The sequence below is a fragment of the Electrona antarctica genome (genome assembly GCF_951216825.1).
Source record: "Electrona antarctica genome assembly, chromosome: 16".
Lineage (NCBI taxonomy): Eukaryota > Metazoa > Chordata > Actinopteri > Myctophiformes > Myctophidae > Electrona > Electrona antarctica.
The window spans coordinates 27,360,574-27,504,752 of NC_136797.1; the positions used below are offsets into that span (position 1 = coordinate 27,360,574).

Sequence of the window (144,179 nt, forward strand, 5' to 3'; positions counted from 1 at the left end):
CATCATAGCCGGTTCCAACAAAGACATGATACTTCTAACCAACAACCCTACTTTAGCAAATAGGAGCATTTTTTTCCACAGAAGGATGATAGCCTATAAATATAGTTGACTATGGTGGAACACTTAGTTTGATTTGACCAACTAGCAACAGCAAAAGGACTGCAATACAGGCGAAACCTTATATCTCTGATAACATGGCCAAACATGTGTGCATTTGCTACACATACAGACCAATTGTTATGCTTCTGTCAGTGGGCCTATTTACTTGTATGGCTCACTGTTCAGAAACACCAGCAGCTATCGTTGGGAATGTGTATCCACGCGGATATCACTGGGCAGTTGGTAAGTAGCTATATTTGATAATTTAATAATCAAGTAGGCCTAATTCATTCAAATTAAGCATGGTATGCCACTTGCATGCTTAAGGTAGCTGAATCAATAAAGCAATATTTGATTTTATACACCTTAATCATCTGCATGCAATGTGGCTTTTGTTTTTCTGAAATTGCATCCTGATCATCATGTCCAGACAATTTGTTAACTATTCCTGCCTCAGTGTTTCAATGAACACTGTGTGTGTGTGTGTGTGTGTGTGTGTGTGTGTGTGTGTGTGTGTGTGTGTGTGTGTGTGTGTGTGTGTGTGTGTGTGTGTGTGTGTGTGTGTGTGTGCATTCTTAACGGTAGATCCTGTTTTTTTTTTTTGCTTGTTGATGGCTGATGAAAGTGTACTATGCATGCACAGGCAGTAAACGATACGAAATTACAAATGAATGTAATTCATATCATCTTGTAATCATCTTCTACACCTATTTTCCAGGGCATTTGATGGGGAAGAAGAGCATTGAAATCCCACTGGACAGACAGGCCAACAACCAGCAAGACTGTGATGACGACACGGTACTGGACGGATACGAAGGCCCTGCAAGCATTTCTGAGAGATTCAGTCCTTCAAGAGCTTGGAAGAGAGATGCCAAACACTGCAGAGGAGCTGGCCGTCCTCAGGGGTAGTTGGAGAGAAGAGGACAAAGCCTAATATCTCAGAGGTCATTTAATAATAGGCTACATGTAGTCTTAGTTCTTGGCAATTACCCACTTAAATCTAATGTGTTGACTGGATCGAGTCCCCAATGGGTCTATAGCCTACTAGCCAAAATAGTTCAAGCTCACAGTGCATCGCAACGGTATGCGTTTTGAGAATTACATCTGCTATTTTCACTGAATATTTGCTCCAGAATAGCCTGGGCTAGGTAGGATATAGGCCTACTGTATGGTTAATCACTGCAAAACTTATTTCAATTTTTTCCAGAATAAATCATACTAGCAATTTTAGAACTATATACCATGAGTTTTATTCATGAAAGCAATTAAACAGCTTATTTTACCCATTGCATTGCCTAAGTGGACGATAATCAGATGTGGTCATTAAATCTATATGTTTCCCTTTTTATTTTCTTGCACACAGGTGTCCGATGATCTCTTACCACTGGTCCAGTGACGGACTTTGTACCAACATCAGCCTGGGAACTTTTATGTACTGACTAATATACAGTATAATACTGGTGTGTCTATTTGATCACATCTAACAATGTTTAGAATCATATTATCACTTTACTTTGTTTTGAATATTCTTTAGTGGGTTTATAGCCTATTCAAATTATTGTCTCATATGTATTGCTTCAATTTACACATTACCTAACTGTTTATGTATTTATTTCCAGTTCAATCACATTACAATGATGTTATGAATGTCAAAAATAGCCAGAATAAATTTGACATTTGTAATCTGCATTGTGGATATCTAACTGTTCAACTTCTGAGCCATTGACTCACAATATAGCCTATTACTTATACCTACCCTGTTTTTCATCAAACTTAATGAACTGTTGACATGAACTGAAATGCCTTTCCATTCCATTCCATGATAAACTGAATGTTCAGATTTTAAAGTTGAACCCACATGTGAATCCAATTTGTACCACTAGAGGGCAGGCAAACACCAAAACTGTTAGCCGTTTCCTCACCCACAAAAGAAACAACCTTTTACCCATTTTGCAACGTCTTAAAAGCTGAATTATATATATTTCAGTCGATAACTCACGAATACATTTAAATCTTAGGCTAGACATGCAAGCGAACCACCATTTTGATTTAGGTAGGCCTACTCTCGTGTGTGTGTGTGTGTGTGTGTGTGTGTGTGTGTGTGTGTGTGTGTGTGTGTGTGTAACAATTAACATACCTGAAACCACAACGTCATCTGGCTGTCCCTCATGGCCTTGTATATCTGCATGCTATTGGCATATTCGTGGGCGTTATGTTAGGCTACGCAATGTACGCACACTAGTACTGTTGTATTCTGCACACTCGATAACACCATGCTGCTGGCCCATACAGAGGGGGGCGGGGCCTAATAATAATAATAATATAAAAGGTGGAATTTTACCTATGACGAAAATAAGTTAAACGTTGTCATGTACTTGTATGGTTGCGCCACTATAAGTGCTGTATCCACGTTCTTTTCTTTTCTTTTCTTTTCAGTTATTTTCCTTTCCTTTCCTTTCCTTTCTTTTCTTTTTACAGTGCAGGGTGAATCCGTGTATGCTACACGGTTTAGGGTGTGTGGCTGCCTGTGACATTACTAGCCTACTAGCTACTTCATTTGGTCTTTGTTTAGGTAGGCAGCGTAGGCTAAATTAAATACCATACAATATGGTATTTCATTATTAATCAGCCCCATATTTGGTATTTTATTGGTATTTTATGTAGAATCTAATCTATCTTCATAAAATATTTTCTTTTCACATCATTCACATTGCTTTAGCTGTAGGCTAATAGTAGATATCTTTGAAAGTAGCCTACATCTGTATATTGAATGAGCAAAAATGTATAATAACATAAAAAAATTAAAAACACAGCAAAATCCATAGTGCTAATTTAGATCGTAGCCTATTAGACTTTAGAAGACTTAATTTAACTCTGTATATTCCAGTATACATTTAATCTGGACTCTTTTTCGGTAAATCTTTACACTTTCAGGGTTACAGACAGTTTACAGACTTTTGAAAGATGTTGCTTTACTAACATGTCAGAAATGAAACAAAATGAACACACAGCAGATTTTAGAGTGGTCTTCCAAAACGGAATGGCCATTGAGTGTCCTCCCTGTCAGAGCAGTATCCTTCCAACATGCAACAGGTGCATTATTATGCTCACTGTCCACATCCACACAGACAAGTATACTGGGCATGCAGTACAGACAGAGCGGGTGGTGAAGAAAGCACAACAACGCCTCTTTACTTCCTGAGAGGACTCAAGAAAGCTGGCATGGGCCCCAAAGTCCTATAGAGAGCATCCTGACTGGCTGCTTCCCTGCCTGGTATGGCTGCTGCACCGACCTCAACCGCAAAGCAATGCAGAGGGTTGTGCGGACAGCCGAACACATCACCAGATGTGATCTCCCCCCCATCGAAGCCCATGATGATCGTTGTGTCAGTAAAGCACGTGGAATTATGAAGGACCCATAAAAAGCCATCCCAACCATCTTTCTTGCACTCTTTAGTCTATAACTTTGTTTGCTGTGCTTGCTGTGTTTTTGTTGTTTTGAATGTTATCTATGCTGCTGCATTGTCTGAAGGAAGCCACAACACAAATACGTTTTACTCTTACACAAGACATACTAACAATAAAGTAGGCTACAACCTTGAACCTTGAACTTGTAGGACCATTTTAACCATATCTACCAAGTCTTCCCAATATACTGGATGTGCTCTTTAGCCCTCATCCTCAGAGAGGCGATGCTGGAGTTGCGAGTGTCCGTCTCCTCTAGGGCCAACTTGTCCATGAAACCTGAGCCCTGGTATAATGGAGGAGGAGGAGGAAGAGGAGAGCCTAAATGGGACAGATGATGATGGCCTTGTCCCTGCAGGGCAGCAGGGTTGAGAAAGGATGCCGGCGGAAGGGCGGAGTGCATTGACGGAGGAGGAGGAGGAGGAGGTGTGTAGCTGCCTGCAGCAGGATGCAGACCTTGGGAGGAGACCGTGATGAGGCCAGGGAGCGACTGCAGCGAGGTGGAGGTGCAGGTGCTGCTGATGACGGGGCTGCATGTCACCCAGGGCTCCTGCAGGGGGCGCTGGAGGCTCAGCAGGGAGGGCGGTGTGATGTCCGGGAGTCTGATGGAGCTGACCACGTCCAGCTTCTCCTGCCTCCGCCACTTGGCACGTCGGTTCTGGAACCACACCTGCAGAGGAAAGATACATTTAAATTCATATACCTCTCTGCTGTGGGGAAGAAACCAAACCACTTAACTCCAAAATGTTCATTTTACAGGAAATGAAGAAAACCTTATATTTTGAAAACAAAGTAATACTGCCTCATCAAAGTTGTGACTTTATATATTGTCAATTACTTCCATGAGAGGAGGAGAGGAGGTGGAGACTATAGTCATGCTTTTTTAGCTGCAGCAGACGGAGGGTCCAATGGAGTTAAGAGGTTTTGTCCGAAGTGCTTTTTACTATACTTTTCATTGTTTCAGTATTTTCGAAACAACACACATGTAAAGGTTGTTCAATTGCACTGATTTATATATTTTTTTTTAAATCAAACAACAACAGCAAAGACATGCAGTTTGCAGTCTTATTGTAATTTGTATTATATTTTGGCGGCCCCTTTTAAAAATCTATAGGCTACTTAGGGTATGTTAACGTATATGAAACTATCAGCGACCACATGCAGCACCATGTGTAACAAGGAGGTAACACATCATGTATTTGTATGGATTAAAAAGGTTATAGCCTATATATATCCCTATAGGCTATAGTGGTTTTCAACCAGTGGTCCTTGAGGAGGGGGTTCCAGGTGGTCCCCATGCTAAATGATGGAGAGTTGGTATAACCAAATGGACCCTTATATTAGAGCTTTAACTCTTGAGAGTGTAAAATGAAAGGGGTCCATTTGGTTTAATTTTATGCTCTCAAGAGTTCAATTATTGCTAAACGTCTGCAATAGGCCTACTTAATTTACAATAAGTCCACACAATTACAGAATTGATAAAGAATTGATAAACGTTTGCCAATTAACAGCATAGAATTGTGTGGCAACGAACGATAACAAAATATTCTTTAGTTTTGGGTCTGAGATGCTAATCAAATGGTGGTGGTCCGTGGTTCAAATGCAGAATGAATAATGGCCCTTGATATGAAAAAGGTTGAAAACCACTATACCTTTTTCTACAGTTACAGACAGTAGCCTACCTGCACTCGAACCTCGGGCAAGTGCACTTTCAGTGCCAGCTCCTCTCTGCTGTACACGTCCGGATAGTGGGACTTCTCGAAAGCTCTCTCTAGTTGGTGAAGTTGGAAGGTGGTGAATGTCGTCCTGTTCCTCCGCTGTTTCTTCTTTAGGTTAATCTCATCGTCCGACAGTTTACCGTCGCCGTCATGATGCGAGTCAGGGTTGAAGGGACCTTCAGATGCGCAACACACACCTGCTAACACACACAACTATTACGTCAATATATATCTGCTAAGCAGACTCTGCTTAATTTAATAAGCAATATCCAATAATAGACTTATTATTATTATTATTATTAGGCTATTATTAGGCCTATTATTATTATTATTATTATTATTATTATTATTATTATTATTATTATTATTATTATTATTATTATTATTATTATTATTGAAATAATGTATAGGCCTAGTCGTTATTATTTTCCAGAACGAAAAATATGTCGCAATGTTGTGCCATTTAAAGTAGACACAATTTAAAAGTATCAGTCAATGAGAATAGCCTATAGGTCTACATCATTTTTTTGCTATAGGCTGTCATTAAGTCATATAACAATAATTGGATAATTTCGACGAGCCTACCGTCAAAACTTGAGTGATGGTCTTTCTTCGCCGCAGGGGTTATATTCGCATTCCGTTCGGCATCCAATTTTGTCAAAGCTGCCTCTGCCATGGTGGTGTAGGAAGCTGCTTTGTGAAACATGCCGCCCTCTTTAAATCCCAATATTGCTTCAATGCTGTGGAGTCTGTTGGGGTTGACCACCACCGGACTTTGGACGAAACGGCCCGAGGATGACAGGCGCTCAGCCATGATCATTTCAGTCGGTGATGAGGAATACTGAATTGAATAATTGTGCAAAGTGAATTTAGGCTACAGACTGTAGGCCTATACACAATTTAAATTCACGAATGTTCAAAATGTTTCTCAAGAACACAAGTTAAGAAGAATAGAAGAAAAAAAAACGTTTTGAAAACTTTTCAGAACCCAATGAGGAAAGATCGAGCCTCACTGAAAAAAAATACGCAAAAGTAAATCCAAAATAGGCTAATAAAATGACTCAGGCTTAATCGAGATGACACCTTTTGCTTGGAGATGACACATCCTCTGAATGGCTTCATAAAGTAAGCTAGTTCAGACCCCCTCATGAGACAGCCCCCAGGCCTGCTGCTGGCTTAAAGGGGGACGGCGGGTCGTGGTCGACGGTATAAGTAACGTTCTTCCCTGTCGCCGTCGTACGACGAAATATAAACCATGCTTAACTCTCCCCAATATGTCATGACAACTTTGACAAGTGCACTGCACAGACAGCAGCGCTCTCTCTCTCTCTCTCTCTCTCTCTCTCTCTCTCTCTCTCTCTCTCTCTCTCCAGTAAAAACATGCAGACATTAAAATGCAGAAAATGATAGTTTCAGTTGTATATAATATTGCTGTGAGCTTCATGATATTGGTATATATATAGCTCAGTCAATAGGCTAATAATCTATATAGTAATATATGTTTCGCCACTCGCCTGTTCTTGTAAGTCGATTATTAAACATTTTTAAATAAATGTCTGAAGTTTATACTGGTAAATGTTGCCTTTGGCCTAATACATGCAAGCTTTAAAATCAAGCAACTTAAAAACTGTCCGGGGTTCTCTCAAAAGAGTACAACATCAGTTAGCCCATATGCTGCTTCTGTGATTGAATATTTTTCTGCACGAAAAAGTTTTAACCATTTTAAATGTATATTGGGGCTAAATGGCAGGTTATGGCACGTCAAAAAATCACTTTCACCTATAGAAACTCCATTCACACTTTTTATAATTCAGCTTACTGTGGAGACACATGCTGGAACTTTTTACTTTGAAATGTTTTGCAGTTTAGAGTTTAGAGTATTTAACTTAAACGCCCAATGCATTCTCAATGGCAATAGCACAAACTTTGGCGTGCTACTAGTCCTACTAGAAAGGTCAGGGGACCTTAGTATAATTGCCTTATTTGAATCTGAATCCAACATATAAAAAACATATTTGTGATTTTTGTTCGTTTAATTTGCTAGTTTTTCCTTTTTTTGTTCAGAATTGAAAAATGGGAAAACGCTAAACGAAAAATCACAAAAACTGGTCAAGGGACCTTAGTATAAGTATGTTTGTTCAATTTAATCCAGCAAAAAGAAAATTGCTATTGTTTTCCTTTTTTTGTTTAGAATTGAAAAATGGGAAAACACTAAACGAAAAATCACAAAAATGGTGGTGCCTTAGTATAATTCTGTTTGAGTCCAGCAAACAGAAATTTGCAATTTCTTTCCTTTTTTTTGTTCAGATTTGAAAAATGTGAAAACTCGAAGCCAAAACCCAGCTTTTAAAAGCTGCCTCAAAGTTGAGTTTTCAGGAGAAAAAAAGCACGCAAAAAAAAGCTGTTCATTCCAAGCTTCAAAACGAAAAAGCTGGTATACATAGAGATAACATGGGAGCACGAAGCAAGAAGCTGCTTCTAGCTTCCTTGGTGTTAACGCGGCTTAAGTCTGATTATGCCTTTGGTCTTTTTTCTCTACTGATTGTTACCCGTTTCCTTTCTTGTCAGTTAAAATCATCATTCATCATCACTTCCATCTTGTCCATCACCTAACCCTAACCCTAACAATAACCCAGTTGTCTGGTACCAGATTGGTTACCATATGGTACCAGAACAAAACAAACAATAAATAAGTCTTTACTTTCAAGACCGATTTCAGAAGAAGAAAAGCAACACAAAAGGAGTGTGAATTATCTTGAACCAGTGGAGCAGTGTGTTAGAACGCTCCCACATGATCGGGAGATGGTGAGTTCAAATCCCACTCAAGTCTTTACTTTCAAGACCACTTACAGAAGAAGAAAACCAACAAAAAAGCAGTTGAATTGTCTGGAACCAGTGGCGCAGTGTGTTAGGACACTGCCACATGATCGCGAGATGGTGAGTTCAAACCCCACTCAAGTCTTTACTTTCAAGACCGATTTCAGAAGAAGAAAAACCAACGACCTATCAACCAACACATTCAAAGGCATATCAATCCCATTAATCCTTTTTCTTATCAAATTGAAGGCATCCCGGATTTTGTTGAGGGTGGGTTGGGTGTTTCACGGTTTCTCATCAACTCCATGTTAAATCACCCAATTACCCCCCAACGGACACTAGCCATAACCCTAACCCTAACCCTAACCCTAACCCTAACCCTAACCCTAGTTGTCTGGTACCAGATTGGTTACCATATAGTACCAGAACAAAACAAACAAAAAAGCAGTTGAATTGTCTGGAACCAGTGGCGCAGTGTATTATGACACTGCCACATGATCGGTAGATGGTGAGTTCAAACCCCACTCAAGTCTTTACTTTCAAGACCGATTTCAGAAGAAGAAAACCAACAAAAAAGCAGTTGAATTGTCTGGAACCAGTGGCGCAGTGTGTTAGGACGCTGCCAAATGATCGGGAGATGGTGAGTTCAAACCCCACTCAAGTCTTTACTTTCAAGACCGATTTCAGAAGAAGAAAAACAACAAAAAAGCTGTTGAATTGTCTGGAACCAGTGGCGCAGTGTGTTAGGACGCTGCCACATGATCGGGAGATGGTGAGTTCAAACCCCACTCAACTCTTTACTTTCAAGACCGATTTCAGAAGAAGAAAAGCAACACAAAAGTAGTGTGTATTATCTTGAACCAGTGGAGCAGTGTGTTAGAACGCTCCCACATGATCGGGAGATGGTGAGTTCAAATCCCACTCAAGTCTTTACTTTCAAGACCACTTACAGAAGAAGAAAACCAACAAAAAAGCAGTTGAATTGTCTGGAACCAGTGGCGCAGTGTGTTAGGACACTGCCACATGATCGGGAGATGGTGAGTTCAAACCCCACTCAAGTCTTTACTTTCAAGACCGATTTCAGAAGAAGAAAACCAACGACCTATCAACCAACACATTCAAAGGCATATCAATCCCATTAATCCTTTTTCTTATCAAATTGAAGGCATCCCGGATTTTGTTGAGTGTGGGTTGGGTGTTTCACGGTTTCTCATCAACTCCATGTTAAATCACCCAATTACCCCCCAACGGACACTAGCCATAACCCTAACCCTAACCCTAACCCTAACCCTAACCCTAACCCTAACCCTAACCCTAGTTGTCTGGTACCAGATTGGTTACCATATAGTACCAGAACAAAACAAACAAAAAAGCAGTTGAATTGTCTGGAACCAGTGGCGCAGTGTATTATGACACTGCCACATGATCGGGACATGGTGAGTTCAAACCCCACTCAAGTCTTTACTTTCAAGACCGATTTCAGAAGAAGAAAACCAACAAAAAAGCTGTTGAATTGTCTGGAACCAGTGGCGCAGTGTGTTAGGACGCTGCCACATGATCGGGAGATGGTGAGTTCAAACCCCACTCAAGTCTTTACTTTCAAGACCGATTTCAGAAGAAGAAAACCAACGACCTATCAACCAACACATTCAAAGGCATATCAATCCCATTAATCCTTTTTCTTATCAAATTGAAGGCATCCCGGATTTTGTTGAGGGTGGGTTGGGTGTTTCACGGTTTCTCATCAACTCCATGTTAAATCACCCAATTACCCCCCAACGGACACTAGCCATAACCCTAACCCTAACCCTAACCCTAACCCTAACCCTAGTTGTCTGGTACCAGATTGGTTACCATATAGTACCAGAACAAAACAAAAAGCAGTTGAATTGTTTGGAACCAGTGGCGCAGTGTATTATGACACTGCCACATGATCGGGAGATGGTGAGTTCAAACCCCACTCAAGTCTTTACTTTCAAGACCGATTTCAGAAGAAGAAAACCAACAAAAAAGCAGTTGAATTGTCTGGAACCAGTGGCGCAGTGTATTATGACACTGCCACATGATCGGTAGATGGTGAGTTCAAACCCCACTCAAGTCTTTACTTTCAAGACCGATTTCAGAAGAAGAAAACGAACAAAAAAGCTGTTGAATTGTCTGGAACCAGTGGCGCAGTGTGTTAGGACGCTGCCACATGATCGGGAGATGGTGAGTTCAAACCCCACTGAAGTCATTACTTTCAAGACTGATTTCAGAAGAAGAAAACCAACAAAAAAGCAGTGTGAATTGTCTGGACCCAGTGGCTCAGTGTGTTAGGACGCTGCCACATGATCAGGAGATGGTGGGTTCAAACCCCACTCAAGTTCAAACAAAAAAATAAAGGTCCAGGGTGCAATCCCCCCCCAGTCTTTACTGTGACACTTTGCTTTCCACACTGACATCAAGTAGCACAGAAAAACTTAGTTGTAGTAACCATCAGTTAGCTCAGTGTGATGAGAGGCATTCCTTGGGAGCCACAGGTCCAGGGTTCAAATCCCACATTAGGCATAACTGTGACACTTTGCTTTGCACACTGATTTCCTGAAGGACAACTTTAAAGCAGCCCAGAAATTCACCATGATTGTGTGCCGGTAAGTGGCCCAGCGGATAAGTCAGATGATATCCGTAGTATACCTAGTAGAAGTGTGCCGGTTCAAACCCGACATACTCCTAGTAGGCGGTGATGGTTCAAATCACTGACACCTAGAGTAGGAGTGGCCCTGTGGATAAATCAGATGATATCCGTAGAATACCTAGTAGAAGTATGCCAGCCGACATACTCCTACTAGGATGGTGCTAGTTCAAATCACCAACACCTACAGTAAGTAGGAGTGTGTGCAGTTAAGTGGCCTGGTGGATAAATCAGATAATATCCATAGAATACCTAGTAGAAGTCTGCCGGTTCAAACCCGACATAGGATGGTGCTGGTTCAAATCACCATCACCTAGAGTAGGTAGGACCGTGGGCCGTTAATTGGCCCGGTGGTTAAATCAGATAATATCCGTAGAATACCTAGTGGGATGGTGCTGGTTCAAATCACCATCACCTAGAGTAGGTAGGACCGTGTGCCGTTAATTGGCCCGGTGGTTAAATCAGATAATATCCGTAGAATACCTAGTGGGATGGTGCTGGTTCAAATCATCATCACCTAGAGTAGGTAGGACCGTGTGCAGTTAATTGGCCCGGTGGTTAAATCAGATAATATCCGTAGAATACCTAGTGGGATGGTGCTGGTTCAAATCACCATCACCTAGAGTAGGTAGGACCATGTGCCGTTAATTGGCCCGGTGGATAAATCACATAATATCCGTAGAATACCTAGTAGGATGGTGCTGGTTCAAATCACCATCACCTAGAGTAGGTAGGGGGTCAGGTAAGAGTATGTAGGGGCAGAGTAGGTTGAGGTGTAGATAGGGGGAGGGTAGGCGAGCGTTGGTCAGTTAGGTGGAGGAGGAGGGGGTGGCCAGGCAGGGGAAGAGTGGGGGTGGCCAGGCAGGGGAAGAGTAGGTGAGGGGCGCCAGGCAGGGGAAGAGTAGGCGAGGAGGGAGGCCAGGCAGGGGGAGAGTAGGAGAGGAGGGAGGCCAGGCAGGGGGAGAGTAGGAGAGGGGAGAGGCCAGGCAGGGGGAGAGTAGGTGAGGGGGGAGGCCAGGCAGGGGGAGAGTAGGAGAGGGGGAGGCCAGGCAGGGGGAGAGTAGGAGAGGGGGAGGCCAGGCAGGGGGAGAGTAGGAGAGGAGGGAGGCCAGGCAGGGGTAGAGTAGGCAGGGGGGCTCTTCCTATTTTTTTTTTTTAAATAATTTTAGAAAAAATAAAAAAAATATAATAAAATATTTATAATATTTTTATAAAAAGTTTTTTTTTTTAACTTATTTACTAATTATAAAAGAAAAAGTCAGGAAGACCCCTGCCTGGCCTCCCTCCTCACCTACTCTTCCTCTGCCTGGCCTCCCTCCTACTCTCCCCCTGCCTGGCCCACCTCACCTACTCTTCCTCTGCCTGGCCTCCCTCCTCTCCTACTCTCCCCCTGCCTGGCCTCCCTCCTCTCCTACTCTTCCTCTGCCTGGCCTCCCTCCTCTCCTACTCTTCCCCTGCCTGGCCTCCCTCCTCTCCTACTCTCCCCCTGCCTGGCCTCCCTCCTCTCCTACTCTCCCCCTGCCTGGACCCCCTCACCTGCTCTTCCTCTGCCTGGCCTGCCTCCTCTCCTACTCTTCCTCTGCCTGGCCTCCCTCCTCTCCTACTCTCCCCCTGCCTGGCCTCCCTCCTCTCCTACTCTCCCCCTGCCTGGCCTCCCTCCTCTCCTACTCTCCCCCTGCCTGGCCCCCCTTACCTGCTCTTCCTCTGCCTCGCCTCCCTCCACTCCTACTCTCCCCCTGCCTGGCCTCCCTCCTCTCCTACTCTCCCCCTGCCTGGCCCCCCTCGCCTACTCTCCCCTTGCCTGGCCTCCCTCCTCGCCTACTATCCCCCTGCCTGCCACCCCCTCAACTATTCTTCCCCTGCCTGCCCCCACCCCCCTCGCCTACTCCTCCCCTTAACTGACCAACCCTCGCCTACTCTCCCCCTATCTACACCTCAACCTACTCTGCCCCTACATACTCTTACCTGACCACCTACCTACTCTAGGTGATGGTGATTTGAACCAGCACCATCCTACTAGGTATTCTACAGCTATTATCTGATTTATCCACCGGGCCAATTAACGGCACACGGTCCTACCTACTATAGGTGATGGTGATTTGAACGAGCACCATCCCACTAGGTATTCTACGGATATTATCTGATTTAACCACCGGGCCAATTAACGGCACACGGTCCTACCTACTCTAGGTGATGGTGATTTGAACCAGCACCATCCCACTAGGTATTCTACGGATATTATCTGATTTATCCACCGGGCCAATTAACGGCACACGGTCCTACCTACTAGGTGATGGTGATTTGAACCAGCACCATCCTATGTCGGGTTTGAACCGGCAGACTTCTACTAGGTATTCTATGGATATTATCTGATTTATCCACCAGGCCACTTAACTGCACACACTCCTACTTACTGTAGGTGTTGGTAATTTGAACTAGCACATTCCTACTAGGAGTATGTCGGCCGGCATACTTCTACTAGGTATTCTGCGGATATCATCTGATTTATCCACTGGGCCACTCCTACTCTAGGTGTCAGTGATTTGAACCATCACTGCCTACTAGGAGTATGTCGGGTTTGAACCGGCACACTTCTACTAGGTATACTACGGATATCATCTGACTTATCCGCTGGGCCACTTAACGGCACACAATCATGGTGAATTTCTGGGCTGCTTTAAAATTGTCTTTCTGGAAATCAGTGTGCAAAGCAAAGTGTCACAATTATGACTAATGTGGGATTTGAACCCGGGACCTGTGGCTCCCAAGGACAGCCTCTCATGACACTGAGCTAACTGATGGTTAATACAACACAGCTTTTCTGTGCTACTTGATGTCAGTGTGGAAAGCAAAGTGTCACAGTAAATATTGGGGTGGGATTGCACCCTGGAACTTTATTTTTTTGTTTGAACTTGAGTGGGGTTTGTGGCAGCGTCCTAACACACTGAGCCACTGGGTCCAGACAATTCACAATGCTTTTTTGTTGGTTTTCTTCTTCTGAAATCGGTCTTGAAAGTAAAGACTTGAGTGGGGTTTGAACTCACCATCTCCCGATAATGTGGGAGCGTTCTAACACACTGCGCCACTGGTTCCAGACAATTCACACTGCTTTCTTGTTTGTTTTGTTCTGGTACCATATGGTAACCAATCTGGTAACAGACAAATAGGGTTAGGGTTAGGGCTAGTGTCCGTTGGCGGGTAATTGGGTGATTTAACATGGAGTTGATGAGAAACCGTGAAAAACCCAAACCACCCTCAACAAAATCCGGGATGCCTTCAACTTGATAAGAAAACGGATTAATGGGATTGATATGCCTTTGAATGTGTTGGTTGATAGGTTGTTGGTTTTCTTCTTCTGAAATCGGTCTTGAAAGTAATGACTTGAGTGGGGTTTGAACTCACCATCTCCCGATCATGTGGCAGCATCCTAACACACTGCGCCACTGGTTCCAGACAACTCAACTGCTTTTTTGTTGGTTTTCTTCTTCTGAAATCGGTCTTGAAAGTAAAAACTTGAGTGGGGTTTGAACTCACCATCTCCCGATCATGTGGCAGTGTCCTAAGACACTGCGCCACTGGTTCCAGACAATTCAGCTGCTTTTTTGTTGGTTTTGTTCTGGTACCATATGGTAACCAATCTGGTACCAGACAACTAGGGTTAGGGTTAGGGTTAGGGTTAGGGCTAGTGTCCGTTGGGGGGTAATTGTGTGATTTAACATGGAGTTGATGAGAAACCGTGAAACACCCAACCCACCCTCAACAAAATCCGGGATGCCTTCAACTTGATAAGAAAATGGATTAATGGGATTGATATGCCTTTGAATGTGTTGGTTGATAGGTCGTTGGTTTTCTTCTTCTGAAATCGGTCTTGAAAGTAAAGACTTGAGTGGGGTTTGAACTCACCATCTCCCGATCATGTGGCAGCGTCCTAACACACTGCGCCACTGGTTCCAGACAACTCAACTGCTTTTTTGTTGGTTTTCTTCTTCTGAAATCGGTCTTGAAAGTAAAAACTTGAGTGGGGTTTGAACTCACCATCTCCCGATCATGTGGCAGTGTCCTAAGACACTGCGCCACTGGTTCCAGACAATTCAGCTGCTTTTTTGTTGGTTTTGTTCTGGTACCATATGGTAACCAATCTGGTACCAGACAACTAGGGTTAGGGTTAGGGTTAGGGTTAGGGCTAGTGTCCGTTGGGGGGTAATTGTGTGATTTAACATGGAGTTGATGAGAAACCGTGAAACACCCAACCCACCCTCAACAAAATCCGGGATGCCTTCAACTTGATAAGAAAATGGATTAATGGGATTGATATGCCTTTGAATGTGTTGGTTGATAGGTCGTTGGTTTTCTTCTTCTGAAATCGGTCTTGAAAGTAAAGACTTGAGTGGGGTTTGAACTCACCATCTCCCGATCATGTGGCAGCGTCCTAACACACTGCGCCACTGGTTCCAGACAACTCAACTGCTTTTTTGTTGGTTTTCTTCTTCTGAAATCGGTCTTGAAAGTAAAAACTTGAGTGGGGTTTGAACTCACCATCTCCCGATCATGTGGCAGTGTCCTAAGACACTGCGCCACTGGTTCCAGATAATTCAACTGCTTTTTTGTTCGTTTTGTTCTGGTACCATATGGTAACCAATCTGGTACCAGACAACTAGGGTTAGGGTTAGGGTTAGGGTTAGGGCTAGTGTCCGTTGGGGGGTAATTGTGTGATTTAACATGGAGTTGATGAGAAACCGTGAAACACCCAAGCAACCCTCAACAAAATCCGGGATGCCTTCAACTTGATAAGAAAATGGATTAATGGGATTGATATGCCTTTGAATGTGTTGGTTGATGGGTCGTTGGTTTTCTTCTTCTGAAATCGGTCTTGAAAGTAATGACTTGAGTGGGGTTTGAACTCACCATCTCCCGATCATGTGGCAGCATCCTAACACACTGCGCCACTGGTTCCAGACAACTCAACTGCTTTTTTGTTGGTTTTTCTTCTTCTGAAATCGGTCTTGAAAGTAAAAACTTGAGTGGGGTTTGAACTCACCATCTCCCGATCATGTGGCAGTGTCCTAAGACACTGCGCCACTGGTTCCAGACAATTCAGCTGCTTTTTTGTTGGTTTTGTTCTGGTACCATATGGTAACCAATCTGGTACCAGACAACTAGGGTTAGGGTTAGGGTTAGGGTTAGGGTTAGGGTTAGGGCTAGTGTCCGTTGGGGGGTAATAGTGTGATTTAACATGGAGTTGATGAGAAACCGTGAAACACCCAACCCACCCTCAACAAAATCCGGGATGCCTTCAACTTGATAAGAAAATGGATTAATGGGATTGATATGCCTTTGAATGTGTTGGTTGATTTTCTTCTTCTGAAATCGGTCTTGAAAGTAAAGACTTGAGTGGGGTTTGAACTCACCATCTCCGGATAATGTGGGAGCGTTCTAACACACTGCGCCACTGGTTCCAGACAATTCACACTGCTTTCTTGTTTGTTTTGTTCTGGTACCATATGGTAACCAATCTGGTAACAGACAACTAGGGTTAGGGTTAGGGCTAGTGTCCGTTGGCGGGTAATTGGGTGATTTAACATGGAGTTGATGAGAAACCGTGAAACACCCAACCCACCCTCAACAAAATCCGGGATGCCTTCAACTTGATAGGAAAACGGATTAATAGGATTGATATGACTTTGAATGTGTTGGTTGATAGGTCGTTGGTTTTCTTCTTCTGAAATCAGTCTTGAAAGTAAAGACTTGAGTGGGGTTTGAACTCACCATCTCCCGATCATGTGGCAGCGTCCTAACACACTGCGCCACTGGTTCCAGACAACTCAACTGCTTTTTTGTTGGTTTTCTTCTTCTGAAATCGGTCTTGAAAGTAAAAACTTGAGTGGGGTTTGAACTCACCATCTCCCGATCATGTGGCAGTGTCCTAAGACACTGCGCCACTGGTTCCAGATAATTCAACTGCTTTTTTGTTGGTTTTGTTCTGGTACCATATGGTAACCAATCTGGTACCAGACAACTAGGGTTAGGGTTAGGGTTAGGGTTAGGGTTAGGGCTAGTGTCCGTTGGGGGGTAATTGTGTGATTTAACATGGAGTTGATGAGAAACCGTGAAACACCCAACCCACCCTCAACAAAATCCGGGATGCCTTCAACTTGATAAGAAAATGGCTTAATGGGATTGATATGCCTTTGAATGTGTTGGTTGATATTCTTCTTCTGAAATCGGTCTTGAAAGTAAAGACTTGAGTGGGGTTTGAACTCACCATCTCCCGATAATGTGGGAGCGTTCTAACACACTGCGCCACTGGTTCCAGACAATTCACACTGCTTTCTTGTTTGTTTTGTTCTGGTACCATATGGTAACCAACCTGGTAAAAGACAACTAGGGTTAGGGCTAGGGCTAGTGTCCGTTGGCGGGTAATTGGGTGATTTAACATGGAGTTGATGAGAAACCGTGAAACACCCAACCCACCCTCAACAAAATCCGGGATGCCTTCAACTTGATAGGAAAACGGATTAATGGGATTGATATGCCTTTGAATGTGTTGGTTTTCTTCTTCTGAAATCGGTCTTGAAAGTAAAGACTTGAGTGGGGTTTGAACTCACCATCTCCCGATCATGTGGCAGCTTCCTAACACACTGCGCCACTGGTTCCAGACAAATCAACTGCTTTTTTGTTGGTTTTCTTCTTCTGAAATCGGTCTTGAAAGTAAAGACTTGAGTGGGGTTTGAACTCACCATCTCCCGATCATTTGGCAGCGTCCTAACACACTGCGCCACTGGTTCCAGACAATTCAACTGCTTTTTTGTTGGTTTTCTTATTCTGAAATCGGTCTTGAAAGTAAAGACTTGAGTGGTGTTTGAACTCACCATCTCCCGATAATGTGGGAGCGTTCTAACACACTGCGCCACTGGTTCCAGACAATTCACACTGCTTTCTTGTTTGTTTTGTTCTGGTACCATATGGTAACCAATCTGGTAACAGACAACTAGGGTTAGGGTTAGGGCTAGTGTCCGTTGGCGGGTAATTGGGTGATTTAACATGGAGTTGATGAGAAACCGTGAAACACCCAACCCACCCTCAACAAAATCCGGGATGCCTTCAACTTGATAAGAAAACGGATTAATGGGATTGACATGACTTTGAATGTGTTGGTTGATAGGTCGTTGGTTTTCTTCTTCTGAAATCAGTCTTGAAAGTAAAGACTTGAGTGGGGTTTGAACTCACCATCTCCCGATCATGTGGCAGCGTCCTAACACACTGCGCCACTGGTTCCAGACAATTCAACTGCTTTTTTGTTGGTTTTCTTCTTCTGAAATCGGTCTTGAAAGTAATGACTTAAATGGGGTTTGAACTCACCATCTCCCGATCATGTGGCAGCATCCTAACACACTGCGCCACTGGTTCCAGACAACTCAACTGCTTTTTTGTTGGTTTTCTTCTTCTGAAATCGGTCTTGAAAGTAAAAACTTGAGTGGGGTTTGAACTCACCATCTCCCGATAATGTGGGAGCGTTCTAACACACTGCGCCACTGGTTCCAGACAATTCACACTGCTTTCTTGTTTGTTTTGTTCTGGTACCATATGGTAACCAATCTGGTAACACAACTAGGGTTAGGGCTAGTGTCCGTTGGCGGGTAATTGGGTGATTTAACATGGAGTTGAAACACCCAACCCACCCTCAACAAAATCCGGGATGCCTTCAACTTGATAAGAAAACGGATTAATGGGATTGATATGCCTTTGAATGTGTTGGTTGATAGGTCGTTGGTTTTCTTCTTCTGAAATCGGTCTTGAAAGTAAAGACTTGAGTGGGGTTTGAACTCACCATCTCCCGATCATGTGGCAGTGTCCTAAGACATAATAGAGATGGCACTGGGATTCCCCTCCCATCCAGTGCCGTCACTATGATTTATATAGTGACTATGATTTATATAGTCAGTAACAACTGCCTCTGTTGAAGCGATCTTTTGTATGTTAGCCTTCAGTTAGTAAAGTTGAAAGAATTGAGTCCTGAACACAGAATCACATTCATCAAATGCTTTGAGCGCTGTTTTGTACATTAGTGTAACACCCGGGAATCGAACCCAGGTGCCCCGCACAGAAGGCCAACATCTTAACCACTAAACCAAAGCAGTTGCCTATGGCGCAGGGGAGATATGAGACTTTTGAGGTCATCAGGCTGGGGCTGTGAGCCCCTGCTACAATAGGCTTCAGTTATTACAGCTCTACATGTTCAAATCCCTGTTCGCCTATAGTTTAATGCTGGAGTGTTTCAACTTTACTAACTGAAGGCCAACAAACACAATTACCAGGAGACTTTGGCTGAGCGTGTCTGACTGATGGTGCAATGGTCTAATGATCAGTCTCTCTGTACGGACATTCCATGTTCAAGTCCCATAGCTGCTATATAGCACAATGCTCTAGTACTTTGAACTTTTCAAGGCTCGAATACAAAATAAAAACTCAAAAGCACCAGGAGACATCTGCTGAATGGCCTAAGGTGCCTTGGCTCAATGGCATGGTGTGCTTGATATTGGTTGATTCGGTTCCCTCTGCTACAGACAGTTGGCAGGTTCAAGTCCCATGTCATCAAGGTGCTGGAACGGACCATCGGGAGACGGCGGTGCTCTCTCCCCCTGTTTCCTGATAAGTAACCGTTGGGGCTTATGTCTGAAAGAACCCTGTCCACCTAACATTTTACAGATAAGAATTAGGTCAAACGTTTAAAAATAAAATAGCAATGCATTTTGGCCCATCATCTGACAGAATAGTCTGTGTATTTGCATACTGGGCCCTGATTGGTGGCCCAAAACTTGGTGGGAAAGTCCCTCTTTTATGTCTGGCTTCCAGGCCAGTTGGAAAAGGGCACACTGAGAGCTGGTAAGAGTATGTTAAATTGGACATTTTCATGGTAAAAGTTTAGCTGGACAGGGTTCTTTCAGACATAAGCCCCAACCGTTACATCTCAGGAAACAGGTGGAGAGAGCACCGTCTCCCGATGGTCCTCCAGCACCTTGATGACATGGGACTTGAACCTGCCAACTGTCTGTAGCAGAGGCAACCGATCAAGCGCACCACACCATTGAGCCAAGGCACCTTTGGGCATTCAGCAGACGTCTCCTGGTGCTTTTGAGTTTTTCTTTTTTTATTCGAGCCTTGAAAAGTTCAAGAAAGACTCATCATTAGACCACTGCCCCATCAGTCAGACGCTCTCAGCCAAAGTCTCCTGGTACTTTTGAAGTGATCTTTTGTGTGTTAGGCTTCAGTTAGTAAAGTGAAGATAACACAGAATCATATTAATCAGATGTTTCTTAGCGCTGTTGACGTCTTCTTTTGCATGTTAGTGTAACAGCAGGGAATTGAACCCTGGTCTCCCACGTGGAAAGCCAACATCCTGACCACTGAGACAAGTCAAAGGCAATTGCCTGTGACTCAGGGGACATATTAGAGTGTTGAGGCTACTTCATGGAGCCCACCAGAAGTGTGACCGTGGACCCGGCCTCACAGTGCACGACCTGGACCAGCAGTGCTTGTAATATACACTGTATAGGCTCCAGTAAGGCCTGCCACTAACCCAACATCCGGGGAATCCCTCCCCGGAGTCTCTTTTCGTCCTCCACTTCGCAGTTCCGTGGACCTCTAATATTAACCCCCAACTGACTGCCGAGTGTGACCGTGGACCAGGCTACTTCATGGAGCCCACCAGAAGTGTGACCGTGGACCCGGCCTCACAGTGCATCTCTCTTCTATTCTTTCTTCCTATTCCCCTCTGGCTTTTCTGTATCATTATGTATTTGTCATTTTGCATACAGCCAGCACAGTTCCTCACTGGGTAAAGAGCCTGCCTGGGAATCACAGGTTCACAGGTTCAAGTCCCAGCTCCAACACTGTGTTCCTTGTGATTATGACAAGTCAAATGGCTTCAACAGAGAATTGCTGAGAAAATGTCAACCTAATTTGATTTACAAAGATAATCGTTAGTAATATATAGTATGTAGTTTTAATTCCATCGAAAACCATGAAAAACGACATGTGTCGTCGAAAACCATGGACTATAGTATGTCGGTTTTTCATGATTTTCATCATTTTTTTAATCCTCGAAAATCATGAAAAACAACATACTACTTACTCTAAGAACTCAGCTGGTCATCTATATTTTTACTATATGCCCCCCCACTTTATTGTTTGGAAACCACAGGGAGGACACAATATCCCCACACCCAGTGCTCACGCATCGGTGGGTTCTTTTTCAGTAACTGACACGTATGACTAGCCCACTGTGCCATTGGTATCAGCCAATTTTCACATTGCCTTTTTTTGTTTTGAAGTTCTTCTGGGAATTGGTCTTGAAAGCAAAGACTTGAGTGGGGTTTGAACCCACAACCTCCAGATAACATATCAAGTGTGCTAACTCACTGAGCTACTTGATACTTGCCATGAGACAGTCTTCCTTTACCTTTGAGTAACAATATTGATTACAAAAGAGTAAAAAAAAAAAAGTTGTTTATCTAGACATTTGAATGTTAATGAACCTTCCTGCGAATCAGGAGGCCACAGATTCAAGTTCCAGGTCTGACAGTGTGTCCCTTGTCAAAGTCAAATAGCTTCAACTTAGAATTGCTGAGAAAATGAATCCTAGTACAGTCAACTTAATTTGATCTACAAAGATAATAGTTAGTAATATTTAGTGCGTCAGACTGCAGGGCTGTCTGTCGGACGTGAGCAGCACAGTGCATGCTTTCACGCTCTACCTACATTACAGCTCTGACTAACGCTTCAACTCAGAAATGTGACCTTCAGAAGTTCTCAGATGACACACACAGCCATTATCATGTACATAATGACAACATGGATGAACACAATGCCTGGTGGAGAGACAACTGTTCCAGATAGAAACAAGACGGAATTAAAGGTTTGTGGAAAAGCCTCCATTTATTAATAACATGACATTCCTTTAGACCTTAGTCTAGCCGTTGTATGCATGAGTGTCATTCTACCTTCAGAACATAAAATGATATATACTGTAGTATTTAATGCAATACATTTGTATTGCACATACTTCATTCAGTTATATGCATTCAGTCAGTGTTTATGTACAGTAAGTTTTATGTGATGAAAACAACATATTTCCAAATTATGACCCAGGTCAACTTTTTTTCTTCTTCTTCATGATTATTAGGACATAGGTGGTCAAACATGGTTGGTTGTCTGTAAGACGTAAAACATTAAAGTTAATGAACTCAAAAGACATGGTAACTTCAGCAGCCTTGTTAGTATGTGCCACAAACAAGGACAATAAAACATCTACACATCATCATCAACATGTACATACAAAACTCTAATGTCAATTAATCAAAAAGGATCACGTTGAATGTCATAACGAATACAGGGTAGTTGGGGTGTTATGAAGACTTGCTTCACAGAGACTGCATAGCTCAATTTGTTTTAAATATTCCATGTAATAAAAACACAACTCTTAATGTTGAGAATTATGTGTGACCTATGAGAAAGTAAGTATGAGAGAGTTGTATAATAAAGTGAACACAAAACAACATCAGACCTGAAATTCTCTGGATATCCCTAAAAGAGATGCAAATGTTAGGGGAGAAATGTATGATAGAATAAGGGAAAAAAAAACATAGTCCCTTTGCAGAAGTAGAGGAAACACATTAGCCAATAGCCATAAAAACAAATTGTCTTAGTACTGCACGTGGTAATACAAGAAAGAATTACAGTACATGCTTATTTCATGTTGTTAAATGTAAATATGTAGGCATGTGCTATATAACTTTGAATGAACTCCAACCTGTTTAAAACACTATGGCTCGCAGATTCATGCGGACAGAGTTGAATCTTTTGCTTCATTGTGTTTTCTTGTTTGTCGATTAAAAACAACATTCACATGACAGTGCACTTCTCCTCCGCCTTGGTCTTTAGCTCGGTGACGGTGGCGGATGCCTTCTCCTTCAGCTGGTCCGCGTCCATGTTCTGCAGGTTCTGCAGCTGGCCCAGGAACGAGTCCTTGGTCTCCTCCTCCGTGGCGTCCTCGTCCACCATCTTGAGGAGCTCCTCTGGCACGTCCACGTCATCTCCAGCCATCTCGAGCATGTTGTCGTCCTGCTCACTCTGTGCATAACAAACACACCAACAACATGTATTAGAGCAGTGGTTTTCAACCTGTTTCATATCAAGGCCCATTATTTATTCGGCATTTGAGCCACACAGACCACCATTTGATGACATTTAGCTTCTATGACACAAAACAAAAGAATATTTTGTTGTCCTTGGATAGGATTTTGTCCACAATTCCACGTTGTATTGATGTGGTTTCATTAGGAGAGACAACTGGCATTGAAATTAAATTAACAATAATTTAACTCTTGAGGCCGTAAAATGAAACCAAACGGACCCATAAGGGTCCGTTTGATTTCATTTTACACTCTAAAGAGTTAAAGATCTAATAAGGGTCCATTTGGTTACCCCATCATTTAGCTGGGGACCACCTGGAACCCCTTCAAGGACCACTGGTGTTCCCTGGACCACTGGTTGAAAACCACTGATTTAGAGGCAGTAGTACAGTAGTACATTATGATTTTGTGTCTTAATATGAAGATGTATTTAAGATACTATAGTGGCTTAGTTATATATGTTTGTGAATACTGTACTATATCTAAGTGGTGGTACTGAGCTATAATGCTCATCAGTGAAGAACCTGTGGAACAACAATGTACAGTAAGTTGTTCAGGATGTGGAACAATTCAAAGGTGCAATGGTTCTCTATTCACTAAACACACATGTTAGGGTAAATGTATTGTTGTCTCTGCCGGACCGAAGGCGTAGCTGAGTCTGTCTGTCCGTCCGTGTGTGTGCATGCTGTCCATCTGTCCATACAGCTAATCTCTGGCACCATTGGCCAGATCAACGCAAAACTGTGCACACACACACTCCTTTGAAACCAGAGAAGAACCTCTGCCCGACAATTTCACATGGGCATTTTATAGTGCTACCAGGAGGCCAATTCTTGCAAAACCCATTTTGTTATATTACTCCTATACTATAACCTCGCGTCACCAGGCTTTTCCACCTCAGAGGAAAACCTGGTCTGTGTTACTAAATCACAGTGTGATCCGGTGTAGACCGGATGGTAAAATCTAATAAAAGAAAGAAAATAAACTCTCATTCCCGTTTGTGGTTTCCGGCTTTTTCGGCGTCGCTTAATTGTTTTGGTCCCACCCTGTTTGTTTTTAGTCTCACCAGTCAGTACGAGTGGGAATAAAATGTGGATATACCAAACGATTTTTTTCCCAAGACGTACAGTATTGGAGAAACGTGACAGATTCATACGGCACATCATCATGGCTTTTATTGGGTAGGCCCTAAAATGACGATGCCCTTGATCACGGGGAATTTTGGGTACTTCTGATTCCACTTTGTGGTTTCCTGCCTGATGACTAAAAGGTTTAAAAGGTTTAAAAGGTTTTTTTAAATAGTAAAAAATGCCAAATAAGTTTAGGGATAAGGGTTAAGGGGTGGTGCTTGTTCAAGATGGATCTGTCCAATTTTTCATATTCCATCCTGATTCGCCAAGAACCTCCACCCAAAATGTGCCTGACTATAACACTATAATGAATGAATGAATGAATGAAAGGTGCCGTAGCCCATAGCCTACATGTTTTTTATATGTATTTAATACTGTGATAGTAACCACAGATTGTGTGTTGAGTAGCAGAGGTTTCCTTGTCTCTCAAAACCTTTAGTAAACATAGACATTTCCTTTTTAGGTCGGGATACCAACTGACGTATCCAATCAGGAGAGACAACTAATGCAGCAACAGGATAGCCTACAGGGTAAACAAGTGTTGTAGACAACATTGGAACTGGAACTCTGATAAATGGTAATCCTGATTGTATTTTGAAATTGATTTTCTATTTATAAAAGAGCTGGAGATATGGGGAGACCCCTGAACGAACTCTCTAGCAGTGAACAGAATATAGAACTTTTTAACAACAACAACAACAACAACAATAACAAGTAAAACATATTGTTTTAACCACAAAATATTCCTTACATTACATTTAATTCATTAATTAATTGATTGGTTTCATAAGGCTTTTTAAGAATCCCAGGAGTATAGATTTACGCAAGGATTTAACTAAATGCAGATACTATAACTGCAATCTTGATGATATTCTACTCTATTTTTCCCTTTTGTTAAGCATAAATTAGTTTGTATACATTTTCTTAAAATTATACTGTCAATTTAATAACAATTTCTTAGTGTTCAATAAACTTCAATGACTACTAGACACAAATGTAATTCTCGTGCAAAACAAAGTGTACTGTGACTACTTGTAACTTCAATCTGTGGGATTAAATCTGCCATCGCCTGTCTGCTCTGAATCCTAACCGAGGTCTAAAGATATCTGCTATACTGTGACACGAGACTTAACCACTTAAGCCCTACACTCACACTACCTCATACGACAAAATGCGACATCCAATCTACAAACTCTTAACGTGCAGCGGCATAATAGGTTGTGAGCTTATACATCTGCTATTTTCGTTATTCGGTATACGGCAAAGATTATTATTATGGCTTAAGGGTTCTGTTGTTTGATATTGTTTTTTGTTAATAATGTCATGCCCAAAATAGGGATGCCAGGTTGAATGTGGTTAATTCCATTAGACGGCCACGACAGAGAGTCTTCCCTTCTCCGAGCAGGTGCTAGTTCTAATTCATTAACAGTCAAATGTCCTTGACTGTTGCCTCAACTAAAACAAAGCAATCAAAAGCATATAGGATTTCTTTAGCTCACCATGGCTCTTTTATTGTCATGGTGAATGCATACATACAGTGCCAATAAGGACAACTCATATATAGTGCTGTAGCTTTTGTTATGAGCCTTTTCAGACCTGCAGGTAATTGAAAACACCATTTGAGAAAAGTAATTAGACGTATTCATATATTTTCCAGCCATCTTCCTCAAGGTATGGCTGTGACTTAATAGACAATAAAGGAAGAAAATGCATGTATTGTCTAAAACTGAAAAGGGAATAATTGAAAGTACACGAGTCATTGTATTCAACAAAATAAAAGTATAGACCTGTTCAACAATAGCAGATCTACAAGATAAGGTGTGCTATTTTCGCCATGCGACATCATCGCACGACAAAATGAAGTAGGACTCATGCTGTTTAAATTAATTTAAACATTCAAACATACCTTTTTTGGTTGTTCCATTGTAGCCATTTTGACACTTCCCTTACCACTACAAAATCTTGAAATTGTTCAGTGTTTATCCAGTAACGACGTGGTCACCTCACACTGCCTTGCATTCAGTAAATACCCTGGGACAGCTGCTCGCTGCTAGTGAGCTGTTTAAGACACAAGCTGCGATATGGGACATGAAAAGTCTCCAGGTCCTCTTTTGAACCTGTTGCTCACTAATCCATGGTTTCAGCCTCCTGTTCAAGCTTCAACGGCTACTGCTGAAGAGATAAACACGGCTTCAAGGAAGCAACCACTAGTTGATTCTACATACTAGGGTTACCCACTTTAACCCTGGCATCCCTATTGCTTTTGATATTCCAAAATGTTTCAAAGATATTCCACAATTTCCACACACACAAACATTCTAAAATGGAGAGAATAGCAGATCTACAAGCGCTTGGTGACGCATTGTGAGCCTGTATATCAGTGATTTTCATATTCTTCATACAGCAAATATATGGCCTTAGGTGGTAAAAAAGCAACTATAGCAACAGTAATTATCTCCATATTGAAAATCAAAGTGAAACTGAATGTCATTTTCTGATGAAATGACAATAGACTAAGAATTCAAACTTGTGATCAAATGTCACACATTTTTGCTCTACACTTCTGCTACCCATATCTTGGAGTGCTCAGTGGAGATCACAATATCAGAGTGATCACACATGCGCACACATGCACACTCGCACACACACGATAAAGGCCTGAAGACCAAATCAACAGCAACAAAGCATTACAGTAAATAACCAGTACAGAGGTGACTTGAGCGTAGGGAATCTATTATGGTGGTTATATTTAACCACTTAACCCCTATTTTAGACTGTATTACTGTAAAATACTGAAATAGCTCACAACATCACATCACAATATTGACTATTTCCTTTTGAAGATATTTGAACATTTAGGAAAACTATACTAAAAATGAAATGAAATGCCCAAAAGGTTATTATGCCAGGGTAAAAGCGGTTAAACTGTGCCCAGCCAGTATTTTATATTTTGGTACAGGTCTGGAATCATGTATTATTTGGTGCAAGATGACATAAATGTAAACGTCCCAAGTTTGATTCTGATTGGAGACGTGTGTTGCATGCCCTTCCTCTTATCTCTACCTTCAGTGTAGTGAGGTACAACTTTTTAAATGTGTCTCACCTTTGGCAGCCTGTACTTATCCCTGAGGCAAACCCTGAGCGTTGCCCTCTCCGCCTTCTTGTGCAAGAAATCTGCATCTCTCTCCATTCTGAAGAAAAGCAAAAATAAAACAGAAATAACATTTATGACATTCTCACAGGGCATTTCTCCGACCTTCACTTGTCTCTACCTGACTTGTAGGTAATCAGATGATCAAACAACAAATGACGTGCATCTAAAAAGAGATATCGACGAGTGGGAGTTAGGGGTGACCAAATAGATTAGAACAGGGACGTGCCCAGACTTTTTTTTTACTTGAGAGCTACAGTACTTTCAAAATGACCAGCCTCAACAAGATCTACCTTTTTGATCTACTGGGGTACCCTTTTGGGCACCCCTTGGCTTAGAAGAAGGTTACTGGTTCGTCTCCCTCCCTGTATACAGTATGTCAAAGTGTCCATGAGCAAGACACTTTAACCCCTAACTGCTCTCAACGAGTGTTCATCATGACCGTCTGAGCAGCTGGGCGAAGCTGGAACTCTATTTCCCCAACCAGATTAATAAAGGTCTACCTTATCTTCAGATAAAATTAATCAAATCGTTTACGTAAAGCCATTATAAATGTTATCGGTCGAATGATTGGATCAAACTGTGAATCACACAACCTACAGCTGCACATGTGCTCCATACTAGGTTATGATTTGAAGTGTGCATTAGGTCTTCATAAATAAGTATACTTGTTAAAGCGTGTTGCAGGGGTCAGAGTAATTGGCCCTGTTAAACAATGCAATTGGAATTTCTATTTTTGCATATTGTTTTTAGATACTATACTACAGGCATTTTAATCCATGTACAATTTCAGAACATTTGTAATACAATAAATCATTGTCTTTGTGTAAGAAATCAACTGGGGAAGTTTCATGGCGATAACTATTAATTACATTTTTACCTATTCACCTATCATGTATGAAAATAACAAAATGTGTGATAAATATGAAAAAGCTACTCATGTGGAATTGTTATCATATATTAATTTACTTGATCCTATAAACAGGCTTACGGCCAAAAAGAACTGAAATGTTTCAATGGCGGTGGAAAAGGGGCCTCTATACACCTGGAACCTCTCAGGGTTCAGTGCCTTGCTCAAGGCTACTATACTATACAGCACCAGATGAATAGCTGGAATACACTGTCTCCATGGGTACCGAAAACAAACTCGTCACATTGGTCAACCTCCCTTCTCTATAGGTGATGGGATCACAGTGGTTCTCCAAGAAATTCATGCTCATATTCATATGAGCAGTCATAAATATCTTTCAGATAGAAAAACAGCACTATATGGTATCGTAGGTTCGATATTGGTGTATTGTTGAATGGTTGTAGTATTTTGGATTATCTTATGATTTTGGTTTTGTTTTTATCATGCTAGTTTTTTATACAACTTCTTTAAACTTTGTATGGCTATTGTTTTCTCATCTCTGTCAATATATAGTATATAAACTGGTCATGTGAATAAGCAACACAGTCACCTCTATGGATATGTGAAAGGCTGCAGGCCACAAATGTAGCACAAATGATGGTCATCATGGAATTTAGTATCAAGTGTGTAAAAGTAGGAAGAAAAGAAGGTATGTTTTATTTATTTTTATAAAGCACCAACGAGCTGGCCAGATGTATGGAGAACTGGGATGACTCGTCTGAGGATGACCCAGAGAGAGAGAGGGCAAGCTGTTGTTTTATTTTCTCTCCTGCACTTACTCTACCTCTATCCATTCCTCTCTCTTCTGACCAAAACCACAAAATGATGTGGCGTGCTTGAAAAATATATAATTAATGTAGTTCTTCACTGTAAACCTGTGATGAAATTAAAAGTTTATTCTGATTAGTTTGCTTTCAATTTGATAAAGGCATGTAAACAAATGACTTAATATAAATCACGGTTATATCAAATTACGAACCACGAAAGTTTAAAGGGTTTAACATTGGTTTCATCTTTGAATGACCTCAACTGCAAATAATATATATACCACAAGAAATCATAAGATCAAAAGGACAGGAGCACATTCTTATATGTATCCTCCATATAGTATAATCTATTCAGTAATCTGATTTCAGTCTGCAGTCTTTACACTAGCAGTTGTAAGATTCTACCTCATCAGACTTGTATTTCCTCATACGTAGATGATCTATTGAGTGTCAGATATAGAATAACAATGAAACTTGTACAATACAGAGAATAACTATTTAATCACTTCTATTGAAATTGACAGAATTCTTGGTTCCTGTCCATATTGTGTTATTGATCCAATAGAGTTCTGTTCTGCTAACATTGATGTTACTCTTAGCTTTTTATTTATGCAAACAATTTTAGACCCGGTAGTATTTTTCTTTTTTTATATAAATTACTATTTGAAGATCTGGATCCAGAGCCACGGATCCAGCCCGGGTTTTCTTCCCAATGAAAATAGCAAAGTCAACGGCAGGTGACATCGTTATATATAAATATATAGCCTATATATTACCGGGTTTTGTGATGATGTTGCCAGAATCAGCTTTGTTTGCCCACCTTTGGAGTTGCCTCATGGCAAGGTAACTGCACAACCCAAACCACTACCAAAGTGGTCCAGCCCTTTAAGGTGCAATTATTTGTATTTATCTTTTACGAATAATAATGTTCAAAGTTAGAACTATGAATTATTGATTCTGCCCACTGGGTGACATCACAGTATCAAAACCAAACAGCTGCTATTAAGGGCTGTGTTCAAAACACCTACAGTAAGTCGTTTTCACAGATACTGTATTGTATAGATGTGTTCTGTTGACGGTTAGCTGCATGTTTAGGGTGTTGTGTAAATAAATACATCTAGAAAATAATATTTCTAGAAATCTAGAAAGAAAATAAACAGTTAAATGTAATATTTAATTATTTGTCTTTTACTGGTGCTAACTTGCTGGGCTAAACACGTTTTAATTCTGGTGTATGTTATTAACAGTGTGACTTATTTGAGCTTTTTTTATATACTTTCTTGCCATCAAGCTTTTCAGCATCCACATTTTTGACACTGGATATGATCAAGGGTCATGGATTATGTATTTATAATTCATATTGATGCTGTAGGTTTATGTTATGCGTTAGGCTTAAATGGTCATATACAGTATATAATCTGAAAATAATGCATTATGGTGGCATGTCTACACTGACCTTGAGCAGTAAATGTATCTAGCTGAAAAAAAGGACAAAATTAATGCTTAAAAACCTGAATAAAAAATATATAAAGTAAACCTTAAAAAGCAATTCAAATTAAAGAAATATAAAGCTATGAAAGAAACAAGAAACCAAACAAAAACATCATAAAAAAAGATATAGGCTATACCGGTATTGTAACATATTATTCAATAGCCTTGATTGTCAAGGTCAGACTGTCGTTGAGATATTGATTCGGCAGCCATGAGCGAACAGCACCACAACAAAGTGAAGTGCTGTGTGAGTGGCTACTTACTTCTCCTCAACCAACTGTTTTTGGTACTCCTCATACTCTTCTCGTGTCATCCCTGCCGCTTTGGCCGGGTCAGTGGGGGCGGCCTCCTCTTCCTTGTCCCCTCCACCACCTAAACCGATTCCTGACAACGGGTTACCAATCATACTCTTGATCAAAAAAGCCATGATGCTTTGTTATCGTCTGCTTTGCTGGAGTTAGTAGTTAAGAGTGTTGCAAATTAGGCCGATGCTACTTCCTGAATGGTTCCCTTATAGTTTAGAGTTCCTTCAGCTGTCAGATCCAATGGAAGCCTAGTCTAGATAACCTGCTGCCTGTCTGTGCAACCAAGGACACACTGATGGCAAGCAACAGACGCAAAAAAAGAAAAAAACAGTTTTGCCTCGACCATAATCTGGATTAAACCCTCCCTGCTCCGCTATGCTTAGAGGCAGATGGCCTGTTCTCATCTATTTTTAAAACATGGGGACTTTCATGGATTCCTTATTCATGTTTGACACATTGTGCATCTTCTGACAATAGCCGTTGCATCGGCAGTTTCAAAGTTCTGAATAAAACATGTTTTGAAGATGAGAGCTGTTGCCTCAGCCTGTGGGATCACATATGTTGCTTCCGCCCCCTGTGTGTTAATCACATTAGTTAAAGCAGGGCCGGCCGCGTACGCAGCTTCATCCAGAGAGTTCCATTTATACTGCTGAGCCGAGGCGGAGCAGAGGCAGGACTGGGATTATATACGGGCCTGTTTATCCCTGCTGGAGTCATCCTCCATTCTACTGAGCCATTGTTCAGATGGACATGTGACTGACTGAAAGCACAATAAAGGATGGAGAAAGGTGGACACACACACAACAGTCATGTCATTTAATTTTATCCTCTTGAGTCCATCAATATCAGATTTCTGTAGATTACCTCAAAATGAGTAATATTTAAGCATTCAAATATTTTTGGAAAAGTATTCATGTAATCAAAAGTGTCCAGTGCTTTTCCTTTTCTTCTCACTCTTTGTTTTCTTCAGCATTGTATAGGATGTGGTATAATTATTCCCTTTAGAATGAGCTCTTGTGAAAAACAAACAAACCTTATTTTGAGCAGATGTGACATGAGGAATAGCAAGTTACAGTAGGACCTCATAGGACAGATGCTGAATTGGGAACAACTCCAAAGGTTAACAATGGATTTGTTCACTCTCAATTGTTTGTACTTGAAAAGGTAATTCTGCATCCTGTCAAAAGTCTATTGTCTAGACTAAAAGATACACTTACAAACATCCAAAGTTCTTTCTAACCACAGTAAACTTTCCTGTATTTTCCCACTTGCACCTGTAGCTCAAGAAACTGCTTTAACACACCACCACACGTATAGGTAGAAGTAAATTTGGTTTTCAGCTTTACCCAGCTGATGGCTGCTCAGAATGTCATGTTGAGCACTCGAGGAAGAGCTCTTACTGTATGTCTTAATTGCTCAGGGACTTTTACCAAATGGACCTGTAAGCTTCCACACTTGGTTCCATTAATACACTCTCTTGAGTTACAGACCAGTAAGGGCCCATTTGGTACCTAACTATCATTAATTTATCTGGGAACCCCCTAGAACTCACTCAATTAAGGGTCAATGTTGAGAACCAACTACTATAAGAAGTCACTGCGCTTGTCAAAGATTCTTTTCTTTTGGCATTTCATTAATTGGACTGGATGCTACGCATATAATCACATTGCTTTTGTATGTGGATGCTTTGTTAAATCAATGACACAGTTCCCAAACTGCTTCATTATCACACCTGTGTGAAGTGAGTGGTGCAACTCTGTGGGGGGGTTGGGGGGGGGGGTTCCAGACCCACAGGAACGCACCCAGGGTGCCGGCCCGGTTCCGGCGAGCCGCCCCACGTCCGAAACGGTAGAGAAATAACAGTTACCATGTGGGGGTCCCCAGGGGTGTGTGTGTGTGTGTGTGTGGGGGGGGGGGGGGGGGGGGGGTAGTCGAGGCCCCCAGGAACGCGCCCAGGGGGCCTGGCCGGTTCCGGCGTGCCGCCCCGCGTCCGAAATGGTTGAGAAATGACCGTGAGGCGGTCCCTCTACTGTACTGTCACTGTACTGTACTGGCACACCCAAAAGCATCATATATACAGTTAATATGTGCGTGTGTGTTTGTGTGTGCGTTAGGTTGCGCACAGGTGGTGAAAAACAACAACAATGTTGTTTTCGTGCTCATACCCAGCCACCCACCCACACACATAGCTCCGTAAGGGAGTGGTTGCACCACTCAAAAAATACTGTTGGAATTTTGTTCTCATCAGGGTAACAATGTTTAACCAAAATCACTTTAACAATAACAATGCTTCTTAATTTATAGATTACATGTTTAGTTTTTCCTTTGTTTTATATCATAGGTCTTTTAAGTTGGCTACAGATCTAGCTCTGGTCCATAGCTCTAATGTCGTCGCATTTAGAGCCGTTACTGTCGACTTCAGTAACAGCAGACCAGCCTCTCCTCTGTAGCGAAAATTAAAAATAATTATTTACCTAGAGGGCGCAGTGGAGTAACTAAAATTATTTATTTTCCCAGTGAAAACAAAGTATGGCTGCGATCAAGCCAACGGTGCCAGCGATTAGCTGTTCACAGACGGACACACACACACACACGGACGGACGGACGGACGGAGTGCAAAACATACTCTCCCCATGCCTTCGGCCTGGTGGAGACAATAAAGACCAGCAGGACTTGTAGAGACTTACGAGTTGAAATAGGGAGGGGAAGGTCAAGTAGGCCTATACAATCCTCTGTGTAGAACTGTAGATCCAAATCTACAGAGAGAGAAACTTCTACTTTCAAGGTTACAAAATACATAAATCATCATAACTCATAGAATTGATCATCTCAACAGTACAGAATAAAACATACTTTTACTACTAGGCTGCTGTCCCTCTGGTACCTTAATCCATTTTGTTTTTGACTCCGATAAACAATTCTTAGCTTGCAGATGACAAATGTACCTATTATAGGGATCAGCCTCTCCAACTCAAAAACAAATACAGGGTCTGACAGTCGGGTGCTGTTTTCCTTCTGTCGCATACTTAACTATAATATAGAGTCAGTAGACTAATACTTATCTATAATATAGACTAAGCTTAAATAACATACTGTATGAGTACAGACCAGACCCATATAATCTTCTGATTTCAAAGACTTTGATTTTATAGCTATAATCTGGATTATATGCGTTTCGCTTAACACTCCAGACAACTAGAGGTCTCGTTTCGACAGACAAGCGAGTCTGTCTTTGTCTACCGATATGTCTGGTCAGTGGTCACATCTAAATTAATTGCTTCAGCTGCTAAAACTGTGTGGAAACAATTTGGATTTAAAAACAACTACTACATTGCAGAAACAATTCAAAGTCTTCATATTGAGGTAGTGAAAACCAGTGAGCATAGATTTGTCAGTAATTCTTGCAACTAGTGTTGATTTTGGCAGCAAATTTTGATTTTATAGAAGACTAGAATAATGTTTAGTTTTTGTCATTTTTTAGTCATCTGAAATGCTTTAGTGTTTTAGTCGACTAAATGTCATGCGATTTTAGTCGACTAAATCTAGTTGTTTTTTGTCGACAAAAATGCGTTTTTGCGGGCCTTGATCCGTCGTAATGGCTGATTTTACGCTTGCCGATATGACTATTTTCAGCATGCAAGTGTAAAATGACTTGTTTTGTACTTATACTGAATCTCTTGTCCACTAGTCCCTTCCTAACATTTTAGTCTAGTTTCATTTGTTGAAGAAATTGTCAATATATTTAGTCTTAGTTTTAGTCATCATAGCTTAGTTTTAATTTAGTTTATCAGTGTAAAAAGGTAGGCAGTTGAACATTCTTCGTCATAGTTTGTCGACGAAATCAACACAGCTTGCAACTACATTGAATTTAGACACCAGATGTATCAGGTTGGTGGAGATCTCAGGTTGGTGGAGATGCCTAGTCTCGTCTGTAACTGTAATAATCGCTATAGTCTAAAGCCTTTTTTTAGACTTTTTTCGGTCGAAAAATGATGATGAAAGCCTTTTAGTCGGATAGTGGTGAGACATTTGGTTATAATTACATAACATACTATACAAATACTATTGTTAAAATCACACTGTGCAACATTAATTCTTCCGTTTGGTGACACCTCTCGTACAAGTAGCTCCACGGTCATTACAGCGTCTGTTAAAACAGTGGTTCTCAACCTTTTCAGGACACAGTGACCCACCAAAATGATCATATTTGATCTTTGGACCCCCCCCCACCCCCAAAATTAATCATATTGGGGACCCCCCACCCCGACAAGCACTTGGAATTGTACCAGTTGCGGCATTAAATATAGTTTTGACTCGTAGTCAGTTCCACAGATTAAACATTGTGAAAATAGCCGCTCTACAAAGCTCACATGTTGTCGCAGCACTTATAGATGAGCTATTTTCAAAATGTGTGCCTTTCATATATTCTTTGACAATTTGGCCAGTTTTCAATAGTATAGTTTGTTGAGTAGTTTTGATGCAGTAATGATCTTTCTCTAAATTGTCATCATCTGAGGGTAGGGAAGGTAATGATTACACAACACCAACCCAATTAATCCTCTCTGTTTATGTAAATTGCTTGAACAAAAAAAAACACGTCCAATTCTGTCTTATTTCAATCATTCAAGTCACTCTCTCACTCACACACACACACACACCAGAGATCAGCTCTGAGTTGTCATCTACATACAGTAGCTCAGCATTCATAAAATTGCACATTTCAAAACACAGGTTTCTTTTCTTCATACTATGTAAATAGACAGAGTGGTGCATTTTATGAAATAGTGCCGTTGCCATAGCTCAAAGAAGATACACCTTCCAAACATATGACAAAAAAAATACTGCAAGGAACATATTACATCATGTTGGGAATTATATTGAATGAAATTCCACGTGCCTAGTGTACAATGTAGTGTACATTGTACAATGTAGTGTACATTGTACACACATTCATACAACCCTGTATAACAGCTCAAATTAAAAGTTCTCAACAGACGTTTTTCAATAATTTACAAATTTGAAAAAAAAAGAAAAAAAAACACCAATGGACATTTACACATACATCTTATAAATGCGTCATCAAAAGAACTTCTTTGCTGCTGCTTCTTGTTGACTTCTACAAAACAAAATAGTTTTGGAAAGAGGCGTTAAAAACCAGAAATCAGTACTAGTCAGATAGTTATGTTACATCAAATTGACCATCACCAAAGTCTATTTCTGAGAAGAACATAAAGAATAAGTGCCTCATAAGTAGGACTGACTTAACCTCGCATCACCAGACTTTCCACCTCGGACGAAAGCCTGGTCTTTATTCCCAATTCACCCGTGTGATCCGGTCTAGGTGCGGTTTAGACCGGATGATAAAGAAAACCAACCTGGCCTCTGTGTGTGTGTCACGTACGTACATACAGGAACACGCATACATAGGGACACACATAGCCGTCTATAGGAGTGGCTAGCACCACTCAAAAACTTGGCGTTGCTTTGTTTAGGTCCCCCCCCGCCATAGAGTCATGGTCCCCCCTGTTTGTTTTTAATCTCGGCAGTCGCTACGAGCTGTGATAAAAGATGGATATACACCAAACAAACTACTCCAAGAAGTACTTGAAGAAACTTGTCGGATTTGTACGCCACATCAAGGCTTTTATTGGGTAGGCCCTAAAATTATGATGCAGGGAACTATTTTGGGCAATTCTGATTCCAGTTTGGGGGTTCCGGCCTGATGACTACAAACCAGACTAAAACGTAAGATATCATCCACTCCCGACTGGATCATAAAGCCGTAATAGTATGCCTCCCAGGCTAGGACTGACTGCTCATCTGAACATCATTCACAGTCATTATCAAAATAAATGTTCATAATCTTATTTGAGTACATTTTAGTACTTTAGTAAAGTAGTTGTATTGTACCCATTTCAATAATAAATAGCTAGCGGTTAGGGTGTTCGTATTTAGTAAATTAAATCATTTTGATTTCAGTATGGCCAAAAGGAGATGCATAGTAATAGTCATTTTAAATCAGTGTCATGTCACATACTGTACGCTAAGAGGGTCGATTGATAGATGTAAATAAAGTCGAGCTGTGAAAGTGTTCAAATTGATGACATAGAAATGGCCTTTCTGTGTGGAGTTTGCATGCTCTCCCCGTGTCCCCTAGGGTAGGTACCCTCACAAAAACATGCAGTAATCCTGGTCTCTAAAACTACCTCCCCCTGGCCAGCCGGGGCGCCTACTGGAGGGGAAAGGAACTGGTCGGAATAACGTGTTCCTTCCACGTGCTATGTCCGGCCAGGGAAACTCCCCCCTGTCAGGTGAAAAGAAGCAGCTTGGACTCCTCATGCATAGAAGGAGGCATGAGGTCAGTCCGCTGCCCCCCCAGGTTGGCAGAGGAAGTGTATAATATGCTGCCTTGGAAGCCTGCCTCAATGGAGAGGTAAAGCAGAAGTAATAGCCACATCCAATATGTCCCCATATCCAGGGACACAAACTTGGAACTAAATGGATTCAACACTCGGTAAGTGGGATCATAGTGATATCCTGTGATATACAGCAGGACCCCCAAACAGCCATATAGTCTCTGGCTGCTACTGCGAAATGGCTTCAAAATCAAACACACCAAGCTGTGAGCTTGTGGATCAGGTTTTTTTCTCCACTATTTTCTTACTTTTTGAAAATCTTTGAAAACATGACTAAAATAGGCCTTGTTGTTGGCACATTAAACTTAATCTTGAACTTGAACCAAATGGCATCCCTGGCGTCCCCTGGTGGTCCACCTGGAGGCCCCAGACCCCACTTTGAAAACCAGTGATATAAACAAACAGAAAAGTGAATTGCATTGATTACATGGGAGTAATTCATGCTTACTTTAATGAGGAGTTTGTGACACTGACCTTACCATTCTTATCAGATACATTTTCAGGTACAAGAAATCAAGGAGAGTGACTTATCAGGCAGCTGCCTTCCATGTGAGACAGAGCAAATACTGTATCTCCTCCCTAACCTTTAACATGGATTCCATATCAATGAGAATGTTTGTATGCATTCCATATCAATGACATTGTTTGTATGCTGTTGAACTTGTCAAACTCGAATACAACCATCTACTGTAAAACACAGGTTTTCAAAGTGAGGACTGACAGGGGGGCCAACTAAGGAGGGGAAAATGACTAAGAAAAAAATATATAGAAAAACGTTAATTTAGATTAAAATACAATTCATTTGATTTTTGTGCCAGTTTAACCACTTTTAAAACATGGAGTTCCTATTTTGGGCAGGTCATAATTGTCAGAATCTTTCATGATTTTTTTTCAACATTTGAGAACATTTTGTTTTAAGAAAACCATTTCACAATATGGGGCTGCAGGCAGAGGCTACAACTACCTACGCTAGTTTGGAAACCCCTGATCTAAGACAGTCTCTGCCTGCTAAAACGGCCCTCCCTTGAAAGTTTCAGATCTCGACTTCACAAAAATCACGTTTCCCCACTTCAATAACATGCAACATGAAATGGTAGTGTACGTCCCAAAAGAAGCATGTCTTACTTGTACATGACGTAGCAGAAGAACAGGACAGACTGGATGACCACGAAGACCACAAAGTGGACTGTGGATAAACAGGACGGCATTGGAGGAAACTCTGGACACTTCTGAACTTTCTCACTGGGGTTCTACATGTCAAACAGAGGATTTAAATGTTAGTTAGTAGGCCTATTACCATGATTGAATTCCACAAACTTAAGACTTTGTGTCTAGGTCTTTTGTGTATAGGTTGTGTGCACTGCATTTTTTAAATAAATCTCCACCAGGCGGAGTTTTTGCATTTTCTTGAAAACAAAAAAATGTTGAACCAATGTTTCATATTCCATTCCAACTGGCTATAACTAATCTTGCGGGAGGGGGGGCGTTGCATGGGTATGTTGCAGAATCATGAAGTATTTTTCTTTCTACCAAATTATGTAGAACTGGTTAAACACATTTTGGGCGGGAACCCCTTTTGGTGTTTCAAGCATTATGTTATACTTTAGCTATTGAAAAATAGCAGATCTACAAGCTCTATGAACTCGTAGGTCTGCTATTTTTGAAAAATCGCTAAAATGTGACGTCAGGCCTGAAATCTCTTACCGGGTTGCTACGTATAACCAGGTGCTCCACGTCCCTTTTGACCAGATGAAGATGCTCCTTAATGTCATTGAAGTGCTGCATGGTCTCATATGTTCCCAACGCCCCAGCTGTACCTTGTTGTTGGACCGAACCGATCTGCTTCAATGACTCATGGAAGGAGTTTCTGTAGAAACATAGTGACATGGCTGTCAGACCCACAAAGCAAAGCCAGGGAATAATGGATGTCATTAAAAAAAAGACAGTAGAGCCTGACCAATATATTGGTTTGGCTGATATATCTGTAATTATTTTACTCTGTGTGTGTGTGTGTGTGTGTGTGTGTGTGTGTGTGTGTGTGTGTGTGTGTGTGTTACGACTTTGGAAGACACCTGTATGGTATTGAGATTATATGATTTGGGGTATTAAACTTGTTTTTCTAGAATAGCATTGATCTGTTTTCATTACTGTGGCAAAAACAGCTAGATTGTGTGTGTGTGTGTGTGTGTGTGTGTGGGGGGGGGGGGGTACTTTAGCTGGATTAAGACTTTGGAAGACACCTGTATGGTATTGAGAGATTAAATATAATTTCGGAGATTTAACAGCAACTTGTTTTTCTGAAATATCATTGATCCGTTTTCATTCCTGTGGCAAAAATACTGAATAACAAAACGGCAACAATAACAATGATGTTTGTTACTTACCTTAGCTCGTTCAGGTTTTTAAGAACCTCATGCTGGGTGGCAATGACTGAGGTCAACTGTTGACTACCAACCTCCGGCTAAAATGATATGAACAACAAAGGAGCTGAATAGGAATAATGTAGAAATGAAAGCTCTTTTGTCTGAGCAACTTTATGCCTCACGAGTTTCTTTCAATATTAAACTGGTCACAAATTAAAAAAAATAGACCAACTAAAGTAAAGATTAATGTTAAAAATATATAGCCAGTGGCTCCTGAACTAGCAGGATCAATTTTAACCCGCCGCGCATGTCGGGAGCCACGGGTGACTTAACCCGCAGCACAGGTGATTTTTAACCCACAGCACAGGTTTGTCTGACCGACGGGGTGCATGTATTTAGTTAGACATACCAACAGTCAGAATACTAGTAGGACTGTTGGTATGTCTAACCACCCCTGGTTAACGATGTAGTGTTTAGTTAGATAGACATTTAAGGATGGGCTTGTGGTGGTCAACATCTGGTTGGGCAGTTAGCAACTGACATTGTGTGACGTCAAATTCACGGATCTGGAGCTTGTAGAAATTGAATAACCACTGCCAGTTCAGAAGCCACAAACAATGTGATAATATGGAACGCTACACTTGGTTGTAGTATAAAGTTACGTATATAATACGACGTCAATTTTGTTTGCTCTACCTGTCCTGACTCAATCTGTGAACCCTTCTTGCCGATCTCATCTGTGATCACTGAGACGTATCGGCGCTGTTCGTCCAAGATCATAGCCAGCTGGCGATGGAGCTGTTTGATCTCCAAATGGATCCGATTCTGGCCCTCAAACACCTGGCGAATCTCCTGGTCATTCACAGTCTCGTATAGGTCCTCAACTGAAGTAGTAGATATAACCATTAGCAAGAAACAACTTGCATGTCTGAAACCAGTGTGACACTTATCATTGTTACAGTAAGATCAGTTATTGAATATCCCAGTATTTAGTATTATTTCAGAAAAGTTGTTTTTACTGTAGGAAAAACTAACCTGGTTCTCCTTGAACGCCTGGGTGCTCTTTCTGGAACTCCTCTTTCTTTTTGTCAAGCTCTTGCTGGAAATTCTCAAATTCCTCCTGGTACTTATCCTTCTCCTCTTTGGGCATCTCTGATTCAGATGGCGGCTTCAATAGAAGACAAAACAACCACTCTGAACTCACTAGAGGCCCTAGGGTTAGGCTATATTGTGCACATGCTCATAAAGACAGACACACTAGAGAAAAAGGTATATCTCACACATTTTCAGAATAGTAAAAAGGATTAGAGAGTGGTAGTAAAAGATAGTTACCAGTTCCTGGCCTGGCTCCGTTAGTCTGAATAATAAGAATGACAGGACATCATGGTCATCTGATGGAAGAAGTAATGCTCATATTGAAATGTACAACAAAAATGAATGCATTCCATACAATGCATTTATAAAATGTTTACACTCTGTACATAGGCCTAGTGTGTTTTATATTTTGTTTGAATTGAAATGTTCATGTCATGGTTATGAATTGAATACATAGGACCCGAATGGAAACAAGTGTTTGACTGTACTCTGTTGCTGTTTACATAATACAGTATTCAATTAATCAATCCAATGTTATGGAATAAGTCATATATTTTTATTATGAATCTAGTACAGCCTATCTATACTGTAGATGGTTTAACCACTTGAACCCTAGCATGCCTGTTATGGGGGTGAACATTCAATGTAAATAGAAGGTCTACAAGCTTGTTATGAAATTAGATCGGTTATTTTCTGCAAACAGCAGGGGCACTAGTAAAAACTCTGGGGGAAGTATAGAGTTTAAGTGATTAAAAAATACTTGGACACACACATTTTCATAGATATGGTAGTAGAAGTATGTAAATATGGAAGGTTTTATAAAAACGGATAAATACCTGCTAAACCACCCGTGGCCGCTGAAATGCCAAAGAAGCCCTCGAGGGGAATGATCATGTTCTCTACCTTTGTGCAGAACTCGTAGTCATCTTTGTCTGGGGTAAAGCCGTTGTTGATCATCACCTGAATGGCCATAAGTGGATCATGCAGCAGTTCAAAACAAGGCTGATCACTATCGTTTATGTAAGGGGGATAATTGATGACGAACTGTGCACTTTATACAACTAAAAGGAAAAAAGAATGCACTGCAGTGGGTTTGCCTACGCAGATTTGATCTTTTCATATCAGCACAGCTCGGAGTTGATTGTCTTACTTATACCATGGCCACTTAGCAACTATGGTAATACTATAATAAGTAGTGTTTTAATCACATTTTGGGGCAATACGCTCTTTGGATAGAAACTTTGCACTGGCATGATCTTTATAAACCTTTGTATAAACATTATTGCGTCGCAGTTAACTATGGAATTGTGCATTTCCCGTCAGTTTGTGTGTTGGTCGGGCACGTGGCATCACGTGACATCATCAGGGATGGAGCACGTGACATCTCATGACATCATCAGGGATGGAAATCTCAATATTAAGCCCATATATGGAGATCCCAGATGTCATCAATATTGGCCAGCAACTCTACATCTGACCTCAAACCTCAAACTCTTAGATCTCCATATACTGTTCTGACATTCCATATGTTGATCCATTCTCATCCACCCTTCCTCTTTGATGTCTCCCTTTTGACTGATACCTGTCCATTCAAACTCTAGCCGGGCCTGCCCCAAAGTTATTAGTGCAGCCGTGCCCGGCAGCCGGCGAAAACTAGAGTTCTCAACAGGCCCAGAAATTATGATCTTACCCCCATGCCAAAGCACCAGCGCTCGCCCAGCAGTCTGCTGTCACCCAGGCGGATGCGTGCACACGACCTCGCCCTTTAGTGCAAGGTCGCTTCTCACCCTCAGGCGTCTTACTGGTTTATAACAGGAACCTTCAGACATGATACTATCACCATACTTGAGTGCCAAATCGTACCTCCAAATGCATATCACACATCAATTGAACAAATCAAATTCAAGTTCCACTTGTGTGGGGTCTCCAAAATCAGTAGGGGTCATCCTACAGGGAGCATCAAGGATCATAGCAAATTCCATGGCAATTCAGTCATTAGTTTTCAAGATGTTATGAGAGATTCACCACACTTTCTAGTGGGAACTGAGTATTGTCCATGGCCATGGTATAATGCTTAATTTATACTTAGTTGTATGACAGTGTCACACAAATGGTCAGATCTACTTGTAGATCTGCTATTTTAGGCACACAACACTGTTGCACGATGATCAAAGCTCTAAATTCAAAATATAGCTTAAAATAAATTAAAAACTAAAACAAAATCTGATTCTCAGATTCTCCTACCGTCAATGTCCTTCTGTAGTATGTGATTTTGGCTCGGACAGGGTACGGTTTGTTTCTGAAGTCTCTTAAGCAGGTTCCCAGAGCTTGTGTTGTTCCATCACTGGCATTTTCAGAAAACAACAACAAGACAATCAGTATTCGCAAGCATACTAAATATCCATCCACTAAAGACTGTTAAGGGTGGGCTTATGAAATGAAACACTGAAAACAGTGTGAACTGTAAGGCACACTGGGATGATAGAGAAAGGTGATTTAATGCTTCACTGGCTCAAGGGAGATTAGTAGAGATAGAGGATTATTTATCCTTCAAACAAATATAATATTTGTTGGCAAGAGTCAAACAAATAAATGTTTACTTACTTTTGGTGGTCATAAAGAAGTTGGCCATTGTTTCCAACAACAATTATAGCCGGGTTATTTTTCTGGAAAGAAGTGGAGAAAACAACACATTTGAATTCATCTCATATATGTCATATGAGATAGTCCACACATTGAAGCAGAGTCCTACCACCTAAAAGTGGGTGTAATGAAATAGTATGTCATGAAAAAGTCAAGAAATGTTAAATGTTAAAATAATTAAGCAATGTGAACAACAGTTTTGCCACAATCATCATCATCATCATTTCACATTTAATTTAATTATTTTTCAACATTAATGGAAAAGAAGGGGAGGCCAGTGCCAACAGAATGCAGAGAAGGGTTATCTGGCCGAATGACCCGGAAGTGATAATCCTCCATTGTCGTGTCAGGGTTGCAGCAGTGTTCTAGCGATCTGACTATTACCGCGGTAATATGGTTAGCGTGACCTCGAATTAATGTTTTATTAATCCTATTATGCAATGTATTATTCAGCCCATTTGCAAATTGTCTGGCATTGGATTAATAAAAAGTTGTATTACGTTTCCGATTGGTTAACATCATATTTGTTTCTCTTCTTATTCTAAATTAAATTTCCACTTGTTAAATAACAGCTATTCTTACACGCATACATCTTCTAATGTATTGGTCTACTGTATAGCCTTCTATAACAAAATATCTATCTTGTAATGGTAACTTTGTGTTATCACAGGCATCCTTAGCGCTAGGCGTAGGAGGGGTTTTACAAAGAGCCATAAAACCCATCCTGTCCCTTAACTGGACAATGACAGAGAGACACGAGGAGCAGAGATAGTTTACCGAGAGAGAAACTACCTAGTTTATTTTCTTAAGTAGATGTTACATTTTAAATTAAACTTAAAACATTGCAAAATCTTGATAAGTGGAGTACACAAACCTTCCCATCATTGTCAAAGGAGTCAAAGAAGATTCCCACTCCATTCCATTTGTCAGCAGCTCCGTAGACTGGACCATCAAGGCCTTGTGCAGTTGTGAACCAAACAGCCTGTTAGATAAGAGTACAAATGTAATGGCTAGATCGTTTTCATGGGTGTTGTTGTATGTGCTTAATCACAGATGGAATCGGTGACTTTTGACCATTATATCTAGAGGCATTTGCTTTATTCCTGCCAACACATCAGTAATAGTTGTAGATGTCTGTGTACAGACAGAGATTGACACAGCACCTATCTTCCTATTATTGTGTATACAGCTATGTAAGGATCCACAACATGTGTACCATCATGCTGTGTTGCTATTTTCACATTTTTTATAGAATGTTTTAGTACATAACTAGCAAAATGATAATAAAGGTATCAAAGATTAAAGTCACAAACAATAGGTGCGTTTCCATCAAGCCCTTTTTTATCACATTTTGGATTTTGCGCATACATTCTTGATGGGGTGGATTTTGGAGCTATATCAAATGAATACAAATGTGAAAATGGGGTATGGAAACACTTGCAGAATAGGTTTTGATTGAATTAGAAAGCATTGAACATTGAACATGGCCAGGCTGGGTGTGATGTGGACACATTTACACACACACTCTCATTCAAGATCCTAGCAGCGCTGTTTAGAATGTAGGCCTGTCTGCAGTGCAGGCTCGTGCTCTCCCGATGAGTAGTGCGTTCGTTGATCATGGAAGTTCAATCGGTGAATATATTTCCAAGTCCAAGTCCACACTTTCCCTCCAAAACACCTCAAAACGGACGAGGGGAGACTATACTACTCCAGTCAGTAATAGAAGCGACATCAACACGTTTACAAAATGTAAATTCACCGGACAGTCATCGCGTCCATTCACACATTGAAATGGCTTGATGGAAACGCACCTAATGTCAAGGACAAAATAGAGCAACTATATATCAACTATGGGCAACTATATATCAAACTTGGTGGTGGAGATGATCAATACGCTGTCCTGAAACGATGGCTAACTTGGGTTGAAACTTTCAAAGGTCAAGTACAATCAACAGTAGAGTTAAAATACATAATCAGTCAAGAAATTATTTTAATATGTAAATGGAATATCTTGATAACTGCACACTGTTGATAGAGGTATGTACTCTGGTGGTCAAACCCAAACCCATTATGATTGCATGTCTACAATATGCACAGTAATGCTACGCACACCAACGTCCTTGCAGTGGGTGATGGCAACATAATTGAAATGACTAATCTTCAAGAGACAACGGTGGCCGCACACACTTAGTAGCCCAAGTGCCAATCTTTTATTATGGACACAGATAAATAGAAAGAGACCAACGTTTCGGCACTTGTCTGCTGAAACCTTTAAGCATGGGAACAAAGTTACTGTCCACCATCTTTGCAGGAATTCTAATTAACAAAAGATTGAGAACGGAATTTAATTTGTCATATGATCTAACTACACAGTAAAATCCTCAGTTTGTTCATTTGTATGTATACATTTGTAACTCAGAGCATTTTGTAACCAAATCGATTTGTATGGTCTCGGACTCTGCAAGAATTCACTTCATCATCATCATCATCATTGTTCGACCGCGGTCGAGATCATGGATTTCACAATGCCAAGCCAGACTTCCCGGTCCTTCATTGCCATCGCCAGTTCCTGCTTACTGATGCAAGTGTCTCAAGCGATGACATCAGGGAACGACTGTGTAGCAGTGGCCAGCAAACAGTGTACTTCTGGATCAGACTAGTGAAGAAACACGGGGTAGGTTGCCGTATATTAGAGAAGTCGATGGGTGGCTCTTCCAAGAGAGAGAGGGCAGCGGTGGCTCAGGGGTAGAGTGCCTGGATGGTAACCGTAAGGTTGCCAGTTCGAACCCGGGCTCCCCCAGAGTTACTGTCGAAGTGTCTTTGAGCAAGACACTGAACCCCTAATTGCTCCCGATGCGCTAGTTGGTGCCTTGCATGGTTTCCGCTGCCATCGGTGTATGAATGTGTGTGTGAATGGGTGAATGTAATGCACAATCTCTGTAAAGCGCCTTGGATAAAGGTGCTATATAAATGCACCATTTACCATTTACCATTTAGAGATGTTGCGCTCTCATTAGAAGGCGGGTGTAAGTGCCATCCAGCGGTTTCTCTAATTTCTTCGAAAGTGTCCTCCTTCTAATGAGAATTCACTTACCAGTCCGTCCGCTCCCATTCTGCCTCTGCCAGACACACGGAAGGTCACCTCAGCCTCCCAGTGTTGAAAGTTGACAGGGTTTTTTGTCCACACAGAGCCCTTCTGACTCCTGAGGGACGGTGTGATGCGCACCTGGTCTGCACTGGGAATGGCATCTGGGAGGAACAGGAACATAAGAGTATATTGTTAAGTTAGTAGGGTTTCACAGAGGTGGAATGTTTAAACCAACTCCATGAAATGTCAATGATTCATTTAAATCAGTCTACTTTCAGAAGTTACATACATTTTCTATAAATTAAGAAGCCCACCAGAATTCTGGTCAATGGTGTGTACACTCTACACTGCAGTACTATTCTTCATGAAGCTAGTCTGTTAAGCATGCCTTGTTGCTGGCCATGTAGAATATTTAAAATGGTGAACAGCAATTCTGCTGGTCTGCATGAGGTCGACTAAACCATCTGATAAAAAAAAGAAAGAAAAAAAACACAAACAGATTGCACCGAATTTGCAGTCTTATCACTTATTTTTTGTTGCCAGCGATACTGATTTATACATTTCTGAGGCACAGATATTTCCACAGCAATGGCTTACTGCCAAAACAGAATATGTGCATGATCTAGCATGTTTCAACTGTGTGAGTGTGTGTACTGTGTGTGTGTGTGTGTGTGTGTGTGTGTGTGTGTGTGTGTGTGTGTGTGTGTGTCAGATAGATACATTTCAGTCAGATTATGCATATGGGCAGAGATACCTGCAGCCCCGGGTGTCATGCTTGAGAAAGGTTACTTATCTAAATACAAGCTATGGGGGAACGTGATGATTCAGAGAACAGCTGGCATCAACAATACAACTTCTAGAAAGCTAATGGATAGACATAGCCCGTCTCCGGACCCCCCGGGTTGAGCTCCTTTGGACCTACCACCAAAATGTCAGAAACTTTAACGTAGGGTTCCGAAAGGAGCTAGGATAGACATAGACCTAGACCTACACCTACTATAACTTGCTACTTCTTTTTAACGATACCCACCATGGTCTATCTATACGGCTTATAATAACAGTGATGCAAGTCATGAATTAAGCTATAAACGCTACGACAGCTGCTGTCCATTATGACGATATGATGTAAACTTACTCCCACTGTGTATCCAAAAGGGAATGCTGCCTTCAGACTGGGACAGGTGCGGTCCCTTGAAGCTGTATTTGTATTCAAACCGGCGGTGGGGCGCTTCTTCTCCTGCCGTGCCGACAATATCTTCTGCATGACAACGAAATATTAACACCGTCGATAACGTCAACAATATCCACATACACGGATTTGCAGCCTGGCGCTCTCCTATGGACACCGCCATGTTTCGGTGTATCACTGCTGACGTAGCGCAGCTCAGTAGTCGAGCATGACGGGATGCCTGTAGGGCCAACAGGGCGCTTTCTCATTGGACGAAATGTTTTTTTTAATTTTTTATACGGTATGGTTGACAGTGGATCGCAGTGGATATAGTGGATCAATTCGCTTTCCCTTTTGCACATCCGATCGTCTAGTACCGATGACGGAAACTGTATGTGCGTGTAAACCGGGTGTGCACACGACCGGATACAGTAGGCGGCCATTTAGACGGGATGCGATCACTGACCAGCCTGGGTGATGCAAGGTTATGTAGTTTGCCTGAAGAAATTGTGCACAGCAGCACAGTAGAGCAGTCTGCCAGGCAGCCAGCCAGGCAGCCAACATTTCACCCAGTGCCCAAATAGGCAGGCCGCATTCAATTCAACTTAAGTTGACTGAATTGAATTTGATTTAATTAAATCAAATCAAAACAACTCTCACATGGACTGTTGAGCTGCAGTGAACCGTATGATGATTGGCCAATGGATATATTATTCACAATTGCATATATATATATATATATATATATATATAGGGGTATTGAAATGCTGAATAATAGCACCTTGAGCCTGCATGGACTTAAAAGAGTCCAGTCAATGGAGGAGGCAGTTCTGACTGAAGGAATTCTAGTGGATTATTTAGAATTTACATCAGAGTCTTTAAGAAATAATCAAGGTAGAGAGTGGACTGAAACAATTTGCCATTACAGAATTAAGGCAAATCTCTTCCTCATTGGAGTCAGACTGTCAGAGGAGTCTCAAAATGGATTCACAAATGTATTTTGGTATTTAGCCTATGTAGGCCTATAGTGAGACTGTTATGAATAACTTATGATTATATAGGACTGACATTTATCTGCTTGACTCTGCAGGGTTACTTGAATCACTCATCTGAGTAAGCACAAGTACACTTGACGCCATGGCCATCAACTACATTATCAGTCTGTGCACAATGATATGAGATGCATGTTGTGTTCTCACTCATTCTGTTCTTCACCATGTCTTGTGCACAATGATTATGATGCATGTGTTGTGTTCCTACTCATTCTGTTGTTTATCATGTCTCATATCGTCCGATCACGCCATGTGTCCACTGTCCAGTAGGCCTACTACTCCTTAGGATATTTCCACTGTTAAAAAACAGTCTTATATTCAGGCCAATAGGGTATATATTCTCTGTGTGGTCTGCTGGACCACTTTGAGACCAGTGTTTCATGACGCTTTGATGTGTTGTTGTCCTGGGTCCTGGGTGATTTTACTTGTATATCTTTTACCAAAATCAAATCAATTGCGTCACCAGGCTTTCCACCTCGGAGGAAAGCCTGGTCTGTGTTGCAAAATCGCTGTGTAAACCGGTCTGGAGCGGGTGGTAAAATAGGTCATGTTGTAGTCAATGATTTGTAGTCATCTGGCAGGAAACCACAAGGCGGAATCAGCACCCCAAATAAGTCCCCACGATCGTAATTTTAGGGCCTACCCAATGTAAAAAGAACCACCGCTCATCCGCTGAAAAAACCTAAGTGAGGTGCTGGAGCCACAAAGGGAACATGAGAAAAATAAGCTTTCGGTCTACTGACCTTCTTCAGACATGCCTGAAGAAGGTCAGTAGACCGAAAGCTTGCTAAATAAATACATTGATTGTGTGCAGATCTGATTGTGCGGAGCTTCCCTTTATTTTTCTCAGGGCCTACCCAATAAAATAGAATTTCATTGTGGGACAACAAAGGTATAGGGACGCTAAATAGTCTCTGGAATGTACACTCACATTTATATTTAAAAAATGAAATACGCTGCATCAATGATTTTATTGGGTAGGCCCTAAAATTATGATCGTGGGAAGTATTATGGGTACTTTCCATTCTGCCTTGTGGTTTCCTGCCAGATGACTGAAATCATTGACTACAACATGACATAAGTTACACACACACACACACACACACACACACACACACACACACACACACACACACACACACACACACACACACACACACACACACACACACAGTCACACACACACACACACTGGACAACAATATTTAAAAAAGTTACAGTAAGTGCAGACCATCATACGTTTGGGGTTAATGTACAAAGTCTATCCTCAGCAAATACCTCAACAATGAGCACCAGTGGCTCCAATGTAAATCACTGGTGGCCGTGGATGTGAAAGGACAGGATGTGGATTAGCTGAGAAGACAGAGAACAAGGCTCTTCACTTCTGACTTCTAAAGCTCTAGGCAGCATCACATTAAGACCACTGGTGAAGATTGGAGGGCATCTTCACTCAAAACCAGGGCATTATTTTCTGCTGTGTGTGTGTGTGTGTGCACGTGCGCATGATGTGTGCGTGTGTGTGTGTGTGTGTGTGTGTGTGTGTGTGCACGCGCACACGAGTGCGTGCGTTCACATATATGTGTCCTGTTGTACCAGCCAGACTGTTGCCGTCTTTCTGACATTGGAAGGTTATTTTTGGACTGATGTAATGTTAGCCTTTGTGACTAATAATGTAACACTACAGTTGCTTAAGAATAGAGAGTAATAGTTGAGCAACCTGACACAAATGACTGGCCCCGCCCTACCCCAAATGACCTTAAATCAATAACCACACAGCATAATAATTGATTATCACAGGATTTTGATCTGGCCACTCTTCCATCTTTCTTTTTCTTTGAACCTTTCCTTCTCGCTCTTTTCCTTTATCATAGTTAATTGTGGACCATGACTCAAAGATTTCAATATCACCAGAAATATGGGCAATTTTAAAATGTTGTGTATACCTATCAGCAACTCAGAGTGCTGCTGAGTAGCAGCCCAAGAGTTCTACTGCCACAGCAGGATCAGGCCAGTGCTGATGAGTAGAGGACTGACAAATAGTTTCAAAAGAGCTCATTCTCTTTGCCTGCTATTTACAATTTGAAAATAGCACAGATTTGTTCTCCTTTACTCCTTCTGTACATTACACATTCCCAAAACTGAATCAATGTAGAATCTGTCAGAGGCAACAAACTTTAAATTCTATTGCCAGTCTTGCATTTTATTGCCGTTTTCAAATGATGAAATCCAATTAGACATCAATAGATTTTGAGAGGGAAAGTGGAGGTCTCTCTTCTGTGGAGAGATCTTAATTAGGGAGTTAATTGTCAGACTTTGAGGAAATGTGGGGTTTTCATAACAATAGGAATGCTAATGTTCCCTTGGAAGTGAACAATGGGGGCCTGTCTGATGTTAATGGTTCACCGAGACAGTGAATAACATTACAAATTAGTTGGTACATATTTGAAAGTGTAAATCAGGCTGTGCCTGCGTGGGGTTTATCTTCTTGGGGTGATCTCTAGGTATGTGAAGATGTTGACACCAGCGCTCAGCCAAATAAAGCCTTGCTTCATCGTGTTTATTCATTCCTCAACAGCACAAAACAAAAGGTCAGGATCGTATCTTCATGATGCAGATTATCAGATTGGTGGCAGCGGTGGCCGAACGGTTTGCGGAGCGGTCTTGATACCGGAAGGTCGCCAGTTCGTATCCCCGAACCGGCACGTTAAAATTACCACCGCTGAAGTGCCCTTGAGCAAGGCATTGAACCACTACCATGAAATGTTCTATGAGCAGGGCCTGGCTGTAAACAAGTATCTGATGCTTAGTCCAGTTACCCTGGGTAAATATAGTAACTTTGCTTTGCTTAGCCTGGTTAACTCATTTAAAAGACCACATTAGATTTTTTTTTTTTTAATATCATAATGTTCCTTGTCTGTTTTGACAAGAATCCTGGGACAGCTCATGGAACATGAATACACCCCCCCCCCCCCCTCTCTCTCTCTCTCCATGTGTAGGTGGGATGATACATCATGATAGTGATTCAATCTTGATCTTTTGAAATTTAGTAGTAGACAGGCAGCTTTTAGGTTTATCTAACTGATTTGAATTTGTATAGACCTCAAATTATGTGTTATTAATTGGTCCAATTCTGCACACAGACTACGGGCTCAGCCTTAACAAGGCAGGAGGGTCAAACCTTTATCCCAGATTGGTTCAACACAACCCAGTGTGGTCCGGGGATGAGAGGGCTCTTATTGTCCTCAAGGACTTTGCCACATTCATTTCAGGAGCAGCCCTTTCTCATTATTTACAGACACACTAAACGATGGGCCCCAAACAATTTAGAACAGATCCTTTTATTTCCACAAGTGCTCAACATTTCACTGTGCACTGGGTGCCCCCCTGCGCCCCCACCCCCTCCTTTCAGATACCTGTAAGTGAAAGATGTGGGGGACACAAAAGATATCTTAAACTTTCCTTTTCTACCATTCTGTAAAACAGGCCCATTTGAAAGCCTTTATTTGTGCAAAGCCTCTCATTAACTCTGCTCATACCTGCCTACCTCAGCTCGCTATTGCTTAAGTGCCGGGTCTTGTAAAAAAGCTACCAATTAGTCCCCCATCAGCTCCAATTAATGGAGACAAAGCCTGAGTAAAGATAACTCAATGAGAGGGAGATGTGGAAGGATACAGGTCTGTGTGTGTGTGTGCGTGTGTGCGTGTGTGCGTGCGTGCGTGCGTGCGTGCGTGCGTGTGCGCGTGCACACGCACGGCTGTGATGCACGCCTGCCTGTGTGCATTGGGGACTAGGCCAGCACAACACAACACAGTTAATCACTTAAGAACCTCTGGCCATTCAGCAGTCCTCGCTGCAGTGCATGTCCATTCACTCTCCAGGCTCCTCAGAAGCCTCCTTTCTCAGGGGACAAGTGTTGTTGTCCTGGGAAGACTGGCCCCCCAGGGGTCCCAGAAGAACGGCCATTCAAAGTTCTCTACCTGTGTGCAGCATATAAAGCACTCTTGCAATCTCTCATTATTGTCTCCTCAATCTCAATGCTTCCTTAAACTTAGGCTTTGACAAGAGCAAGCTTTCAGTGGGGTTTTTTAAGGGTTTGGGGGTGGGTGGTGGAGAGGATGTATGTTAAGAGGGTGCCTTTCGCCTCATTAGAATTTAATTTGCACTGTCCCTTAATTATGTTGAAGGGTAACAATGCGTTTTCTATCATGATCTCCAATGAATAGAGGATTTTTGGAGCAGTTAGAGCCACTAAATGTGTTATGCATTAATTAGTAAATTGGGTATGAGTCTGTCCTCTCTCTGTTCCCATTCAGGGTGTTTGTTGCTAATATAATTATTTTTAATTAATTAATTACTTACTTAATTAAAACCTTCATTCCAACAGCAACTATAATTCATTCATCATGAAACATTTGCAATGGGAATCTTTTGTGTGTGTGTGTGTGTGTGTGTGTGTGTGTGTGTGTGTGTGTGTGTGTGTGTGTGTGTGTGTGCGCGTGTGTGTGTGTGTGTGTGTGTGTGTGTGTGTGTTCATTTAAGGCTTGCTCGGCTGGTGATGAATTATTTCCAGAAGGGATTATGAGGTAATGTAACTTTGTTCTACCTTTTTTTCTGAACAGGATGCTCATGCTGTTTGTTAAACAGATGTGCTTAGGTCCAAAGTCTTAGGCCTTTGATTTAGGTCCCTCTAGTACAATTTGTATCCTCTGAAAATAGACTAATTTAAAAACAAATTAACAACAGTGGTAAACAATGATGACGTTTTGAATGAAGATGACATTGGCATCTGTCTATAAGCTCTTTGTTGTTTTGTAATTGTTTATTCTGGTTTTCTTGCACACTTAAGTCGATAAAATACGAAATAGTGATCTACAAGCTCACAACGTGTGCATTGCGATACTAGTGAGTTTGTACATCTGCGATTTTCACTATTTCTATTATGTATGTTTGAATTTGTTTACATTTTTGTGGTATACCTTGTTTTGCCTATGACGTCACTTACCCAAAGTAGGGACACCAAGTTGAAAGTGGTATAGTATAGGCATAAAAAGACAATGTTCTATAAATGTCCTCAAGGCCACATAAACAGATTATGATTACGTTTAAATTATTAGTATATCAATATTATCATATATGAAAAGGTTGTTTGTAATAATGAATGTATGTTACAGTGTTTAAAGGATGTTTAATAATAAGAAGTTAAATAAATGTGTTCCATGAACATAATGGCTATATCCACTTTTAGCCATATCCACTTCTATTTCAACAGGTACCTTTGCATCAGTAGAGAAATACTTTGAAAATACACACTATTTTAATGAGAATGCCTGGTGTTACAAAACAGTACTCTCATCACTGTATATTGCTCTGTCGACAAAGACTGAGATATTTAATGTCAATGAAGTTCATTTGAACGTGAACTTAATGACTCTGGCCATAATGTATGACAATGGGGGGTGACTGTTAATCAGGACAGTAGGCTAAAAGCTATAATATACAGTATTACCTACCTTTTACACATCCTGATGCCACATGCCATTGCAGTGGGGGAACGTTCAGCAATTTGATGGCATTTCTATAATTGTATATGATATATTTGTGGTCCAAGAGCAAGGCCGTCTTTTAATAGTAAGTAAGTAGCCTTGCTGGCAGGAGCCTATCTCCTGTTTCTGTAGCGTGAGGCAGCTTGATGTACAAGTACACCCCCTGGACATGACGCTAGTATGTCACAGGGACTTACCCCCAATCCAACCCTTGATGCTGAGTGTCAAGCAGGGAGGCACTGGGTCCCATTTTTAGTCTTTGGTATGACCCGGCCGGGGATCGAACCCCGACCTCCCAGTCTCAGGGCAGACACTCTAACCACAAGGCCACTGAGCTGAGTCTTTTAATGGGATGGTTGTATTTAGATCGTGTCAAGGTCGTGTCTCACCTAGACACAGGATATGACTTTTACCTGATGGTCAAGATTCCATGTATCTCCTGCATGAGCAAGCAGGCAGGCTCTATTAGCTCAATGGTCAAAATGACAGCACAGGATATCCGGGTTCAAATCTGGGGTAGAAGAGGAAAGTTACATAGTGGAGCTTTAACATTAGATGTTATTATTGCCAAATAAACACCCTTGAATAAATAATCTTTTAATCTGTCTTGTCTGTAATATCACAACCCTTATTGTACTTTAGCACATACTGTACTTAAATATGTTATGTATACCTTTTACTACTGCATTTTCTAGATATTGTAAACTAAACCTGCACGCACGCACGCATGCACGCACACACAGTCACACTCACACACACACACACACACACACACACACACACACACACACACACACACACAGACACCGAGTAGGAGAGGAAAGAGATGTTGAGATGTATGTCAATATTAAAGGACGACATCACTACTTCAAGGAGTTTAAAGGGACAATTCACCCTTTTTGCAAAAGAATATATGTTAATGACGTTTAGAAAATTTAGAACACTTTCCTAGGGTCTTAGATATTTTAGATTTTAGCAGTGTCTATGATGTCACAGACACTGCATGGTCTCACCCCAAGAAAGTGTTCTAAATCTTCTAAACGTCATTAACATATTGTTTTGGTTGAAGAGTCCCTTTAAGTATCTCAGGGTCTTGTTCACGAGTGAGGGAAGGATGGAGAAGGAGATCAGCTGGAGAATCGGAGCGGCAGGGGCGGTATTGCAGTCACGCTGTACCGCACTGTTGACAAAAAGAGAGTTGAGCCTCAGCCTGAAGGCAAAGCTCTCCGTCTACCGAGCTGTCTTCGTTCCTACTCTCACCTATGGTCATGAAGTGTGGGTCATGACCCAAAGAATATAAGGTCACGGATACAGGTGGCCGAAATGAGTTTTCTTCGACGGGTGGCTGGCACCTGCCTTAGAGATAGGGTGAGAAGTTCAGTCACGAGAGAGAGACTCGGAGTAGTCGCTGCTTCTTTGCTTGTAAAGGAGCCAGCTTAGGTGGTTTGGGCATCAGGTTAGCATGCCTCTCGAGCGTCTCCCTAGGGAGGAGACCCCTATCTTATTCTTCATATAATTGGTCCTCACTAATGTTCATGATAAAAACCACAAATATTTTCTACTCTAATCTGAGTCTCATATATCATTGATGGGGAATCGAAGCTAATAGAAACTGCAGGCTATTCTATTTCATCATGAACATTAGTGAGGACCAATTATATGAAGAAGATAGGTTGAAAAGTGGTGAAGTGGAAAAATCCATGCAAAGGTGGTGATTGCCATCTAGTGGAATATGGCAGGTACTGAAATACCAATGCAGAGGTTGGAGTATTTTAAACATCTGAAAACATCTGCTCAAAAATGTTCAGATGCTTCTCTACCTCCTTAGTTAGAAAATGAAAGTGTTTCAAAAACAACAAAACCGTTGATAAAAGTTAAATATATAAATTAAAAGTTCCTTTTAAGTTTTTATCTTTTAAGTTAGTATCAAAATTAAACTACTGAAGGGAAAAGCTGGGCAGCTGACACCAGCCTGAAATACACATGTTAAGTTAAAACCCACAGAAAAACACATCTTCGGAGATGCCAAACTGTTATAGACAAAATTAAAATGATAAAAAATAAAAATGTATAAAAGAAAAGAAAGTAGTATTTGATAAGATCACTACTTTGTTCAAATCAGATGGGTTTGATTGCATTTACCCCACTGAGTGGGAAAAGTGGTGATGGTTGCCATCTATTGGATTTAGTGAGTTACATGTGGGTTTTAACTGTTCACAACTGATCAATATTTAAAATCACAGTTCACCCTGGTTTGTTGATGAGCTAACAGGTGATCAATGACAGAGACATTGGAAGGTGTCGACTCATGGCTACTGTGTGTGCAACATGAGAGGTTATATGAAACCCACGGGACAGAGAACATATATGTGGCAGGCATGGAAACGTAGATAGTCTGAGGGATTTTACCAATATGATTCATTGTGCAACACGCTTTTCCTTGCTGTACTGAAGATGACACCACTTTGTTCTGGTCAGCAACAGTGGACAACAGTGAGACAGACTATCATGCAACAATAGGCCTATGTGTTCCGAATCGATTATAGAAACATTTACCAATACACAGGATAAGATGAACAATTCTCACTGAGTGAACGTTCATATTCAAGAATTATGCCATGATGCGCTCCTCTAAGTCATATATATAGTTCACACATTTAATGATAAATACATTCATATTTATGGTAGATAACATAAGAAGGGTAGGGTCGATATCAGAATACAATTTGGGCTAGATAATGGGTAGTGTACTTTGCCTGACTCAATGCAACTGCAAAAAAGTCACTCATTCATTCACTGCATTGCTTTCACACTCAAATGATCACCTCAAACCTCAAACATTTTAAAATCATTCAATTGAAATTAATCAGTGGAATTTCATAATCATTATTATTATTGCTTACTGAGCGCATTGTATAGTAGTAAAGTGAACCAAAACTACACAAATTAAGTTTCACGCCAGTTTTGCTAAACATGCTGGGCTTTTTTTTGTTTTTGTTATCATAATTTATTGATTTATTTAAGCTCCATTAAGCTGCCATTAGCGGTCCATTTCGTCATATAGATCAGTGATTTTCAACCAGTGGTCCGGAGACCACCAGTGGTCCTTGAGGGGTTCCAGGTGGTCCCCAGCTAAGTGATGGAGAGTTGGTAACCAAATCAACCCTTATAGATCTTTAACTCTTGAGAGTATAACATGAAACCAAATTGACCCTTTAGGGTCCAAATTATTATTAAAACATCTGTATTACTTAATTTACAATAAGTCTATATTTTCTAATATATTTAAGTTACATTTTATGATAGTGAAATTCACTTTGATTGGGCAGAAACCTTGCCCAAAATTTGAATCATACGTCATAGATATGTCTTAGATGACTGACATCATAAGCTGGCCACATGAAGTCCAAAATCCACATTGGTGCCACATACTGTAGATCCCGAGAGCTACATGATTCCGTTATCGTTATCCCTTTCCACCACAGATAAGAACTCAGTAAGTGTGCTCCCCCCATCCCCATGAACCTATCTGGGATGTCCCAATTTAAGAATAAATTATAATGTATACCGATTATGTACAGTAGACAAACCTATTTAGAAGTTTGATTCGAGTGCTGTTGATGTTGGGCCGGAATTCACCAAACAAGACTTGAGGGACAAGAGGGCCTGAAGGATCTGGCAGAAAATAATATAAAGCTAAGACTGCTAAGAATGATCATTTTATACAAAAATAAAAAATAATTGAAATACACAATCTTGCATAATACAAAAATAGATATCTCTGATCAAAAGGCATACGTTATGTTTTGTAATTAGTTAAATAAAACACATTTAATATTTACACCTGCCATAACCAAGCAATGGAATCCATTGTCTTCAAATTGTCCAACCAACTCTGATCAGTCTCGAAATGGTTTCCTTTTGCGGTTCCTCTTTAATCCCCCACCAATCCAGGGTTTTTGGTCTTTGAAATCTTCCCCGGAGCCCATATCTAGGCTGTCCTGGTTGTCCCTCCAGCTGTCAGGGACCATGGGGATGTTGTCGTCCCCTGAGGAATGCATCGGTCGGCCGTACACCTTGCTCTGCAGATCAGCAATGTCGTTGCGTATGTCTGCCATTAGCAGGAGCAGGAAATCAAAGGAGCCTGGCGGTCCCTGAGGGTCAGGTACAACAGAACATTAAAGGAAAGAATTCACATACATGTGGCACTCTTTCTCAAATACACACTGCCTTTAATATAAGGGTGTAGTCATCTTTATGATCTGTTGACCAGCCGAAATCAGCCAACATTCTCACATGTCTCCCCCCCTCTTCCGCTCCCTCCATTGGCTCCCAGTTGCTGCCCGCACATGGTACAAAACACTGATGTTGGCCTAGAAAGCAACCAAAGGTATTTCACCCCCATATCTTCAAAGTCTGACTCTGATCCTTGATCCTGATCCTTGATTTCTATGTATTTGATGTATGTGTGTTGTTCTTGCTTACTGTAAATCACTCTGGATTAAGTTTTATCTATGGGATCTTTATCTATTCATTCTGTCTCATCCTTTTCTGTCTCTGAATCAAATAGCAAGGTGACTATGTATTGACCTCTGCCCTTTGCAATTCATCACATAAAATAAGAACCTGTTTCCTGTTGCCTGCCTTCCTTACAGATGTGTGGACTTCATGGTAAAAATTCAAACCGCCCACCATACAACAAATGTGAAAAACATGTCAAGCGTGTCAAGATGCAAACAGTGCTCCTTTCACTTGGCATGGGTGAAACAAGGATAATTCATAAGACAAATGCAATTGATTGTTCAGAATTGCTGCGGAGAAAGTTTTAGGCCTACTAATGACTTTATGCTATCTAATGTATGTACCCCCACAATAGGACTATGAAGTCATTGCAGAGCAGCAATGGTCAAGCAAAAAATATACAAGGGAAATAATTAATGTGACCTGCTCTATCGACATTTCTCAGATGCATATTTGTATAAAAACAAATAATAATATATATCTCTATGGTTGTTTTGGGTTTTTGGCAGATTAGTTACATATTTATTAAATGTATAAAAAATAAATCACACCCGTGTGAAGTGAGGGGCGCTAATAGGCTATATTAAAGTCTAACTCATGTTGATTTTTTTGATGTAATGGTGATGTAAAACAAACGGTGCCAACACAAACATTAAACGCCATTAACTGAGGCACATTATGATGAAAGTTTTCCCTTCATTGTCAATGGCGTTTACAAAGTAAACATTGAATTAAAGACAAACATTAAACCTGTGTGTAGGAGAGGCTAGCGCCCCTCAAAATACAGCCTTGACTTTCATAATTCGCAAAATTAGATATAGAAGATAGCTTTGAAGCTTTGGACACATAAGTAAACCTACCTAATTTGTTACCAAACCTTTATTTATTTATTTACTCTTTATCCACACAGTAACATCCAGAGCAGTGGTTCCCAAAGTGGGGTCCAGGGACCCCCTTCCTCTGCATATGCAGAGGAAGGCAGGAAGAGCATGCAGACTAGGTGCTGCCAGACTTACTAAAGAGCTGCGCACGTTCTCGGCTGTGCGCAGCTTCTTTTTCCGGGTTTTTAGACAGCTGGTGGAAAATAAGCTGCGTACAGCTTAAGACGTGCGCGGCTGTCGACTGTTTTGCGCTTAGGTGTGGAAACACTGACTGGTGAGCTTAAGTAGCCCGCCCAATTGGTCAGCTGACTGCCGCATCGGCGAATGACATGAGGGACTTGCACACACTTGTACACCCACATAGTAATGCAGCATGTTAACCCCTTGAGTATAGTATGCGCCTTTGAGCATGGCATGAACCCCCTCGAGTATGTCTGACTGAACTAACTCTGCAAGCTACGTCTCATTTACCAAATGGACTCTTATGGGACTGTACCTCTGAGAGTGTACAAATGGAACCAAATGGATTTGGTTCCATTTGTACTCTCAGAGTTAAATTAACATTGATTTTACAATATAAATTGGTGGCCAGAGATAGAAATGCCATTAAATGGGGGTCCGTCTGTAGACTAATCATCACTAATGCATGTCAAACTGGGGGTGCTTGAAATTAAACGGGTTGAGAATCACTGCTAGAGCCGTAAAAACCTTCTCTTATGGGGTCCCTGACATATCTCTTCAAAGGGGGTCCGCGGGCTAATTAGTGTCAATTTGGGTGTCCTTGACACAAAAAAGTTTGAGAACCACTGATCCAGAGGTTTGCCCATCACTGCTTGTAGGGAGGCTAAAGTCTGACTTATAGTTATTTGGATGTCAAGTCGTTAATGCCACGAGCTGCTTTGTACTGTTTTAGGCCTCAGTTTAAATTATGATCTAAAAATAAACATATTGTCACTACTTTTCAGTCAGTGTACTTGGTAAGTTATATATTGTCAATTATTAACATTAAAATATACTTAATAACACACTAGGTTAGGATTACCAGATGTCGGTCACATTAATGTGTTGTGTATGATAACACTATTTACATACAGATGGACATGATCTTTTTGTTGTATTTCTATACACCATCTTACAGAGAGACAGTGTTTTATTTAATAACGGTATTTCATGTGCATTGTATAGATGGGCAGTCTTACTGGTGGTCCGGAGGGCCCAGGAGAACCTCTCTCGCCCTGGGGAAACAAAACAAATATTTGGTTTAGATGAGTTACAGTAACTTACAGTGGGAAGAGGCATGGAAAGACTTCATTGTATTCTGATCAGGGCATCTTCTTGGGAGCCTATAGGAGAAGGAAACTTGGCATCCCTATTTTGGCCAAATACTTTAGGCGTCCCTGTTTAGGCATACCTATTTTGGCATCCTTACGTATCCTAATTCTGGAGACCCTAAATAGGATATGAAAGTTAGGAAATAAACATTTAATTCCAAATGATTGTTCAACAAAGGATAAATGCTCAGGTTGCAAAGTATCATGGCCGCCTGACTGTTGATCTAAGGTTCTAAGGTAGCTTACACACACTGGATTAACTTCTGTGGTTGTTACTGATGTTCAGGGTCACACTGGGGCTGTGGGTGTTTTGGCAGATGGTTCGAGTTTGTTACTTGGAAAGATAGATTGCTATCGCCCTTAAATCTATCCACAAAAGTGCCCAAGCTGTGGTTAGAGAATAGCAAGGTACGAGGTTAAAAAAAACACAATAACCTTCACGGTTCCCTAAATTATCACTCAACTAAGCACGCACACATTACTGTGGAGGGATAACGTGAAGGTATTTTTTAGTTTTTTTTTCTTTTTGGCTCTTATAATTATGTCCACTATGGTTTGCATATGTGTCAAAATAAACAAACATAATCATCTATTAGACAACAATCAGAATAGTAATTATTAAACTAAAACAACAAAACATGAATCTCTCAGATCTATAATGTGTCCGTGACATTTAATCGTACGAGGGAATAATGTTCTTAATTATTATAATGATATTTCTTTACTTTTTCTGTTTTTAAATGCAGTTTACAAGTTTAAAATTGGTTCTGTTTTTCTTAAAATCCTTGTTTCTAAGAAACAGTTTTTAGGATATGTTTTGGGCTTTTTCTTATGTGATAGTGTAGAGCAGGGTTTCTCAACGTTTTTGTCCGGGGACCCCCGGAAATGCTTTGGCAATGTCTCGGGACCCCCACCCCGCCCCCTCCCGACCCCCAATATAAATTGACTGCTACAATAACCTTAAAGGGTAAGACCACTTTTTTTTTAGGTTTGAGTTGTGTAGTTACCTTGCCATGATGTAACTCCACATGTGGACAAGAAATTAAAAAAAAGGTTCCAGTGATCAGAATTGATAATTCAAAATATGCTCCTCATTGATTTACATTGTATGCTAAAACGGCTCTCAAAGTCACTCTTTTAGTACGTAAACAAACACAAACAAAGTTGATTCAGACAATATGGAGCTTCACCAACATTCATGTGGTTTTATTTTTTCATAAAAATGTTAACTTCCTGTTGATTTGTCCATTTTATTGGGAAGAAAACCCGGACTGGATCCGTGGATCGGGATCCAGATCTTCAAATAGTAAAATCAACAGGAAGTTAACATTTTTATGAAAAAATAAAACCACATGAATGTTGGTGAAGCTCCATATTGTCTGAATCAACTTTGTTTGTGTTTGTTTACGTACTAAAAGAGTGACTTTGAGAGCCGTTTTAGCATACAATGTAAATCAATGAGGAGCATATTTTGAATTATCAATTCTGATCACTGGAACATTTTTTTTAATTTCTTGTCCACATGTGGAGTTACATCATGGCAAGGTAACTACACAACTCAAACCTAAAAAAAAAGTGGTCTTACCCTTTAAACCATTTTGGGCGGGAACCCCTTTTGGTGTTTTAAGCATTGTTATAATTTAGCTATTGAAAAATAGCAGATCTACAAGCTCATAGCGCGCCGCCGAGTGGCGCGCTATGAACTTGTAGGTCTGCTATTTTTGAAAAATCGTGAAAATTAAAAATTAAAAAAAATCTCTCTTTTTTTTTTTTTGAAAATATTTTGGGGACTCCCCAAAATAATTTGGCGACCCCCCGAGGGGTTGCGACCCACGGGTTGAGAACCCCTGGTGTAGAGTAGACTGAGAGGACATGGAGAGAGAGAGATGGGGAGTGACAAGCAGCAGGTCGTCAGGATCGGGATTCGATCAGGCTGGATTAGCAGACTGACAGCCTGACGTCTCCGCCAGCCGCCCGGGCCAGTTCTTTAGTTTTAGATCCCTCATTTCAGTCAAAGCTTCTGGAGTCAGTAACCTTACTTAGAGGTGCATTATTCGTGTTCTGCATTCGTACATTTTCTGTCCTACTGTCCAAGCTGCAATGTACAGAACAAGTGAGAAAACAACTTAACTTAACTACCATTAAAACTGTTTAGCTGCATAACCCGCTTTCCACCCTATTTAATCCATGTAATACGCTAAACCCGCTATTCGTTTTTTAATAATTCAAAAGAAATAGCGGATTTGTCACGGACCTGGTGACGAGGCCGTCGCGTTATGATGACGAAACCGGAAATCGACCCGTGCTCTGGGCTGCAAGGGCTTCTGGGAATATGAGTTCAATGCAAGTGAACGGTAGTTTCAACTGGACTGAGTCCAGCAGCCCTCACTGCTTGTTGTCTCGCATCGCGAGTCGTGGCGGTGGAATATTTTTCGGTTCGACAAGACGACAACAAACCATGGAACTATTTTCAGGGGGATTTTCATGAATCAAAGGCGCAAATACTTCGGTGTATGCTCCAAAGGTAATGAAACAATCTCGGCAGCCTCGGTACATGTCACCTTTTAATCTAAAGCCGTCAACGTGTTAAAACAATGTGTTGTCTTTTACGACTAAAGGTGGCCAAATTTGACTGAGGGACTGCCATTGGATTTTTTTTAATTTTTGTTTTGTCATGTCATATGAAATCAGGGAATCATAGCTTCAAATTTACATATTGGTTGTTCAGTTTGACCCACCAGTTTTGGAGATATGGCTTATAGTGTCTTGCAGAAAACAGCGAGTAGAGAAAACAGGCTTGAAAGGTTCACTTCTGTGGTCTCTAACATTACACCTAGCTACATGTTTAAGCATTTATTTCATATTTACATGTCGATTTCAGCTCTGACACTTATTTCAGACATGCTCTAGAATGTGAAGAGAGATAAAAACTTTTTTTTTGTTTTTTTCCTCTGGTGAAAAGCTGGAGTTTGCACGATGGCAGGCTCTCAGTCAAATCTGGTCACACTAAGGGTCTTCTCACATCGATTCTGGCAAAACGGCCTGTTTAGTATTAGTATTAGTATACTCACTACAGTAGGTCCAACAAGTACATGATTAGATGTGAATTATCATATCTTACCTTCATGCCATCTTTTCCAAGCGCTCCTGGGGGCCCCTGTTAAAATAAAATCAAACCAAACAAAACAAATCAGATTATCATGGTTCATGTTGCATGTGTCATCTCTGCACGTGTATCGTTTTAATGAGGTTTTATGAAATTATTTCACATGAAGACAGAGTTCCTTTGGAGTGATAAACGCATCACTGATCTCATCATTGTGGTCCATCAAAAACGATTATGAAAGATCCACTTTGGCCCGTTTGTTCGGTCCGTTTTTGAGTTGACGTCAGAGGCTTTGTCTCTACAAATCCTTCTTGATCATCTTCTTATCATGAGGTGTGTGGGACATCACCACATTAGTTGTTGGACTGATCTTTGGATCGGTCTGGTGACTCATACCGTGCTCCACACGCATCACCCTGGAAACCCTGAGATGCAGTCAAACAAATTCTCCACTTGGGACGGCGGCAGATCCTCTCTGAGCTTGGCAACTAATTCAGAATCATTATGAAGAGGGGATCTATCCTGTTTTGGTCAGCAACCAACCCTTGTGTATACTAATATAATGGTCCAAAGAGTAACATATAAACATTGCTCTTTTGTGAATATCCCCCCCCACCCACCCCCCGGTTCACCGGTTTCCAAGGTTTAAAAAATAATAATAATGATGATAATGATGAATGAATCCAATTTGGAACCCATGTGCACTGCCCGGGCAAGTTGACAGAGACAGACGCACGCACACGCACACGACTGTCCCACATTACATAATTCATAAATTGCTCATCTCCTACAAAAACAGTGTACTGTATGTACTGTATGTATGTACTGTAGCTCACGGTCTGTCCTGTACTGTACTGGTGAGTCGCATGAGTAGCTCAAGGTGTTGAAAGGCTGATATTTCAACATCCAGCTTGCATAAACAGTAGAGATTTCCCAACCCCAAACTACTACGCATGAATATATCTCCGCTGTAGTTATATCACACGTTCTGGACGCAGGTCCTGAACATGAAAGTGGTACGGTCAACTCACAAAGACAAGATGACCCATGAGCCTCACCAAGCCTCGAGCCAATGAAAACACCACACATGCGTCCAGCATATCCATCCAAACTTCTCGGCTGTTATTATCATTAACATATGTCAACTAGACTAGTGGACTTTTCATTTTGCACTCAAATCTTTGGCAGCACGTGTGTGCGTGCGTGTGTGAGTTTGCGCGCACGTGCGTGCGTGCGTGCGTAAATGCATGCATGCATATTGGATATTATTGGCAGGGGGCGGGCGGCTATGATTTTCAATCTATCTTTCATATTTGTCAAATTGAGATTTTTGTATTTTTCCCCATGGATGATGTCGATGCAGGGTGTCTTGTCCGGCTCCCACCCAGACTCTGTTCAAGAGGATTAAATCCACAACGACTCTCCTGAGGCTGAACCAACGAGCAGGGAAGACAAGGACATTGAGAACGAGAGCTGTGAGCTGTGTCCTAGAATGAACAGCCAGGGAGGTCACAGTCAGGACATTCGCACGCACGCACGCACGCACGCTTTTTTTAAAAGCCTAGAATCAAGCCATCCAGGATTCTGGTGAGCCATGACCATAACACCTTTGATTCTGTGAAAACATTACAAATAAAAAACACTAAACAAAGGGTATTGTATATCATATAAGTGTAGTATATCATATAATTATTATTATATATTTATTTTCTTCACGGAATCAAAGATGTTATGGTCATGATTCACCAGGATCCTGTATGGCTTGAATCTAGGCTTAAAATAATTGATATTTTTGTAAATCTCGATGGGAAAAATTAATTGGAGAGTTTTGGTGGGTCCAGAAAACCATGCCCACTGCTATGCTCTATAGCAGGGGTTCTCAACCTTTTCATATCAAGGCCCATTATTTATTTGGCATTTGATCCACAGACCACCATTTAGCCTCGCAGACCCAAAACTGAAGAATATTTTGTTATCGTTGTATACGATTCTAAAAAAATAACACTTCTTCCATTCTCTAATTGTGTAGACTTGTTGTAAATTAAGTAATGCAGATGTTTGACAATAATGTAACTCTTGAGAGAGTAAAATGAAACCAACGGGTCAATTTGGTTTTTATCTTACACTCTCAAGAGTTAAAGATCTATAAGGGTCCATTTCGTTATCAACTCTCCATCATTTAGCTGGGGACCACCTGGAACCCCCTCAAGGACCACTGGTTGAAAACCACTGCTCTATAGCCACGGTATTTCTACTGACCATGGGTCCACGTCGGCCCTGTTTGATGTGAGACAGGTCTGGTGACGGTCCGATGGGTCCCATCAGTCCTCTGGGGCCAGGTGGACCAGGGGGGCCAAGCAGTCCTCTAGGTCCCGGGGGCCCCTCTGGGCCTGGCTCTCCTAAAACAATCAATAAAATGACTAAAGTAACGCAAAACCAGTTCAATCGCAGTACTAGGAGTCTAGGGATTCACATTTCTTTATGGCTGTTGGTAGGGTGTTCCACATTTTAGTGGCATAGGAGCTAAATGCATGTAAGCCCTTATTTGAGACGAATCTAGGTTGCACGTGGTTTGTTAAACTCCCTCTGATGTTGTGATTGGTACTTGGGTATCTTAGTGCCATAGCGAATCTTGTAGACCAGGCCCCTTGTAGACCAGGCCCATTGAAAGACAGACAGACAGACAGACAGACAGACAGACAGACAGACTGTAAATTGTGTTTCACCTGGGGGGCCAGTCAGGCCAGGGGTTCTTGGTAAGAATGAGTGTGATGTGAACATTTTTTCATTGGTCATCTGCTCGTGGACCTCTGGATTGTTTGGAAGCATGGTGATCTGGAATAGGAATGGATAGATGAATGAATGAGCAGATTCAGAAAGAAAGAAAGAAAGAAAGAAAGAAAGAAAGAAAGAAAGAAAGAAAAGAAATCAACCAATCAATCATATTGTGCAAAGTGGAAAATGTTTACATAATTTTAAAGTCTCTGTGTGTGTACAAACAGGCAGCTGTCTTTGAGGCTTTAATTGATTAGAGAGAGCACTGACGAGCAGAGAACAAGTTTGACACTTTTATGGCCCAATCAAAAGGGATCAATTAAGCACTCTGTATATCTTTTTTCATCTTATATCAAGTTTACAAAGTGCTTCACAGTAAACAAAAATACAATAACGATCAAAATCTTTTTTATTTACAGTGCAACAGATTAGAAAAAAAGTCTGTGTGATAGTGGTGAGCTTTTAAAAGAGGACACTGAGTTTGCCTGCCTGAGGTCCCCAGGCAGAGCAGAGAGGCCCGTAGGCCTATGGGAAATGCCTCGTCGCCCTTTGTGACAAGGCGAGATTTTGGAACTGTCAATAAGGCTTTGCTTGATGATCTCAGGCAGCAGCCTGGCTCATAGGGAGTTAAGAGATCACAGATATAAGCAGGGGCCTGACCATTCAGGGCTTTAAAAACAAAATCTCAAAATCAATTCTAACACTCACAGGCAGCCAGTGAAGGGCTGCAAGGACTGCTATAATGTGCTCACTTCTCTTTGTGTGTGTCAAGAGTCTGGCTGCTGCATTTTGTATCAGTTGCCGTCTTAGAATATGTTGCTTACTGATACTTGAATAAAGTGCATTACAATAATCCAATCTGGAGGAGATAAACGCCAGAAGCCAGAGGGATATGTGCACGCCTTTTGCAAGGAAACACACCAGCACAATAATATAGTGGCTGACAGAGGGAAATGAGGGAAAAATAAATAGGCTTAAATGTTACTTAGTTTCCCTTTAAACTTTACAATTCAAAAAGGCATTCTAATCCGAATCGTTTTGATCTCTGTATTTATTATTCAAATTCTTCCCCTACTGATTGGTCTTGAGGAGGCTGTAGACTAGAGTCTAGACAAATTCATGTCTCTCCTGATACACATGGAGTCAGCTTCTTATCACCTAATAGTGAGGAGTTTCACGGGGACGATGTAACAAAAGTGAAGGAACATGCTATCTCTCCCCTCCCACTTCCTGCTAGAGTTCTCAACAGGCCTGAAAATGAAGGCCCGTCCCTAACTGGGCCCTAACTGATCAGGCCTGAGGCCCGGCCCGGCCCGACTGATTAGCATAGATTTTAGGCCCTAAAACTTCGGGCCGGGTCGGGTTTGGACAGAATTTGAGAACTCTATGACAGAGTAAAAGTGAAACGCCAGTCAGTACCATCTTCATAATAGATAAATACACAAACAGACAGAACAGAACTATTATTTTTATTATTATAAAAAAATGCAATATATATATTTTTTTTTTCAAGGAGCCACAGGCCCGACCTGGCCCTACTGATTAGCATAAACTTTAGGCCCAGCCCGGCCCTAAAATGTCGGGTCGGGCCTGGTCGGATTCGGGCAGAGTTTGAGAACTCTACTTCCTGCTTTACAGGCACCCTGCTGTGCCTGAACCAGACGAGCGACACAGATCACCCTCCTCTCCCAGCTTCCCGCCCGCGAACATGGCCAAGTCAGAGGAACCGTGGAGGAATGACGTCCAGGCCCTATTTCACCCACTATTTGAGGATTTAGCATGGCGCAAGGGGCGTTCCCGTGCAAAGGTTGCTATCTTCTGACACCAGCCTTATCCCTAAAATACCTACACTAACCGCTACATTATAGGTGTGGCTTGGGCGTTACATTAATAAAACCAATCACCGTGCCAGATGCTATTGATTGATTGATTGATTGATTTATTAACAGTTTGCAGAATTACAGTACATTTCAAGTACAACTCAATACAAAAACTGTTAACTGAGTGGACAACACCATAAAGCATTACACTTGTTTACAATAGGGCCCACTATCTAGAATCACCCATTACAGAACTATTGGCACAGGGAGGTGGAGGACATTTTAACGCTGACATCTGAACAACAGAGACACAAAGTCAGCTAGCATGAAGACTGAGGACAGAGGAGTTAAAAGAACACCTGATTGAATGTGGGCGTGAGTGAGTTAGCTGTCAGCGAATGAGAGTGAGGGGAGTTGACATGGAGAGAGACAGCTGATTTAAAGGAATAGAATGAATTACTGATAGAGAATGAAGGGGAGATTATATAATAAACCTTCTGCCTTCCGTGTCTCAATGAACTATCGCTGCGCTGGATTTTCTGCATATGTAATGCCTTGGATAATGGCATTATATAAATGCACCAGTTTTTAGCAAAAGGCCGATGCACACCTCAAGGCTATTGACAGGTGCGTAGGGCAATAAAGTATACTTAAAAGGGTATCTTTGAAAAACAAAGAAGGGTCCCGCACACTGTCAGAAAACTTGCCAGAAATGTTGCTCTTTATTCAACGTTTCGGTCTATTCGACCTTCATCAGGACAGACAATGAACCATAAATGCACCAGTTACCACAATTGACACTCTACCAAACAGATTAGGCATAGGTGGTTTTAGAATCTGCTATGGGCTTCCCCAAATGCGTGTGGGCAAGATAGCAATTTTAGCGATATCACAACAAAACGACCACGGCCACCTCGAGGCGCAAATAACGGAGTCGGCATAATGTATTGCGGGTAGTGGGGCCATAAGATACCGTTTATAGACAGCGCCAGCTGCCTTGTTAGGTAGTGCCAAGGGTTAGTACAGGATGGTGGGATGGTAATTTACCCCTGTACCACCCGGACGTCCCTATTCTAGAGAATGCTGAACATGCACATTGTAGGCTACTTTACAGTATTAGGGTCATACAGAATTAACCTAGAATTACAGCTTTGTGGTTGCACGCCTCTGCCAATTGCAGTTTACAGTACATCCATGTCTGTCCAGAGTGACTCATAGTTTATTTAGTGAAGTCTTTGAAGGAATGTAATGAACGTGTTTGTGTGGTCACAGTGACATTTGATCTTTGACCACATACTTCTAATCAGTTCCTCCTTGAGTCCAAGTATAGGCTTAGGTGCCAAATGTCATGAAATTCCCTCAAGGCGTTCCTGAGATATCATGCTCAAGAGGTTGGGATGGACGGACATACAGTACGTGTACAGTACGTACATACGTACGTACGTACGCACAGACCTACAGTCATAGGTACAACCTGGAAAAAATAATGCCTCCGGCCGCATATGTCTGCCGGCAGAGGCACAAAAATTATATACCGGTATTCAAACACCAGCTTCAAGTAAAAGTGCCAAAAGATTAAACTTGCACATGCAGCAGACTTGTAATCGTAATTCAGGCAGGTGGAAGATCAGGAAAGATCTTTGATCTCTGTACACCATCATTGGTATCTGGAAAGCGTGAACATCATGCGCGCGTGCGCACACGCACGCACGCACGCACGCACGCACGCACGCACGCACGCACGCACGCACACCTGAACTCAATTTAAGGTGGACAAAAAGGGGAGAAGTACGTCCTTTTAGTCATTTTTCTCTGCAGTTCCATCAGCAATCGTAAATTGTCTGCAATCAAGGAATACACTTTAATGTACTGTGACATTGATACATTAAACATTAATGCCTCCTCAGGCTATTGTACTGTTCTCTTAAAATGTACATAATTTCAGTTTAGTATGAAAACCTGCATCACACCTTGTACACTCAAGACACTGCCCCCCACTGTCACCCTTAGATCTCCATATATGGAGCTGACCTGTTCTGACGTTCCATATGTTGATATGACCTCATCAAACCCTATACAATGAAGACACGCTCCATATATGGCCAGTACAGAATTTCATGTTGATCTGACCCCCATGCCAAAGCGCCAGCGAATAAAGAACAGGACCTAGTAACAGTAGTAACTCAGTAAGTGCAACCAGTTCCAGCTTTGATAAAGCATGGCAGGTTGTGCTATTTGCATTTCATAAGCTTCATAATTGGCTGATGTGAATTAATGATTAACCTTTTAACCTGGCATTCCCCAATAGCGAAAATAGCAGATCTACATACAAACGCACAATGCAATTAGCTATGTACTGTATGTTGTTACAAAATCTCATCCAGCTATCGTATGGAACAAACATCCCATGCTGGTCAAACCAATGACTAGTCTGAACTACGTACTGCACCCACACTCATCAGCTTTCTGAGCAGACCCAAAGACCCTTTGCAAGATCGTTTTCTTAATGTCAAGACATTAAGAAAACAAAAGGTACACATCGCCTCAAAGAGCTGGTAGACCACACAGCTGCAAGTGATATATCATTGGTTACAGGCCTGGGTGCTGAGAGCTGCCGTTGACAGGACACATTTGGAAAGTTAAGCCTGTGAATACACAGGGGGAAACGTCCATGTGAGGTGGAAACCTTGTATGTACCAAAAAAACTAAAAACTAAAAATAATAACCTGTTGTTCCAAATGGATGGTTATTTAGTCGCACACTCTTGTTAATACCTTTCATTGTTTAAATTAATAATAAATTGTAGGCCTGGGCCCGTGGCTCAGCGGTCCAGGCACCCTGGCTGTAGTCCAGCCTGGCTGTGTGCCGCGGGTTCGACTCCCGATCCAGACGGCCCTTACTGCATGTCACCCGCCCCATCCCCCCATTTCCTGTCAGCCCACTGTCTATCCCTCTATGAAAAATATAAAATAAAGGTGAAAGCCACAAACATTAAAAAAAACAAAATTGTAAAACTCTCAGACAGGCTAAACCCCTTTACGTTAGTAAAGAAATTATGCGACACGTTGTGAGCTTGTAGCCATTTTCACTACTTTTGCAGTAGTAGGGTATTAAAAAAACAAAGATACAAGGTTTCCACCCAACATCGACAAAATGTTACCACATTGCTCATTGTTTCACAGAGATCTGCAGGCAATTCACACCTACAGACCAAAGGCACCCCAATCATCTAACAAATTATCTCTGCATTTCTTTCAGCAGACAATAAAGTGATCTAATGCATGTTGAGGAGAGTCATAAATACCCGACCGATGTTGCGTGCGTGCGTGCGTGCGTGCGTGCGTGCGTGCGTGCGTGCGTGCGTGAAATAATGGCAAGTGTATAGATTCTCTGGGAAACGCCTTCTTTGGACAGCTATTGGTGGTGGTACAGTATTAAATAAACCAAACAGTCCCAGGCCTTGCAGGTGTTTAATATTCACCCTCTGGGATCATGTAACATAACCACATAATAGAACTGTGCCAAGAGAAATTACTGCATGACAAATTGTAGTTGTCAACGAGTACACGTTTCATGTACAGTACAAGTACAGTAGAGTTTCATGCAGTAAATGTTGTTTTCTTTTGGATGGACAGGTGAGGTGACTGACCATTTTGTTGGTTTATTTTGTTATCAATACCTTTTGTTTGAGCTGCATGACAGACATCTTGATCTGGTGAAAGTCCTCACAGGTGGCGGAGCAGGATCCAGTGTTCATCACATTGTCAGACTTCTCAAAGAGACGAGCTGCCGGGAAGGGAAGATCGAACCACTCATGTTTATTCACACATCTCCCCTGTGTGTGTGTGTGTGTGTGTGTGTGTGTGTGTGTGTGCGTGTGTGTGTATGTGTGCGTGTGTATGTGTGCGTGCGTGCGTGCGTGCGTGCGTGTTACTGTCTAGAATGTAAACAAAAAATTAATTATGCATGTAGATCTGGTGTCAAATAAAATAGCAAACATTGCAACAAGAGCATTTGTGAATATCCTCAATTTGTGGTGTCTAGTTTAGTTTATATTCGTTTTGCTTATTTGAAAAGCAATACACAATAAAGTCCAGCACTGATTTCCATTGTGGTCCTCATACAAATAACAAATACATGTCCGGACACATGAGTGACAGTGACGTACAATAAATGAAACATAATTTCAAGACATAAACAACGTACTTAAAAACAAATAACAAACCATACCAATCTGCAATAAATTAAAATATACTACCCACGGTATATTATTACAGAACTTTTTCCCGTAACCAGACCTTGGAAAACACATCTCAAATTAGAAGTCAGTAATGATGATATGCAATAATAATGTCAGTGCAATGAATTGCACGAAATGGCAAACCTACCAACGAGAGCAGAACACAACTGTGATTATTTTACAATGTAGCGTTAGTGAGGTTTCATTTCACGTCTTCAATAATTGAAAACAGAACGCCATCAGGACCATTCTGTAGCAGTTGAATGATCGGCAGCTTAAAGAAATATTTAAAATCGAAACCCTTGAGTCCTGCTATATCACTAGACGTTAACTGGCTTTATAGCTGAAGGGGGGCTTCCAGCTGAACCACTGTAGCATTGTGGTTACCTTAACCCCACTGTTCTAGTTCACTGAACATCCTACGGTAGGCTTGTACACGGAGGCTACCTCGCCCTTCCCACCGGATCGCAGTAACATACTTGGCGACGACCCCCCTTCAGCATGGCGACCCGCTCGCCTGCGGCTCGCTCGGCAGCGGTGTTGATTTTGATAGCAAATTTTGACTTTAGTTTTAGTCATAGTCTCTTGAATAGTTTTCATTTAGTTTTAGTCACATTTTAGTCACCTGTAGTGTCTATCTAGTTTGGTCCGCCTCGCTGTGGGCGACAAAAACAAAACCTAAAACCTTAATCCCAATAAAACAATTTGCGATGTATTTTAGATAATTGATAATTGTGCAGAATATACTGTAAGACGACTCTGATTATAAGACGGCCCCCATTTTTCAAGACTCAATTGTGGAAAAAGAACATTGAATGTCAAATAGTCTAGTCCCTGATTATAATAAGACCCTGTTATTTAGGATATTTCCATTGGAAAAAAACCTAGTCTTATATTCAGCACAATAGGGTAAATAAGCAGCATCGGGGGAGAGGTTCGATCTCGAGGTGCACGGAAGTCAAATGCGTAACGATGCACGCCACAGGAGTATCTTGGTATTGCAGGGGTTTTGGGAGTTATTTAAGGCGGTCCGCTCATGTGAGAGGCAGTTCCGCGTGCGTGCGTCACAGAAGGGGGTGGTGTCGCCAAGTTACTATACGATCCGGTGGGAAAGGCTAGTTTGCGTACAAGAGACAGGTGGATTAAATGTGTCACAGACTACACTAATACAGTGAAGTGAAGTCAAATTAACAATAATTGACAACCTGCTGTACTGTCCCCTGTCCCCTGCCATTGAGCCCGTTACACAGCAAACTACACAGCTCAGTTGGCGCTGCTACACACCAGTCACAGCGCAGCAACATTACCACAAAACCATCTCAGCTCATCCTTTGTTCAAGATATATGCATATCATTGTAACTCAATGCAAAGGGACCAAGGAAATATAAATAAATTGTCCATCTGCAGTGAAACTGAAGAAATGTTTTCAATTTACATTTTAAGACATTTTATGTTATCACGTGAACACATGCAGTTAATGTCATATCCATAGCTACACACTGCACAGGAAAACAGTTATTAGACTCTGTCTTGTTTTATTTTGTGTCTGGACTGGAGTAGAAGGTGACTGAGTGTATAAATATATAAATGTAATGGAGGTCTGAGAGCTTCTGGACAGTATTTTCCTCCAGTATGTTGTCTCAGCAGTGGGACACACAGCGGGGGGTGTGAGTGTGTACCGTACCACTCATTCCTAAAGTAAAGCCTGATTAATAGTTGGTCGTAAGACATTGTAACACGCTGAAAATATGTGACCTACAAGCTCTCAACAAGTTGTAAGTGCGATACGTTGAGAGCTTGTAGGTTGATTATTTCTGGCGAGCGACACCGGTACGCACGACACCGCCGTTCAACCGAACATAAATTAGGCGTAAGAACTGCTGTTGGTAAAAGGTATTTTTCTATCAGGGTAATGGTAAGACAAGCTCATGGGAGGAAGTTGCAAATCTGCAGCCATGACCGCTCCATTTGCAACCGAATCTGGGGCCGGACTCTTTCTCATCCCTTCATCCATTTGTGATGTTAGCCTCAAATGCATCAAGCAAATCCAAACAGACTGGAGTCAAGGGGCAGTTTTTGAGCGAGGGAGACATTCTGACATGTACAAGAAGCTGCTATAGGTGTAATGACTACCAGGTGTCCATGCTTGAAACTCTCTCTCTCTCTCTCTCTCTCTCTCTCTCTCTCTCTCTCTCTGATTGGAATGAAGAGTATAGGGGTGTAATCAATTAGGAAAACAATATCTTAAAATATAGCAAGAAAATATCTGATCTACAAGCATTGAATTCTTGTGCTGGGTTTGTAGATTATCTATTTTCGGCCATTTATGACAAACTATAAAATTTTGTTTTTTCAACAATAGGTTGTTATTATAGAAAGTAAAATATGAGTATTGATTTTTTTGGTCATTTGCTGCTTTCTTTTGTTTTTTAGCTGTTTTTGACAGGGGGGCGGACGGGGGGCATTCGAACAAGTGGCTAAATATGTATTTATTTTTTTTACGATTTTTGCAATTTCTTTATTATTATTTACTATAGTCCTACTAGACCCCAGGAAATTACATCTGGCCACAAAAGAACACGGGATCTATTGAATGTGAAGGGCGAGGTGACAAACTGACATATTGAGCCTACGACATACAGTATGGCAATGGCATGCTCCTAGTAGTCAGTTGTTCATTCAGACACATGGAAAACAACTACTGTGGCAAAACTGTACTTAACTGTATTTTTGCCAGGTACAAATATACTCGTAACCCCCCAGCTATGGGACGTTATCTGCCAGCTACGTACATGTTCGTACCCCCAATGTATACTCTGTGTATGTAATGGTTGAGCCCCACGGCAGCTTTTGACATTGATCCGGTTGCTATGGCAACACCCGTTACTTCCAGCTATGGGACGTAAAAGTCTGACCATGGTTACAAACAGGATTTTCAAACCTCCATAAACCGGAATTTTGGAGAGCTGTCCTTGGTGGATCTTCTGCCATCCAAAGTTTGGATCTAATTTGTGACTTTGTACCGCATTCCTCCTGACATGTAAACACTTCTGACGACAGGTAAGCAGTGTGTGCTTGCGCTGATGATAGCAGAGTGTGTCCAAATATTGTACTTTTATTCCACTACATTTATTTGAAAACTTTGTAGATTTTGATTATAATTTTGATTATTATTATTATATTATTACAAAACATACAGTAACCACTTCAGCGCTATATACTGTACATTTCGGCCATTTGAAAATTGCCGATCTACAAGCTCACAATGCGTCACATTGATTTTTGTATACATTTGAAAAATTCTACACAATGAGTACTTTTAGTACTTTAAGTACATATTTATGCCAATACTTTTGTACTTTAACTCATGTGCATGTTGGATTCCAGACTTTTACTTGTAACGGAGTATAGTTCTACATTGCAGTATTGATACTCTTACTTTTTCCATCACTGAAAACACGCTCACCTGTCTGTCCCGTGGTGCAGGATTTACCATCCTCTTCCAGGAAGTAACCTTTCTCACACTCACAGCTGTAGCTGCCCACGGTGTTGATGCAGATCTGAGAACATACGCTGACGTTTTGGTTTGCACACTCGTCAACATCTGTAATGGATAAGTACACAGGTAAGAAAATGACAACATTTGTGTGAATTGTATTTGAAATGAGTGTAGCAGTGGCTCAGAGCCTCTGCCGGCTGATGGCCTAAAAAAGTCTAATATCTCGCCATGTCCCTTTGGTCTAGTGGTTAAGATGTTGGACTTTCACGCGGGAGGCCTGAGTTCGAATCCCGAGCGTTACATGAGCAGTATAGCATGATTGTCATGTATTTTTTTCAAAAACTGAAAACAATTAGTGTACAAAACAAATGCAAAAAACAGTGGCAAAAATAGCAGATCTACCACACAACCTGGCATTGTGAGTTTGCAGATCAGAGGTTTTGCCTATATACGGGCAATACAACATTTAAATGGCACTAAAATAATCATCGCCAGCTTTGTGATATATGCAAATAGGCAAAATATAATTTATACAAAATCCCACTATCAGCCTATTGCTGGGGGTTCTTTTTCAGTTAAAACAAACGATTTTTGAACAAAAAATTAGAAAGAAGAAAAAAAACACATTTTCTTTCTTTCTTTCTAATTATTTGTTTGGCCCAAAACAAATCGTTAAATAAATACATTTTGAAACGCCTATGGGAAAAATGAATGAATTATTTCCTGGTGCCTCGTCGTTCTGAAATGGGGTGGGACTGCGGCGCTCTAGTCTATATCCTCAGCATATGGAGCTGTACTGTACCAGTGTCACTCACCCAGACAATAAGGCTTCTCTCGGTTCCTGTGGCGTTCGCGGTCATAGCGGTAGCCATCGTAACAGGTGCACACGACTCGACCAAAATGATCTGTGCACTGCTGCTCACAGGGGGCGCCAGCGCACACGTCATAGTCTGCAGGAAGATGATGGGCAACAGGGGGTTCTCAACAGTGGTGGAAAAAAGTACTCAAATGTTTTACTTAAGTAAAAGTATAAATACTGCAATGGAGATGTACTCCGTTACAAGTAGAAGTCCCATATTCAAAATGTACTCAAGTAAAAGTACAAAAGTAAAATTACTCATATCGCAGAATGTCCCATTTCTAAGTTCAAAATGTGTACAAAATCTTTTGAAAATAGCTGATCTATAAGCTCACAATGCGTAGATCTACTATTTTCAAATGGCCGAAATGTATTTAGGGCTGAAGTTGTTAATGTATGTTTTCTAATCAAAATTAAAATCTCCAAAGTAACTAGTGACTAAAGTTTTCAAATAATTGTAGTGGAGTAAAAGTACAAATTTTGGCTCTGAGATGTAGTGGAGTAGAAGTAAAAGTATTGGAAATTGGAAATACTCAAGTAAAGTACAAATCCCTCAAAATTGTACTCAAGTACAACACTAGTAAATGTACTTAGTTAATTTACACTACTGGTTCTCAAAGTGGGGTCCAGGGCCCCCTCGGGGGTCCCAGGAGGTCCCCTCGGGGGTCCCAGGAGGTTTGATGTTAATTTGTGAAATTAACATCAAATTCAGTTTAACAACGCTATTTTATACTTTGGTAATTTGAAAATAGCTGAGCTACAAGCTCACAACGTGTCGCATCGAGTTTGTTAAGCCAAATTCCAATACCCAAAATCTCGGCCACTCGCTCACTCACACTCGCTCACTCCAGAATGGTGGTGCTGCGGTGAAATTGGTGACCTGCTGAAATATGTGACAATCGTGTAGACAATCACATAACGTCAGTGTCTGAATGTAAATCGTTGCCGTTTGTTCATTAGCAGAGTTCAACCTAGCTGTATTCAGGCCACCAATTTCACCATAATTTGACATGATGGAGTGGCCGAGATTTTTATATTGGAATGTGGCTTTAATCTGCATTTTTTAGAAAATGTTGATAAATCTAATAAAAAATAATAATTGTGAACATTTTTACACAAATATTTTATGGGGGTTCCAGGCACAACTTTTGTTCAGATGGGGAGCCAAATATATTTTTTTATAAATAGCCGATCTACAAGCTCAGAACATGAACATGTAGATTGCCCATTTTTGATATTTGACGCATAGTGCTTAAGTGCATGGTTAACACCCCGAGCGGCAAGGACTCAGTTCTCTGTTCAATCAATTAGTAACGGCCAGTGCTCAGGACGGAGATTGATAAAAGGACGGAGATTTATTGATTTATGGAGCCTGTGGAGCTCCACAGGCTGGGAGCGTCCATTGCGCAACATTCAATGTTATTTTCCGGTGGGACGTCATTGAAAATGTTCCCAACCATTTTAGCCGATGAGACCGAAAATCTTAAAACGTGAATAACTCTTGATCTAAATCATAACGTACAATTCTAAGCAAAAATGATGCCCATCGCGGTCCCGTCGCTAGTCGCGTTATAATTAATCATACCTCCGTTGTTGTCGGTCGCCTCGGGAGTGTTTTGGCTACATCTAGCTACTTCAGCTACATCCGGGATAGCGCCTGGTCTGTCGCTAAATGTGCTCGGCTGCTATAAATCGCTGGGCGCTCTGATTTAATGGATTAAATAACCCCGGGTGTTCGGGGAGGGAAACAATATATTCATTACTAACATGAAAACACCATGTGTGTTGTTATACTGACTGGTCAGAATGTTAAAATGGTATAGGCTACTTTCAACATAATGTCATATCATGCAAAGATTGCCACGGGCCAATTAGACATTATTTGGAATCAAGCCTATATTGTTGAATCAGCCTCTGGTAACAATACATAAATCCCACACTAATCAAACACTTGCTTGAGTTTGCTAATAAAACATGTGCTGGCATGTGTTCCTCAGTGTTACACTTATTCAGTGAGGTTAAAACAACATAAAGTCAATTGAACATTTTTAGGGGGCTCAGCGAGGGAAACATAATGGGATAAGATGAGAGAGAGAGAGAGAGAGAGAGTGTTCCAGTAAATATCACGAGAGACTGCACGAGACAGACGTCCAAACGTTTTGGAAAGGTTTCACTATACCTTCAGGAATGCATTGGCCCAGCACAAACTTAAAGCCTTCACAGCACTTCTTCCTGTAAAAGATAAGATTGACAATGATACACAACATACCTTGAACACTTTAAAAGACACACACTTCACCCGTAGAATATACTTTTATAGGGCCAAATTAGCAAGCATCTCAAAAGACTATACAGTTCATCTGGTCATTCTTAATCCAACATGGATTTGTTTTACTGCTTTTCCATTTTAATGTCTGAACCATCTCCACGAAACTGGCCATGGCCAGACTTCAGACTTGGCAGCGCACGCACGCACGCACGCACGCACGCACGCACGCACACTACTATACTTGTGAGGACATCAAGATTTTAGTATGCCAATATGCCAACGAAAACAGCATGGTTGCTTTTCAAGACCTGTGCGCAACACACACACAAACACACACGCACGTATTAACTGTATATATGGTGATTTCTGGTGTGCCAGTACAGTACAGTGACAGTACAGTACAGTAGAGGGACCCCCAAACGGTAACTCTGTTATTTCTCAACCATTTCGGACGCGGTGCAGCTCACTGGAATCGGGCCGGCACCCTGGGAGCCCTGACCCACAGGGGGGCTTCCCCCCCCCCCCCACACACACACACACACGGAGTTGCACCACTCACTTCACACGGGTGTGATTTTTTACCCTAACCCTAAAGCGGTGGGGGCTTGTAGATCAGCTATTTTAAGTATAAATTAGGTATTGATCTGAGGTTTAGACCGTTTTTGTCACTTCACCCGTTTGCGCTGCATTATTATAGTAGTTCTCTTATTAGTTCTCTACTTAGTTATTTTATTTAAATTTAAATCTCATGTTTTTGTTTGGTATGCATTGGGTCACGGAGCCCCATAGCTCTGAGATCGACTCTTATGGCCCCTTTGCGTCAAACTTGTTGTGAGCTGTAGATCGGCTATTTTTAGCAAAGTTGGTGTAAAGGCGGGGGAAAAAACAGTCCAAGTACAAAGACAACTCATGTCCAGTTTACTAAGTCTAGATGGTTTAAGCAGTTATAGCCTAGTATATGTATGTATATGAGCAGGTTGAACGTGCAAGATATTTGTCATTGATTGATTCCCAAAAATAAGGAACAAAGTGTAAGTTCAATAAGGGACACGTCCTTTAGTTTCCAAATAAGGGACGATTACGTGTTCCAAGGCACGGTTGGCAACCCTACACACGTAGGTTCTGGAGAACCGCTCATCCAATTGACTTCACACTTGACACTGCACTTCCTTGGGACAACAAAACTGAAGGTGACTTGTTGGCCGGTTCTCAAGACACACAAAAGGACACTCATACAAACACACGCAGCGATTTGTGGAATTCATAGATAGATTGCATCACTACTTCTAGTCATATTCGTTCCAGCTCAAAAGGAACACATTGGTGAAATAATCCGTCGGTGCCAGACATGAGTGAACAACAGAAACCACAAGTTCTCATTATATCGCTATGCAGGAATGACTATATTTATGACTCAAGTCAAAATAATACTGCATCATAAGCTATTCATCTCTGGCTCACACGTCTGGGGAAAGTGCTACCAGGTGTTGCTTTACACTAGGAGGTGATAAAAAGAAAAAAATCCAATTACCCCCATGAAGTCATATTGTAGCAATACAGGCTTTGATGGTGGTCCTATAGAATAGAATGCACTGTACGCTTTAAAGCTTAGATTCAGGTGTGGTTATGGTGATAGGCATAACCCACAAGCATGCACACGCACGCACGCACGCACGCACGCACGCACGCACGCACGCACGCACGCACGCACGCACGCACGCACGCACGCACGCACGCACACAAACACATTGCATGCACATGTGCCCCCTTTGTATTGTGTGGTCTATTACTGGATTCAAACTAAGGAAAGGAAAGCATGTAACATCCAAAATGTTTCTATAGCCTTATGGGTGACTTACTGTATACTTATAGTATAGTAGCAAGATCCCAGGACCGTGGGAGAATTTTTAAGCACTGATTTCACTTCTAAGTGGCCAAATCTGGTATTGCAAGTTTGGGCCGGTTTTGGCCCACTGGCCTACATGAACATGTGTAAAGTTGACCAACGGGCTCGACTCACAGGCTTGCGCACAGAGGTAGTTTGCGGCGTAGAGACACACAAAGAACACTACTCTGCAATGCGTGTCATGACGCCATCAAAACAGCATGCCCTAAGCTGGAAGGAGGAAGTATGCGCTGGGTGAGCAACTTTATTCAAATGAATGAATGGGTGGGGATTTCAGGTCCGTAGGCTACTTTATATTTGTTTTGTAACCCATTTTTTTCACCCAGTGTCAATTATCTAATGTAACATGGGCTCTACACTCCCTCTGCCAACCTGGGGAGAGCAACGGACTGACATCATACTTCCTTCTATGCATGAGGAGTCCTTCTTTTCACCGGACAGGGGGGGGGGGGGGGGGGGGGGGGGGGGGTGAGTTTCCCTGGATATGCGTGGAAGGAACACATTATTCCAACCAGTTACATTCCCCTCCATCAGGCGCCCCGGCTGGCCAGGGGGAGGCCGTTTCTTTTGTGAGGGTACCTTGTGAGGGGACACGGGGAGAACATCCACATTTCGCCAACCCCACCTAGGGTATTGGCACTGATGACACGGAGGAGAGAACACGCCCCCAGCACCCACAGCGTCCCCAGTCAGGGCAACAGACATTTACACACAGGACAATGACAGTTATCACAAGTCAAAAGTTTGGTAAATCAAATGTAATCTAAATAAATGAAATTAAGCCTAACCTTGACAGTAGATCACCATTTTGGTACTGGTTTCTTTCATCTGCTTCTAATAATAAGAAAGACTTTTACTGCATGTCACTTCATCTTTCACATTATTCCAGTCATAAATGTATATAAGTACTGCAGTACTACTTAACAACACAAGTGCACATGCAGCTGAATATGTACTGCCTCAGCTGGGAGTTGGGTCTATAAGGACTCACTGCACTTCAAATTTCCACTGGGGGATTTGAATTTATGTGAATATAAAGTCTCTAATGCCATTCAACACTCACATGCCTTTAACTGTGTCTAATCTAGAGGTAGAACAATTCCCCACTTGGGAGGTGCACCATGAGGTGAGAGTTGGAGATGAGCATTGTGTGTGTTTAGCCTTTATTTCAGGGGTTCTCAAAGCGGGGGTCCGGGGACCCACAGGGGTCCTTGATGGAGTTCCAGGGGGTCCCCAGCTAAATGATAGATAGTTAGGAACCAAATAAGAGTCTGTAACTCAGAGAGTGTACAAATGGAACCAAACGGACCTAGCCTGGCTAATAAGCCAGACCGAATCAGCCGTTGGCACAAAAACAAATTGCCTGCTGGCGGATTACGGTCTGGAGAGGCTCAATTGTACGCCCATTTCCTACACCAGAGAACTGGTGTGGCCAATCGGGACACGGTATGCAATATGGGCGGGCTTTGGTACAGTGACGTTCAATGCTTGAGACCTTTGACTGACAGTAGCTCTAACCAATTGCGTCAAAGAGAAAATGTTTGAACCCGGACCCCGGGAAACAAGATCCATACACAGCATCTCCAGACTCAAATACCACACGACAGTGTGATTTGAGTCTGGCTTATTAGCCAGGCTAACCCTGACCCTGACCCTGATGGGTCCGTTTGGTTCCATTTGTACACTCTGAGTTTTATTAACATTAACATTGATTTTACAATACAAATTGGGGTCTCAGAGATATAAATGCCATTAAATGGGCGTACGCTCCGTAGCGTAGCCTAATACATGTAAAACTGGGGGTCCTTGAAATTAAAATGGTTGGGAATTATTACTGGTAGAGCCATACAAATCTTGGGGGTCTCTGGCATATCTCTTCAAACGTGGGTACGCGGGCTAATACGTGTCAATTCGGGGGTCCTTTACCTGAAAAAGTTTGAGAACCATTGCTTTATTTGCCCTGGTTGAGGGGATTGATAAAAGGACTGAGAGAGTGAGAGTGATACGTCATACCAGCCCAAGGGATGCTTGAACTGTCACCACAAGAGACGTCTCTGCGGAAGGAACTGTACGTCTGCTAGACCTGGATAACAATCAGCCACCAAATACAATTGCCCTGGTTGGTGCTGTTGAAAAACTGGCGCTAGTGCCTTTCAATATTCGCTATAGCTGCATAGTACATAGAGCGTGCATAGAGCGTGAGAGACAGCAACGCCTGCCTTTTTCTCAACCATCTATATATTCAATTATCGTATAAACAGGGGGTCTTATCTGTCCCCTTCTCAACAGATACCCAGTCAGAATCAAACCGGACATGTTAGTGCACAGCTCTCTGGTCAGCCTGACCTAGTGTGTGAATATACAGTATTAATTTGAGTGGGTGGTGTATTTGACTTTGTGCATTTTTCTGCTTCAGTATGTACTGAAATTGTACTTGAATGTACGGTATATGACGTGTTGTGTTTAATGTACTATATCTGACATACATCTACCTCCACAGAACAACCATCACATCATGCATGTCATGTGTGTATGTCCACATCAGAGAGAACATATAAAAACAAGTATAAAAACAAATATGCACAAGTGGTAAAGGAACATACAAGAGAACATCCAAACGGGAAGCACGCACAGCTCAAAAAATGTTGACGGGTGCAGGACCAAAATATACATACAGAAAGAAGGTAGGAAGTCTGCACACCGTTCTTTAAGCTCACAGTAGTTTATAAGGAATCAATGGTCAGGAATCAACGTTTCGACCCCTCCGGGTCTTCATCAGGAATGAGTATACAACAAAGTAGGCGTGTTTTATATACAAGGACATTTAATTTTGTCAGTCCATAGATTTAAACTCAATTTACAATTTAGGCATTTAGCAGACTCTCTTAATCCAGAGCGATTTACAGTAAGCAAGAACAACACATAGAAATAGTCATCATCAAGCATCATAAGCAAGCTAAGAACATAACATATGTCCAAAAGTAGATTAGCTGTACAGTGAAGCTATGAGTATTGAGTATACATTATAGAGTGCAAAAAAGTTTTGGAGCCAGAAGGGAGAAGAGTCTAGGACGTGTGGAGCGCTGGCCCCGGTTTTTAGTGAATGTTCTGCCAGCCTCCCTGCATCGGCTGATATGAGCACACACGGCGGGTTGTATGGTCCGGCAAGACTTTGAAGATACCTTTGGTTGCTTTGAAGGCCAGCATCAGAGTTTTGTACTCTGTGCGGGCAGCAACCGGGAGCCAATGGAAGGAGCGGAGAAGGGGGGAGACGTGAGAATTTTGGCTGGTTGAAGACCAAGCAAAACTCGACTGACACCGCCTATTGTCAATATGTTTGCGGTATGCTCTGTATATTTATGTGCATGTGCACTTGTATGTGAAGTATGAGAAACATTGAGACAGGGTATCCACTATCCAGTTTGTCTTCAGAATCTGCTATGTCACATGGTACTCTCTCTCTCTCTCTCTCTCTCTCTCTCTCTTTAGAGGAGAAACAATGGACACGCTAAGCTAAGAGAATTTAATTGAGGATGGTTTCCTGTGTGATCCACAGTTTCATCTCATCATGTCCCCATGAGGACAAAAAGCACTTATAGCAAATAAACAGACCAAGAAACTAAGCAGGGTAAGTTGAATGGCCTCAAGAGAAAACAAACAGATCACTTTAGCTTCCAGAATAATCACACTGGAAACAGGAAACTGTATCTCATGGAGCAAGGGATACACATCGGATCTGTTGTGGAAATTCATTTTCAGAGAAATGTTACTGCAGTTGAAAGAAAACAAAAAGTGTGCATTGCCCTCCTCACATTCAATATGACACTTGACCATTTATTACCGTCTCTCATCTCATAAGCAAATCTGGAATTCAAAGTACACAGAAGAGTAATTTAATAATAATAAAATAATAATGTATGGACGTATAAAGTAAGCATTACATTGTGTTTTGGAGCAATGCAAAGAGTAATTATTTTGTATAAAACTGTTAATCTCTACCATTCTGACACATTTGTATGAGGTCATCTGTAGACATGAAAGAAATAAAAACTAAATAAATGTTGGTGAAATGAGCAGCATGAGTTAAAACAACATAATGTAGACTCAGGTTGATTAATACTCAGCCCAGATTGATTACCTGAGGGCAATGCGGTAAAACAATCAAATAACCTCTAACCAACACATGATTCGTTATCTGGGAGTCATGGGAACATTTGGACGGCCTTTTCATTTAAATGTAAGTGTAAAAATTGACCTGTAAGGGCTAACATAAAGATTCACTTTTACACTTCCAGATTAAAATGAACACTCCCGGTTTTTACTGTGTATATTTTAGAAGTTGCGCTGGCCTATGACGACAATCCGACAACAAACCACCAGTTGTGCACATGGTGCTATAGTGCAGACATACATAGCAAATCTAGCTAAATTATAAATACATCAATACAAATTCTGGACAGGATCCAGTTTCTTCTGTTTAGTACTGTTACATTAGTTAAAACTAGAGATGCAAAACCATTTCAACATTCAGTGGAAAGGCACAAGGGTCAGATGATTACTAATTTGACATTAATTTCTCTGTCAATTATCATGCTGCTGCTGAATAGGATAACTTCTAGGATATATTTTAAATACATCCTGAACTTGCATAATACTATACATTTATCCCTGTTTTGGGCCTGTTAAGCGGACATTTTCCAACATTTTCACGCACGCACGCACACACGCACACACGCACACACACACACACCTTTTTACAGCCCCCGATCAGGACACAACACAATTACACAGCCTATATACTTGTACAGGGGAAGTCACAGTCAATTTGTGAGTCATTTACCACCTGTTCATTTAAAGGTTATTTAATTTGGGTTAGTGATCCGGATCATATAACAGGGGCCCCATGAACTCCACACACAGATTAGCTTGACCTTGGTTGCCCCCAGTTAGTTGTAAGTACTCTAATTACCTTATAAACAGAAGACCTCCCCTGAACAAACACGGATCGAGGACTGCTCTGTCCTTGTCTTAAGGCCCATTCATAGTTTTGTCGCACAACGGTTTCACGCTCGTAAAATAGCTGATCTACAAGCTCACCACGCGTTGTGGACGCAACGCGTTGTGATCTTGAAGGTCTGCTAGACACACACACATGAATGCCAGTGGTGGAAAGTAACAAAGTACATTTACAGTTTTGAGGGTCATTATATTTTAATTGAGTATTTAACTTTTTCGAGACAATCCACTAAATCTCAGTGGCAAATAGCCTTGGGTTCCGGAGCCATGTTATCCATAAGTCAGGAGCCTAGATCTCCTGTTCCTGTACTGTAGCTTGAGGCGGCTTGATGTACAAAGTATCCTTGATGCTGAGTGTCAAGCAGCCTAGCAGGGAGGCATTGGGAACAAGTTTTATAGTCTTTCTCCCGATTTCATCGCGGACACTATAGCCACAAGGCCACTCAGCTGGGAATTTGTACTTTTGACTCCATTACAATTATTTAATAATGTTAGTTACTAGTTACTACTATTTATGTTATTATTACAAAACTTGAATTAACCACTTATGTTATGCTTTTGGCTATTAAATGAGCAAATCTACAAGCTCACAACCCCGTTTTCTGCACCACGAGGTGCAGAAAACTCAACACGGTTGCAACACGGTTTGAGCTTGTAGATATGCTATTTTTTTTAAAGTCAGATTTTTGAGTGGTGCAACCACTCCCTTACGGAGCTATGTGTGTGGGTGGGTGGCTGGGTATGAGCACGAAAACAGCATGGTTGTTTTTCACCACATGTGCGCAACCTAACGCACACACAAACACACACACGCACGTATTAACTGTATATATGATGCTTTCGGGTGTGCCAGTACAGTACTGTGACAGTACAGTACAGTACAGTAGAGGGTACAGTAGAGGGACCGCCACACGGTAACTCTGTCATTTCTCTACCATTTCGGACAAACAATACACACACAAAAAAACTTTACAAACATTACTCATACACTAACATACAGTACTTGTGAGTATAAAAGTACTCACAAGTGCTCACACATGCATGTACGCACCTTAATACTTTTTCTGATCACAGTACTGTATGTCCCCTCTAGCACAGACTGTAAATATAAAGCTGTAATGTCTAGCACGCACACGCACGCAGTAATAAGTAAAAACTCAACCCCAACACCATCCGCAACTCATCAACAATCATAACATAAACCAGCTTTGTCCTCACAATATCTATTTCTCAAATTCTACCACACACACACACACACACACACACACACACACACACACACACACACACACACACACACACACACACACACACACACACACACACACACACACACACACACACACACACACACACACACACACACACACACACACACACACACACACACACACACACACACACACACACACACACACACACACACACACACACACAGCTGTGAGGCAACATGCAGTCTACTCATTGGAGGCATATTTGTCCAGAATCACTGCTGGTGGTTTACAAAAACATGTCTACATTCCATAAAGCCAGAGGAGCTGTTTGGAGAGAAAAACCTGCTACACTCGAAACGATTAATTACACTGCATTGAAACGTGTGACTTATTCCAATACTAATCCTCAGTAAGATGAATAGCGCAATGTTTCTGTTTCGGTATCGGTAATAAGTGTCTTCTAATGCAGGGGTTCTCAACCCGTGGGTCGCGACCCCTCGGGGGGTCGCCAAATTATTTTAGGGGGTCCCCAAATTATTTTCCAAAAAAAAAAAGATTTTTTTTTTTCACGATTTTTCAAAAATAGCAGACCTACAAGCTCGTAGCGCGCCACTCGGTGGCGCGCTATGAGCTTGTAGATCTGCTATTTTTAAATAGCTAAATTATAACAATGCTTAAAACACCAAAAGGGGTTCCCGCCCAAAATGGTTTAAGGTTATTGTAGCAGTCAATTTATATTGGGGGTCGGGAGGGGGCGGGGCGGGGGTCCCGAGACGTTGCCAAAGCATTTTCGGGGGTCCCCGGCCAAAAACGTTGAGAACCCCTGTTCTAATGGCCTGCGGTTAAATAAATAGCATGTAAACAATTTGGCCATTAAACTAGGGAACATGCTCGATAGTATACAGTGGCATGCATGGCTGTGAATGTAGGCTACAGTAACTTATAATCATCATTAATGCTTTGTTTGGAGAATTTATTAAATTACTGCATAAATACACCAAACGAAGATTGAACCCAGGTTGCAGCATGTTCTGTAATTTGTGAAGACTGAGACAAAAGATTTAAATGGTGAATTCCTGGGGGATTTATTGCCAATTTCCTTTGTGAAATGGAGAAGATTGGTAGTGAATTAAAAGCCTTTTAGTCAGCTGTGAACGCATGTTTGGTTGGATTAGGTCACACGTTTTGAAAGTGGGGGCTGCACATGTGTGTGCGTGCGTGCGCGCACACATGAATCTAAATCTAAATCTGCAACATTAGAGCAGACACAAAGAAATACATTTATAGAATAGTCATTTCCTCAGAAGGGGTTGCTGTGAACACTGAAGTAGGAGACCTAGCTATACTTTTAGATCTATATACGGGTGCTCTAGAACAGAACTGCAGCATAATTATGTGAAAGATTACAATAATCCATCAGAAGACACAGTCAAATGTCAACAATCTTATCAACTCTCATGCCTTACCAAATAACTGCAATTAACCGCACGTTAATTGGCGGCGAACCGATTGGAGTGCCGTGCCTGCCGTCGGATAGGTGTTCGTCCAGAAACGCCAGTCTGACCGATACGCCAATATACAGTATAGGCTTATATGGAGATCCGTTTGGATAGGCAACGGCCTCTCCAACCGTCTCGACGGATGGACGGTTTTCAAAAACCTAATATATTAAAGTCTACTTCATGTTGATTAGGTGATGTAATGGATTAGGTGATGTAATGGTGACAGACAGACAGACAGACAGACAGACAGACAGACAGACAGACAGACAGACAGACAGACAGACTTTCCTTAATGATTAGATCTTGATCATAGATCTTCTAAACTTTCTTTTAAATTTCATATTGTTGATCTTGTCTCCAAACTAAGACAAAAACTAGGTTTTCTGTATAGCAATAAATTCTGTTTTCCAAATTCCAGTAAAAAAAGCTATTATTGAGTCCACTTTCCTCTCGGTCCTGGACTACAGGGACATTATTTATACTGTAGGTCTGCTGCTCCTTCACTTTTAAAGTGGCTAGACACTGTCTACCACTCTGCCTTGCGGTGGACTACTGGTGATAGTTATGGTACCCACCACTGTGCACTTTATGAGAAATGAGACGTAGCTCGCGGAGTTAGTTCAGTCAGACATACTCGAGGGGGTTCATGCCATGCTCAAAGGCGCATACTATACTCAAGGGGTTAACATGCTGCATTACTATGTGGGTGTACAAGTGTGTGCAAGTCCCTCACGTCATTCGCCGATGCGGCAGTCAGCTGACCAATTGGACGGGCTACTTAAGCTCACCAGTCTGCATGCTCTTCCTGCCTTCCTCTGCATATGTTCCCTGGTTGTATGTGATGTTTTTTCCCACCACCACCCCAGCACCACCGGTGGGCTCTGCTATGTATGTTCCCCATGGGGGGGGGGGGGGTTATTGTATATCTATCTCCCTGCTCTTAATGTTTTATGTTGTTGCTTAATCTTGCCGAGCAGGGACAAATCCAGCAGAGCCGAATGCCAAGTCAAATATCATATGCACACTCATTACTCATTCTGTAATAAATATTGGTAAATCTATTCGTGAGTTGTCTGACTGAACTCAGGTTTATCCTCTCTGACTGAGAGGCGAGAAGCATTGCTGGGATGCTCCCTGACTATTTGTTCCATGATGGAACTGAACAATAGCACTATCAGACCCGCTCTAGTGATTTCTTAAGGCTCAAGCCGGTTCCTCAGACCCAGACAGAGTTGGGCAAGATAGCTTTTTCTGTCAATGGCTCAACTTCATGGAATGAACTCCAAAACTCTTTAAAACTGAGCTCCCTGCCATCCTTCGGTCAGTTCAAAGGAATGCTCCAGAATATTTTTCACCGTGATTGCTCCTGCTTCAATTGATTTATTTTACTGATGGTTGTTCTGTATAAAGTTCCCTGATTTATAATGTTGTGTTTGATGTATTGTTTTGTGACTGTATTTTGTGTATTGTAACCTCGGCTACGTTGAAAATGAGGGCTTGCCCTCAACTGTATTTCCAAGTAATAAAGGTGAGAAAGAAAGAAAGATCTGGTTTCAGTATTCATTTGATATATTTTCTCTATTATTGTTTCCACCAGGCTGAAGGCATGGGGAGAGAGTATGTTTTGCACTCCGTCCGTGCGAGTGTGTGTGTCCGTCCGTTACCAGCTAATCTCCGGCACCGTTAACCCGGTCGATGCCAAATTTTGCACACACTCTCCCTGGATGCCAACGATGAACCTCTGCCCCAAATTTACCTGAACGACCTGTTATAGCGCCACCGGGAGGCTGACTTTTGATATTACTCCTCCAGATTCTGTCCAAAAATCCCGCAAATCGTTACACACTATCTCTATAGTCATGTGTTCAAGCCAGATCTGTCCGATATTTCATATTCCATCCTAATTGGCTAACATTGGCTTTCAAAGTTGGCAGGATTGGCCCATTTTGAACAAAAAGCCTCAAATCAGGAACGCAGTGTGCAATTTACGTGAACTCTTTCACAGACTTTCCTACTAGGCTGAGGAATATAGCCCACCCTTCTCACATTGGCCTGTTATAGCGCCACCAACAGGTGGATTTTTGCAAAACATTTTTGGAACAAAATGCCTAATGCCTCAAATCATCCAATTGCCATCCAAGGCGAAAGAAGAAATGGCACCCTTTTCACATTGGCCTATTATAGCGCCACCAGGAGGCCACAACCTGACCTGCCCTGATAAAGACCTGTGCCCCGAGGGGAACTTTATCTAGTTAGTTATTTTTGCAGTCAGTTTGTATTGGGGGTGGGGAAGGGGGGCAGGGCGGGGGTCGAGAGACATCGCCAAACATTTCCGGGGGTCCCCAGCCAAAAACGTTGAGAACCCCTGGCATAGGGGGCATGCATTTCCAACTTGCATCGTTTCTGACTTGCATCGTTCCCAAGTAGGCTGACCGGTGCCATCTAGTTTAGTAGAATTACTGCATTAACTGCACTAATTTATTGATTATTACCTGTTTAAATTTTGTGCAATCGTGTCCCTCTCTCCTTTATATTGGAAAACTTGTCTGTGCTTACTGTAAGTTCTTAGTTTATCTTCATCATAACAGCCTCCAGATCAACAGCCTGACTAAACACAACAGATTGCTAACATTCCTCAGAATTCCTGGAGCCAGAAGGATTTGACTCCATCTCCCCTAAACATGCAAAGATAGCAGATCTACAAGCTCACAACTTTATTTTCGCTATTCATGGCACGACAGAGTATTGGGCTTGAGTTGTTGTTTTCCATCACCACATCCCCTGATTCCCCCATAGTGCAGAGAAAGGGGTTTTCACTTTTCAGCCATGTTTGATGGCGACTGCTGGAGTGTGTATAATTGATTCAACTCCATAGGTGTCAGGGTTCTCCTTCAATTAGATTCCTGGATCTGTGCCTAACACAACAGGCTCAATAGTTCACCCTGGGAAAACTGTACACCTCTGATGTTGGCCCTGTGCATAGAACCATTTCATATGAATATGTGAGTGAGATTACTCACTGGTACATTGCTTAAAAGGGGATGAAACCCTAGGCCAATTATGTAGGTTGTTTTAAAACCTGCCGAATGGTATAAACATGGCAGGCTGACCTTATAGTAGCCTAAGCTGTGATGCAGGCAACACGCCTTCAGCGAATACAATTAACAATGGATACAGTATGTGAGATTTAGGTGTGCCAATGTGCAACACTATTGTCAATGCTTGTCACATTCATATACCTAAATCAGGGGTTCAAACCTTTTCTCCTTTGGTTTGTATAGGCAAACCATGGCAGTTATTGAGAACCATACATAGGGGCCTACTGTCGTTTTTCAGCACACAGAAAACAGTCACGGTGTACCAGTGTGTTTGCATTCTCCTGATCTACTGTAGGATGAGACTGTCACCGACTGTGATGTTCACTTTATCCTGACCGATGAGGTTCTGGTGTCTGGATAGCTTCAGTTAATTTCCCTTTTTTTTCCTCTCGTTGTGACTGCAGTGTGTTTTGCTTCTGTCCAGCAAATGCTCTGGCAATGTACTTCATCGAAATCTACTCTTTGATTGATAATTGTTTCTACAAAAAAAAGAAAGAGGGAAAGTTGACCAAAACCCACAATAACAGGAAGTAACAGTTTGAGGAGAATAGTTGAGTAATACTTCTTTGCCGTCTCTCAACTCATGACTTCCTCATTCCATGACTCCAGAGTGTGTCGTAAACAGGACGGGATCCAAAAGCAACAACTAGCTTGGAGCACGGTCAAAATATTCAGTGCGTAAAAATGATGTGTCAGTATGACCCATAAATCTACTTAAATCCACCCATATCACCTCTTACAATTTAGGCATTTAGCAGATGCTCTAAATCCAGAGCAACGCCACACACACAGTGTCACACACACATGCTCTAAATCCAGAGCAACGCGCCACACACACACACACACACACACACACACACACACACACACACACACACACACACACACACACACACACACACACACACACACACACACACACACACACACACACACACACACACACACACACACACACACACACACACACACACACACACACACACACACACACACACACACACACACACACACACACACACACACACACACTAATGTCACAACATCTCCAGTTCTGGAGGAAGAGAAGATAACCAGGGAATAACTCTATGGTTTCCTGAACTGCAGCTCTACTGAATGTTACATCAGTGTAACATAACAAATGAACATGTATGTGTACACCAGGGGTTCCCAAACTCTTCAGCTTGAGACCCAAAAGATTAATTTAATTGTTGTCTCCTCGACGGGACCCTAACATACAAAAATGTATTATGAATGAATCATTTAAGCCCTATTAAAAATTTAAAAAAATGGAAAATAGCCAAACTGTAATCTCACGATCTCCAAGTTTGTGAGCTTTTATTGCCCCTTAAATTCTTTAGAATTATTTTCTGAAGTTGAAATAATAGTTTCGTAGCAACGTTAAAAAGCTACAGTATGTCATGACACAAATGGGTCCCGACTCCCGTGCCAAATAATGATACATACCTTCTAAATTTGGATAATAGGATCATTCAAATTATAACATCCAGACAGTTTGGAATCTAGCATGTCAAAATGTGTCCCGTAAATGTAAGCGGCAACTAGTCAACAAAGACACAAAGCTGATAAGGTTGAGCCAAACTATTAGACATGAGCAGGGAGATCAGTCTAATTTATGTTTTGTCATATGCCAATGCTGTGCACCGAAAAAAATAATCTACAAGCTTGCAACTCGTAACATCCGTGAATCCCGTAATGTATTCTGGGCTTGTAGATCATCATTTTCTGCAAGCAACACCGCTGTAAGGCGGTGTATAAATCAGACGTGAGCTACGTCAACAGGGACAGTAACTGCTGCAGAGTTTGTATCCAAAATATAATCCCCTGAAGAGAGCAGATTTATAGTATGATATAAAAACCACACAGAGTTCCTATTAAAAAAAGAATGTTTTGGATACCTTAGTCTCTCCAAAACTCTGTACCGTTAGAAATAGTCCGCTCAATATAATGATCTTAGTTTAAACGCAGGTGAACAAGCCTTGCTGTGCAGTATATCTTCTTGTATGGAGGCAGACTTTTACTGCTGGTCAAGAATGCTGAGGCATTTTACCTCGTTTTACCTCCCGGGCCGAAATAGCATCTGAAATCTGATCAAAAACAGTAAGTGCACCGTTTTGTTTTTTTTGCAGAGGGGAACCAGGTCTGGACTCCAGTAACTGTGTTGCGTAATGTCCTAGTAATTATAATGCAATTAAGATGTCATGGAAAGTGACAGCTTGTGGAAAAACATACATTTTCCGGCAGTCTGTCTGTTGGAAATAGGCCATTACATTCAGTGATTGTAGTATTAAAACCCCAAAGCATTTAGGAGAAGTACCGAGCTGGGACAATAAAATATCTTCTTGTGGTTTGAATATCAAATGAAAGCTTGATTATAGTGGGATAAGCTTGTAGACCTGCTATTGTGACACAGCGCACAACTGCTTATAAATCAGGAGGATCAGCAGAAGATTTACGAGGGATGAAATGGGCTACTTTTTACTGGCATGTTGAATCAATCTACTATACAAATTAGATACATATTGATATTATACAGTACACCACAGATGCCACCAGGCAGTATATTGTAGTAACTAGCCGAGGGGGTATAGAGGCCACCTGGTAACGAGAAGGTTTGCCTACGGATCCGTCCAGTCTATATGCTCCCTGAGCAAGACACTTAAAGATGGAGTGCCACCATTTCTTTCCACCCTAAAACATGATCATCAGGTATTATTATAATATAAGGAGGAAAAACTTTTCCCAAAAAGTGTACAGTATTTGTTAAAATCATGCTTTTATGTGGACACGCCCACCAGTTCATTAAGTTTACTTATGCCTCAATGTGTGGAATTTTATTGGCATATCTTGTGATTATAATTTTCTTTTTCAAAAATACTTAAAAAAAAAATGTGTGAGCTTGCAGATCTTTTATTTGCTCGCTATTCATTGTACGGTGAAGAATAATATAAGGCTGTGGTTAAGAGCATTTTAAGGCCCTTACAATTTCCTACAGCAGTCACTTCAAGAGGATCAACAGGTGGTCTGAACCACTCTTGGATCCTGCTGCGTGCGTCTGTGGTCACTTGGCCCGAGAGGGCAGTATTAAAGACTAAAGTTAAATGTTATTACACAGCTACTGCTTCATGGCAGAGATATTGTACAAATATTGTACATATGATGGAAAGTAAGAAGAATATGAAGTGAAAAGGTGGATGTGAGAATAAAAATAACCTATTATTAGGGACAGCGCTGCCGCGCCGTTTCACTAGCGAGACTTAACCATTATTTTTGAAAAAACCTAAACAAACCAACACAGCTAATAAAAAACAATCTACTGAGTGATGTTGCACTCTTTTGTAATTTATTTACTCTACCCATTTAAATTATGAACTATTTCCCATGCCATTTCTGTCTGTGCCCATGCAGCATGTGCAGTATATTCTGGCCATGGGTAAATACTGGAAAGGGGGACCCATCTCAGCAATTTTACATGGCACATTACCTACTGGTGACCATTTGAACTCAGTGTTCCTTCCCAGTCAAATGGATTCAGTCTCACTTCCCTGACGACTAAGGCCCCTCGTCTAAAACAAACAATCTCTCTGGATTGAATATTCACAAATGCGCTGCTCAATTTAACATCTTTAATTCAAAACCCTGTTCCGAATTCATATTTCCGCTATCGTAACACACACACTCGGTAATGAGAAGCTCTAGCAAACGTTAGCGGTCAGTAGGGCTGTGAATCTTTGGGTGTCCCACGATTCCGATTCTTGGGGGAATGATTCGATTCAAAATTGTTTTTTTTCCCCCGATTCAACTCGATTCTCGATCCAAAAACTATTCGATACATAGGATCTACTCCAGTCTTCTGGCATGAAAGCAGAGTACATTTAGTAAAAAGCTTTTATAATTGTAAAGGTTTTAAGGTAAATAAATGTACAAAATGTTTTAACTTCTGACTGAGTCCGACACTTTTTCTCAATATACATTCAAGTAAAAACTGCTGTAAAATAAATAAAACCCATAATGTATTACACAGGTACTTTTGAACTCACTAACTTGCGTTAGTGCGAGACTAGAGACACACTCACACTCCTTGATGCAAGTAATACTAACGAGTGTATGTCAACGAGGGTCAGCTGGATCAGACACACCTCAGCTGTGCTGAACTGAAGTGACTGGAGCAACTTGAAAATGACTGAAGACATGTCTACTGTGATTAGGGTAAGCTTACATTTCATATCACAAACACCATATAGTGAAAACTCCTGTAACTGTAACCCCTAGCGCTACATCAGGTCTACAGCCAATGTTGGACTTCAGGCCACACTTCACTTCAGTCGTCCAGTCCAGTTAGTTTTTCGGGCTCAGCATTTTTCACAATGACCAGCCACACATCAGCATATGAGTAGCAGGGCTTAGGTAACTGCGATGTTTGGTAGTAAATACATGGGAGCTGATACAGTAGGTGTGTGGCACTCCACCTCAGAAATCCATCTCCCTGGGGTCTAGTGCCTTGTAAGAGGGATAGATGATGCCATCATTGCTTCACTGATAGAGACCATAAACCAAGGGAGAGCAAGTGCATTTTCCGGCAGAGGCATCAGCAGCGGAGTCTCCGCCAATTGCCGACAACACCGCGGTAGTTTTTCTTGCCGACACCCTACCCCAAACCTCACAGGGAAGCCACGGCTGCGCATGTCAGGAGCCACGGGTGAGTTTTAACCAGCGACGCTGACACCATATCCCAAACCATAACCCTAACCTCACAGGGAAAATATGTGTGATTTTCTTTGTCTCTGCAGTTGCGGCATCGGCCGCCGAACGGACCGACACTGCCGCGGAACGTAGCGGCAGTTGAGTGATAATCCCCCCCACCTTCCCCGGCAGGTGCCGCCCCTCCCCCCGGCAGGTGCCGCCCCTCCCCCCGGCAGCGCCGCGTCTGATTGCCGCTGCCGGAGAATGCACTCGCTCCTTCTGCATAAACCACTTCAACCAGCTTCTTACTGCAGTAATAAGCCTGTGTTCATGTACAGTGAACAGTGGAATTACGGATGGAAATGAGCTTCTAGCTAAATCTTGCATGTTTACATGATATCATTATGTTGAATTGGTTTCATTCTTATTTAATTATTACTTCTCCACCCAATCTGCCCCACTTGTTTTAAACAGAAACGCAGTGCAGTTGCCAGAGATATGGGGACAATTGAAAGAATAAATAACCGTGGGCGCATCCATGTGCACATCGCGTGCACGTCAGAGAAACTTTTTTTTTGTATCTAAAAAAAGAAATAACAATACAACTTTACGTCTTGGCACAGGTAGGGTATGCTGCTTAAAACGTAACCCGACGTTCCTGGCACAGATTGTGTTCTTAATTATTGACATATAGGCCTAATGCCAAGTAAATAAACAATGAAATAAATAAAGAACACAGGCATTGAAATGTAGGCATATAGCTTTTTAAATGGTAAAGAGAGGAAAGGTAATTTGCCAACCTAATGCAAATTACATGAGCAACGCAGGGCTGAGCCGTTGATTGAACCGGGAACCTTCCGATTCCCAAGCGGCCATGCTCTACCTCCTGCCGCCCCCGGCGAGTCTGCTAATTCATAACAGTCTGAACATGTATTGTAAAGACTGATACTATCTACGGAGCCCTGATGTCAACGAGTGCCAATATACAGCTAATCATCATCTAATCAACATTTGGAGATTTAAATAATAAAATATATAAAGTGTCGTTATTTCATGATTTATTTATGTAGCAGGGCCTATATAGATGTTCTACTAAGAAATAGAGAAAGTTGAAGGTAAGTGCAGAGGTGTGTGTGACGACTCTGAGGTTGACAACCCAGGAAATGACAGATAGCGGGTCTGTCCGTAGTTTGTTACAGTAAACCATCATCATCATCTCTTCCACATGCGCCTTTTATAACTCATACCATTCTGTTGGACCTGGGCCAGGTAATGCTGATCCCACCGTGAACCATCCAGACCTCTCAGGTCGTCTGGCACAGGTCAGCTTTATGTCCCCGCAACAAAAACTATTCGTGGAGAAGCAGTATTCAGTTTTTATGCACCACACATACTGTATCTGGAACATAGTCTGGAGAGCTCTGGGGTCTGCTTCAACTTTCAGTTAATTTAAATAAAAGCTGAAGTTTTCTGTTTGCCGCTGGCTTTTACTGATATTTTATTCTTGTACTACAATTTATTCTCTTATTTCTTTGTTTTATTTGACTTTATTATTTCTATTATTTAAACTGCTTAACCCATTCAGGCCTGACGCCGAAATTAAAAAAAAAAGTTTTCTAAATTATGACAATTTTCTGAAAGATTTGAGGCACATTTTAACGTTTTAAAAAAAATAGCAGACCTACATGTTCATAGCGCGCCACTCGGTGGCGCGCTATGAGCTTGTAGATCTGCTATTTTTCAATAGCTAAATTATAACATAATGTATGTAACCACCAAAAGGGGTTCCCGCTCAAAATGGGTTAATAACTATTATTAATTGAAATTAAATGATCTTTTATAATGATCATTTCAAATTCACCCAAATATAACTGGGGAAACAGTGTAAGAACTGGAAGGGAATCTGCTGAAATATGAGTCTTAAGGTTCATATCATTTAAGAGGATCATGCATGCCTGAACCTTGAATAACAGAAATCAAACAGTGATTATTATTAATGATTAGTGTATAAATCAAGATGGAAACATATTCTATACAGAGCTATTTTCCTACACCTTTGAGCAATTTGAATTCCAAAGGACCAATAATTTCAAAACACAAGAAGTCATACTATAACCAGCAAAAGTGACAAAGTGAATGAGATGTTAAAATTGAGGCTATAAAAACTGGACCCTGGGGTATTGACCTCTTGAAAGTTAAACCTAAATCAACAGTAGGCCTATATGGTGGCAAAGAATTACCTTTGAAAAGAAAATCATTCAGCCCACAGGAAAAATATTTATAATACGGGCTCCAGCATATGGTCCTACATGTAAAAAGCAGATGTCCTGCTGTTTTCTTAGTTGGAAAAGTTTGAAAATGCACTATTGTCTGGTTGTTGTTGTTTTGGTTTTTTTAAGAGAGAGCTACAAATCTTGGTGCTTTGTAAGAACACATGAAATGCAATCATATGCAACGTTCCTCAATGTTCCGAATGGGCTGTGTTGCATTAGCAAGGAAGTGAGGAACGCAACACGCTTGAGCGTATAACACATTACATTCAACGTGGAGTCCAGGGGGGTCCACAGCTAAATGATTGATAGTTAGGAACCAAATGGACCCTTATGGGTCTGTAACTATGAGAGTGTACCCTTAAGGGTCCATGTGTACACTCACACACAGTGTAATGTACAGTGTAGTTACTATAGAAAAAGAATTATATCAAATGGGTGCCCATGGTCGAATGCATATCAAACTGACATTAAAAAAGGTCTCAACACAAACAAACGCTGAATGCAGACAGACACATACACTCATACTGTATATGCTACTGTATGTATGCCGGGTGAAGTAAACGAAACTGAATAAAGTAATGGAATTCAACAGCATACCTGCAAGATTAACAACAGAGGGGGCAATGTCTGGTCTGCCAAAAGGCACTAAACATGAAGTCCCATTTCCAAAATGCTTTATTAATGTTGAATGGTGCAGCTGTTTGCAATATAACATGATTGGTGTGGCCCTGGGTTAAATGGTGCAGGGGAACATTTCCCTGGTTAGCTATGGTGTCCTGCAGAAGGACATACATTATACATTACATAAAGTACATTAACAGCTTATTCTTCTTGTAATGGTGAATAAATTAACACTTTCGGAATGACTAATAAGTAGGCTGTGGAAAAAGTCCTATAGACTGAGTTAAAACATGCAATGCATACACTGCTGCATTCAATTAGGACATTAACTTGTTGATCTGTTCTCATTTCCTCCAGCAATGTAACAATTATGCATTATGGTAATACAGGAAACTTTGTACAAATAAAGATCAAACTGTATTATCAAAAAGCTGTGCACACACTTGTACTATTTAAAGATTTATTTTTCTTCTGCCTTTATTGATAGATACAAGTGAAGATTTACAGGAAAGAGGGAGAGAGAGACAGCGGGAGAGAATACCAAACGAGTCGCCCATTTACCAACTCGCCCCGGGCGTACAGCTGGCAGAACTGCTCAACCTGGTATTCCTAAAGTAACCTACAGTAAGTAAATTATGCTTAAACGGTTAAACCTAACCCTATTCCTAACCTTAACCTCAGTAAAACTATGCCTAAACCTAACCCTATTCCTAAACTTAACCCCAGTAAAACTATGCCTAACCCAAAACGTATTTCTAACCTTATTCTCAGTAAAACAAAATAAAGAATACAAGAACCGCCGCACCGAGCGGTCGACGTGAGGTTGGCGGAAAAAGCTAGGGAGCGAGGCACGGCCGGTCGGCTTATGGGCGACCGACCGTGCCTGATACCGGGGGACACATGCAGCAAAGGTTGTCATGAACGGGACTCGAACACTCGACACGCTGTCAGGCCAGAGCCTATATGTGGCATGCGCCTGGACCACTTGGCCGGTGGGTTCCCCACACTTGTACCGGGACTGAGACCACAAATATCTGGTTTAGAAATGACCACCATTATAGTTTAACCACAGCACAACCATAATATCATGACTGAAGCATGACCACATGGTTCAGTTCAGTGTGAAGACTATAGAACCCAAACAGAGTACACAGTGGGTTTTTGTCTCCACCAGGCCGAAGGCATGGGGAGAGAGTATGTTTTGCACTCCGTCCGCCTGTCCGTGTGTCCGTGTGTCCGTGTGTCCGTCCGTCCGTGTGTCCGTCCGTCTGTGAACAGCTAATCTCCGGCACCGTTAACCCGGTCGATGCCAAATTTTGCACACACACTCCCTGGATGCCAACGATGAACCTCTGCCCCAAAATTTCCAGAACGGCATGTTATAGCGCCACCAGGAGGCCGCTTTGTGCAAAACAAGTTTTTGGACAGTACACCTACAGATTTCTCAGACTCCATCCTGATTGGCTAAGATTGGCTTCCAAAGTTCGCAGGAGTGCTCAGTTTCAAACAAAATGCTGCAAATCATGAACACATCGTGTGATTTCCGTGAAATTGTGCACGCACATTCCCACCAGGCCGAGGAAGAAATGCCACATGAACATTTTCAACTCAGCCTCATGGTGGCGCTATAACTGGCCGAAAAGTGTTTTTACCTCCAACTGCACGGATCTGTGGATAACTGTATGCCAACTCCCTAGAGGCCAAGGAAAAACCTTTGCGTGTATTTTTCACATCTGCTCTTTATAGCGCCACCAGGAGGCCAACATATGTAAAACACATTTTCTAATATTACTCCTTCAGATTTTATCCAAATTTCACACAAATCGGTACACATGCTCTCCATAGTCATGTGATCAAGACGGGTTTGTTTGATTTCTCATAATCCACCCTCATTGGCTACGATTGGCTTCTAAACTTTTCAGGAGTAGCCCGCTTTGTACCAGTTTTGTACAAATCGCCACAACTACTCAACGCAGCGTCCGATTGTGGTGAAACTGTGCATGCATATTCCTACTAGGCTTTGGAAGAAATGCCACTTGACCGTTTTCAAATCAGCCTCATGGTGGCGCTACAACAGGCCAAGCCGCGACACACACACACACACACACACACACACACACACGTTTATATTGCTCCTAAACATTTTGCCAAACATCACACACACACTCCTATCCTCCTGGTGGAGACCTGTGCCCAGAAGGGCACTTTTTCTAGTTTTAATATATAATCCTTGCTATCAAAGTCAAAGTTGTACGATTGGTACACACGTAATGATTATATTTGAAGATAAATGTGTTTTAATAGAAATGAATATACTGAACAAACACACACACGCACACGCACGCACGCACGCACACACACACAATGTCTCAAAATCAAAAGGACATAAATAAACCAACATGACATTTGAATTATGTTGTTTCTCCATGTTCTGATTCTAAGGTATACAGTACTTGTATTAGAAATAAGGACTGTTATAATACGTCTTTTTTTCTTATCTCAACCAATTCTTTTTATAGCACTCATAACTCTGAGAGTCCCTCGGCTGTTGAAACATACAGTACTTTATGTCTTTGAGGAATGTATGTCTTTGGTAGAGAAATAACATCGTTTTTCATTACCTGCTTATCCATAAAGTCATACTCAATGGTTTTCTAGGTTGCTGAAGTATGTGTAGAATGCCAATACAGTTCAATGATCAAAATAACAACGGTCAAATTATTTTGATAAAACCAATTTAAGGCATCGGGAGCCATTATTAAAGTCATGACTTTTACAGGAAAGATCTCCTTACAAATGGAAACATATGGACAATTGTGTGTTTCCCCCAAAATAAATCAAATTCCACTTTTCAGTACTATTTCTGATTATCCAACAATATAACCAGCATTAAAGTTAGATTAAGTATAAAATGAAAGTATTTAATCTCCCACCAGGGAGCAATATTATTATATTACACATAGTGATTATAAGTGAGGAGTTAACGTCAAAAAACAATTTGAAAATAACAATGTTAATGTTAAGTTACTATTATTATCATCTGACTGATGATACTGTAGGTGATTAAAGGTTTCTTACAAGGCAGACTTAGGAGACAGAATTAACTCGGTTCCAAACACTAAATGAGGTGAAGCAGAATTAGTTTGTTTTTCTTTAATTAACAAAACCAGTTAACATCTTCATGTACCTGGAGAAAGTTGTCATTGACAGAGAGCACAGGAAGAGAAGCTTGTAAGTTTCCTTCCAGATAGTTAGAAAAAATAAAATAAATAAAAGAATACATGAACTATAACAATGATGTAAATGTTGGACGTATAATTATTATCACCGAGTAATGAATGTTGTTACAAATATATAGTAACTGTACGAAACTCAAAGTGTACTCTTGTACGGACAAGTGTATGGACAATGGTTGTGTTTGTTTTAGCCACTGGGGTCGAGAGATTGAGAGTTTTGAACGCTTGGGGAGGATTACTTTGTGGAAACACTGTCTGGTAAGACGCAGATAAATATGGGCCTAATCCAAAATTCATGGTAATTGGCGTTTTAACTACCAATGTGAATTTTAATTCAACATACGGTTATATTTCATAGAGTACTGCTGAGAGGAAATGAGAGAGAGAGAGAGAGAGAGAGCGAGAGGTTGATGCTTTATATCCATCACTGAGGAATGCTGGAAAACACTAACATGTCCTCCCTGCTCGCTCCATGATAACTCACACTGCACTACAATATTATACTCACTGTATCAAAATGTTCTGCTTTAGCCTTCTCTTCTTTATGAAACTAAGAGTTGACTAAACTATAGTCATCACTTCTTTCAACTCTAATACCAATTCCCTTTTTTCAGATCGCAACAATAAGGTGAGACTTTTAGCATTAAAGGGATAGTTCAGATTTTTTTAACTTAAGTTGTATGAAATACTTGCCATTAATATAGTGGTTGCAACTGTATTAATTGATTGCCCGAGTCCCATGGTGGGAGTTCTGCTCTGGTTTTGGTGAAATATCAAGTAGTTCCGGTCATTTTGTGGGGGGCACTGGGGGCCACGCAGTAAAAGTAAATTAATCCACAAAACTAACGTAATTTGTATTGTTGACCTATTTCTAAAATATTAGTGCAACTTTCGTTATTTTTTTACCCCTCTATCACACAGAACTTTGTTTTTTGTGTCCATATCACTACGCCCAAAAAATAGAGGTAGAGGGGGTGATAGAGGGGTCAAAGTTGAACGAAAGTCGCGCTAATATTTTAGAAATAGGTCAACAATACAAATTACGTTCGTTTTGTGGATTAATTTACTTTTACTGCGTGGCCCCAGTGCCCCCCACAAAATGACCGGAACTACTTAATATTGACCAAAACCAGAGCAGAACTCCCACCATGGGACTCGGGCAATCAATTAATACAGTTGCAACCACTATATTAATGGCAAGTATTTCATACAACTTAAGTTCAAAAAATCTGAACTATCCCTTTAAGGGCTGTCCACACCAAGAATAACTATAAATATATCATTTAAAAATGTGATCTAATTCAAGAAGAAAGCAGAATCAATCCGACATCTATTAACGACATTGACAGTGCGGTGAAAAATAAATACTGTCAGGATTCAACACATCACTCGCGTTCAACATGTTTACAAGTATGTGATCATTAATCAGTGTGGATGCTCGCAGCATTATACCATTCTAGTTATCATTCTTGGTGTGAACAGCCCTTAATCCCTCACTGACAAAGTCCTGGGAACTTTCCACCTGGGGCCACGGTAAAGATGAATGAACACAGTAGCTAGTGGTTGTAGGTGCATGGGAGTCACAACAAGCGTAAAGATAACGGTTATCATCATTACTTTACAAGACAACTTTATCCTCACTCTCCCCTCTCATAAAACAACCCGGCTTAGATCTGCCATGTGAGGATCTGAAGCCCTAGCTCTCCCTCTCTAAGTCCTTGTATCTTATGACCTTTCAACTGTGTGGGGGCTACTATTGAACAGTGACCCCAAATATATAGTTAAATACCCATACTTAAGTATATATCGCTACAGTATGTCAACTCCACTGAAAACAAAACGGTCTATTTCAGCAAAGTGGACTTATATCCTCCGAGAAGATTTAAAACAGATGATTGGAAATGTTTGTGAGCTCTACGCTGATGAAATGTAAACGGAAACAACAGTTTGAACAGTTGCAGTATACTGTACAGCAGGGATTCTCATTTTTAATTTCAAGGACACCAGTTTGATATGCTTTAGGCAGTCTTGCGTAGCCGTCATAGATCTCCGCCTACCAGTGGATAAAAAACAAAAAAATACTTTTTGCAGAACCAATACAGGAATCCCCAGGAACCCCATAAAGAACACCTGGGGGTCCCCAGGCCTCACATTGAGAAACAGTTATGTGCATGATCAGCATCTTCTCTTTTCCATAGTGACCTGACTGTAACAGTTCCAGGTATTGGAATTTCAGGAATGTTTCCATTGCTGTGATTTCAATCAGTTTTATCTGATTCCGTAAAGACTAATTTTACTACAATTTGTTTCAGTCCCAGGGCTGTTGAGAAAGAGTTTGGACTTGCGCCATGAACCTTCCTTCAACGATTGATTTGTTATACTAAGACAGATCTTTCTTTTATAACCCTAGATGTATCTTAGAAGGGATATTAAAAACTGTGATAGTATATCATGGTTTCTGTTCTTTTGTAGTCTGAGCCAAGTTGGGCCAGTCCTTCTTTGATAACTCAAGGCAGAGTTGTGTTTTTAACACATCAAAACATGCCTGCCTTTGCTCAGACACTTATTTTCTATGTTTTTGGAGACAGAGAGACCCTCAAGTGAAACATCCATCTTCAGAATATTGTTTAGAGTAGAATAAAAAGTGTAGTGAATTTATTACTGCTGTGCTATTGTGCTATTGGGCCTTGTGGGGTAAAATACAGTTTGAAAAAAAGGTAACTTGCCGGCAATCACGTGTGCACGCACACACACACACACACACACACACGCACGCACGCACGCACGCACGCACGCACGCACGCACGCACGCCCGTCTGCTTTACAGTGCTCTGTCCCATGATGCCCTGCAATTAATTGTTTTGGCTTTTAGGAAGAAATGTGTCGTTTCTTTCCACGGAATTCCACTGACTGGTCTTGTGACGACATTTATAGTAACATAGATCAAGTTCTTGCTTTAATGATAATGTTTCCTCAAATGAAAAACATCTGGACTGAATGTCTGCGACCAATATCAATCATTGTAAATTGCCTAATATTTCCGCTTCACTCACAAGTGCAATAAACTTTTCCAGTGCAGTGTTACACAGTACAATAATTGCTATTGGCTTAATGAGAAATTAGTTTGTATGTACTAGGCATGCATAATTTGAGTTTAAAGCTCAGTGAGAGGAAAAACAACTGTAAACATGCAGACAAATCCATTAGGCTTGCAAGTGTACAACTTAATATTCTATGGGAAAGGACCACAGGTTATTTATTTAGTCAGGCTCTGATCTTAGAACATTCCATACCTCCTCAACATTACTCACTACAATAAAATGACAAATTCAAACAATGGTACATTTCCTGTTTACTTCACTCAATGTTTTTGTTGTTTTTGTTCTATGGAGAGAACATTTTAAGTAAAAAAGGTAAACCATAAGTAGGCTTAATAAAATAATAAAGGATAAAAACAGCCCTTTTGGGTCCTCTCATACTATTACAGTAATATTTTTAAAACAGTTTTGTGCTATTTTCCGTTACTGAGATATATCAGCCTATTTATGATTATTCTGAAACTTAAACACATCCTCCATATCCAGTGGTGGAAAGTAACTAAGTACATTTACTTAAGTACTGTACTTACTGTACTTAAATTGTACTTACAATTTTGAGGTACTTCACTGGAGTATTTCAAATTTTCAGTACTTTTACTTACTGAAAACTTACTGAAACTAACTTACTGAAAACTTACTTACTGAAAACTTTAGTTACTAGTTACTTTGTAGATTTTGTCAAGTTGAATAACCAGAGTAAATGTTACTCAAGGGATGACTGGCTTCACTATGCTGACCATTTAATTTCAATGACATGGTGCAGCAAGTAAGCATTCAAAGTTTAAACCCAAAACTCAGTCCATTTGAGCAAAACTACTGAACATTGCGGTTTACCGATTGTAAGGCTCTTCTTCACAGCCATGAAGCACAGTCCATGATCAGACACTGAAAACCGCTATGACCTCTGCAGTACAAACTCCTGACTCCTGAGAACAGTAAACCTGAGTGTTCACTTTGTTTTACTGATTTGTTTTGACACTTTTAGAGATAAATTAACACTTAGGATAACATTACTTTCAGCTCATGTAGCGGTCAACTACTGTGTATACATGTAAATCCTCCTCATTGTTAAATGTATCAGTTTGTAACTCAGGAGTAAACTGAAACCAAATGTACCTATTACATGTGTGTACTCCGAGTGCAAATTACTTGAGTATTTTACAGAGGAAATGTCCGGGAACAACAAAGGTACAGCGATTGAAAACCTAGCTGTCTGAAGGGGTGTCAGTGTAGATGCAGACTGAGACAGTTTGATAAGAGCTGCATTCGAGGTGATAAACATGGTCTTGGATCAGGGTTCATGGCTATCTTGTCTCACCAAAAAGAAAAAAACACATTTTGGAGTCACCCTGCCTCACTGATTTCTGTGGCATTCTGTCCTTTCAGGGCGAGGAGAGCCCCGCTGGAATGCCAGAGCTTCTGAGGAAGAGAAACATGGGGGAGTGACAGAAGAAAGAGCTCCGCACAAAACGCCTCGGTACCACCAGAAGTATTTGGAGTAATAACAAAGCAACAATTACACACGCCACATATCAATTATGTGTAACCGTTACACCACTAGAGTGGAAACACTGAGCTCTGCTATTCCCCCAGAAAATAATTTGTGCTGCAAGGTAGCTGGGTCTAAAGAGTGTACACAATAAATCACATGAATGTAATCACTGCTTTGTGTAATTACTTGTCACCTAAAGTTATAAATAAAGATTATTTATGTGCTCTCTCTCTCTCTCTCTCTCTCTCTCTCTACCGATTCTTGAAATCACTTTCTAATACAAGTCTATGTAATTGCATAGTTTTCATACAATACAATTATTATGCATTCAAATGCATCTAAACTCCTGCTTGTATTTAAAAAGTGTTGTGCTAAATGTGCCCCGCCTGGACTCACGTCTGTACTCTGGTGCATGTTTTTACCCTGGTGCATGTCTGCTGGGTATCTTCACAACACAATGTCATGATGAATGCTAGGGTGACTGTGTGCATCAGAGTGTAAGCAGCCAGCAACATGGTCTCTCCACAGACAGACAGACAGACAGACAGATCGATCAGCATCAACTTGTATCATCTAGTTCACTCTTCCTTCAAGTCACAAGTGCACCTACTGCATGCTATGCTGGGTCAAATGGCACTGGTAGACGAATTACTCTGGTATGTATTTCTGCTTTATGACTACATTTTGGAAAGACCCTGCATACATAGCACTGGCAGCGGCAGGCTCCACAACCTCCACAACCTCGTCTGGCATGACAATGATGATGTGCCTTGCCTTGACTGCAGCTGATAAGCATTCATGTATTGACTTGCACCATACAAGTGAACTGAAATGCACCCTGAACTATGCATGCAGACTCTGTTCTCCTGTCTCTCTGCTAACACCAGTCTTTCTTCTTTAAATAAACATTCTGAACAACAGTGACCGCAACCAATAACCATAAACCACATCATGTTAAGAGCATGTCTGAGACATAATGATCAAACAGAATGTCAAAACAGGCTTAAATGCCAGCCACTAATGTCTCAAGTGCTGCAAAAAAGAACCCACGGTTATTTAGTCCACATTGGAAGTCCACATTCCTATAGTTTTTACACTTACAAAAGAAAAAAAATAATTTTAAATAAAATAAAACGTCATAATCAATAAAAAGTATTTTTTAATGTTGTGTAAATTGAGAGCACTGACGGAGTGTAACTGCTACCCATGTTGGTTAACCACTTCTTAAACCCTATACAGTACTTAATTGACCGTCCCCCAGGGATCTATTAGAACTTATCATTTTCCTCCCTACACCAAATATCTTCTTTGAAAATAGCTGAAAACAAGCATACAACGTGCCGCATTGGGATGTATTGTGAGTTTGTAGATCTGCTATTTTCATAATATATTTGCCCCAGAATAGGAATGCTAGGGTTCAAGTGATTGAACAACATCCATCAACATTTCATGCTTCTCAGATCTTAAGGAAATCAATTGGTTCCACCGAACATCCACAGTATCGATAGAAAAAGGTTCTTCTTGCTCCTGGATGGACCTTCAATGCTGCTGATTTGGACATCTTCGATCATCTGCCCAATGTAACAACTTGTCATTCGCAAAATTATTTTTCCATTTAGTTTTTTTAGGCTAGTTATTTCAAGAGCTTTTGCTGTCCTAGTATATCAAACTGTATTAATAATGTATCTACTATGGGCAGAGCATTTATTTTGCATTTTCACTGAAACCTCAACAGTAGGCGTTAGCTTCAACATTTGTATTAAGTTAATTGCTATTTGTCAGTATTACTTGCGCAAGCAGAGAGCGCAAGTACTGTAATCGGGTGCGTATGTCGGTCGTATGTCGGTGTTGTCCTTCGGCCAATCAGGGATTTGTTGATGACGTAATTATTATTATTATTATTATTATTATAATAATACAGCTAATGTGCAAATGATGAGACACTCCTGGAGGGGCTGGTATATACCATTTACTAAAGTGAATGCATTATGATATAAGTGAATCTGTTATGTTTACAAAGCAGAATGCAGGATAGCTTGCAAGATATCAGCCAACTACATTCAGAGGCTATTTTAAAGCAGGGGTTCTCAACCCGTGGGTCGCGACCCCTAGGGGGGATCGCCAAATTATTTTCAAAAAAAAAAAGACATGGCCAAAGCATTTCCGGGGGTCCCCAGCCAAAAACGTTGGCCAACTATCTCCTGGTAACTATGTGCTCATTTAAAGATCTCAACAAATTTTCCGGAAGTGCATTATTTGTCAATGGGACCCAGAAACTACTGGCGATAGAGGCGATAGCAGGCGAATAGGCGATGGTCGAAAAGTGGGCGGGGGAACGTCGGCCGAAAAGATACAAATAATTCATCTTTTGGGCGAAGTCGCCCGGCGATAGTGGGCGATAGCCAATGAAATTCAAGCGACGCTCGCCGTGGGTCTCTAAGGTCTCCCGCTGTTAAAACGTAGGGTTAGGCTTGCCAAAAGAAATCCACAAGAAAGTGTCCCAACTATTCCAAAATGATGAATTCAGAGATAACCAGATCAGCATTTTTTAATTCATGTTTACAAGATCAGTAAGAACTATTATACACACTGCTAAATGTCTCAGCACTGGCATGCCTTGTTCAGTAACTGTATGCAGCGGTACTACAGTCCTGCTGTAATACTTTGTGTGGTACTACAGTCCTGCTGTAATACTTTGTGTGGTACTATAGTATTGCTGTAATACTTTGTGTGGTACTATAGTATTGCTGTAATACTTTGTGTGGTACTACAGTCCTGCTGTAATAGTGGTACAGTTTAACTGGGCGGCGGTGGCTCAGGGGTAGAGTGACTGGTTCCCAGGCTCCCCCAGAGTTAGTGTCGAAGTGTCCTTGAGCAAGACACTGAACCCCTAATTGCTCCTGATGTGCTGGTTGGTGCCTTGCATGGTTTCTGCCGCCATCGGTGTATGAATGTGTGTGTGAATGGGTGAATGTAATGCACATCTATGTAAAGCACCTTGGATAAAGGCGCTATATAAATGCACCATTTACCATTTAACTGTACTAGAGTTAAACTGTAGTACTGCATGGAAATTGTACAACTGCTATAAACACTAAACAGTGAAGAAGACATAGTGCTGAAACATTTATTTATCTGTGTGTGTAACGTTACTCATCTTGTAAACGTAAATAAAAAATGAAGATACATGAAACGTCTGGTGATCTGTGAAATGTCAGATGCTGTAACGGCGCGCTCAAGTGTGCAGACTCTCACTGTGCAGCCCCTCCTCTATTCAGCATGAATAGAGGAGGGAGGAACACCACCTGATAGGTGGTGTTCCCTGGAACACCACCTATCAGCTGTGTGGAAGTGTCACCTCAGCAGGAATGTCACCATATCAGTACATACAATCAGGCGTGTGAATGATCAGCCAGGGGGAAAACTAAACCAAGGACCCCCATAACTCTAGTGTACAAATGGACCATTGGGTCCCATTTGTAGATTTTGTACACAATCTCAAGAGTTACTGACCAGTTTTCAGACACCCTCAAGGAACCCAGAGGGTCCCTGGACCTCACTTAGAAAACCACTGAACTATAACAAATGCCAGAAACATTAACTCCCCCCTGGTAGCTCAGATCTGAACTGTCCACAGCCATCCTGTGACACAGAGTGAGTAAGACAGTCACAGAAAAGGTGCGGATTTAAAATGAGCATTAGAGAGGTCCTTAAACTTGAAAGACCATTTTAAGCGGATGTACTGTAGCCGAAATCCTTGCACAGAGTCATTCATTCATCATGTGCAGTATGCAAATAATATCTGATTGGTGTATGTTAATTAATTGTGCCACACATTTTGTATCAATTGCTTAGGCTACTTTGTATACTATCAGACAATTCAGTATGCAACCATAAAGCACTAAAACATGTTTAGTAACAGGCAACTATTTGAATCATCCTACCTGTAGCAAGTCGTAACTTCTCCAGTTGATTTCAAGCAGGGGTACTTGGTTGTGGCAATCTTATTTTCAGAGCAGACTTCACTATGGAAAAAATATATATAAATAACATTTAGGTAATATAGCAATAAAACAACCATATAAGTCATTAGGTCACATTAACCCTGGCATCCCTATTGTATGCATAATGTCAACAGTATGTGTCTTCCTGTCTTTAAATATTATCAAAAAAAGAATAGGCTAATGAAGAAAATAGGCTTAGGCTACTATAATAATAAATAATACAAGCTGGTAAAAAATAGCAGATCATCAAGCTAACATCGCATTCGCAATACCAGACTTGTGAGCTTGCAGATCAGCTATTTTCAAGCCTACAGGGATTAAGTAGTTAATTATGTCCCTTACATTGCCTTATACCTGTCACTTGCGTCCTGCTCATCTCGATAGGACCACAGTAAACCTCTGGAGAAGAACATGCAGGTCACCGTTATCAGAAGAGTCCTCCCGTTGCGTTTTAGTAGCATCTCATATAGGTCCGGTCGTGTGGGAAACACCTGTGTCCTCCTGTGCGCTGTAGCGGCTGAGACTGTGGTGGTGAGAGTCCAAATCATTGGATAGTCTGCTGCTCCTTCATCTCCTCCTCTCCTCTGCATCAATTGAACAATCCAAAAAAACTCATGTTGGCCACATTCGGCCCCGCCTACTTATTAACTGCTTCTATCTGGACAGATGTTGCCTATTTTGTTAATTAATTCTCCCAGTTTCGGTTGCTGAACGCGCCTTGTGAACACGCTTCTATCTGATCCTACTTTTAGTCTTTTACCCAGAGAAAAAAAACGTCAGGTTTCACTTTTCAGCCTAACTTGACGGGTTAGGATAGGTTTCCCCACTGAACGTTATCATTAATGATTGATTGCATAGGCTATTTGACAGTTGACACATTAACCTAAAAGCCTACAGAAAACGCATTCCACACGCGCGCGCACACGCACGCACACGCGCGCGCCATGTTGTTGATACTTTGCTACCACCTTGCGGTTGTTCATGAAAATTACATGCAGGCCCGTGTATCAGGGGCATAAATCATCAACATTCTTTCGACAATGACCATCTCCATCTCGTGGATGGAACACGTTCTCTGCTGTTTCACAGCAGTTTATTTTTGTTTTCCGATTTAAATAATCTAAAACGTTTAAAACTAGACTAATTAATTAAACCGCATGCATAATCTACACGTTTTCAAAGCACTACACACACAGCACACTGAGCAAGACAATGGGGTTTAGATGTAAACACAAACCCTACACTCAAAGTCATCACACAAAATGACCTTGTCCTTGAACCTGTGACAGCAAGCTGATCTGAGCACGTGACCTTGTCCTTGACCCTGTGACAGCAAGCACGTGCACACACACACACACACACGCACACACACACACACACACACACACACACACACACACACACACACACACACACACACACACACACACACACACACACACACACACACACACACACACACACACACACACACACACACACACACACACACACACACACACACACACACACACAGTTACATAACCCAAGAGTTATTCTGTTTCTCAGGAAAGCATGCAAGCAGTATACCTTACAGGAGTTGGACGGCAAAACGCCTGAGGAGCTTGTAAAGGATATACCAGTGAAACAGGACGACTGTGGTGTCATTTTGCAGCCACTATATGGCCTTTCATGTGAGGTCAGTCAGACATGATTTACAGTAGGCCTAGGCTAGGTCTACTTTATTCACAGTGGTAGTGTGGGGAGAACTCATGCAGTGATGCAACATTGAATCCTCCTTGTTCAGTAGGCCTTGTTTGTTACTTTCACCATATTGTCAGTTTGCTAGAATTATACATTATAGCCAGCCTACCTGATTTAGGGCCTGCATGGTCAAGGCAAGCATAATAAACCACTTCAGCTAACGTCATTTTACATCACAGATCACACTACTGACCATAGAGCAATTGTTTGCACTTTGCAGTTTGTCTCTCTCTCCACTAGATGGTGCTTAGAACCCAGAAAGTATTCCTTCACCCCCTTTCCATCCACTGCCATCGTCATCATCATCGCCCACAAAATGGATGACGGCCTTTAGAAATAAGCAGGGTGCGTCACGACTCTGAGGTGCGCATGCTGTGCCATAAATTTATGTTCCACCTGTTTTTTGATGCCTCAGCAGAGACAGAAACCGCCCAAGAGAATCTGTACTTATTAGCCTACATGTCTGCAATATAATCATAGGCAGACTTGCATTGCAGGCTTAACTGTAATGGGGTTTCTATTTGTATACAGGTCAACTGCATGGGCACTAAAACAAAATGGGCTCTGGAGAGAACTGGTATGAGTCTGAAAAATTGGTTATAAAATGTAGGGGTGGGGGGTGGGACACACGTGAGCTTGTAGAATGGCTATTTTGGAGTGCCATGATTTTTGTATTTGTTCCAGTTTTTCATGCGTTTATGAGGCGACAGTACTCAGACCCCTTGGTGTGGTTTTGTGCAATATTATGTCTTCCCTTTGTTTTTAGGGTTTCTTCCTGGAGGCTGAAACCTTGACAGTCAAATGTGGCAATGAAAAAAACAGTGATATAGTGACATCACAATATCATCCCCTCCCCTAACCCCTCCCCCTTTATCATACACCAACAGCTGTGGGTGCAGCTTCAGTTCAGGTGGATCACCACCCATCACCACCCACCATGCAAACCAGGCATACTTAACTGGTGGGCGTGTCCACATAAAAATGGCATTTAAAAAAAATCTTCCTCTTATATAATACCTGATGATCATGTGTTAGGGTGGAAAAAAACCACGGCACTCCATCTTTAACCCAGAATTTGAACTTCTCTTGATTTAACCACAGGGTTAGAAGGAACAGTGAGTGAAACATGAAACTTACAGATTAACATTACTTTGTACCACTATTACTATATACTATACTATACTATACTATACTATACTATACTATACTATACTATACTATACTATACTATACTATACTATACTATACTATAGGCCTACTTGTTCTGCCCTTACTATACGTTTGGTGTACAGTCTGTATGGCTTGGCAGACAGCTAACAAAGTTCCCAATAAAGCTCCTTAGGCAGTGACTTGGTTTAGTTTTGTCTGGTGATGACTTAAATTGTAACACTGTAATACAGAAAAAATAGAAAACAGACATGTGTGTCATAAAGTGTAGGATCATAAACCAAACCAATTTCTTTTTAAGCATCACAAGATCACAAAAAGTACTCAATGTACTAATTGCATTCAATGAATCAAATTACAAAACATTTTATAAAAGATTAAACAAAAGGCATATATATGCTTTAAGAGCCAACAATGCTTTAAGAGCCATAAACTTTAACAAAACAACACAAACTTACAGACATATCCTGTCCAAGGCCTGAGAGAAAGGGTACACTCAACATGCAGTGAGTGAGCTCTTGACAGTGTGCTGGTTTAACCTGAACTGGCTCTGACCAAACTAATCAATTAACTGCCCTGGTGAGGCTGACCAGGTGAGGAGAATTACTAATTAGGCTAAGGAACATTGGTCTCTAATACACATACAAGGCCTAAAGGTGGCTGTAAACTACATAGAAAGTAAACAGCATAATACTATATTATAGGCTACTAGCCTACTGTAAGTTAATAGTCAACTATTGAATAATCCAAATAGTTGGCCTTTGCTGTGATTCACTCATGAAATTGGGCGGCGGCGATCTATTTTTTGAGCTGTGCTATAGCCGCTCCAACGTATGGCCCCTCGCCCCCTACGCCCAGCTTTGTGTAGTCTGTGTGTACCACGGAAATGATTTTATTGGCTGAGCACGGAATGATAAGAGCGCCCCTCACTTCACACACATGATTTTGTGAGGCACTAGCCCCTGATCCTATATTCAGCTATTAGTGTATGTTCTTCGTCCTACACAAACATTAAATTCCCATTGACAATGAAGGGAGAATTTGACGTCATAGTGTCTATTTTACGTCATGATGATGTCTGTCGGTATGTCTGTCGGTGTGTCGGTGGAAACCCTTGGCTAATAAGGGACCACCATTCTTGGTAAGTGATGTTTTACTCATGCAGCTCAGACCGGTCCATGATGCCAACGAGGGTGCATAGCATACTGTATATCAGAGGGAAGTTCCAAGCTGACCAATCAGGGATTCCCTCTTGTCGAGCGGCAGAGCTTTGTTTCCCATGCACGTGGGAGAGTTTGAATCCACAGGGTGTTACAGTTCAAATGACCTTTCTCCATTCAAGAGGACTTATCCTAAGCACTCACAAAATTCATTATTACACATTAACATGGCTGTAGTCTCGCGTAGCCAGACAATTATTCCACAATCTCCTGGTGTTATATAATGCTATAGTCTACCTCAGCTGCCATTTCCGTTCACGAAAATATATTTTAAAATATCTTTACATTGAATTTTTGAGGGCCCAGCTTTGATTGTTTGTGTGAACACAAACACGATGATTTGATTGGCTGAGCAAAGTACAAATTGAAGATAAAAAGTGAGGGCAGAACAGTGAAGACGCCAAAAGTGATTGGCCGGAATGACATGTGATGATTTGATTCACGTCTCAAGATTTGCCATTGACCACGGTAAGAGAATTCCGGTCAAATGTCTGCTAAATTTTGTCCCCACCCGTCTCAAGTTTTGCCATTGACGATGAACGGAGAAAATACATTAGAATTCCACTAAATATGACGTAAATTACATCAAAACATTAAACGCCATTGACATTGGGCGGCTGTGGCTCAGGAGGTAGAGCAGGTCGTCCAATGATCCATGGGTCGGCGGTTCGAATCCCGGCTCCTCCTGTCTACATGTCGAAGTGTCCTTGGGCAAGACACTGAACCCCAAATTGCTCCCGATGTGCTGGTTGGTACCTTGCATGGCTTCCGCTGCAATCGGTGTATGAATATGTGTGTGAATGGGTGAATGTAATGCACAATCTATGTAAAGCGCCTTGGATAAAGGCGCTATATAAATGCACCATTTACCATTTTACCATTTACCATTGAAGGGAAAATGTATGTAAACGAGCAAATCAGCTAACCAATCACAGGAAACAGGCATTCTGATTGGCCAATGGCCAGTATGAGATGATGCATGATGATGTAGGATGATAAGAGCTGATAATTCCGCTAAATATGACGTAAATTAAACATTATTAAACGCCATTGACATTGAAGGAAAAACGTATGTCATATGTAAACGAGCAAGAGTACGATGACAAGTAAATATACATTCAATATAATTTATATAATATAAATATATTGAATGTTTTTGAGTGGTGCAAACCACTCCAACAACCAGCTTTGTCTGTATGTTTGTGTACCTCTGTACGTGTCCGTGCACAGGTCACTGACATTACGTCAGACCACAGCTGATCAGGCTATATAAGACCTTGCACCACTCAGTTCACACGGGTGTGATTTTTTTTAAACATTGCATCATGGTTAAATGGAAATAACATAAATTGATGTACGATAACAAGAGCGCCCTCATTTCACACAGGAGGGATTTTTTATTTCAACTTAAGAGACTATCACTACACAGAATTAATGCAATGATATGAAATGGACATGTGTATAAGAATTACACCAAATATTAATGCAATGATATTTATTGATAAATACAGATATTAAAGACATGAATGAAATGAGCCTGTCACATAGATGCACAAAGCAAGTTCAGTCAGGAAACTCAGTGCAGTTGCCGGCAGCCGCTCATTGGGCTGCGGGGCCCCTTCGCAGGAGGAGAATCGGATCAGATCCGTCCAGATCAGATCAGCCCCTGCCTGATGGAAGGGGCTCTTCCGGAGCTTGCCCCCCGTAGAGTAGATATAGTCTAGTCTATATTATTATCAGAATAACGTCAAATCTGGGAATACATTTCTTACCAAGAATGTTCTTCACCAATGTGTTTGTAAAGGTGCCTACTAACATATCCCACGTTGGTTTCCATTCAACCACCCGAGGGGAAGTTTTGACAGCTGCTGAAAGTTGGGGTACCATCAACAACCAATATAAGGCAACATTTTCTAAATTTTATTATGCTTTAAGTAGCATGTGATGTGTCAAACTAGGGGGTTGTCATGATTCTGAATCCATTCCAAGCATTAGTTTTGCACGAAAAACACTCCTTGGGCTAAAAACGGCTATAGCCGTCATCACAAATGTGATGAGGTCAGTACATTTGGGCAAGTGGCTATGGCTGAATTTAGCCATGTCACATCTTTAGACACGTCACATCACATGCTACTTAAAGTATAATGAAATGTAGAACATTTTGCCAAATATTGGTTGTTGATGGTACCCCAACATTCAGCAGCTGTCAAAAATTACCCTAGGGTGCATAGTTGAATAGAAACCAATGTGGGATATGTTAGTATAGGCCTAAACACCTTTACAAAACACATTGGTGAAGAAAATTCTTGGTAAGAAATGTATTCCCAGATTTGATTATGCCCTGACTAATAGGGCCAACCTGATGGTGCTGCATGGGCGGTGTCGGGGAGGTGGTGGGTGAGCCTCAACAGAGAGCACAAGTGAGACAAGGAAGGAGGAGGCGTCCTTTTAAGGATCATCATAGACATGAGCTACTCCGGTCTGTTTGGAGCAGTGATAACCGAGATGGATGACTGTTCGTTCCACCTCTCAGTTGAACTAATAATTCAATTTTTGCTAAGCAGCAAGCTATACAGTGTATGCTTATTTGATCTTTTATGATTTCGATTTATATAAGGATACATTTGCGCGACTGTAAAGACGAAACGGTAGTGGGCAGGAGGCTTCACTTCCGTTTTATATTTCACTCATGATCAGAGCTTCTGTTCTCAAATTGTGAGAGGCAACAGTCTGGCCATGCAAGACAGGCATTTCACTTGTTTTAGATAAGCAGATATTTGGGGCTTTTTTCTTAGCCTTTTTTCTTTGCCTTAATTGACAGTTAGTGGAGAAAGATGGGGAAGGCAATGCCCAAGGTGGCTGCACTTGGCCTGGCTAATAAGCCAGACTCAAATCACACTGTCATGTGGTATTTGAGTCTGGAGATGCTGTGTATGGATCTTGTTTCCCGGGGGGCGGGTTCAAACATTTTCTCTTTGACGCAATTGGTCAGAGCTACTGTCAGTCAAAGGTCTCAAGCATTGAACGTCACTGTACCAAAGCCCGCCCATATTGCATACCGTGTCCCGATTGGCCACACCAGCTCTCTGGTGTAGGAAATGGGCGTACAATTGAGCCTCTCCAGACCGTAATCCGCCGGCAGGCAATTTTTTTTTTTGCCAACGGCTGATTCGGTCTGGCTTATTAGCCAGGCTAGGCTGCACTAGGAATGAGCACTTGATGGCACGCCTCCATCAGGTGTTATACTGCATATATGTACAACCACACACAATCAATGTTTTGCTGTTTTACAAAAAACATCAGTGATGAGGGTGGGTCAATGGGTCATGCATGGTTTGTTGTTGTTGTTCATCTAGGACCATCCACAGGTCATCATCACTCCTCATCCTCAGGCTCTCTTCAGGGTCTGGGCGTGACCTTACCGACAGGTGACAAGTTCCAGGTGATACCACTCTGCGTTAGCACATATGACCAGACAGACACGCAGAACATGGCACCTCCAACCATCAGACTGTTTCCGTACTTAGTGTGGAAGTTGGGGCGTGTTGTGGAGCATTGCCTCACCTGGTGCATGGCCTGGCCAGAAAGGTTTCTGGCAGTTTTAATAAAATGGTACATGTTGAAATGTTACCCCTGAACAGCGGAAGTGACAATATAACGTCTCGTTTATTTGACGATGTATTAAAGTTCACGTACAGAGCTTCTTTGGAAAGCCTTGAGTATCCAGGATTTATGATGGCACTATATGTGGAGTTTAGGTTGAACTGGCTGAAAGACCGAGAATAAACCTTTTATACCTTTTATCTGTGTTTGCTCTTGCCATCACATCACGTCACGACTCACAATGAATCATCCATGCCCAAAAATAGTAGGAGTTCTAGGTCAGCCGTGCCCAAATATGGAGTCTATAACATCAGATTTGTTAATCTGAATTATTCCATATTTGAGCATAGACTTTCAGAAATGGAACTATAGACATGAACGGGACACAGCCAGACAGATAAAGAGATATCCATATTAAGTGTGTTACAATTACCCCCTGTTACTTTTGACCCCAGTCTCCACCAAGGTCCCAATCGTTGATCGGGCCATATGGGAAATATGGGAAACTTCACTTCGAGATACGGGCAGCAGACTCCCTCGCCGATACGTGTACCGAGTTTGTTACGCACACATAGTTAGAGCCACGGTCTCAACTTTAGCATTTAATATAAAAATCGCTTTTCCGTGACTTGCCGTTTGTGGCCTTCTTAGTTGGCACATTACTCTTTCCCAGGACAGCATGCTAGTCCACTGAACACATTTTATGCTGTACTTCTCTGTTGATGCACTTTTATTGTCCCTTTGAATTATTGCTGCATATTTCCTGGTCTTGGCCTCAGGGCATGATACACAGATAGAGTGTCCCTGAATTGTTGGCATCCTGGACATAATTAGATATCTACTGTAGTCTGTTTTTGTGTACAGTATGTGTGTGTGTGTGTGTGTGTGTGTGTGTGTGTGTGTGTGTGTGTGTGTGTGTGTGTGTGTGTGTGTGTGTGTGTGTGTGTATGTGGTACTGTACGTACCCCTGGCCAAAGAAGTGTGTGCATTTCTGTGTCTGTTGTTTTTTGGTGCTCAAGCATGGAAGTCATGTGATTTTATGATTCAATAGAAAGTTTTTATTCAAACAGTAGAGAGATAATGTGTGTGTGTGTGTGTGTGTGTGTGTGTGTGTGTGTGTGTGTGTGTGTGTGTGTGTGTGTGTGTGTGTGTGTGTGTGTGTGTGTGTGTGTGTACGTGTGTGCAAGCGTGCGTGCGTGCCTGTGTACGAGTGCACATGCATCCATACATTTTTGTGTGAGCGTGGACAGACTGGACACGTGCACATGTGTTCTTGTGTTTGTGAGTGCATGCGCATGGCCGCACCGTACGGCGTACGCAACTACACATAGTTGCATATGCGTGTGTGTGTGTGTATTGTGTAAACACACGTGCAAAGCCCTATCAACCAGAACAAGGCACTGTCTGTCCACCCCCAACTAAATATTGATACAGGCAGGAAGGCAGGCATGCAAGGGGACAGATATGCAAACAGAGGTTTTGTTTAGAGTAGAGAGGTACAAAATAAGGTTAATGAAAAATAAAAATGAAACAAAATGTGAGTACACTACAACAGGTAGACTATCCATTTACACTTGGGCTGACTAAGTTACTGTAGCTTAGTGAATACACTATTAATACATATACGTACAATAGAATATACGTCAGAGAACCTTAAGCGGGACCAAAACAACAGAGAGCGTAGCCAGTATTCAAAAGGGAAAACCTAGTTGTATTCCTCCAGACAGACAGAATAAACAGGTAGGTAATCCAGTACAGAGACAGAATATATCTGAATAATGAATCAGGTTACAGGCTTCTTAAAGTGTCTCATTCTTAGAGGTGAATGTGATGGACAAAGGCAACAGGACTCACGTCGATGGGGCAATGATGAAATGGGAGAGTCAGTACATGTAATAGCTACAAAGAAAAACACAAAACACTAGACTAGAATATCTCTACAAAATAAAGCAACACGCTTTACAGTAAATTCATATGACAACAAAGAAGCAAGGATGACAACAAAGAAGCAAGGAAACACAACAAAATGTTACAGGTTATGATTAGTATAATATACAATACATACTGTCAACTTGAATAACAATCATTTTGGCAGTGAATAGACTGTACATAAGTACTGTAGGTATACTATGCAGGCTATTGACAGTGAATATGAGGCTGACATGTGAAGTGCCAACCAACCAGCTTACACAGTGTGTATATTGCTAATATGCAGTATAGTAGCCTAATAACAAATGTATAATCAATCAACAGCAACAGTGTGTACATGTATAGGTAATATCTGTGGGCAGCAGTGAAACATTTACAGCAGTTTACCTAAGCAGGCAACCAGTGTTGATTTCGTCGACTAACGGACTAATGACAAAAATGTTTGTCGACTACCTTTTTTCACTGACAAAAACTAAATGAAAACTAAGTTATGATGACTAAAACTAAATATATTGACAATTTCGTCCACAAATAAAAACTAGATTAAAATGTTAGGAAGGGACTAGTGATCCAGTAGGCTCATGTCATTTTACACTTGGTTGCATGCTGAAAATAGCAGATCTACAAGCTTGTAGAATCCGTCATTACGACGGCATCAAGGCCCGCCAAAATACATTTTAGACGACTAAATAAACTGTAGATTTAGTCGACTAAAATCTTATGATATTTAGTCGACTAAAACTAGACTAACACTAAAACATTCCAGGTGACTAAAATGTGACTAAAACTAAATGAAAACCATTCAAGAGACTATGACAAAAACACAAATTTGCTGTCAAAATCAACACTGCTATGGTGTGTACATCCCAGGGTGAATGGAGTTAAACATGTCTGCGATGGGATCTGGATTAAGCACTTGACCTTTTAGAGACTTTGCAAAATGCTAAAAAAAGAAAAAAAGAAAGAAAGAAAAAAAGCCTGGGCTTAACAGGGTGGGCAGACAGGAGGTTGAATTGCTAACCAACACTAAGATGGGATAATGGATGGTATTTTACCAACAAGCATGTACAGTTGGGTGCCACCGATATTGTCCCTTATCATTTGACCCATTTAGGCCTGACCTCAAAATTAAAAAAAATCCTTCTAAATCCTCCAGTTTTCTGAAATAAATATTTTCACGATTTTTCAAAAATAGCAGACCTACAAGCTCGTAGCGCGCCACTCGGTGGCGCGCTATGAGCTTGTAGATCTGCTATTTTTCAATAGCTAAATTATAACATAATGTTTAAAACACCAAAAGGGGTTCCCGCCCAAAATGGGTTAACTGTCCTTTTGCGCAGATCACGCAAACCTCAGCAAAAAGAAAAGGACAATATCGATGGCCTCCAACTGTAGTATTATATTGAATGTTACCACGGAAACAAAACTGTATACATGACAAAGTTTTCAACATGACCGAGCTGGGCCAGTCTAATGTCTGCAATGCCACGTGGTGTAAGCCAAGGTATAGTAATTAAGTGCATTTACTCAAGTACTGTACAATTTTGAGGTCATTTTTTTCTTTGGATTCTACTGGATTTCCAATTTTCAGTACTTTTTTTACTTCTATTCCACTACATCTCAGTACTTCACTACAATTATTTGAAAACTTTAGTTACTAGTTACTTTGTAGCATTTTGACCATTTGAAAATACCCAATCTACAAGCTCAGATATTTATACACTTGTGAAATGGGAAATTCTGCATAATGAGTACTTTCAACTTTTGGTACCAATACATTTTGATATACCAGTACCAGTACAGTGTATACCAGTACATTTTTATACCAATATACCTTTGTACTTTTACTCAAGTCAATTTTGAATTCTGGACTCTAACTTGTAGCACAGGGTACTTCGATCTACTGTACATGTGTTTCAGAGGAGGGCAGTTCGGAAACCTGCCTTCCAGTGACATAGGGATTCCAAGTTAATAGAAATGAAAGCCTTTCAATTCCTGGAAAGTCAACATGCTGAAATAGAATTAAGCCATTGGTCTTGTAATGGTAGGGCTGGACTGGCAACTATTTAGTTTGTTTTTATTAATTTATTTTGTATTCGTTTTTGTGCCAATCTATAAGCTCTACCCACGATGTACTACCAAAATATCTCTCTCTCTCTCTCTCTCTCTCTCTCTCTCTCTCTCTCTCTCTCTCTCTCTCTCTCTCTCTCTCTCTCTCTCTCTCTCTCTCTCTCTCTCTCTCTCTCTCTCTCTCTCTCTCTCTCTCTCTCTCTCTCTCTCTCTCTCTCTCTCTCTCTCTCTCTCTCTCTCTCTCTCTCTCTCTCTCTCTCTCTCTCTCTCTCTCTCTCTCTCTCTCTCTCAAGAAATATGAACATGCTGCGTCACTCACATACATATTTGCACAAGCTGCCATGACGAGCACGCAAGCACGCACAAACGCACACACAAACGCAAACTATGTACATGGAGCAGCTGTAGCTAAGTGTGACTGACTGTCTACTTGAGCAAGACACGTACCCCTAATATCTCCCACAGTAAGTGATCTTACAAAGCAACCTGAGCAGCCATCTGCTGCATGGGCGAATGCAGAAAAGTCGTTTCCCTTCCCCGGGGAACAGTATTTGACATTTTGGTTATTTCGTCAAAACATCCCATTATGGGCCCAACAGTGACGATAGGCTACCATTAGTTTCACCACAACGCGAAATACTGAGTATTCATTTAACTAAAAATTGACCGATGATCATTTTGCTGTTTCATCTTTCATCTTCTATGAGTTTCTTTTTACTTGTTAGCACCTCTTAACAACCTGGGATGGACCATTATCACCAAGAGTCCATCTACTTCTAACTATAAATCCACCACGTCTATATATATCATATCCGTCAGAGCGAACTGCTCTGTTAGACTTCAGGTTCCCCCCTCCTGCTTCCATCTGGGAACTCTCAGGCAGACTTGATGCTCCGGCCACAAAACGGCCTGGCCAATCAGCAGCAGCTAGAGGCGGGATCAAGGCAGCACTGTGTATGGCTTGATCCCGCCTCTAGCTGCTGCTGATTGGCCAGGCCGTTTTGTGCCCGGGCATCATCAAGTCTGCCTGAGAGTTCCCAGATGGGAGCAGGAGGGGGGAACCCAGTGTACTCTCTGCTGGCGGAGGGGCAGATTCAAAACCATATTTGCATATATGGGTGAGCTTGTTTACACCAAGACATCAATGCCCACACAGCACATTACTTTAAACCTTGTGACACAGCAGCGAACCTTCAAACAGCTGGTGGAGACAAGAGAGAGAAAGAAAATGGAGCAATAGAGAGAGATTCATGTGTGAATACAACGACAAGGTTGTCGGGAACCATTTTTTCTTTGACATGAAGAGAAGAAAACCTGACATCAACCTGCTGCCATGACAGTGAATAGGTGAAAGGTAAATCAATGATGGCTCTGCTGAGGCGTGCTGTGCCGTGCCCTGCCGTGCCCTGCCGTGCCCTGCCGTGCCCTGCCATGCCCTGCTGTCTGTGCTGTGTGCTGTGCACAGTTGCTATGTATAATATATTTTTTATATTAAGGCCGGGGGGAAGGGCGAGAAGCAAACATCCCTGGCAGATATTAGTCATGGAGATACCTTGCCCAGAGCATGCTATAGTCACATATATAGTATATAGTCATATAGTGGGTCACTGACTATAAGGCACATGCTCTAAATACTGTGTTCAGTTAAGCGTACATTTTCGCCTATAATTTACGATTTAGGCATTTAGCAGACGTCATCAAGAATCATAAGCAAGTATAAGGGATCTCCATATATGAATGTTGATGACATCACGTGATGTCACGAGGCATGACCATATATGGGGTGTGACTGATTGACTGAATGACTGACTGACATGCACAATTTCATAGTCAACTGCGACCTGTGGTCGCAAAAAAAAAGAAAATCTAGCAGATCATGTGTGCGTGCGTGCGTGCGTGCGTGCGTTCTCTGGGGTCAAGGACTCTGGGGTCAAGGACTCTGGTATGATGGCTTTTCTGTCATTGGCTTTATGTGGCTGCTGTTGAACAGGGGACACATCACCTACATATGTGACACCAAGGATGATGGATGTTTGAACAGCAGTGGTTTATTTATTCAACTTTAGAATCTATTGTTGTATTTTATCTGTCATTATGTCCTCATGTTACATATAAGGTCATTGAGATAATACTACTACTTACTATACTTTAGTTTACAGATGCTATAGATTTAAAGTTGACCTTGTATCCTAGTTTCCTTGAAATACCTTGTTTATTTTTGCACTCTATTTATGTGACTGTTAATGTGACTGTTGTTATGCCATTTATTATGATTTTGCTCCTGTAAGTTGTTCTTGATAAAACATCGGCGAAATGATTGTTATTTATTTATTTATATATATATTCGTTTGTTTGTTTGTTTTAACCAGAGCTGTTGATCCTTGCCTCTCATACTGTCTGTCGGTCCCTCATGTCGCTCACTGTCAGTCAGTCCTTTTTGTCTGTCTGTCAGCACCATCCACTGACCTTCAGCTCAGCTTTGTGATAATTGGATTGAAAGCTGAAACATGCAGGTGCTTTAATGAATTCAGATTGTTTTGAAAGTTAATAGCTTCCCACTCCAAAGAGCTTTGTAATGTAATAATGGCAAAGTCATCTATTCCCCTGCATCATATGGAGGGATTTGAAGTACAATCAAGATGCTGAAACCACAATTGTCTGCAAGCTCACTAGTCCATCAGGGAAAGCCATTCAAATACGGTAGGTCCTTAGTCCAATCTCCTTCCGTCTGCGACACACAATGGAGGGTAATTGCCTCTTACTGAAATGTTTAAATCAACCTTTCCAGTTTCAGAGGGAGGAATGTGGTCGTGTCAGAGATGGGGCAGCATTTTGTTTCACTCAATGGCTTGGGTATACCAAAACAGGTAATAAAAATAAATCTTAAAAAGAATAAAGGTTCCAGCCACCATTGCTAGGAAAGGCCAATGGCTATGTATGTGCATGTGCACGTACGCGTATATGTATGTAGATGGTTGTACATGTATTGGATGTGAGACCTATAGCAAGCAAACACAAATTAACAACGATCCACAATCGTAACATTGATATTTTTAATATTACGTCATAGGCGGTTTACCGGCCACCCAAAAAGGTCCAAATGCCCATATACCTTACATGAATGTACAGTATTTAGATTAACGGTGATTATATGGTATATCAAAATATGTAATATGAATGCTGGGTTCTCCAGCATTCAGTTATGTCAGCTCCCTTGTTTTCAAAATGTCTGCTGAACTGTTATGTATACAGAGCATGAGAAATTATGCCCCCAAAAGAGACATTAAAAAATGATAAACCAGCAGCTGTGAGCTCACGGTATTATGTAATAATGCCGTATCAGTCGTGCGCGTCTGTTTTTTTGCGTGCTGCGTGCGTGTGTGCATGTGCTGATAGGTGGGTGAACGGGTGGGAGGTGGACAATATTCTTGTTGATATTGTTGGCAGCTTTCGACATCGACTTAAATGTTACTGTTAAATGTATTATTCATAACTCTCGAGGACTATAAGTGTTCTGTGCAATATTTAAAGTGTGAGAGGGGATTAAGTATATAAGGTTCACCGGCTGGCTTGTTAGAACTGTCACTGTACCTCTGTGCTGTATAGTGTTCAGTATAAAGGGCAGTTATCCAAGTGTGTTATCCAAGTGCAAACACCATATAGAAAATAATGGAGGCTCCACAGTCACGCACGCACACGCGCACACACGCACGCGCGCACACACGCACACCCCCCCCATACTCATTTTACACCAAACATGACGTTTCCCCAGGTGTTCCCTCAAGTAAAAGAAGACAGAAATAAGAACAGACAGGCAACAATATGACCATAGGCGATGTGTTCAAACGTGTGTTTACAGTGTGAAAATAGTATAGGCTCTGAAAAGTGCCGTTTTGCTCTCTGCCTAAAGGCTTACTATACTCTAATACAGTACATCTTGTGGAGAGAGGTTTCATCAATGTCCAATTTCACTGTATAGCTTTCAAATGAATGGTATTGTTGACAGTCTGAGAGTGAGAACATTTAACATTACCAAAGGAGTTCATTGCCTCCGTAATCTCTAAATTTAATCTTAAACCACCTGCCGCTGGGAAGCAGAATCAATAATGATGTCTTCACTGCAACCGAGACAGCGAAATCAACTAATGAAGAGAATAGTGTTTTCCTCCAAAACCCAGGCTGGCTTGGTTCTTAATAACTTGCTCTGTCACTACTAAATTCACTGCTACTCAGGGGTAATTCTATAGCTAATGTCTCGATAATATAAACGGTCCCTGGTGGTTCTGATTACTAGTGATTAGGACACCTGGAGCCATCATTCCTGAATAGAGAGACAGAAGAAGAGGCCAGGGTGGTGGCATGGAAAGACATCAGTGGAGGAGTAAGGGGGGAAATGGAGAAGAAAAGTATAGCTTTTCCAACGCACCAATTAAACTTGACTCTAATCTACTTGCTTTACTTTTGTTTTCCCACTGTAGATAATGGGGAACCAAAACATGTACCATGCAGTGTGTCCTTCATTATGCAGGAGGGAAATTTTGCGTCGGCCAGTAGTAGTAGTATATATAAACACGGTAAAACACCATAGTTAAAAGACACCATGGAAAATGAAAAACAGGAGGTACGTAACTATCATTTTATATTATTTTATATTTTATTCATTATCACCAGTTCATTATCTGGCGAGTCACAAGAATATATATATAAACATGCAACTAGCTCTGACATTCCACGCTGAGTCAACAAATTATATGAATTTGAATTCTCTTGTGTGCGTGCGTGTTTATATGCTGCATATTCAAACTGGCGGTCCTAGTCCTTTTGCGATGCATTGAAGCATCAGACAATCATATGTCGAAACGGAAGAAAAGCTCATTGTTGCTGTGGCTTGAGCAACGTAGCTAGCTAACCATTGCAGCACGAGAGGCAGTGTGGTTCGGATTGGTTGGATTTATAAGGCCAGAGGTTCTGTGAGAATACAGATGCTGACAAACTGAACTCTAGCCTCCTGTGCTAGGTATTTTATCCTCTGCCTTTCATCCAGACATGATAATTGATGTGTTAGACCATTGTGATCAAACTGAAAGCAAACTGTTAACATAGCATGCCCCGTTACGAGATGAAATACAGTACTGCTGGATTATGGAAATGATAAAGGAAATAAAGGATTATGGGAATAATGATTGAGGAAATGAAGGATTATGGGAATAATGAGAGTAACAAAAAGGGGGATTCCATGCTTGAATCAGAACATTATAACTGAAGAGATTTATTTCAACTAAACCAATGGAAGTAATTTACTAGCATTGAATGCATGGATGTTTGAGTGAGAGGCTTCGTAGGTGTTGAAAATATGCACAAACTAAAGAGTAAGCTGAGTTGGCAAACATCCATCCATTTAATTCTATTATAGTTGCTTTTATAGTCCTCTAGTCTACCACTCATTAGCTCATGAACCTCCTAGCACCACACACTGGCCTCCTGCTGTGGCACAGGACGACCCAATCGAGTATTTTACGCTGTTGGGTGAAATCAGCCCTTAGTGCCTTCTGTCAGAAATACGGGGAGGGCCCCTACGGGGCGAGGCTTCCCTCCCCTACCCCTCCCCTACTGGGCGGGGGTTCTCTTTCTTTTTACATAAGGTAGGCGTCAATGTCATCTAGTACTATGCGCTGAAAAGCTGTTGTGCTGAGCGCCTCGTAGCATAACAATGGTCTAGTGACTCGACTTTCAATCCATACCTACCGTGTTCGAATCCTACTTGTGCCACTATCTTTGTTCCAACCGCAAACAACTTTCTTTTGGCGATAAAGTAAAGTTTCAGACCGCGACACAGTCTGTGAGGTTAGGGTTAGTTGGTGATGGCAAAGCTGACAACTCAACATTACATCAGTCCAAATCCAAACATAACCCTCCTCCAATGTCAGAAAGATAGCGAGAGTCTAGCTCAGGGGTATTCAACTAGATTGTGTGTGGGGGGCCGCACACATTTGTGCGTTCTCAAAATGCATTTTGTGTTCAAACACAAAGATAATGCATTTGTGCACAGTATATGAGCACAGGGTGATATATGTCTATACAAGTATGCTACCTTTAAATAGATGTAGACCTATTTGACAGTGCATACACATAATTGCCTTGACATTAACTGACGAGCGTCAACGAGCACCAGCTGAACACACACACACACACACACACACACACACACACACACACACACACACACACACACACACACACACACACACACACACACACACACACACACACACACACACACACACACACACACACACACACACACACACACACACACACACACACACACACACACACACACACACACACACACACACGATCTACAAGCTTGTTCATCTATTTTTATTCTTTAAAGTTTTATTCCATGCTTTTATAACCCTTTTTTCACCTGGTGCCAAGCCTAAACTGTAATCCTGGGCACTATACTCTCCCTCTGCCTACGTTTCAGTCGTTGAAAAGAACAAAACATATCACATGTATTTTTCCAGATGTTCTTCCGAACAGCTATTAAAGACAAAAGGGGTGGTTGTTTTTTTGTCTTTGTCTTTTTCTTTTGTCTGCCCACTCTCTTATTTTTCTCCTTCTGAAATGTACACTCTGAAGCGATATTGCCCTTTGCCCCTGTTAAGTGTTGACTTGATGCCATATGTAGTCCTGAAGAAAGCAAGGATGTTACAGAGACACTGGAGATGGAGTCACTTGGAGGGGGGAGGGAGGGAAGAGGGGTGAAAAAAAATCCTGGGAACTGCACTTGTGTCCTATGTATACATAGAAATGCTGTTATTGTACAGCTTTTTCCAAATAAAATAAATATTATAAAAAAAAAGAAAAAGATAAAAGGGGTGTTTAAAAGAAACATGCAACCGCAGACAGTCCATGAAGGTAGTCCAGTCATCAACTACTTGCGGTCACAACAAGAAGCCACAGCTCACACGCACTCTGTAGTGGCAATTTTAGAATGTCAATTATAACTATTAAATATATAAGTAGTACCTTGTCTTCCATTCAGTCAAATAGGATGGACTATCACAAATACGCATTCGGACTGACCGACAGCTGTCACCTGACAGCTGAATCAGTTTCCAAGCCAGGCAGCTGAGGTGTTACTATTGCCAAATAGATATATACATCTCATCTTTCCATCCTACTGTAAAACACCATGTCAGCAAATACACATTGGGCTAACTATTCCTGTCAGAGCAAAAAGGAGACTACCAATACAGCTGTCAATCTGACAGCTGGAGTTCCCATGCTCACGAAGACCATTGCCAACAAAGGTGTTGCTCGTGGTGTGCTCTCTCATCTTAGCTTGGATGAGAATAGCATGTTGTTTCCTGCTTGCTTAACTCCGACCATAAACAGAGATGTTGTATGACCACCTGTTATTATCTGCCTATGTCCTGTTGTATTTGAATAAACACCTGTCACTGACTGTCAATTTGGGGGTGTGTGTTTGGGAAATAAAAGGGGGTGTATGTCATTGATGAGGGAACTGGGGGGAGAGTGCTGCTGGACTTGCAACCATTCTGCTGTACTGAGATGATCAATAAAGAACGATGACGATATGCCTGACTCCGAGATGCTGTGTCGTGCCTCCAACTCTGTCTGCTGATCACAAATGATGAGACCTTAGTCCTCCCTTAACAACTCCATTGCTTTGTGCCAGATAATAGTGTGGTCAGTGTCATGATTATTTTATATGTATCTGTATGGTAACATGACACAATTAAGGGGATCGTCATGTCCATATCTTATGGCTGTGTTGGCAATGAATCTAGCCATCACAGAGCAGACCTGTGCGTGTATCATGTTTGTTTACTATCCTACTGCTGCTGTGTAATAAATCATATTATAAAATGGGTTGGTCAAATCACTCAGCCTGATTGGTTGTTAGGTGTGGTACAATAACCATATACCATGTGGCTATGATTACAGTTCTTTATTACTCCACGGCTACTATAAAAAGGTGTCAAGGTGAAATCAACAACAACAATTTAAGGTTAACCTTGATCTCTGTGGAGGCTGAACTATGGGTCAACTGGATAGAGCATTAGTGCAATGTCTGCAGAAAGATCAGACTGATTCATTTGGGATCAACTAAAGCGATTTTATCCATACATCACGCAAATCGGTAGGCTACACACCATCTCTAGTCATGTGATCAACACAGATCTGTCTTATTTGTCATGTTCATCCATCCCGATTGGCTACGATTCCAAAGTTTGCAGGAATGGTCCGTTTTGAACAAAATGCCTCAAATCATGAATAAAGCGTGTGATTTCCGTGAAATTATGCACGCACTAGGCCGAGGAATAAAATGCCACTTAAACAATTTCAAATCAGCCTCATGGTGGCGCTATAACAGGCCGATTCGTGTTTTTACCTACAGTATAACTGCACCAATCTGTGTGCAAAACTTTATACGCACACTCCCTAGAAACAAAGGAAAAACCTTTGACCTGCATTTTTGACATCTGCCTTTTATAGCGCCATCAGAAGGCTGACGTGTCGTACAAAACATATTTTTGATATTTACTCCTTCAGATTTGACCCAAATTTCACGCAAATCGGTACACATGATCTCATGTGATCAATACGGATCTATTTGATTTTTCATATTCCATCCTGACTGGCTACAATATTGCCATCTAATGTTTGCACGACTGGTCCGTTTAGACCAAAATGCAGCAAATCACGAGTGTCCGATTGCGGTGACTGTGCACGCACATTCCCACCAGGCTGAGGAAGAAATGCCACTTGACATTTTCAAATCAGCCTCATGGTTAGCGCTATAGTGTGTACCAAAATCTCCTGGAGGGGGCGTCAACATATGTGTCACGTGGTAGCGGCCGCCATACTTGTTGGCTTGTCTGGTTTGTTTACATTGAGCGACTATCCGGCGTGCTTGTATACGTTCTTTTTTTAAACTGACCTCACAATGGTGCAGACTTGCTCAGTAAATAAGTGCCATAGAAGGTCACGTCGAGGGAATGAGCCAGAAAACGGAATTAGATTTTCAGCTTTCCAGCATGGAGACAGCACCAAGGAACCCAGCTAGATTGACGAGTTTACAAAAAGACGTAGAATGGCTTGGATCTCGGCTGTACGGCGCACAGGCGCAGAGACATAACGTTCAACAAAGTATCTAAGCACAGCCGTGTTTGTTCACAACATTTTCCTTGTCCTTGTAATGCATTTGGGCCCAATTTGGTTCTTTCTATCCATCCTGGTGTTGGTTCACTATGTTGCCGCCAAGAACGAGCTCAATATTTACAAAAACATACCACCGTCACTCTATTCCGAGTGATGTGGGCTAGAATTTAAAGCCCACGAGAGGGCCGTCCCTAGCTTTTCAGACGCCGCCCCCCTCTTGGTGACGTAAGATGTTTTCACACGCTATAAGAGGCCCAGTCACGCCTTTATATAACTGCACCGATCTGCGTAAAAGTGACTATGCACACTCCCTCTATCCTGACCCTGACCCTGACCTGTATACCTTTTCTAATGGGGGTCTGGACAATGTGTCAATTGGGGGGTCTGAAAGTGTATGAATCACTGGTCTATAGGACATGGAAGTAAAGTAAAGCGACAGACAAGAGACACAACCACATAATCATCCTGTGAGCCACAGCTTTACAGCACATGTACACAATATCTCACATATTCACTCTGTGATGTAATAGTCCCTCCTCCCTGCTTGCGTCGTGACAGACAGGTTAAAGATGAAAGGAGTTGTGTCCAGTCCTTTTAGTATGCATGTTTGAACTGTATGGGACATCTGGGAATGGAGACTAATCTGCATTAAAACAACAATACATGCAGACATGCTAAGCCGACATCTACTTATTAATATATGGTTGCTCCCGTTTATGATGAATGAGAATTCAACAGGTCCCTAAGGTTTGGGCCATAATGCCAGATTATGACAGGATTGTATGAGACATCTGCCATGCATGCAGCCATGTACTGTAAGTCCAGTATGAGTCTGACTTCAAAGCTCCCAGGGCTGTTTATCTCAGACACTGGGGTTTTCTTTGAGTATTTTGACACGCTATATAGTGATAGAAATAAACCCCTGATATTAACACATTGCGTGCTGAACACGAACAGTTCAGGAGGATTGGGACACAGGGTGCTGAAGGAGCTCAGTGAAAGGAGGACCCTTTTCCAAGGCCCACAGCAAACGTTGTGTTGTAGCGAGAATCACACCGCATGCCTCAAAAGAAAGCTTAATTTGACCACTCCAATTTAAAATGTTATGTTTATTTTTTACCATCTTCCATTCTGGAGATATTGACCTTTATGTAACACCTGCTTTTGTAGGAAAGTGCTGTTTTTGAACAGAAAGCTGAGATATGGACCGATTTATGTCACAGACATCGACAGGCAGATATAAAAATTAACACAAAAAATATCCTATACATACTATACACCAAATGAAAGCCCTGAATGTCTACTTTTACGAGGGAAAAAAGTACACATTGATCCCATCTACCTTTCGTCAGTAATTGGCTTTTTAATTCAGCTTGCGCCCACCAAACATGGTGAGAGCGAAGACATAATGTATGAAACACGAGTTGTTCAGGTCCATAAAAAATAAGGCCTATAGCGACATAAATACTATACCGTATTAAAGAACAGACTCTCTGCTTTCACAAGAAAAAATAATTACATTTACCCCATCTACCATTTGTCAGTAATTGAAAGTTTAATTCAGCTTGATTTTTAACAATACAGTAAAACACACACTCCGACAGAAAAGTCATTTTGACCCTATAGCTATACTGAAACTACATAACTCAAACAATAGAATAGATTCTCTACTGTAGCCACCATATACAGGCTGGTTGGTTTGCATGATAATGTCCATGAGAAACGTATCCATCAGGATCAGGAACAACTGCACCCATGCAGTCAGCATTCCAAGTTGCTAATCCTGGACCAGAACACCATGATATAACACATGATATAATACATATTACACATAACACATGATATAATACATATTACCATAAAATACATTGTTTTTATTTGTATGGTCCTGTATACATCTGCTGCTATTCTCACTTTTTTACTATATACCTGTGATGTGACAATAAACCTGATTGATGATGAAGATGATGATACGATATAGTACTACTTTGTCAGTTCACACTGACATTTGTCTTGTGACCCAGCATGCAGAACACATACACACATTTGACATAACACCATGATTCTCAGAATTTTAGATCTCCATATATGGAGCTGGCATGTTCTGACATAACAATGCTGCGCCTGCAACGATGCACAGACACGTACATAGATGGATAAATAATGACAACGCATCTTTGCATTGTTTCATCTGCCCGTCTGAATTCACTGTTAGTTGTTATTTGTTTACCTGATGATGATGATGATGATGGATGAATGATCCGTTCTGAACGGTGGAGGGACTTCATTACGGATCATGACTGTGTTAGTGTGGAGGCAACCAGACTATATTGATTGTAACTTTTTATTCATTATAATTGCAGTGATAAGACCGCAATGAACGCGTCGGGGACGTCATCGACCCGGTCGTAACTTGTAACGAACTTTTCCGCGTCCTAAACGGGGGGGTGTTAGACAATGGGTTGCAAATGGATGACCATTGCTGTTCTCCTCCTTTCACACGGGGTGTGAATGATGACGTCCCCGACGCGTTCATTGCGGTCTTATCACTGCAATTATGATGAATAAAACGTGTTACAATCACTATAGTCTGGTTGCCTCCACACTAACACAGTCATGATCCGTATAACGAGACAATCGAGTCCCGGCCAGTGCTTTCCACCCGCTGGCAGCAACCCGACCCGGCCACTGCTGGTGGCGGTCCCTCGCCTCGATACAATCCGTGAAGTTGTGATTCGTTTGTTAGTTGTCTTGTTTGTTCGTAGTATGAAGAAGGAAAGGAGACTGACCGAGATCTGACCGTCTTCTGTGGTTATGATGGTGGTAGGCAGCGTCCATGGGAGCCGCCATTATGTTCCGACACACTACACACAAGACAATGTTTTATTTATTTTTTGATCACGTGACCAGAGTGTTGTGGCATGGATCGGGGCTGCTTGATCTATTGTCCGGGTGGGTAGAAAGGTGATTGAAAGTAATCAATACAAAAATGCGCTAAGCGTAAAACTACGTGTCTCGCATCGGACCGTCGGGATTCGAATGGATTCCATGTTCCGTGTCCCACATTCCGTGTGTTAAAAGGCAACGGGACTGAATTGTGTGTGTGCGCGTGCGTGCGTACTCTTGTACTGTATGTATGGATGGATGGACAGACAGACAGACCAGAGAAATAAACAGACAAATCAAACAAACAATCAAACAAACCAACACAGCTTTGATACAATCCACAAGAGAGAGTGATGATTTTGGTCATTAATTTGGTTATGGAAACCACGACAAAAAGTCAATTCATAGGGGATTTGTGATAATCTGAAGGGATTTAATGATGGCAGGATTATTTATTGTTATGTACGAGGCTTTAGGTGTCACATGTCCACGGCTGGGTAGAATGGGGTCTCACACCATGGGGCCGCCACAGTGATCCGTTTACCAACCAGACCAGACGACTACTTTGCTTTACCAATGACTGGTGACACTAAATGACAAGCATTAGCAGCCCAGTGGAATGTACAGACATGTAGCCTACTGTATCACTAACCTTGTGTCACCCACCCTGGGCAAGACTTGCTGAAAAGATTTTGTTTGGGGGGAAGTTGCGGGATTTTAGCGGAAGTATCGCCCAAGGAAATGACGTTGATGCTTTACAAATCAGTTTACATTCTCCGCGAATGAAACAAGTGGGGAGGAAATACATCCGCCGATAGCTTCTCTGCCTTACGTTGTGACCAGGCTTTTCTTTTCGCAGATAAGTAAGCCTGGGACTGAGGTTATGTGTCACCAGGCTTCCGACAGCACCTGTGGAAAGCCTGGTTTCTATGTGCTGCTCAGTGCTCCATCTGACTTATAGAGCCCGCCTACACACGTACGCACGCACGCACGCACGCACGCACGTGCAAAATGGATAAAATATATTTGCCTACTATGCATTTTGCTACAATCATTTGCGTTGTAGGCCTACACAGTCGCAAATACATTCATCCTACTATAAATGCACCAAGTCTGTCTGCGTGCATGTGTGTAATGCACGTAACTCGAGAACCGTTTGACCCACCGACTTCACATTCGACACACGTTCCACACCCCCACAGGGAGTGCAGTGCCGAGGATAGAGTCGGTCGGACCTACGGTTCTCCAGAACCACCACAAAAGGCTCTGGTCAGGCTCTGCCAGTGGGCCTATAATGAGGCCAACTCCTTTCACCTGGGCCAAGCTCTGCCAGTGGGCCTAATGACGCCAACTCCTTTCACCTGTGCAATTTCCAGCCACTGCCTCAGCCAATTGAGGCTCAACCAATCAGGCTCTGCCAGTGGGCCGAATTGATTGCCAAGTACACTTTTCAGGTCTATTATTGTTAATGCCAGCATATTAACTTTGTCCGAATCCAGTGGTGAAAATACAAAGTGCGCACTGTTTACTTTCAAGAGCTTGCATACTGTATTAAATGCCATATGGTATTAAAGTTAGGATAGGATGTCCTCATGTGGAACAGACTGAACATATTAGTGCACGGTCTGAGAGAAGGACGATAACACGTTCATTCATGCACTCAAACAATGTGTCCTTCTTTATCTCAGATCAAATATAATCCCACAATATTGTAATGTTGTCGTTTATAGTTTTAAGCCTTTCTATGGAAAGGGATTCATTCACAATAACTGTGCTGACAGACTGCCGTCTTCATTTTGTGATGATGTAATCCATACAATGGCCTGAGCTGTTTATGCAGTGCCATTATGTAATCACGTGTAATCATTCTCTAGACCATGTGAGTCAAAGGCCATTCATTCTTTGTACACTGGTCAGACATGTCTATTCATATTATGTCAAGGTTTTTAAGTTAAAGGGGTGGCCAAGCCATGTGATCTATACATTTATAAGAAGATACAGTGTTGAACTGAATAGTAATGGAGTAGTTAATTTCTAGCTGTAAGGCAAATTTCTCCTCTGTTATCAGAACCTAATTAAATGTCTCATTTCCAGTGGGGTTCATTACATAGCATTGCAGTGATTGCACCCAAAGCTAACATGATGCATCCACCCCAGCTCCTATTTGCTTCCTTAACCACTGACTTAAAGGACCACTTCACCACTTTTCAACTTCTCTTCCTATAATTGGTCCTAACTAATGTTCATGATAAAATACCACAATTTTTTCCTACTCAGTCTGTGTCTCATAGGAAGGCTGTGGGCAGTTCAGAAACCCGTCCACCAGTGACATCATCGATGGTGAATCCAAGCTAATAGAAACGACAGGCTTTCTTTTCCTGAAAAGTTGCAATGCAAAAGTTGAAGCCATCATTCTCACGATAATACAAATCTAAATATATTTTAAAACAAATCTTGTTTTAAAAAAAATCTGCCTAATGATGATGTCACTGGTGGACGGGTGTCCGAACTGCCCAAAGCCCTCCTATGAGACACAGACTGAGTAGGAAAAAAATGGTGGTGTTTTATCATGAACATTAGTGAGGACCAATTATATGAAGAGATGTTGAAAAGTGGTGAAGTGGTCCTTTAAGGTCTAGGATGCTCATGTATCTTTTAGAATGTTTGACTTTCCAGTAACCTTGTATAGGCTAATTATTCTAAGTGTTCTAAAAAAAATAGTGCGATAATTGGAAGATCATTAAAAATGTAAGTTAAATTTGAATGTGTCAAAAATACATCCCTGGGCATGTTGATTAAACAGATTTCATGATGTTGATGGATGTCTGTAACAATTAGTACAGAGATGCTGTGTCTCTCAGAATTAAAAACTGTAATCAAAAGGAAAAAAATAATTGATTCAGACAGAGCTGTGCCATGTTTATGATACAACTTTAACAGGGATTTTGCACTTGATTGCAATTATAAGGAGGGCCCAGATGGCAGATGACTGGCGTAGCGGTCCGGAATTGACTGTCAGAAATTATTCAATGAAATATTTGCAAACACTGGAGGTTGAAGAAGAATGTTTGTGTGTGCGCAAAAAACTAAACTGAATGCCAAGTTGCTAATCTAATCAGAATGCTGCATGTATCTTTTAGAATGTTTGACTGTGTCAAAAAGACATCCCTGGGCATGTTGATTAAACAGATTTCATGATGTTGATGGATGTCTGTAACAATTTGTACAGAAATGCTGTGTCTCTCAGAATTAAAAACTGTAATTTCTGTATTTCTCTTTTGGTATTCTTAGTTGTTAGGCTATATGCATTAATTTCTCAACAAAAGAAGAAGGAAATCAGCGAATCGAGACACAACATAAAATGATGGATTCATAGCGCCTTTATCCAAGGCGCTTTACATTTACTGTGCATTACATTCACCCATTCACAGACACACATTCATCATACACCAGTCAGTGGTGGAGGAAACCACGCAAGGCACCAACTAACTCTGAGGAACAGGGGATCGAACTGGTCCCCAAGCGGCCGATCTAGGTTGTTGAACTTGTTACACTTTGCCTAGAAGCAGGCTTCAGGCAGGCTCCAATTCCTTGCCCTCCTCGCTCCACAGCAGCTTAATGGACACAGCCACGAGCTCATTTATGTTTGGAAGTAGAACAGTGAAATAAACACCAGTGTTGAAAGAGAAACACAAGACAAATCTAACCCCTTTTTGGTGAGGTGAGCAGATCGAGGGTGCCCTGCACTCGTTTCTGAGGCTATACTCGACTACTCTAGTGCCAGTAGAGGGAAAGGTTAACCTGTCGACTCACAGAGCCTCTGAAATAGAAGCCTATAGAGAGAGAGTATAAATAAGAGGGGCAGAAAAGGTCACTGTACTAATAGGCACTTTATCCACAGATACTTGTACCATGATGTAACAATATTACTGCCACTGATTTAATTTAACTGAGACTAATCATTTTTACAGTCAGACTTAAGTTAACAGCCTAGAATGAAAAGAAGACAACACAACAACGGCAACCTCTTGTCCTTTTCCCTTATCTTATAAACCCTATTTTGACTGGATTCCCAAGGGCTGAATACTAGGCCCCCTCCTGTTTTTGTTGTATGCTAAATGTCTTCGCCACATTAGTGCGGCGAAGTGTTCAAGTGGTTAAGTTACCGTTACCGTAAATTGAAAATGGCCTCCTATATGCCGTGTGGAAGGAGATCTCACAGTCAGTCTTGATAGACTCATCATTCTGTTGCCACTGACTCCATCATTATGGGGCTCAGAATGGGGCTCAGATCACAGAGCTGCAGTCCTGCGGTGCCCAGGTGAATAGGCGATAGAATGGGAAGGCTCCATCTCCACAGCTAACAAGGCCTACTGCACCTTCAATGGATGGATACATGACCCCAATCCTAATCTGTTCACTTAGCCCCTTAACCGTTTGGCTGCCAGGATTTATTAATAACTTCACGGCAGCATTTCCCCCGTTCAATCCTTATTTTACAACGCAGACAGAGATACCAAGTCAAGCTGAATTTGTACTTATACTACGATTTTTTTAGGCTTGCAGCGGGCCCACATTGTTTCTTCAGGAACAATATTTTCAGTATGTATGTTTCAGTATGTTTGTGCAATTATGGCCACAGCATACACAGACCTTTAAGCGTGAGTTTCCCGTTATGTTAGTGTTGGAAAGCTATATTATAAAATAAATTAAAGGTAAAACAAGAAGAGCAGAAAGGTAAAGTTCTATTTACACAATTCTGCCATTCAGCAACATAACAATAGCTTGGAAGGAACCGACTTGAACATGAACACCAAACTGCCAAATGTCAGCATGCAGTGTCACATACACACACACCCAGACAAAATGAGGGAATAGGTCATTCAGCACCAGGCAACGTGTGTGTGTGTGTGTGCGTGCGTGCGTGCGTGCGTGTGTGCGTGCGTGCGTGCCTGCGTGCGTGGTGTACTGTAGACAAACGGGGTGTGACTGTGCAGACAGAGACAACAGTCAAATAGCAGCAGAGCAGGAACACAGCCATTGCATTCCAAGCAGTGATGAACAGTAACAAAGTACAGCCTACTTGAGTACTGTTCTTAAGAATATTTACTTGAGTATATCTGTGCTTTACTTGAGTATTGGTATTTTTGGATACTTATGACTTTCACTCCACTACATTTCAGAGACAAATAGTGAACTTTTGGAATCCACTACATTTCTAGGACTCACAATCACACAATGTGCTGCATCGCATCATGTTGTGAGCTTGTAGATGCTATTTCCACTATTATTTATAACAATATTACACCATCTTGCCTTTATAATTATGTCTCAGTGCTATGGACATTATTCAGACCATGGCCTTTGTTAAAGGAATATGGATTAATGCGATGTAAATTCTGAATCTTCACAATACTATCTCTGATGAATTATTCACTAAAATTATCTATACTTAATGAAGTTTTTGATATATTAATTTCACCCTGCAGCTATGGAATCTTCTGATCAGTTCACGTGCACCATCTTGCATACTGATGAACACTCATTCACAAATTCACTTTGTGAAACATATTCACACACATGCACGCACCAATCAGAGGCAGGCAAAAAAATAATACATTGTGAATCATTAATTTAGGCTTACGTATATAGTCATGTTTGTATGCATGTACTAATATACAGTATAATGAGTATATGTGACCATAGCATAGCATATGCTGTCAATTGTATTTTAGAATGAACTGAATTGACCGCTAAATTGAATGGTTCATTTAGATATAATGTACTCATGTACTATACTGTAGATCAAATCAGAATCACCATGCATAAATACATTAATTGAATAACCACAGGTGACTTTCTCTTCTGAGGTGACTTGACCTTGCATGGCTAACTAGAAAGGAGCCGCTCAGTCAAGCTGAAATTGATCTGTACGTTTAGATTAAATTTGACCACAGCGAAGCCAGAGTGAATGGGTGTGCTGTTTGGCAGAGTATTAGGTATGCTATAATAAGTTTCATTGGGCAAGGATAAAACAAGCATGCACGCACGCACACACACACACACGCACGTACGCACGCACGCAGGCAGGCACGCACGCACGCACGCACGCACGCACGCACGCACGCACGCACGCACACACGCACACACGCGATTTCCCCTAGCTTTTCACCATGCACAGTAGAGACACATCCCATCCCACTCCCACCACAGAAAAAAATCCCATCCCATCCCAATCCTGGACCAGAGTAAAAAATAAAAAATAAAAATCCCTTCCCGCTCCAACTCAAAATTACTCCCACTCTCATCCCACTCCCGTGTTTCATGCAGTTTGGTATGTGGTATCAAAAACCTAATTGATGTCATCCCCACTCTTGCCTTCTCCTGTTTTTGCCTGCTCCCTTTTTAATTCCCATCCCAATCCCGGGATTCTTTTTTTTTTTTTGACCCGGTGTTGGGTGAAATCAGCCCTCAGCTATATCTGTAAGAAATACTGGGAGGGGGTGGGAATCATGTTTAGGGACTGTCAGCACTACTAGTGGGGCAACTGTGGCTCAAGAGGTTCCAGGAGGGGCGAACTCCACTTGCGACCGCGACGGGTCGCTTCGACGGCTGTCTGAGTCGTCGCAACGAGTGCCCATCGTCGCGGGTGCCTGACTCGTCCCGACGGGTCGCCACAGGTGCCCATCGTCTCGACGGGCGCCTGTTTTTGTCGGCGTTTCTGAGTCGTCGCGACGATTGCCCATCGTCTCGACGGGGGCCTGTTTTGTCGCGACGATTGCCCATCGACGAGTCAGGCACCCGCGACGATGGGCACTCGTTGCGACGACTCAGACAGCCGTCGAAGCGACCCGTCGCGGTCGCAAGTGGAGCTCGCTGTCTCTCAGAGGTAGAGCAGTTCGTCCAATGATCCATGGGTCGGCGGTTCGAATCCCGGCTCCTCCTGTCTACATGTCGAAGTGTCCTTGGGCAAGACACTGAACCCCAAATTGCTCCCGATGTGCTGGTTGGTACCTTGCATGGCTTCCGCTGCAATCGGTGTATGAATGTGTGTGTGAACGGGACTGCACAATCTATGTAAAGCGGCGCTATATAAATGCACCATTACCACTACCCACAGTGTAGTATACGATCGTGCGGGTCAAGAAAGCACCTGTAGACATTTTTTCATACAGGATTTGCATTGATAGCTTATTTTATTCCTTGTTGGTTTGTAAATGGTATGACATGTACATCTACTATAGTTCTCATGTACTCTGTCATCCAGATCTGTCAGGTCACTTTAAACTTTGTCACAGCTCTCATATGATTCACCCCGGTATCTGGTTTAGGTAGGAGCCAGTATAGATAACTATTGTTTTTCACTTTTGCCCCAGAAAGTTCCCAGTCTGTGAAAAACATGTTTTCGAATACATCTGACCTTGTGTTGTCTATGCCCAGACATGCAGTCTCCATTCAAAGATACAAATGGTTTCTCAGTCTGAGATAGAACTACAACTTACTTAGAGAACTACATCACCCAACATTCATGTTTCCTGGACTTTCAGGAAGTAACATCATCTCTGCATGGAGAATGTACACGTTGTGAACCTTTGTCACGGTAGAGTTCGTCACCATGACAACGGTGTTAATCGAGATAAGAATGTAATATATACTGCCTCCATTTTGTCATACTCTCAGAGAGACTTTCCTGCAAATGGCTGTAATGTGAACTTCACCTTTCTCTCTCTGAATACATGGCATGTTCTAAAAACCCACTCTCTGTCTGGACAATCCTTCATTTCTTGGTCTCTACAAATGATTCATTTTGGGTTCTTTGAGTATTTTTCTAAAGTGTTTTCATCTTAAGGTTTATTATACATTTTTATAAAACATATTCCTGCTAAGGCTAAAGGTGCAACGTAGGTTACAATAAAGAAAATAAATGAATTGCGTAATTACTGCCTCTGCTGTACAGTAAATGCATGTCACAAATTCGAAAGGCAACAAAAGGCAATCTGTGCCAAAGCAGAGCCATGCCCTTTTGTACAAACCAAAGAACCATGGGCCTTCATCAAGCTAAGCAAGGCAAACAAACTCATAATCAATGATAATCAATGAAACTACACAGCCAATATGCACTCAAATAGGCAGTTCTGTCAGGTAAAAAGCAAAACCAGAAATAAACATGTCTTACCTTATATGAGTCTCTTTCTCGACTTCCTACCTGCAAAGTCATCCACTAGTTCTTTAAAATCCTGTCGTTTGACTACGTCAGATTTGATAGCCAGCAGTTTAGTTGTTTCTGTGACATCCTCATCCTCAGTTCACATGCAGAAATCTCAGTGTTTCAAAATAAAATGATACAGTGCTACCATGCACTGGCACTGCATCCTTATATTCTACTGTTTGACAAGTTCAAGGTTCAGACGAGACAGTAATTAAATGCTGGGGAGAGAAGAGTCACATTAGGGTGGATGATGATAGAGGTTGGTCCTAAAGATGCGTTAGAATCAAACAAGTATAACTTTGGGTGAAAACTCAATGACGAATGAACACTTTACATTACTCAAAGCATATAGCGAACACGGAACACCCCTCTCCTGCCAACCGGTTGGGTTCAAACGTTACTACATAACGTTTGGCTTGGGAGACAGGGTTCCAAGTTGGAACTTCCAACTGCACAGCACCCCTTCCTAATCAAGGGAATTGCCACCAGCAGTGCAGGAGAGACAACTAGCAAACCATCAACATACACATACAGTTTGCAATACACACATTTAAAACCATAGTCCTTGCACGTTATCTATGAAAAGCTCTCAGGTGTGTCTGAAGTTCTGA

At 41.5% G+C, this 144,179-nt stretch overlaps 5 protein-coding genes across 9 annotated transcripts in view; 1 reads left to right on the forward strand and 4 right to left on the reverse strand.

Annotated features, from left to right (window-relative positions):
* Positions 1 to 1,896, forward strand: part of LOC306939760 (uncharacterized protein) — a 4,753-nt gene extending 2,857 nt beyond the window's left edge. For both annotated transcript variants that reach the window (XM_079524452.1, XM_079524453.1), the window contains exons 4-5: positions 818 to 1,043; positions 1,463 to 1,896. In XM_079524452.1, coding sequence (XP_079380578.1) covers positions 818 to 1,008 — 191 coding nt within the window. In that variant the 3' untranslated portion in view covers positions 1,009 to 1,043; positions 1,463 to 1,896. The remainder of the gene's footprint in view (positions 1 to 817; positions 1,044 to 1,462) is intronic.
* Positions 1,897 to 3,733: 1,837 nt separating this feature from the next.
* Positions 3,734 to 6,096, reverse strand: rx3 (retinal homeobox gene 3; the record flags this gene model as incomplete). The annotated part of the gene is made up of 3 exons (XM_079525282.1): positions 3,734 to 4,234; positions 5,247 to 5,458; positions 5,868 to 6,096. 3 exons carry the CDS (start codon positions 6,094 to 6,096, stop codon positions 3,734 to 3,736), a joined length of 942 nt encoding a protein of 313 aa, XP_079381408.1.
* A 15,907-nt stretch (positions 6,097 to 22,003) lies between these two features.
* On the reverse strand, positions 22,004 to 30,977 carry cplx4a (complexin 4a). Its single transcript, XM_079523657.1, has 3 exons — positions 30,674 to 30,977; positions 27,195 to 27,282; positions 22,004 to 22,899 (listed from the first exon to the last, which is right to left on the reverse strand). The coding sequence occupies exons 1-3, from the start codon at positions 30,835 to 30,837 to the stop codon at positions 22,672 to 22,674; spliced, it is 480 nt and encodes a 159-aa protein (XP_079379783.1). The 5' UTR covers positions 30,838 to 30,977; the 3' UTR covers positions 22,004 to 22,671.
* Positions 30,978 to 35,263: 4,286 nt separating this feature from the next.
* Positions 35,264 to 47,884, reverse strand: lman1 (lectin, mannose-binding, 1). Its single transcript, XM_079524457.1, has 13 exons — positions 47,456 to 47,884; positions 46,327 to 46,481; positions 44,107 to 44,214; positions 43,194 to 43,255; positions 42,834 to 42,933; positions 41,426 to 41,549; positions 40,827 to 40,885; positions 40,530 to 40,662; positions 40,191 to 40,378; positions 39,516 to 39,592; positions 38,836 to 38,998; positions 38,257 to 38,381; positions 35,264 to 35,831 (listed from the first exon to the last, which is right to left on the reverse strand). Exons 1-13 carry the CDS (start codon positions 47,670 to 47,672, stop codon positions 35,795 to 35,797), a joined length of 1,548 nt encoding a protein of 515 aa, XP_079380583.1. The 5' UTR covers positions 47,673 to 47,884; the 3' UTR covers positions 35,264 to 35,794.
* A 9,909-nt stretch (positions 47,885 to 57,793) lies between these two features.
* Positions 57,794 to 114,973, reverse strand: ccbe1 (collagen and calcium binding EGF domains 1). 4 transcript variants are annotated; one of them, XM_079524761.1, is made up of 13 exons: positions 114,918 to 114,973; positions 112,817 to 112,873; positions 111,904 to 112,133; positions 111,490 to 111,570; positions 79,296 to 79,348; positions 77,073 to 77,207; positions 76,225 to 76,362; positions 72,197 to 72,303; positions 66,649 to 66,757; positions 66,182 to 66,321; positions 63,938 to 63,973; positions 60,685 to 60,720; positions 57,794 to 58,237 (listed from the first exon to the last, which is right to left on the reverse strand). In XM_079524761.1, the coding sequence occupies exons 1-13, from the start codon at positions 114,960 to 114,962 to the stop codon at positions 57,983 to 57,985; spliced, it is 1,422 nt and encodes a 473-aa protein (XP_079380887.1). In that variant the 5' UTR covers positions 114,963 to 114,973; the 3' UTR covers positions 57,794 to 57,982. The 4 variants fall into 4 exon arrangements, with proteins under 4 accessions (XP_079380887.1, XP_079380886.1, XP_079380889.1 ...); XM_079524760.1 differs by having other exon boundaries at positions 111,892 to 112,133; XM_079524763.1 differs by lacking the exon at positions 112,817 to 112,873 and having other exon boundaries at positions 111,892 to 112,133; positions 114,918 to 114,950.
* Between the last annotated feature and the right edge of the window lie 29,206 nt (positions 114,974 to 144,179).

What these genes read in the sequence shown, in the direction of transcription:
- lman1 (XM_079524457.1), bottom strand. Translation starts at nt 47,672, where the DNA reads ATGGCGGTGTCCATAGGAGAGCGCCAGGCTGCAAATCCGTGTATGTGG. An exon ending in GGCCACGGGTGGTTTAGCAG is followed by an intron (nt 40,886 to 41,425) that starts GTATTTATCCGT and finishes TTCTTCCATCAG; the next exon opens with ATGACCATGATGTCCTGTCA. An exon ending in AGGCGTTCAAGGAGAACCAG is followed by an intron (nt 40,379 to 40,529) that starts GTTAGTTTTTCC and finishes CTACTACTTCAG; the next exon opens with TTGAGGACCTATACGAGACT.
- ccbe1 (XM_079524760.1), bottom strand. Translation starts at nt 114,962, where the DNA reads ATGTTGAGTGTACCCTTTCTCTCAGGCCTTGGACAGGATATGTCT. An exon ending in AGTGACAGGTATAAGGCAAT is followed by an intron (nt 111,571 to 111,891) that starts GTAAGGGACATA and finishes TTTTTTCCATAG; the next exon opens with TGAAGTCTGCTCTGAAAATA. An exon ending in CTGGGCCCTCCGGACCACCA is followed by an intron (nt 58,238 to 60,684) that starts GTAAGACTGCCC and finishes CCTGACCCTCAG; the next exon opens with GGACCGCCAGGCTCCTTTGA.
- cplx4a (XM_079523657.1), bottom strand. Translation starts at nt 30,837, where the DNA reads ATGGCTTTTTTGATCAAGAGTATGATTGGTAACCCGTTGTCAGGAATC. An exon ending in AAACAGTTGGTTGAGGAGAA is followed by an intron (nt 27,283 to 30,673) that starts GTAAGTAGCCAC and finishes GCTTTTCTTCAG; the next exon opens with AATGGAGAGAGATGCAGATT. An exon ending in ATAAGTACAGGCTGCCAAAG is followed by an intron (nt 22,900 to 27,194) that starts GTGAGACACATT and finishes TGTTATGCACAG; the next exon opens with AGTGAGCAGGACGACAACAT.